The 135600-nt window shown below is 40.0% G+C and overlaps 2 protein-coding genes across 2 annotated transcripts; one reads left to right on the top strand and one right to left on the bottom strand.

Annotated features, from left to right (window-relative positions):
• The first annotated feature begins 13943 nt into the window (after window positions 1-13943).
• On the top strand, window positions 13944-46722 carry SMARCA5 (SWI/SNF related, matrix associated, actin dependent regulator of chromatin, subfamily a, member 5). The gene is made up of 24 exons (XM_054562834.1): window positions 13944-14563; window positions 17844-17918; window positions 21435-21601; window positions 23821-23921; window positions 25356-25456; window positions 26218-26397; window positions 27568-27723; window positions 27811-27942; window positions 29399-29467; window positions 32826-32935; window positions 35003-35229; window positions 37401-37522; window positions 37605-37757; window positions 38255-38387; window positions 39296-39444; window positions 39647-39766; window positions 40583-40693; window positions 41571-41684; window positions 41881-42003; window positions 42698-42830; window positions 43459-43577; window positions 44012-44224; window positions 45561-45668; window positions 46423-46722. The coding sequence occupies exons 1-24, from the start codon at window positions 14387-14389 to the stop codon at window positions 46486-46488; spliced, it is 3159 nt and encodes a 1052-aa protein (XP_054418809.1). The 5' UTR covers window positions 13944-14386; the 3' UTR covers window positions 46489-46722.
• An 8457-nt stretch (window positions 46723-55179) lies between these two features.
• Window positions 55180-75154, bottom strand: GYPA (glycophorin A (MNS blood group)). Its single transcript, XM_054561821.1, has 7 exons — window positions 75041-75154; window positions 72508-72570; window positions 63763-63855; window positions 61779-61817; window positions 59836-59921; window positions 58966-59044; window positions 55180-55729 (listed from the first exon to the last, which is right to left on the bottom strand). Exons 1-7 carry the CDS (start codon window positions 75075-75077, stop codon window positions 55722-55724), a joined length of 405 nt encoding a protein of 134 aa, XP_054417796.1. The 5' UTR covers window positions 75078-75154; the 3' UTR covers window positions 55180-55721.
• Window positions 75155-135600: the final 60446 nt, after the last annotated feature.

Here is a 135600-nt window from a genome sequence, read left to right as displayed (position 1 = left end):
ATAGACTAGTAACATTTGATGCTTTTAAATGTTTGCTTCTTTTTAAACAAAAACTAAAACACAGAAGTGAATTTTGAGTTGGATTTTTAACTAAAAAGATTGTTTGAGTTTAGCGTGCACAAGCTGTTTTGTATTGAAACCACAAAATAAAATCTGCAGTCACTGAAGTGTCCCTGAACCTTCAGAACACACAACACAGTTGATGTGTATTGATACGAAATTGTGCTGCATGGAGGAGGACCATATTTTGAGATTAAAACACAACAATAAATGTATTAATTTCAAAATAGAAATCTTGTTTAAAGCTGCCTATCAGAAGAGTGTAAGACAGTTATGAAGTCTTTAGTGTGATTTCTTCTTTGTTACAAGTTACCATTTCTGAAGATCTTCAACACTCTAATTTGTAGTATTCTCATTATACAGCAGACTTTAAGAATTGAAATGTTGTAGGCAGCTTGTTTCAGACATTAAACATTGAATTAACAAATTAAATTAAAGGACAGTTTCTTATAGAGCGCTATTTTCCAAACAGTTTTTAGCACTGGAATCTTTTTAAAATAAAATTGTATGTGACCCCAATACATAACACCTGAAAAGCTTATTTATCAGTATAAGTGTATTTTAAGTTCACATTTATGTTCACTTATTTTGGTCCATGACTAAGCATATTTCTGAATAACACAAATATGAAATTGGGGTTGTCAATAGTTGGTGCAAAACTTCAGCAGCCAATTTATTTCTATACCTTGTTTTATTTGCATACTGTCAAGAAAATTTTGATTCATGCAAACAGAAGTAAGTGCAAGTAATAACAGGTTATAAACACACATCTCAGGAGGTTCTTGAAGCTGGATTCCAGGGTTGATACCAAAATACATTATCTTGGTAGTGAAAGTTAATACATTAGCAGTATCCAGTATGGTAAAATTGGGGTAACAGATCAGAATGTGTGTTTTTATTAATTTTTAAAATACGTACTTATAAAAACAAATTTGAGTCAAACCTTCTTAATACCCCTGTCACCTCCGGGAATCCGAGTCTTGGCCAGGCCTGGGTTGAAAACCCCTAGTTTAATCACGTGACAGTTGTAAGTCAGAAGTCTCTTTTCCTCCCACGTTTTAGTGTCTCTACCTTTTATTCCTTATTTTGAAAAACTGTAAAATTTCATGAAGGTTTGAATACCAAAGCACAGTTCTGTTGTCAAAATTCAAACTTGAACAATATAAGCTATTTAACCCATGGAGGGTGTCATTTAGTAAGCTATAAAAGATGGTTTTTATCTACATTCTAGTTTATACATTTTCCTTTTTATTTCTATCAGTATCATATAAGCTACTGTGAGCATTTTAGAGAATCCTTAAGGGTACTATGAGTGTGTGTGTGTGTGTGTGTGTGTGTGTAGCATTGTATGTAATCATTGACTAAATTCACTTTGATATAGAAATACCGCTATAGTTGTACATTACGGTCATAAGTCAGAATTTGTTCTGGACTCTGTATTTAGGGGTGGGTCACAGTCTTCATAAGAGCATTTAAACTGGACATTGAACACTAGTGTTTATTTTTCTTTTTCTGCTAGTGGGAAGTTGCCTGCTTTCCCATTTAGTGAAATCTGTACTACTTTATATTTTGTTAAAAAGTTTAAATGCTCCCAAACGCTCTTAGTTCATCTTTATGTGTCCCTTTAAAAATACTGGTATTATTGTTTTGGATAAATACCAAGTCTTCAGAATTTTGGAAACTGCAGGGCGGGCCCCTCCTCCCTGCCCCCGTTCTCTTCAGGTCGTTCTGGCAGGTCTTATCCTCCACTGTGGGATTGGCAATCAGGTCTGTGGCAGAGACTGCATGTGACCAAACCAAGTGGATGCACAGAGTCATATATCCCAGGATCAGGATTATTGTCAATAACACCTGATATGTGTAAACCTGCATATAATTTAAAATACTGAAAACTATGAGATGAAAAATCATGGTATAAATGAATATGGTAGACATCATAGATCTGATAGGATGAAAAATCAATTGTCAGGTTGTGGAGATCATTGTTTTTTTAGTCTGACTAAATGTATTTATGTATTACTACAACTTTAAATAATTGAGGTTGCTTTCTCTTCAACGGACTAATCTTTCTTTAGGTTCAGTATAATGTCTCTTACGAGTTTTAACAAACTGTTTAGTCAAGGGCCTAACGTAGCTTCTGCTTCCTTTATGCCAAAAGACACGACTTTATGTGAGTTCTTGTAAACTTAATCAATTGTTGATGATCATCCCAAATTTCAGAAGCAAAATCTTATGTGTAAATTTATTCCTCCCTTCTCGCACATCTTCTTTTGTAAAGATCCAATTGTAGATATTTTCTGCTACCAAATAAAACTTTTCAAGCAATTTGGTTTCAAGACCTTAAATAATTCATACGGATACAGAGATTGTAAACCAATAAGAACATACAAATTTGTATTTTTGACCTTTCCTTAGAGTCGTTATCTAAATCAAAAATCCAGTTCTGCCATGAACTATGTTTTCCAGTCCTACTTCTATAAGATCACTCATTTTCTGTAACAAAGATCTCATTAATCCTGATAAAATACAGTGCTCAACCCTCTAAATAAGAATAAGCTTCCAAGACTGTTGTCACCTGCATATGTCCTTGGTTTTTCTTCCTGTAGCCAGTGCTACCAGTCTTCTGTTGAACAGAAGGCTAATAATGATCTACGTGCAACCTTTACCATCAGAAAATAGGTTTTATGCATAAAACATGAGTTGAGCTTTCTTGTTTCTATGAGAGTTTTCAAACATCTGTAGTATTTCAACGCCCCCCCCGCCCCCCCAAATCACTCTCAGTCAGTCCTCTGGCCACTCAGCCCAGCCTTTTGTAGCTCCAACTCTCACTACCCCCTGTTTCGGAAGTTTGGGGTGGGTGAGGTTATCTTCTTTGAGAGTTTTCTCTGTCTTTCTGTCACCTTGTAAATGGTGAAACTTCTGGATATTTGCATGTAATTTCTTTGGGACAAGAATCTTTCTCTAATAAACACTTTTGGAATTGCAGTTTTGTTAGAGTTTTACAGAGAATAACTTCACAATTTTGTGAATGTGTTATTGTGTATTTAAAAGCTGAGTCAGTGGTGGGAGGCATTTTATTAACAGTTATGATGGGTAACATTCTTCCCTTAGTCCCTATTTTAAGGTTACAAAAAATATATATTTTCTTAATAAATGAACACCTATAGAAAGTTAAGTTTCTAAGATGTGTTTCTATATACTTCATTGGACAGAATTTTATTACTAATTGCTATGTTGATGATTAACTCTCAGCATAATGTGTATCTGATCTTGTGGTGAGTTGTGCTCAGAATATTTTGAAAGCTCAGAAAAGGAAAAAAAGAAATCAAATCTCTCAAAATAACCCACTTCCTCAAATACGGTATTGTGATTGTTAATGTATCTGTCAACATGGCCAGGCCGTGGTGCCTGTATTTGTTCAAACGCTGGTGTAGAAGTTGCTTTGGGGATAGCTGTAGGTGTGATTAACATATACAGTTAATTGACTTTAAGTAGAGCAGATCACCCTCCATAATATAGACAGGGCTCATCCAATAAGTTGAAGACCTTAGAGCAAAAACAGGTTTCCCACAGAAGAATTCTGCCTCTAAGGTGGTAACACAGAATCCTTGAATCTCCAGCCTGCTGACCTGCCCTATGAAGTTCAGACTCGCTGGTCCTTACAGTGTGTGACCCAGTTCTCTAAAATCGGATGGATGGATGGATGGGTGGATGGGTGGATGGGTGGGTGGGTAGGTGGATCAATCCTAATGATCTGTTTCTCTGGAGAACCCTGACCAGGTATTAATTAATTAATCTGAGTGCCACTTACACATGTACGAAGCAATGGTTTTAAGGCTTAATTTGAAATAAGTTGGCAGTCTCTGCCCCCAATTTTTTCTCTTTTAAAATGAAGGTGTTGGTGAATTTCTGAAGCTATGTACCAACAGTGAAACATGTTACTGCTTCTGGAATCCGTAACAGTTTGTCTTTCAGGAACCATTAAAATAGCATCTTCCGTGAGGGAAACAGTATGCTAAGAGGGACAGAAAGCTAATTGGATTCTTGCTGTGTCGGGCACAACATTCTATTAAGAAGAAAATTTCATTTACTGCCACTTGGGTTGTGTCATTTAATTATCCCTGCTTTAAATTTCCCTTTCATATGTAAAACACACGTCCTATATACCACTGAAAGTATTTTGTATTCAACTTTGTAAAAGCAATGAGGCTGGAGGTTACTTATTTCAAAGCTTAGACAAAGCAATAATTTTAGAATTCAGACCAAGGAGAAAGTACTGTTGTCTCAGATTTTTATCCTAGTGGATGATGGCCTATTAAAAATTTAACCATTTCATGAGAGTAGCTGCTACACATGTACATGTAGCATCATGCTAGGTGCTACGGGACACCCTGAAAAGCCTACATCATTTTTATCTTTACAATAATATGTGTGAAATAATAACAAATGATATGGGACAGTAAGTAAATGATTCTGTACCAACAATGAGCTACCCAAAGAAAGACTGTCAAAGTAGCAGAGTCAAGGAACACTTCATAAATACTAATGGGTAGTTACAAAGCAGCCGCAGGGATGTAAAGCACAGCATAAGGAATATAGTCAATAATCTTGGCCCAACTATGTTTGGTGCCAGGTGGGTGCTGGCAATATCGGAGGAGCGGGGGGACACTTTGTAAAGTGTATGATTATATAACCAATATGCTGTACAGCTGAAACTAACAAATAATATTGAAAGTAAACTGTAACTGAAAAATAAATAAGCCCTGGCTGGTGTGCTCCGTGGGTTGAGCATCGGCCTACCAACTGAAAGGTTGCTGCTTTGATCCCTGATCAAAAGTTGAGGGCCGGGTCACCCGGTGGGGGTGTGAAGGAGGCAACCAGTCTATGTTTCTCTAACACATCTGTGTTTCCCTCTCTTTCTCCCTCCTTCCCTCCCTTCTCTCTAAAAATAAAGTCTTCAAGAGTATTTTTTAAATAAACCAATCAATCAAACGCTTCATAGAGATTGAGCTGGACTTTGGAGGATTGGTTAGAAGGAAAAACCAGGACACCCGAAAAAAAAAAATATGAACAATTTATTCATTAGTTTACTCTTAGTTTAGTTTCATGAGGAGTGTAAAAAGAAAAGAAAGGTTTTGGAATATGGAGAGCTGTGTATTGGGTGGAAGGTTATAAGCATTATATGAAATGTTTGTAATGTTATCTATGTAGCAAACCAAAAATGTAATGGCGCTAAAGAAGTCATCTCTTGTCGCTCCCCTGTCAGAAGTTGGAAGAGTGTCTCGGTGGGTGGTTCTAGCTCAGGGACGCCAATGCAGTGACTGTCACCTCAGCCGAGACCGTGGTCGTGGTGGGGGCCAGTCACCGCGCGGAAGGCCCAGCTTCTCGCCCTGCGGGTTCCTTCGCAGCGCTGTGCGAGTCTCCACGCGGCCCGGGGGTGCCTTCCCCCAAAGCTGGTGGTCCCGGCGCCCGGCAGAGCGTCCACGCCTTTTACAGCCCAGGCTTTGAAGCCACACACCTTCCTGCTATCCTCTAACGGGTCATACAGGCCACTCCTGGGTCACTGTGGGAGCAGACTCCCAAGGACAGGGACGACCAGGAGGGGTCGCCAGGAGCATCTCGGAGGCCAGCTACCACAAAGGCAGAGCTGGGTGCTGAGGAATGAGGCGGGATACCCCGCACCCCCGTGTGGCTGCGAGCCCGTGATCCGGATTCCGCCACGTGCGGTGCTTCCCTGGCCTGGCCTCCGGACTGGCCCCCCGTCTGGCGGTTCTGTGGCCTCGTTCTGAGAAGCATTCCTAAAGCCCCCTCACACCCACCGGTGACTGTAAATTCCTTAATGCTCTCTATTAAATTCTGTGTTTAAAATTATTGGAGGGCCTTGAATCCGTTTAAAAGTTGACACGGGCCAGCCAACCCTTTTGCATTTTGGGTTTTTTTTTTTTTTTTTCCTTATTCTCATATTGTAAAACTGTGTAATTGAAAAAAAAAAAAAAAAAAAACAGGGAGAAAAAGGCAAAATGCCAGCAAGCTGTGTTCCTTCCGTATCTTTGAATATATAGTTGGATTCTGCTTTTTCATTGACTGCTGTCGTATTTCCCCAGGTGTAAAAGATCTGAATTGTCATCTTTGAAGACTACATAATATTCCTTCAAATATTTAAAAATATTTATTGATAATATCCACTACAGGGGTGGAGACTAGAACACTATCATATATATCTACCCGTGGGACCATAATTTTGTGCATCTTTTTTAAACAGCACTTGATCGGTACAATCTTAGAGTCTTGCAGCTGTGCTTAACATTTGACCCAGCAATTGCATTTTAAGGAGTTAACCCTAAAGCATTGATCGAAGGTGTGCACAAAAACTCATCTCCAAAGGAATTAGACACATACCCAACAATGGAAGGTGGGTTAAATTGTATATACATATATATGTAGCCACTTATAATATAGAACAAAACTCTTCAAGTGTCAGGAGAGACCTCTGAAACAAAAGGAAGACGAAGTATTTGGGAGATCCAATCCCCCTTCACTTGATTTAATTAGGTTACTTCTACTTTTTCTTTGCTCCAAAGACTACCTTGTCTGATAATGATGTAGCCACTGCTGCTTTCTTATGAATAATATTTGAGGTACATCTTTAGTCTTAATTTCAATCTTTTGAGCAAAGGCACCTCCAAATTTCTTAATCGTAACTTTGGCTGCAGCTAATTCTTTTGAAAATATTTCTGGGGTGGTGGTAGTTAAATTTTAACTTTGGATAATAAAACTTGGATTCCCGGGAGTATTCAACCTAGAACCAATTCTATAAACAAAATATTTTCACAAGTAGGGAGAAAATGCACAGAGAACGCCACAAATGGACACTTACAAGAAGGTAGCTCCGCAGAGCAGTGGAAAAATAATATTATTTTCTATAAATAGTGGTGCCTGAGCACCACTATTTATATCCATATAAATAAATAAAAGAACACTGACTTCCAGCTCACACCATAAACAAATATCTGCTCCCTTTAACTTGCAGACGTTGAGAAAGGCAGAGCAACACAGTTAATACAGGATGACTTTGTCATGATTTGGTATAAGGGGATATTTGTTAAGACTGAAAAAAGGATGGGTCAAAAAAAGAAAAGACTGATATATTGGATTATATCAAGATTGAGAATATCTCTTCATCAATATACTTCATTATGAGTCAAAACACTCTGGGTTATATTTGCAACCCATATAATTGACAGAGGCCTTATAACACAAACATATTTAGAACTCCTACAGGTGATTAAAAAATGCAGGTGATTCCAAAAAGGGAAGGAGGGGACAGAAATTAACAGAATTTTCACAAAAATACATTAAAAGGCTCAAATAGATGAAATGATTCAACCTTCTTAGAAATAGGGAAATGCAAATTAAAAACACAATGTTATAATACTGTACATCAAACAAAATGATTATAATTAAAGACTGCCAATACCAAGTGTTAGCAAGAATGTGTAGCAACAGGTATCCTCATTTGGCCCTAGTGGGCGTTCAAAATATTGGACAAATACAAACTATTTGACTAATTTTTTACATAAGTTGCACATATGCCTACCCTGTGGCCCAACAATTATATTCCTTAGTATTGGTTCAACTGATATGCATGCTTATGTGTACAAAGAGACATACACAGAATGTCTGGTAGCATTTTTTTTTTTAAATAAAAACCAAACATGCAAAACAACCCCCAAACCTATCAACAGTGGAAAAGATAAATTATGTTATAGTCTTACAATTAAGCTATACAAATGACTGAACTACAGCGATTCCCCTGTGCTTAGGAGATCTCACAAATACAATGTTGGCTAAAGGAAACAAGACATAGAAGAATGCTTGGTACATGGCTTCACTTGTAAAGTTCAAAAACAAAGAAAACTAAATCAATGCATTTAATGCATACTTAGATTGTAAAACTATAAAGAAAGTAAGAAATCAATTTCCCCCCAAAAACAGTGACCTTGTCGGGCAGGGAGCAAAGTGCTGCAAGCGGAAGGCGGGATCGCTGGGCCTCTAGCAGTGTTCTTTCCGTTGGCCTGAGTGGTGGTTACACTTTGGGTTTATTTGGTCATAATTCATTGTGCTGCATATTTTTGTTTTGTGCACTTCTATGTGTTTTCTTTCATAACAAAACTATTGAAAATAAACTATTACCAAAAAATTTTACCTGAACCTAACCCCTAGAGAAGAGAGGAACAATTTAAATGATAGTGCTCCGAAACGATCAGGCAAAATATAGACCATTCCATATAAGACAACTTGCCTGGTTTCTATTGAAAAAAAATCAGTCAAAAAAAAATAAATGAGGAAATGCTCTAGAGCAAGAGACTAAAGAGACATAACAATAATACTATGTGTAAAACTTGACGGTAGGGAAAAGCTAAATGAGATATTTAGGCACAAATAAAAAAATTTAAATGAACTAGATAATAAATTATATAAAGAATTAATTTCCTCAGGTGTAATAAAAGTATTATGCAATATAGTTGAATATCTTTCACCAAACAGATGCATGCTGAAATATTTAGGGTTAGAGCATCTAAAGAAAAGCCACCTGAAAAAATCTGGAAAAAGAATGTTTTCCATACACATATGGAGAGAAATAGCTTTAAACAAATAAAGCAAAATATTAATAATTGTAATTATTGCCAAGGTGGTGAGTTGTAATGTTGTTTTAACTTTCTATTGGAGAGTTTGATAATATAAAATTGAAAAAATAATTGAACAATGGCATGATCTTTCCTATACCTGGAAGGAAAGAAAAAAAATAAACAAAAGGAAGGAAGGAAGAAAGGTGGAGAGAAGGGAGGAAGGAAGAAAGAATGGAAGGAGAGAGAAAAAAACATAATGGTAAGAATAAATAGTACAAGGGGAAATCTTGAGTTCATTAGAAGAATATGTTTTTAAAATCATTATTATGTATTGGCAACCATTTTTTTAAACATTTTAAAATAATCTATATTTTGTGTATATTCTCCACGTTCCTGTTATAAAATTCATATATTAGTTTAAATAAAATTGTTTTCCTTTTAAAGTTTTTGCTTTTTTATTTGTATTTTTTGTTGTATTTTTTCCATTACCATTTAGTCCCCTTATACATCCCTAGTTTTTCTTCTACATACCATTTTGAATAAACACAATCACATGTCTCAAAACATAAAAAGTATAAGATACTATACAACAAAAAGTATACCTCTCATCCATGCCCATGTTGTTTGCCCTTTCAGATATTGCGCACTTGTAAGAAAATTCATATGTATTAATTTATATATATTAGACTGTAATGTCAATTGTTTTTGACAATATTTTTTTCCCTGAGATTGTATTTGCAAATTTCCGGACTGTAAACAAATTTGTTAGTTGGTGGACAGCGCCATCTTGTGTATAAAGCTGAATCTGCATGGTAAGTGTTGGTGAAAAGTGGAATAAATTTACGAATATCCTTTCATGGAATCACAGTCCATTTTTGTCTATAGATTTCCCTTTTCTAGAAATTTAATGTAAATGGTGTCATATAATATGTGGCATGGTCTTTTGTGACTTTCTTCTTTTCACTTAATGTGTACAAGGTTCATTCGTGTTGTAGCGTGTTTCAGTACTTCACTCCTTTTTACAGCTGAATAATACTCCATTCTTGTCAGTTGATGGACATCATGTCCACTCTGGCTATTATAAACAATGCTGCCACAAATATCCAGTTGCTTTCCTTTTACAGTTGCAAAGATGGGAGCCTTCTGAGCTGAAAGGATAACTCAAAGGTTTACAACAGGAGGAAGGATTTGTCCTCAGGAATTCACTTTGCCAACACCACGGCACCCACAGTGGCAGCCACCGCACCTGAGGGCTCTTCACATCCCCCGTCACCTCAACCATCACCCAAAGTCCTGTCATCCATCACTCCAGCTCTCCGACCCCGAAAGGATCGTGCTGTCAGCTGCCACAGTCCCCTGCCCCTTTCCCTTTCCCAAACCCTTCCTCTGGTTCTCTGTAAAATCTTATCTCAACTTTACCCCCAAGTTGCCTTGATAGGATGTGGGCTCCCCTGAGGACACTAATTCCCCAATTATTTCAAGGGGAGCTATTTCTTGCCATACCCCTGGCCGGGGAGCAGGAGTGAGCCCTCTTTCTCTCCAACCCTGCTTCACGCTCTCCTTCCCCCTCCCCCAACCCTAGCAGTTTGGGAGCTGCAGACTCCACCCTTCTTGCTGCCATCATCTAGTGACTCCTGGTGGCCTCTTCTCATTCAGTGGTCACTCCCTCTCCCTTCCCCTTGGCTCACTGTCCGTCCTCCCCTTCCCCATTCCTCTCCATGTTCTCAGTCATACAGGCCACTCCTGGGTCACTGTGGAAGCAGACTCCCAAGGACAGGGACGACCAGGAGGGGTCACTGGGAGCATCTCGGAGGCCAGCTACCACAAAGGCAGAGCTGGGTGCTGAGGAATGAGGCGGGATACCCCGCACCCTCGTGTGGCTGCGAGCCCGTGATCCGGATTCCGCCACGTGCGGTGGTTCCCTGGCCTGGCCTCCGGACTGGCCCCCCGTCTGGCGGTTCTGTGGCCTCGTTCTGAGAAGCATTCCTAAAGCACCCTCACACCCACTGGTGACTGTAAATTCCTTAATTCTATTACATTCTTCTTTGTTTAAAATTACTGGGGTGGGGTGGGGGTGGGTGTGTTTGAAAATTGACACAGGGACTGACCGTCTCGAATTCCTGATTTTTTGTTTCTTACTCTCATATTGTAAAACTGTGTAATGAAAGAAAACTTCTTAATCATATCTCTGGATACAGTTAATTCTTTTGAAAATATTTCAGTTGTGGTGGTAGTTAAAATTCAACTTTGGATCATAATATTTGGCTTCCTAAGAGTATTTAACCTAGAACCAATTTAATAAAGAAGAAAATATTTTTAACAAGAAGGAAGGAAATGCACAGAGAACTTGAACTTTTAAGTTGTAAAGAGTAAGGAAAAGGCCTTTAAGTGACTACATGTATATACACACAACAGATACAAACTGACCCACTGATGTGAGTTGGTGACCAATTATGAGGGGAATATATTTAAGTGTTACTTATTTATTAACAGCATGATGTTTTTCTTTCGCTGAAATCCCTTACAGGGCGAATAACCTATGTAGGAGAATTCTGAAAAAGCTACATAGAAGATCACTGTTGATCACTCTTAATCCAGTGCTGGAAATTCCCTTTCTTGGATACAAACTCAATACTGCTTTATTGTTGCAATAGTCCGACTTTATTTTCCTAGGCTTTCACAAAATGAAACAAGTATGCAATGAACAGAGGCCTAGCATTCCTACTTTGTCCTTGATTAGCTGAACTCCCTTCTGTTACCATTCAGGGCCAAAATGTTGAGACAGTCCTGGCTCTTTGGCATCTTTTGTCCTTTGGGAGTATCTCTTTGCCCCTATTTGTACCCTATTAAGTACAGTACATGCTGTTTGTCCTAGCACACTAACTCTTAACAAAAGGAATTTTAGTTTTAAACTTACATATTTGCATATTTGAGATAGAACATTAACATCACTTTACATTGTAGCATTCCATTTCTGATAACATGTTTAAAGCATTAATTCCTTCTAGGGTTTTGACACTATTCCCCTTACCTTCCTCCTTATTAAAAAACCATAGGGTTCCCCTTCCTCCGATGCTCTGACCCTTAGGCTTATGCTACCTCAGGATTTAACATTTGAATACAGAGCTCACTGTATGTTGGGCACCATATTAAACACCCTGTGTACATTATCTTATTTAATTCTTATGACATTGTTAGAAGAATATTATCCAATATAGGAATGGAAAAATATACAGGTTACATTTCATTGTACTTCACTTTATTGCACTTTACAATACTGTGCCACCAGGTGGGGGTGGGGGAGGAGGGGATCCTGTTTTGTTTTTATTTTTTAATTGAGAGTTTCTGGCAAGCCTGTGTCAAGCCAAGTCTTTTGGTGTCATTTTTCCAACAGCATTTATTCACTTCACGTCACTGTGTAACATATTGGTAGTTCTCATATTTCATACTTTATATCATTATATTTGTAATGATGACTATTACATAAACAGTTGATAAGATAGCAGCGGTGTTTGAGAGGATTGAAAGAAAGTCTGAAAGAAGTTCTACTCTGGGTAAACGCCATCAAAGAGCATCACATGCAATCATTCATGAAAGGAAGGGACACTGATGGGCAAACTTCACTGATGTCATACTTTTAAGAAAGTGCCAGAGCCACGCCAACCTTCAGCAACCACCAGTCTGATCAATCAGCAGCCATCCACACACTGAGGCAAAACCCTCCAGCAGCCAAGACGTTATGAATTGCTTAAGGCTCAGATGATGGTTAGCATTTAAAAAAAAATTTTACATTGTTTTTTAGACATGGTACTATTGCAGACTTAATAGACCACAGTAGAATATAAACATAACTTTTATGTGCACTGTGAAACCCCAAAATATTTGTGAGTCACTTTATTGCAATATTCACTTTATTGTGGTTCTCTGGAACTGAATAATATCTTCGAGGTATGCCTGTAATAATAAAAAGAAAGCTGATTTCAGATAAGTTATACAGCATCCATATTCACACAGTTAAGTTCTGAAGGCTGCTCTGGAATCTAGGCTGCCCAACGGCCAGAGGCTGTGTTGAAGGTGCCTAAGGCTGTGCAAATAATTAGTGTTGATTACCTGTTAAGACTTCCTGAGGAGAGAGGAATGTACGTTCTTATTTTATATTTGGTGTTAGGTTGGTCGGTGATGAGTGCCGTGAAAGAATTCACAAAGAGAAACGAATGCAGAGAGCAAGCTTTTATTTATACTTTCCCAAGAGAGGGACAGGGCTAGGGGCAGAGAAATGCACCAGCCCTGTGGGATAGGGGCTCAGTTTCTATTGCATCAAAAAAGGGGGAGGAGTTGTAGCTGGGTAGTCCTGGCGATTAGTTGTAAATCAGGTTTCAGGCTGATAGTGCAGGCTTCAGTTTGTTTTGCTGTTATTTTTGGATTCAGAGTCCTTGTCCTCTGGTCTGGTATGTCCTGTTTGTGTAAGTTTTGAAACACCTATGTGGGGCGTGCTTTTAGTAATCTTCTCAGTCCTGAGAATGTAAGTTCAGAGAAACAACAGTTAATTGTGCCCGACAGACTTACGGAAAGAGAGCTAGCTAGCGGGGGTAAAGAGGGCCTGAAAGGGGCTTTTTCTGTCCTCCCATTTGGTGGTTTAGGAAAACATAAAACCCATTGGCCTCTCTTCCTCACCGATTGGTTAGGCACGTTTCTCGCTTACAAGGTAGGGTGCTGACTTTCCGCATATAAATTCAGAGGAAATATCACCTAACTCTACGGAAGGGAAGTAGAAAGTATTTACATATGTCTGGTATAGCTAACAAGTAAAAACTTTTTAAAAACCACACTAACGAGCACCTTCCAGTTGACAACAAAACATTGAAACGTCACGTGGGTTAACTATGTCGTCAAACCGTGGCGTCACGCCTCTAAAAGGAGGCAGAAGAAGTTTAAAGCCAGCACAGTCATCCAACTTTCATTAGGCGACGCCAAATCTGAGCACGCTCTCGGCGAGCGACGCCAGCCCGACGAGGCCAAGAAGACGCCGCGGCAGAAGACACTGGGCCGTTATGAGCACGTGTAAGACAGCGCTCGCGTCAGGCCACGGATCTGACGCAGAAACCTAGGTCACCGAGCTCGCCATCGAGGCCCCGCCCACTCCTGCCCCAGAGCCCGCTAGGGCCATGAGGGGGCGTGGCCAAGGGAGGAGTGGAGAATGCGCAGGCGCAGTCGGATCCCAGTCAATTAGCTAACTATCAATCTCGCGAGGGTTGAAAGTCGGTGGCGTAGGTAGGTGTCCTGGATGCTGGCGAGGTAGACGATATCGACCAAAGAAGACGAAGCGGCGAATCTATACCCTCGCCTCGGTCTTTCTTTGGCTTTCTTTTCCCTTACCCGCTACTCCCCGCCCTCCTGTAAATCATCCCGCCTTTCCTGACCTCATTGACCCGGGTGACCCCGCCCACTCTCGTCGACGTGATTCCCGCCGTGAGGTAAGCCCCGGCAGAACCTGAGCCCCGCGGAAGAGGAGGACGGCCGCAGGGGGAGGTTGCTGGGCTCGGCTCAGGCCCATCGCGGAGCCCCGGCGCGGGGGGTATTCGGGTGGCCCTCTCCTTCCTCCGTCGGCCCCTGGCGACGCAGGCACCCAGGCCTAGGCCTCCTCATCCCTGCCGCGCCTGGCCTCCGGCAGCAGCGGGTGACGCAGACGGAACATCATGTCGTCCGCCGCCGAGCCTCCGCCATCCCCGCCTCCCGAGAGCGCGCCCTCCAAGCCCGCAGCCTCGGCTGCCAGCAGCGGGAGCAACAGCAGCAACAAAGGCGGCCCCGAGGGCGTCGCGGCCCAGGCGGCCCCCTCCGAGGCTGGCGCCGGCCCCGCGGACTCGGAGATGGAGGTGAGGGTGGCCCGTGGCTCGGGGAGAGGGCGCCGTGGGGAAGAGGGAGCTGGTGCCCTGCCTGCATGTCGGCGATCAGACGCAGATCTGTGCTTCTCCCTCTGCACCCAACTCGGCCTCAGGCCCCTAGGACCAGAAACGATGCTTTGGCCTTTGCGTCCTGTGCTTAACCTGCCCGGGCTGCGATGGGTTTCTTGGCACTTCTCGTTTTTAGCGACTCTTGCCAAATCTTCGAACGCTCTTATTAAACAGATGTTCTTGATTACTGAGGCGGAGAGGGTTAGTTTGTTTTTTCACCCCTAGGCTCCCAGAATTCCCTCCCCTATCTCCGAATCTAGGTTTTAGTTCCATTAAACTTGGGGGCAGGGCGAGGGAGCGTCCCCTTAGGAGTGAGCGCTGGACGCAGGTGGGGGGCGGTGGGGTAGGCATTTAAAAGCAGCGCATCCCAGGATTTGGGCCTCCTTTTCTTAATCCCAGTCCTTGCGGGGGCGGTAACTGTTCTGGGTGGAAAACAATGGCGAGAGCTGGAAGGCCGAGTGCGCAGTGGGGATGAGCGAGGCGCAGCTGCTCCGGGGAAGGGAACGGTGGCCCCTCCCAGGCCCAGGTCCTTAGGGAGGGAAGCCACCAAGCTGTGGCAGCTGCCTTGGATTCCCATCTGATGTGAGGGGGGAATGAAAGGGTGGGTGAATGAATTAGTAGGTCTGGGTCGGTTGGTCGGCATTGAGTGCAACTCAGTTTCTCTTTGGGGGCCTCGACCTTCTTTTGAAAATTGGTGCACCTCGTCGCCGAGCCGGCCTTCTCGGTTGGGGCTGGCCAGGGGCTGGGGCGGGGTGGAAAGATTCCGGCGCGCCCGGCGGGTCTCTTGGGTGTGCTCCAAGGTTTTGCGATGTCTGGGAACAAAGTGCTTCCTTCTTCCAAATTTTATTCCTGGCCTTCGATCGGTTTAGGCTTTAAGCCCAAAGATTTTTGGGATTTTTCCATCCCTGGATAGAGAGAATGAAGGTAATACTGCTCTAAAAATGGACTTTCATGCAGAATTAACACAATAAGAAAAACGGTTGTGCAGTTTACCATTGAAACATTTAGCACAATAGTTTATTTCGTCGCCGTCGGTCTAATTTAGGGTGAAGTGTATATTGTTAGTTTTTGAAAGCACTTTATTGGTGAGGTAGGTTTTAGTAGAATAGGACCCCTGGTATTCTGTAGTTTTCAGTGGTTTGAGATTCGTCTCAGATTCTATCTCCTGTAGCCTCCCCCTCCCCCACTTAAGGTTTTAAATGGTTCTTTTTGGGTTGATTACTAGGGTTGTTTAACGTGTTCTTGGCCTAAGGGGGTGAGGGTTGAAAATCTGTGACACTGAAATGTGTCTAAAAGGAGCAGTTATTTGCAAAGTGATGTTCATAGTTTTCTTTAGCGTCTCAAAAGGATCTGTCATTCAAAGTTTGGAATAATAAATGTCTCGCTAGAGATTTGATTTAAGTATCAGAAAACAGTAATTTAAAGCCTAAACTAAAGATTTCATTCAGTTGCTATTTTTAAATTAAAGTTGAGTTTAAGTATGAGTATTGATCTGATAACAAGTACCATGTGAAAAGTCCGTGGTATTTTCCTTTGCCCTATGAGAAAAGTGGAGCCTGTCACCGAACCTAGGTCTGGCTCTGAAACTGACCCTTTCCCAACATACCGTGTCCTGTGATATTCTTACAAAAAAAGATAGTTGAAAATGTTACTTACTGAAGAATGACGTAGTTATTTTAGCTGCTTAGCGTAGGAATATCAGTAATGTTATCTTTGATCAATCTCCCTTCATGGACTGGTTTTAGTTTTTGATTTTTTTTTCTCTTCACAGTACAGTGCAGTTTGGGGGGCGGTCTTTTGAAATAGATGTATCTTCAGTCTTTTCTTTAAACTGAATTTAGAAATCATTGAGGTTCACTGGTAAAAGCCAGGTTTCGGCATACGTGCGTAAAAATACCTGACAATTTTAATGTTTCACAGTTGAAAGAAAAAAATTTTAATGCCCTTTTCTTGTTTGAAAGTAGAATTTTAAGGTAGGTTTTTTCCAGAGTCAGAAAATGAATGCAATCTTGTTTTCATGATTCTTTTCTGATAAAGCTGACTTTTCCATAAATAATAGCTAGCTTTCCTATGTAGTCAGTTAATTTTTTCTTTATGCCCAGTAAGATAGATCAGGAAGCAGTTTGGTTTTTTTGTTTATTGTTGTGATCTTTGGTAGTGTGGGTGGAGCCTTTCTTCATTCTCATCTCTCGTTCCGGACTAGACCGAATGAGAGGCACACTGTGTACCAGTGGTCATACCATCTCAAGTCTTGGTGTCCGCGTTTGTTTAACTATAAGGAAATAATGGCTCCTTTTAGAAAGCACTTTTTTCTTTTACTCTTACGATAAATTTGGCTTTTCAAAGTACCATTTTGTGAGGTAGACTAAGTAGGTGGCTTTATTATTTTTACGTGTGGAGGCCAGATTTGTGATGAGTTTTGCAGGTGCCTAAAGGTGAGCAATGAAGTTAGACTTGAATTTAATCATTTCACTTCTTAATTGTAGTACTGTCTAGCCTCCTACTCCCAACCTTTTAATCACAGTTAGTTTTATTATACTATGTATTACCAAGCACATCATTAATGGAAATTATACTATTATTTGCCAGCTGTTCATATGTTTTTTTGAGTGGATGATTGGAACTTTGCAGTGTAGCAGTTACTGCTGGGTTTGTGTGTATGTGTGGTTTGTGGCATTTTTAATGTCTGGGTGAATAAATTTGCAGTAAGGGCACATTTATTACTAAGTTAGGAATCAGATCATGTTCAGCCTAGGCTACATGAAAATTTTTTTGGTAATATTCCAGAATATGGAAATCAGGGTTATTAATAACACTGTATTTCATGTGTACATTTTTGTAGTAGCACAGTAGACACTACACTCTTAAGATTAAAAGGAAACATACTCTTTACTTTTTATGCTATTTTATTTGATTTCATAATTTTCTTTATTAGAAACATTTTCTAAAAGTAACTTTGTTCTAGGATGTTGTAGATAATAATCTTTGTCTTATTTTTGGTAATAGCCATGCAGTTTACATATTTGGGTTAAATAGGTTGTGTCATTTTGGTGTTTAATTTTGTCAGGGTGTCCTATCAGGTTAGACTCTAACTAGAAAGTATCTAGAAAGTTTGGAACAGGAATATATTACTTAGAATGTGTTTTGGGCAGAAATCAGTCTTAACTATTTTTGAAAAACCATGGTTTTTCCCTCCTACCAGGAAGTATTTGATGATGCCTCTCCTGGGAAGCAAAAAGAAATCCAAGAACCAGATCCAACCTATGAAGAAAAAATGGTATGTTCTAGGTATATGGATAAAGTCTAAACTGATAACTTTTTATTAGGTAATTGTCATATGCCAAATTTCTGTGTTTGCTTTTTAATTGAGGCACAGATGGCCAATTGAAATATGTGTAACATGGGATACTGTAACACTTGTATCTTATTTACCTATATAAAGCAAATGGAGAAGTATTACATGAATTCACATAATATTATGTAATTGTATGGGTCGTGTTAAGAGAATAATATGTGCTCCTTGCCTATAGCATTCAGTATGCATGGGATCTTTACAAAAGAGAGTATGATGCTATGCTTCAGTCCTTAAAAGACCCAGTTCACATTTCATATCTTCTAGGAAACTTTCTTGCATGTGACTTAACCAGTACTCAGAGCTTTAAATTTAAATTCAGATTCAATAATGTATTAAGTAATAACACCATTTGACAACACAATACAGTATGCTCCTTAGGGGTGGGAACAGTGTCTTACTCTTCAAAGACTGTCTTGGTCTTTGGCATCCAGAAGAGTATCTGACACATAGTGATTTTAACAAACTTTTTTTTGAAACTTATTTTCTCCTTTGACATTTTCTTGAAGATCATTAAATATTTTTGAATCTCTTAAATAGCTTCAAAATCCTGAAAATGAGACATATTTTATGAAGACACAGTGTGCATAATAAATATAACGTGTAAAATATAAATGATTTATATGGTTTCTAGTATGTTTTATATGTGTGTATACCTGTAATTGCCCTATCTTCTTTGTTTGCTGTCACACTTAAGAGATATTTGTTCCTTTTCATTCATTCCTTTAACTGTCACAGTTTAGATGCTGCTGTTAACACTGCTAGTGAATGTAATTGCCAATTCTGTGGCTTAATTTTAGTTTTATTCTTCCTGGTCTCACTTGACTTTGACATTGATCACTCCTCAAAAATTTTTACTTGCCTTGAGAAACGCTTATTTCTTTGATGATATCCTTTGTCCTTTGTTATTTTTTGAACATTTCTTCTTAGGCATTTTGATCCTTGTTACTAGTGTTCATCTGCCATATTTATTTGTAGCCCAGAAGCCTCCAACCATCGTGTTTTCAGTTGTTTGTTAGAGCGCCTCTGGTACCTCTTACGTAGTAGCACCCAAAGCTGAATGTGTTGCCTCCCACACACCCCAGTGTGACTTCAGCGGGTGAGCGCTTCTCTTACGTACCCAAGCTGTCCATGACAGGGCCTCATCATTTTAATGATCTCGGAAATTTATCTCATAAATACAGGGTGGGACAAAAGTAGGTTTACAGTTGTGAGTATGCAAAACAAGTTTATTCTTGTATTTATTAATTATTGTATTATTTACTGTATGAGCAAACACAAATCTACTTTTGCCCCACCCTGTATTTCTCATCTTTTCCTCACCACTCTACTTGAGTATTCTATTGCATTGGTTATTTCATTGGTTTCTTTATCTCCCTCCTTTCTTATTTGACCTCTTCTGAATCTCTTCATATTTTTGCAGGGTAATATTTATGACAAATCTGATGATCATGGAAGGTTTTCAGTGTTTTTTTATTTATTTTGTAGTGCCTTTCATCTTCATGGTAGCCTCACTGCAGATTCTCATTTCTTCCAGATTTTTCAGTCTTCTAATTTTATTTCCTTTTTCAACATCATGATCTTAACAGCTTGCTTATAAGCAAGTCCCCATATCACCTGCTAGTTCCTAACCACATGTAATTCTGGATAACCGTCCACTCTCTCCACCTTCAACCCGTGACGCTGAGTGGCATTTGAGGATATGCTGGGGCAGTGCTGACTGTACCAGAACCAGTTTGTGATTCTTGACTCTTGGGCTTTCAGTATTTGTTACTAATAGTTGCATGTAGCTATTCTAATGCTTTACTGCTCTGGTTAAGCCTTCCGCTCCATTTCTGCCAACACCCTCATTCTCTGCCTGTCTTCAGAAAGAATCCCAGGTCTGTCTTAACGTTATTTCCTGTTTCCAAACCTGTATGGCCTGTGCTGTCCTGTGTCATTTCATCCTGCCTCTGAGAAAGAAGCTTCTCCAGGGCTGTTGATTTTAATGTTCCATTTGATTTTATTTCATCTATTTCATTCCAGTTGCTGATCTTATTCCAATGATTCTGGTTTTTAGTGTTTGTTAGTTTTTCTCCCTTCATCTCTTTTATTTAATACCTTGGGTCGTTTTTATTTTAACCATGTCATTCTCTCGAACAATGAGGTGTTTTCTTGTTTTCTCCCTTAATCTTTGCCACAATTCTACTGAAAGTTTATTCTGTAAGTATTCTGAATTCCTGGTTCTTTTGCTACTTGTTTGTAACCCCAGCAATACTTGAATGAGTAGTGGGAGAGAAGTTTGAAATCATTGTGTAGAGTCCTTGGTGAAGTTTGTCCTTAATCCCTTAAGGAAGTAGTTCTCAAACTTCACCAGGCAGATGATAATAAAGACCCTTGGATATTTTTTATCTGATGTGTCATGAAGCATTTTGAAAAGAGACTATCTTAGACATCTAGAGCCATTAAAATACTTTTTAAAAGATTTTATTTATTTTTAGATGGCGGGGAGGGAGGGAGAAAGAGAGGGAGAGAAGCATCCACGTGTGAGAGAAACATTGATTAATTGCCTCTCGTGTGTGCCGGGACTGGGACCGAACCTGCAACCCAGGCCTGTGCCCTAACTGAGACTCGAACCAGTGACCTTCTGCTTAGTGAGATGCCCAGCCCACTGAGCCACCGTTCAGGGCATTAAAGGTTTTTGAGCATTAGAGAGGCGTGCTGAGATCTGAGAGAGGGGAACCCTCCCCTTCCCCTGTTGGGACATCGCCTCTGGGTAAAATTTCAGTGCTACTCTCACTCTCCCCTTCCCCGCGCCTTACTTTATTTTACCTCCGAGCACTTACCACCTCCTGACAGTCTTACACAATTTACCTATTATGTTTATTTTTAATATTGGACACCTAAGAGACAAAGCGCCTTTCAGTTTCTATATTAGTATGGTGTTTTGTTTTTTTTTTAATTTGTATTTTCTTTTGGAAAATACATGGTTTTTACAACACGGTGTTTGGATACCTCTGGTATTTGCTTTGCTAGGTAAAATGTAATTCATTGTAAAACTGACGTTTTAAACTTTATAGGCAGAGATGTAAGTTGGTAATTCAGTAAGTTTTGGCACATTTAACTATTTAACATTATATGCAGTCATTTAACTATCACCATAATTATGAGGTAAAACAGTTCCATCATCACAAAAAAGTTTGCTCCTGCCCTCTTCTCCTTGCTACTGCAGATCTGCCTTCTATTGTTAGAATTTCATACAAATATTCATACAGTATGTATATGTAGTCTTTTGTCATTGGCTTCTTTTATGTAGCTTAAAGCTTCTGAAACTCATCCATGTTGTTGTATGTGTCAGTTATTCTTTCCTTTTTATTGCTGTGTTCATTTTATGGAGGGATGTTGAAGCTTTGATTTCTGAAGTCATATTTCTGATAAAATGCATCTTAAAATTTTTTGCAGCAAACTGACCGAGCAAATAGATTTGAGTATTTATTAAAGCAGACAGAGCTGTTTGCACATTTCATTCAGCCCGCTGCTCAGAAGACCCCAACCTCACCTTTGAAGATGAAACCAGGGCGCCCGCGAATAAAAAAGGATGAGAAACAGAACTTGCTGTCAGTTGGCGAGTGAGTAGCAGTGTATACATTTTGTTTATAAAACTGTTTAGTTCTGTTATTTACTTCGCCTCAGTTGTTTTGGTCCTACATGCATAAATAAGTAAAATATCTATGCCTGATTTTTTTTAGCGTTATAGAGTTTGTGGATTGCAACAACTGTATTGAGTAGGGAATTAAAATGTCATGCCATTCCTTGGCAGGAAACAAATGGAGAGGTTAAGTGGCCTGTTTAACATCACATGGAAGTAATTAGAATAATCCACATTTGAATTTAGATCTTACTTGTGTACTCTGGTCTCTCCCAAACCACATACCTGTATCAAGGGTATTTACTTTCATTTTAAGTCTCTGCTTGTCTGTGAAATATTGTAATGATTTATGCCATAACAATTTGTTTATAAAGTTTTTGTTACAAACTTAGTTGTCTTTATATAAATTGACTTGTGAAGTTGTATGCCACCTTTAGGAGGTTCTTCAAAATGTGTAAAATAACTCTTACATGTTGACTTTATAAATTCTGTTTTACAATTTTTGTGCTAATTGGATAACTAAGATGTTTAATTTGTCACAGTTAATAGATTTGGGGCAATTGGGCTCCCTGAATGACCATGTGAAAAATGAAATGTGACAAGTGATGTGTTTTTCGCTCATCCGGTTGTATGAGGGGGAACCCCCCAAAACCGGTATCTTCTTCTGGAGGGTGGGCCCCTTCTAGTACAGGCTTCCCCCACTAGGAGAGTGTTCTAGGAACCCAGCTGGCATTTTTGTGAAAGGCTGTGTTCAGCTTCAGTGAACTTTTTTTTTTTGAAGCCTCTTTCAGCATGTTTGCCCATTTCATGATGGGTGATTTACGAGCGCACCTGCCCACGTCGCAGTGAGTGTTCAGCAGTTTTTGACCAAAAAATGGCATGGACCCCCTTGCTCCACACCCCCCATTCACCTGACCTCGCCCCGAACTATTTTTTGTTTGTTTGTTTCCCTGGATGAAAAAAAGTCCTCAAAGGAAACATTTTGCCAGTGTGGAAGATGAAACAAAAAATGGCAGAAGCACTCAGAGGCATCAAAATCGATGAGTTCAGAGACTGAGCAATGGAAAAAACATCTCAATAGGTGTTATTGCACCAAATGGAGAGTACTTTGAAGGTGACTGAAATTTAAACATGTGAATAAATACACAATTTTTTAATTAATTCTGGGTCCCCCTCCCCCTGGTGTGTAACCAGAGCGCTATTAATACCTATGAAACTTCACGAGAAAACTTTATACTTCAGATGTATTTAAATTGTTTCAGACTTAAGAAACTTGCAGGTATGTAAATGGCATCAGTGTTGTCCTCTGGAAATGTGAACTATAGTAGATACTCTAATGTGGTAGCAATATTTTGATGTCATGAAAAACATTTCTATTAATATCCTATAAGATCAGGATATTCTGTGATAAATATAAAATTGTTCAGCTTGATCTACTTGTTAGGGTTGTTGGGGCAATGGAGTCTTAATTGATTTCTTCTCTACTCTAGGTAGAAATTAAGCTGTAAATTAGACGCAGAGGTCATAGAGTAGCGTAATCTGATGTTCTCTAATTTAAGTGAAAACATTTGTTGAAAGTATAAAGGTATAAAATTGGATGCTTCAGATATAGGGAGTAAGTAGTTTTCCTAACCGAAGCCCTTCAGAGATTAAGAAATCTGGCAATATAACTTTAGAAAATTAGTTTTTAAAGGGATGTGTCTGACACTTTTGAGATATCAAATCTGGGGATGTGTATTTCAAAAGTTGTGAGTAATTCTGACAAATCTGATTAAGAGTCATTGTTTAAGCTTGCAAGTATTGATTCTGAATATCCTGCAGCCTTTGGGTTAAAATTATAGCTTCTAAAATGTGATTTATGGGACAATTTTTTTGGCAAAAATACTTAAAAATGTAACTTCAAAATACAAATTATGAGATTTTACTGGCTGCATATTTCCTTGAAAATAAATTATCACAAAAGTTTATCAGGTTCTGATTAACTTCAGGTACTATGTTTTAACAGTCCTCTCTTTTGGAAAAGCATGTAAAACATTTCAGATTTAAATTTTTTCTATATTTCTATGGTTCACTTTTTAAATCTTACTTTAAGTGCCTGTTAAAAATTATTCTTGTGGGGTCTTGGTCAGCAAACTTGAATGTTAACAGTTAAGTTAAATCCAGTACTCATATCACTTCATTTTATTTTAAATTCAACAGCTACCGACATCGTAGAACAGAACAAGAGGAGGATGAAGAACTATTAACAGAAAGCTCCAAAGCAACCAATGTTTGTACTCGATTTGAAGATTCTCCTTCATGTATGTTAGACATACTTAAATTACTTGATTTTTAGGCAGATTCCCTCTTTGAAACAACCTTCAGTTAATGTTTTTGGTTTTTCTTGCCTGTAATTTATCAAGGGAATTTTTAGTAATCTTGGAATTTATTGATTGTGAAATAGACTACACTTTTTTTTTTTTTTTGACAAATGATAGTATATTAGCAATAGCGGTGCTATATTTCAGAGGGGGTCATAGAATGCCATTGTGTTTATTGTTGTCTGAATGAATGTATATAACTCAGAATAGTTTTTGCCTTATATTTGTCTAAAGTAAGAGAACTAATGTGTACAAAAAAGTGCTTGATAAAGACTTCTCTTGTTCATCTTTGGATTTTTATTGATTTGTTTAAATTTTTTTTCTGAAATTTGTTATTAGTGGTTTTGTCCAAAAGAAAACATGGTTAATTAGGTTTAGGGTTTACCTATATATGATCTTGATTTGTCCAGTGGCACAGAAACTTGCATTTGTCTTTGCTAAAGGCTAGCATTTTTTCCACCTTCCTTTTTCTCACTTGATGACTAGTTTGTGTGATCATTGTAGTTGTGAGCAAAATAAAGAAATATACATATATGTGTATATGTATATGTATGTAAAGGTCAGTATAGGACAAACTATTTGGGTTTGTTTTTTAATTGCTGTTAACTTGAATGCTTAGCAAATTAAACTTAGGCAAGACCAGGATCTGGTTAGAAAAAGTGTACCTTCACTTTTTTTCTTTGGCTATAGGGTACTCAATTTCCATTTTTTCTTTCATGCAACTATAGGCCAGAGACAGTTACATGGTACAAAGGAAAAGGAAATTTAATTATTTGGGCTGTTTCTTTCTCACATTCCTACATTATAACTAGTTTTCCCAGCATTGGTTAGCTTTTCATCCTAAAGTAGTGTTTTTCAAAAGATGATGAGATACCAAATGTACTAATTTAAAAAAAAATCACATGATTGTGATGTATATACTTGGTAATTGTTAGGTGGGGGGATATATAGTAAACCCTGAAAGAGATACAAAAGTTTCAGAGAACTTCTGTTTGGGTCATAATGGAAGGTAAGAAACACTTGGTTAGAAACATGTGGTGACATTAAAAAAGGAAAGAGTCCAGAGTCTCCAGGACCAGTGCCTGGGTAACACGGGAACTGAGTGCGTTGGGGGACGAGGGGACCTTCCGTCTACAGTCATGTTTCCTGCACTTGATTATCATCTTTCATATCCCATCTATTCCTACTACAGCAGCTACCTTTAGGGACTTGGAAAATTGGAACCTGCAAATTTCCCATTCCAAAACCTGGTAAAGAAAGTCAGAGCAAGCCCACGTAGGCCCACATTAAACCTCTGAGTATCAGACCCAAGGTCCTGTCTACCTATAGTTCTTGTCTTTAAAATGTGCATTGTGTTGTTTCTTTTGTTCTTAGATGTAAAGTGGGGTAAACTGAGAGACTATCAAGTCCGAGGATTAAATTGGCTCATTTCTTTGTATGAGAATGGCATCAATGGTATCCTTGCGGATGAAATGGTATGTGGTCGGTAGTTTTTAAGAAGGCAGTATTTTGTAATTTAAAATACTTTGTACCATTAAATTTGTAAAAGTGAAGAATGTATTACATAGTTTTGTTGATTATAATCTAGAACTGTTAGCAAAGTAATTCTCTGTCAAACCGGTAGAAGCAGCTTGCTTTAGTTGTGTAAATGGAATCTGTACTTCAGTTGTGAGGAATTTTTCATCTATGAAAGTAACACATTTTTAAAAATACATTTTGAGAAACATGCTTTTGGTTGACTTGTAACATAATGATTTGGCCATTTCTCCTCACTTCCCTAAAAAAACAGGTGAGGTCATTGAATGTTTAATTTATCATCAATAAATATTTTTTTCAGGGTGGTGGTTTATACAGTTCTGTCTCATATAAAACTTTTTATCTCTTGTTGTTTACTTACTAGTTATGCAGTGAATGTTTAAAACATTTCCATATACCAGTAATGCTGAAGCAGTTAATTGCTTGGAGATATTATGGAGTCAAAAAGAATGGGTTTCAGTTCTAGCTCTGCTGGGGGGGCCTTGGAAAAGTTACCTGGCCTTCTTGAGATGGTGATACAGGACCGCCTTCATAGACTTGTGAAGATTAAGTGACTTAATACTCAAAACTTGGCACATACCAAATTTTGCCATTAGATATTAAAAACACATAACATAAATGTTGTTTATGTCAGGAAGTATAAATATGTGTCTTTTGTTTTTGTTTTTAATTGCTTTGTGGTTATTCTGAAATCTTTCAGGGCCTGGGAAAGACTCTTCAAACAATTTCTCTTCTTGGGTATATGAAACACTATAGAAACATTCCTGGCCCTCACATGGTTTTGGTCCCTAAGTCTACATTACACAACTGGATGAGTGAATTCAAGAGATGGGTACCAACACTTAGGTCTGTTTGTTTGATAGGAGATAAAGAACAAAGAGTAAGTTTCTAGTATTTTGGGTATTAGAAGAATTTGAATTTAGGTTTGGTGGAGGGGGGTAGCTGGAGGAGGGATAAAAGAACAGAGTCCAGTAATAAACTTGGTCTTTACAATGGTAGTAGTTTACAAGTGTAGTAATATTTTGGTGGTTAAGAATCATACTGGGAAAAAGGAGTTTCAGACTGTAGAGAGCTATAAGAATACAATTTGTTTCTCCTGCTTTTGGAGGTCAAAGTCTGTCTTCTCATTCCAGAAGCATTTTTTTGTTTGTTTTTAAAAGAAGACAAGTGTGTAAAGGGGTTGCAAACTTAAGGAGCCAGATTTTAGATTGATGCATGTAATGGTACTAATTGTAAAACAGTAGTTTTTAAAGGTGGTCTAAGTCAATTATAGTAATTCGGTATGTTGGTCTAATAGCTGTCAAAATAAGTTAAAATGTTGATCCATTGACGCATCCTTTTAGAAAAAGAAATGGAAATAATACTATTAAAAATATAAAGCTCATTTTAAAAATTTGCTCAGCCTCTATTGAAAGACTGTGTACTTCATATTTTTTTCCCATCATTTGGCTATCAGTGATGATTCTAAATTTTTTCTCTCCCCTTACGGATACCCTGAGCATTTTAAGTTACCAAGTTGGTTTTTATGTTTTGGAGCCCAATTGTTTAACCACTGTTTGCTTCACTTTCATCACTTGTGCAGTGAGAACAGTAATAGCAGTGTCTTAATACATCCATAAACAGGAAAGGCATGAAATGCATCCTGCAGACTCCTTCAGTCCGCCCACTGTCTCTCTTTTATGTCAGAACTGCAGAGCTGCCCCTCCCTGCTTGGCTTAAACCTGTGTCCTAAGAGTTCCAGGGCCTGGTGGAATCGAACAAAGAAACCACTTTAAGAGTTAGTCTGATGAGTTTTGCACTGATTAATTTTGTCAATTTTTTACTAAATGGCTCTGACACTTAAATCGTTAATGAAGTTAACTTTAGTGATACTGTGGCTGGTTCTAGATATGCATAATATAGATAACTCTAGCCCTTTTTAATATTCTCTCACATTTTATGTATTAGATTACTTGTCATCCACAAGTTTAATGTATAGTTTATTTCTGCATGGGAGATATATATATATATATATTTTTTTTTTTTTTTAATTTTTTGTTTTGCTACACAGGCTGCTTTTGTCAGAGATGTTTTATTACCAGGAGAATGGGATGTATGTGTGACATCTTATGAAATGCTTATTAAAGAGAAGTCTGTTTTCAAAAAATTCAATTGGAGGTACTTAGTTATAGATGAAGCTCACAGGATCAAAAATGAAAAATCTAAGGTAATTTGATATGTACATGTGAAAATCACTTGTACTTTTATGTGATCGATATGTAGAATATAGTAATCATGAATTTGGTTCTTTCAGTTGTCAGAAATAGTGAGGGAATTCAAGACTACAAATCGACTATTACTAACTGGAACACCTCTTCAAAACAACTTGCATGAACTCTGGTCCCTTCTTAACTTTTTGTTGCCAGATGTTTTTAATTCAGCTGATGTAAGTATTTCTAATTGTTCTCTGGTTGGACTAATACTGATGTTTTTGTTTAAATGCTGTACATTTTCTTGTAATAGAATGGGCCTGCTTTTCAGCACTTTTACAAAATCATTAGTGTTTTGTGCTTTTACACAGTTAAGACTGGTATAACCAAGTTAGTTTTTTTTTGCATTCTGAAAATTCACTTTTGTGCCTTTTTTTAAAAAATTTCATTTTATAAATCATTGTTTTCTCTCTTTGCAGTGTCATAGATTGGCACTCCTGCTTGGTAATCATGTTGGCCTGACTACGTTTCAGTAGTTCTAGGTAGACTGCTTATGTTCTTAAGGTGCTGCTCTGGGTTTTCCCCTAGTGAATTTTTGTGCCTCATGTTGCCTGTGTTTTAAAACTCCCCAAGATGGCCTTCAAATTTGGTTAAATCTGCCTAGGCATTTTCTTTATGTTCTAACAAATGTAGAACCCGATCATTGCCTTAATAGATTATTTGCAGTAATAGAAATGGTTAATTAGCTATTTGAACTGTTGGTTGTACCTAGGAACATAATATGTATGTCAAGAGTGTGTGCTGTTAGTAATTTCAGATTTTTGCCTGACCAGAGTTCATTTTGAACCTTTGTTCCCATGCCTGGAGGGAAGAGGGGGGGGGGATGGGGGAGAGAGAGAAAGAGTCTTTGAAGAGCTCTACGTTAGTATGTTTATTCAAATAAGTTCTTAGGTGTTAATTTTGGTTTGGTATGTTAAGGAACATTTTAAAAGAATAGAGAAATTTATGTTTTTGAAAGACATTTAATCAGTCTCAGAAAGTTTCTTTAGTTCTGCATTTATACGTTTTTGACTTTGAGATAATTTCTTTTTCTTACTGTAGTGACACTCATTTAATAATTTCTGTTAAAGCTTTGTTTTTGTTAACACAACAAATTCTAAGATTATGTTTACTAATGTAGCATATACATATATGGTAAAAATACTGAAGAGGTAAGGAAAACTAACTTTGTTTAAATCTTACCCAAACACTAATGAAATGCTGGTAATCTTAATTTCACTTTTAGTAAATTTAATTGAAATTGACATTGCTCTGGAAACTTTGTAATTGAGTCATCTGAGTTGTCTTAGAGAACAAACTGTAAAGTGATTTTAATTTTTAAGCTTTTCTGAAACAGAGGAAAGATATTTTTCAAGAATATTAATTTTCTCGTTATTTCTATAAAACTTGCTTTCCAACTACTTTGAAAATTGTCATCTTGATTTTTTTTAGAAAAATGTTGGGAAGTAATACAGTTCTCAAACTAGTTATAAAGTTAATTGCTAACAAAAATGCACATATGAAAAATGGGGTTGAACTATAACTGATTTTTATGGTTTTCAACTCTAGAAATCATTGTTATAGCTAGCATAATAGAATATTTGTAGTTAATACTATCTCTGATCTTAGCGTATTTTTTGTTTGTTAATCTAGGACTTTGATTCCTGGTTTGACACCAATAATTGCCTTGGGGATCAGAAGCTAGTTGAGAGGCTTCACATGGTAAGTATTTACAGTGGGATTAAAGCGTATTTCTAATGGGAATAATGCTAGAGATTTAAATTAGTGGATTACAGTTCTGTTAACAAAAAAGCATAGTGGCTTTAGCATCAGGTCTGTTTGAATCCTGTCATTCACCTGATCTTATAACAGGGGTAAGGAGTGCTGTTGTGGAGGTTTTAATGTTAGAACCTGGCATGCAATCCTGGATTAATAACAGGACAAAGCAGTCCCTTAGGTTTAAGGAAAAGTACAGTGGGGAAAGAAGAGCTGCATAAAGGTTAAGATAGGTCTTGAACGGTTAGTTCCATTTACAATCTGTAGAGGAATCCGACAGGTTCCATTCGGAAAGGCTAAAACTCCATCTGTTCTTTTTATTATTAATATTATTTAGAGAGACAGGAAGGGAGGGCAAAAGGGAGAGAGAGAAACATCAGTGTGAGAGGGAAACACTGGTCGGTTGCCTTCCTTGTGTGCCGTCACTGGGGCCAGTCCTCAACCCAGGCGTGTGTCCTGACTGGGAGTCCAATTGGCGACCTTTCACTTCGTGGGATGACGCCCCACCAACTGACCACACTGGTCAGGGCTCTCTCTGTTCCTAAGTCCAGTGGCTGTGTATAAGCAACTTCTAACAGTGCATCATGAGCAGAGTTGATATGTTTTACTGTGAATTATAGCTCTGTCCTCCCTACAAAGATTCATAAGTGAAAGCTGGTAGATAGTTAAATTTCTTTAATAGACCCCCAGATTAAGAAATCCTGGCCAGCGGGGTAAAGCCAGCCCTTGTAAGCTAGGCATCTAAGGCCTTTCATGGCCTAACTGGATTTCTCAACTAGTGGCGTTTCAGTCTGGGTAATTCTTTTATGTTGTGCTTTAATTTGCTAGAATTGCTGAACCCAGTGTCAGTTTTCTGTAAACATTGTAATAATCCCAGTCTCCTTGTTTTGGCTTATTTTTCTGTTACATCTAGTGTCCCCTTTCCTGCCCTCTTTATTAATACCTAGCCTAAGACTTCATTGGCTAAGTTGCCTCCATTGGGTACCAAGGCTGAAGCCACCAGCCAAGAGACTCCTGTGTAATCCGTCTCTAGTAATCTTGGCATTCTGACATTGTAGGACTGTGTAGCGGGGGGTCAAAATGACTAATTTGCAGGCATTTTCCCTGCTGCATTGTAAACACAGAGGCAGGAACCATGCCTTATATTTGTTTCTCTCTTCTTTAAAATTAAGTTAACATACAATATAATATTAGTTTCATGTGTACAATTTATATTCATCTTTGTATTCCTAGTACAATGCCTGGCTCATAGTGGATATTCAGAAACGGGGAAAAATTAAATGTATGAAGGTCCAAATCTGTATTTTTATATAAATTAATTATATGGTACTTTAAAGTCCTTGTGTACTGAAATTCATTTTGTTAAATATTTAAAGGTGATTATCTCCTAGGCACCTTGTTTTAAATTACATGGCGTTCAGTCGTGTAAGCACTCAATTTAGGTTTACTTATTTGAAGGACTGTGGAACATATATATGTTCCTTACCATATTTTACCTTACTATTGGGTTGGCCAAAAAGTCCATTTAGTTTTTTCTGTAAAATAACAGACATTTTTCATTTTCACCAGTAACTATTGATTTGAGTATTTTGAGTATGTTGGCTCTCTCCTGCTCTTGGCTTCTAGTGGACAGAGGCCAGGGCTGCTGCTAAACATCTTCAATGCATAGGACAGCCCCGCGGCAAAGAGGTATCTGACCAAGATGTCAGTCGTATTGGGAACCTTGCAAACCACTTTTGACATGGTCAGTGAGTCACAGCACCCTCTCTATACACTATGCAAATATTTTCTTGCATTCCAGTTGTATTTTTACTTTCCTTGAAATAATAAAGCACGATACATTGAAAATGTTGCGTATTTTCTTCCATCTTAAATATCAGAATGGCTGAACAAAAATTCACGAAGTTTGGTAAGTTTTTATTTTTTTAAACACACGCTGATATGACAGCTGTTACAATACAGTCTAACAAAATTGTTTTGAATGAAGTTAAAGACAACTAAGCACTACTAGAGCCATCATACAGAAAAAAACCAAATGAACTTATTGGCCAACCCAATAAATAGATAGGTGCTTGTAGGTAAAGCAAACTAAAACAACCTACACAACAGAATCAACCAGTTTTGGCATCTCTTATATGCTTAGGAAATGATATGAAGAAGCTTATTAAATTCAGGAGTAGAGGTCCGTTAGTGGTCTCTCTACTGTCTGGGTGTTTACTCTGAAATTCCCGTGTCTTGAAAGAGGATATTCAGAACCAGCATGGATATCCTTAGGATTACCTCAGGAATGAGGTAATACTTATTTGATGCAGTTATCAGTTACCTGTTGCTGCAGAACACCCCATCCCACCCCCTAAAAAACCTTAATAACCATATATTTTAATAACTCCAGAGTTTACGGTTTGGCTAAGTGGTTTCTTTGTGGGTTTTACATGGATTCACCCTGCTGCATTTACCTGGACCGTTCCGGAAGGGGCCGGCAGGGCTGGAACATTCACTGACATGTCTGGCAGTTAGCTTTCCTACATGGTGTCAGAGATGTGTTGCTGATTATTTTTCTGACCAGTCTTTGTTTTGTGATAGTAGTGTTTTGATGAGCCAGTATAAACAGAAAAAAGGAAGATACAAATAAAAATGGGTTATCTTTAGTTTTATATTTGACAGTTTATTTTTTGAAAATGAATTACTACATACAACATGGATATGTTGTTCAATGTTCAGTAAAAGAAAACATACAAGTGAATATATGTATACAGAATTTAAAGTAACAGGCAAAACTAACCTACGATGCCGAAATAGCTTGTTCTTTGGGACGAATGAGGTGATAGTGACTTGGAAGGTGTGCTTGCTTGATTAAAATTTGAACCGTGTACTCATGATTTGTATACTTTATGAATGGTCTGTATTTCTATAAGAAATGGATAGTAAATTTAAAAACTAGCTGTAAAGGCATCTTAATGTGAACCTTGCCATTTCTTAAGCAGTTGTTAGACAATCTGCATATGAGTAACTAGTTTTAAACCTGAAAGACAGTAAATGTTGAATAAATCTTTAAAATTTACTATTGTTTTCAGCATTTTAGGACAGTATAGCAGGATATACTCATGTGTTTGAGTACATAATGATCTTGTATTACCCTTTAGGAACTCACTAATTATTATATATTTGAAAGGAGAAGTCCTAAAACTAACATGATATATTCAAGGAGATCAATTTCTTTCCTATTTCTTTAATAGGCAATTTTGAGGTCCTGAAATTAAATATTTAAGTTAGAGATAAGGTCATTTTTTTTTTTTTTTTTAAGGTTTTACGTCCATTCCTCCTTCGTCGAATTAAGGCTGATGTTGAAAAGAGTTTGCCTCCAAAGAAGGAAGTGAAAATTTATGTGGGTCTCAGCAAAATGCAAAGGGAATGGTATGTAATGTCACTATTGATTCTTCACTAATTTTTATTTGTATATTATGTTCCTAATTTTTAACTTTTAGGAATTTCTGTTTGCAGGGTTGAGCTCAGCTTGGAGTTCTTTGGTCACACAGCATAGGGCTTGCCAATCAAATTTATGAAACTGTTAGATGATAGAATCAGGATAAAAGGTTTATGAATCTGAAAATTAAAGTTGAGATTTATTAAATGGGAATACAGTATAAAGCTCTCTACTTAAGCTTTTTAAAAAGGAAGCTTTGGTTGCACAGATGCGAGACATGTGTGATTAACTTTGTAGGCCATAAATATTAGATCGTGGATTGCTGCTAGTCTCTGATGAAGTTGCAGGCTATTTGTACAGACATCAGAAAAATTCAGTGCTTTATTTTGTAAAGCTCCATTTATTTAATTATTTGAAAAGATTTTATTCCTTGTTGATGTCTTATTTTAGGCAGGATAAAATGCCTGTTTGCAAAATTATGATGATGATACATGGTAGCTATTTTTAAACACCTACATAGGACAAAATTAAAAAAACTTGAAAACCCTTTTAAGTTTCTTTTTCTTTCCTAAGTTTTATGGGTGTATGAAACTCAAAATGCTAGAAACCTCTTAGTATTAATTTTTATTTTTTTATTTTGCGATAGAAAGCTCAACATGAATCAACAGTGTGAAGTAGATAAAGATACTGTAACCTTGGCACATAATAATATAAGTATCTTAAAGGCAGGAATAAATACCTGTCCTGTTCTTTGCTGGCTATACCATATCTCCAGTATATTCAGTTCTGTCTTTAATATTAAAGAATTTACACAAGGAGCTGGAGTTGTTGGGAAACACACTGAAAGGCTATAATTTTTTTATTTTATTTTTTATGATAGGAATACTTTATTGTCTATTTTTTGTTTTAAGATTTTATTTTTTAGAGAGAGGGGAGGGAGGGAAAGAAACATTGATGTCGGGGAGAGACATCGATTAGTTGCCTCTTGCACGTCCCCAAACAGGGACCTGGCCCACAACTCAGGCATGTGCCCTGACCAGGAATGGAACCTGCAGCCTTTGCATTTGCAGGCCATCGCTCACCCCATTGAGCCACACCAGCCAGGGCATGAAAGAGTGTGATTTAAAGAAATGGGTGTGTTATCTGGGAAAGAACCATCATAGAAGGCAGACCATCTTAAATACTCTTAAAACTTTCGAAAGGTTTTTATAGGGTAGCAGAGATACTAGGCTTATTTTGTATGGCTCTAAAATATAGAACCTAAACATGAATCGGTGCTAAAGGAAGACATCTGTTTTAGTTCAACATACTGGTAAACTTTACATTAGAATTGTCATTGTAATCGAAAGGACAGCCTTTAATAATATTTCGTGTCCCCAAACTGAAATTGTTAAGCACAGGTTGTATAGGTTATTTAAGATTTTGTTCAGAGGTTTCAAGGTTTGAAACTCTGGTATTTAGATAGATGATTCTTTTTCGCAGGGAATGTCTAAATTCTTAGTGTGCATTCAAGACTTTCTACAATCTCGCCTATGGCGGTAGCGTCATTGCCCTTTTCTACGTACTTTTATTTATATTTGAATCACGTTGTATTCATCTTAGGCTCATCATTATGTTTTACCTCTCATGATTCTTTCTGCCTCCTCAGATTAGTGTTCTTACCAGATGCTGTACAAGCTACAATGAATAGTAAATGGTGACACTCTTCTGCTGGAACAGACTACAGAACAAAATTATGTTTAAAACATACAAGTTATGCTTATTAATTATTTTAAAATATGGTATCATGCTCTTTAATTTATCCTAAGGAGATGATACTATTTTGGGCTTCAGCGCCCAAAGCATAAGTGTGAACATTAGGACATTGAGGGCAATAAGGAAAAAAAAAGAAAAAGGAAAGAGGTTCTGTATGGTAAATTCCTGACCACACCTTACGTTGATGGGCTGTTTTACAGTTGTTTTTGGGTTGAGATGGGGAGGGGGAATTGAGTGTGTAAAGTGGAAGGGACTGGTGAGAGAACGTTTGAAACCTCCTAAGATATTTTTCTTCTCAATAGGTACACTCGGATACTGATGAAGGATATAGATATACTAAACTCTGCAGGGAAGATGGACAAAATGAGGTTATTGAACATCTTGATGCAGTTGAGGAAATGCTGTAATCATCCATATCTCTTTGATGGAGCTGAACCTGGTCCACCTTATACAACAGATATGCATCTAGTTACCAACAGCGGCAAAATGGTGGTGTTAGACAAGCTGCTTCCTAAACTAAAAGAACAAGGTATCTGTATTACTGGTATCAAATTAAGAAGTACTGAAAACTTTTTTAAAGTTCTAACTACACTTTGAAAAGATAACTCCAGCATTTCCTAAGTTGAAATGTAGACTGTTTTAGCACTTCTATCGAACTCCACCTTTCTCCAAAGTATAGGCCATAAGTCTTTTAGAAAGTGATTAGGGAAGCTGCATTCCCTGGATTGGGGGGAAGACTCCTCATTTTACACAAGGTCTGCCCAGAAGGTATCAAGCCATGTAATATGAAAAATAGAGACATTTATTGAAGAAGATACAAGAAACATTGTACATAGGACAGTGATGCCTTAGCCCCCTTCAAAGTAGGCACCTTGGGACCTCAAACAGTTCTCCCACTTGCCATCAGCTGCCTCGTCATATTTTCCTGAATGTCATCGCCTGTCTGAAATCTCATTCCTTTCAAAGGTGACTTTAGTTTTAGGAAAAGCCAGAAGTTGTAGGGCACCAAATCTGGGCTCTAGGGGAGCTGAGTCACCTGAGTGATTTGATATTTTGCCAGAAAACTCTGCATGAAATGTGGTGCATGAGGGGGAATGTTGTCATGATGAAGCTGCCAATCACCAGTTGCCCATAGCTGCAGCCTTCTGAATAGTTTCTGTGGAGGAATGCTCAAGCATAACACAAAATTTGATATAGATTCGTTCCTCCCCTTGCTCAGTCATTTTGAATGGGATGGCCACACAGTGCACATGATCACTCAGTGGCATCTACCATCCCCACTGAATAGTACAGGGAAGTCATCCTTGTTCACACACACGCATTTGAGTCCACTCTCTTTGGCTGCCAGGTTACATCGATGTCACGCAAACCGTTCTTGTTATATTAACAATGGCTGGACTTTTCCTGGACAGACCTTGTATATGCTTTCCCAGAAATACCAACTTTTTGTTATAAAATGCCAAGAATGCTCTTCCTACCTATGCACAGTTCCCAGATCTTTGGTAGATAGTGGTGTTGTGTTTGTGGTATTGTTTTTCAATTATTTAATTAAATATTATGTGCATGGACCCAAAGTAATTTTGTTTACAGCATGCTGGCTTTTTATACAAAAGTGAATATATGTGTACAGGGCATGTATGGGTGTATTTAAATTACATGAATGTAGAGCACACTTAGTATGAAGCCAGCTCCAACCATTATAAACTCACAGTAAAACTTGTTTTTTATCTGTATTGTACCTGCTTGTCCCCTCAGATTTCAGATTTCTCCATTTGTGTTTCTCTGTGTATTTCGATACAGTTATGCCACTAGATGACTCTCCTGTAAGATAATGACTGTGAAAAATACAGTAAAAGTTGTTAGTGAATTGGTTTTGTTTTTCCCTCTTATACCTTTGTGTAGAAATGTATTTTCTAAAATGTTTCGTTTGAAAGCTAAGTAAAAGAATTGGTGGGGAGAGTGGCAATACTCAGATATTAATGACAGCTATACTGCAAGGAAAATGGAGGCTGTCGCACATCCTTTTGTGCGTTTGGGGTTGTGGAAGGTGGGACACCAGCAAATTCTCAGCACAGGCAATTTCATAATTGTTATTTTTCAAAATGGTCCTTTTGTCTTCATACATTCTATGGAGGGCATTGTGCCACTGGCTGGAGAAATTGGAGGCAGTTGAATAATCTGAATTACAGCAGATAAGGGAAGGACTGTCAGTGGAGATGTGAGGCGCGCACTTACGGTCCTTCAGTCGGGGTGGGTCTTCAGAACTAGTTGAAGAGCGCGGGCACTGGGTGTGTTTGGGGATAGGCAGGGCCATGCACAGGGAAGAGATGTGTGGTAGTAGAAGGTTATTTTTAAGTGTATGTGTGATAAAAAGATAGCTTGGGATGGCAGGACCTTCTAGGCCAGACACAAGTACTATTTCTATTTCAAACCTGTTTTCTGTTTTACTTAGTGTGCTGTTTAAATATTACCTTTTTAAATTTATGTCATAATGGGGAAAATGTGAGGAATGACTGACTTGGATAATAAGACATGTACGAGGATAGTTTCCTTGTAAGCAAGGTAGAATTAAGGGGTAATTGGTTAGTGTTAGTTCTGGTTAGTTTTAAAATTTTAAAGATTTTTTTTTTTTTTTTTTTTTTTTTTTTTTTACTTTTAAAGCTTCCGATAATGTAACGTTCTGATAATATTCGCCAACAGGTTCACGAGTACTAATCTTCAGTCAGATGACAAGGGTATTGGACATTTTGGAAGATTATTGCATGTGGAGAAATTATGAGTACTGCAGATTAGATGGGCAAACACCCCATGACGAGAGACAAGTGAGTAAAATCCAGGGAGGGGATGTTAAAAACATTCTAGATAAAACTATTGTCTGACATTTGTTTTACTTTATGTCTGTAGGAGTCCATCAATGCTTTTAATGAACCAAACAGCACAAAATTTGTTTTCATGTTAAGCACACGTGCTGGTGGTCTTGGCATCAATCTTGCTACTGCTGATGTAGTAATTTTGTATGATTCAGATTGGAATCCCCAAGTGGATCTCCAGGCTATGGTAAGAGATAACAAATACATTTATTTTGTGCTTACAGGTTTTTTATAGAGCAGGCTAATAACCCAGTCTACAAATGCTAGTGATTGAACCCAGTAGAATGTTATTTTGCTCTGACTGATAGTTTGGTGATGGTATTTTGCAGGTGATTGTCTATCTAAATCAGTATACAGATGCTTGCCTGGAGATGTTATGTGTATTTTATCTTGGCATAATCAAGTAAAATTAATTTGGTAGTTTCTAACAGATTCAGCAGCAGTGGTGTGTTCCATACTTTCTAAAAGTTTTCCTTGTGAGATAACCAAATAATTTGATTGAAACTAAGAAACTGAGAATTTTAGAAATAGTAACATATTGTCAGTCTGTTTTTAGTATAGTTTTTTTGTTACATAATTTTTAAAAGCTTTGTACTTGAGAGTATATTAAATTTATTTCTCCGTGTACACAAATGTAACTCCATGAATTTTTAACTTATTCACAATACATGGTAATCTGCCTAGGACCGAGCACACAGAATTGGACAAACCAAGACAGTCAGAGTGTTCCGCTTTATAACTGATAACACTGTAGAAGAAAGAATAGTGGAACGTGCTGAGATGAAACTCAGGCTGGATTCAATAGTCATTCAACAAGGTGAGCCTTTGGACCTTAAAAAATTTACCAGGTTGGATTGATGCATGATTTTTGCCTGGATTTTCTAGGGAATTCTCATTTTTAAGCATTTATTGAATCAAGCTAGTAGGCAGCAATATTTGTATTCCAGAGATAGTAAGCTTTGCTTTTGGTCAGAGGGTGGGTTTGGGTTTAGGAAGGTTTACATTTGAATACTGACTCTGCCAATTAGCAGTTCTTTACACTGTCAGCGCCTGTTTTTTAATCTATTAAATGGGAATAAAGGTAACTGCTATTTAGTACATTTAAGGATTAAAGGGGACGATGTACATAGCATTCAGTGTGATACATATTAAGTAGAGCTGTGGTGATTATTATTTACACATACTAAGCACTCCATTGATTACTCTTAATGATAATGAAGAAATAAAAATGAAACTCAGAAACAGATTATATTTTTTTCCTAGTCTGCCACTATTTATTGAGCTCCCAGCAGAAACACTGTTCTTCTTGCCAGTTTAACACCTTACTTTTCTGATACTGAGTTTTTTCGGTATTCGAAATAAGCTTTCAGTAGTTTTGGTTCTTAAGATTAAGAAGTTTTCAGAAATTGTTATATGTTTTTGGTCCTTACATAAAATTTGGCAATACGAAGGTTTTTTTGTACTTCACCATTCTATATAGATTTGGGAGTTAAGTATTAACATTTTTCTACTCTCAGAAACTTCTTGTGTTTATCATGCTGTCATCTGTTGATACTTTTTTAAAAAGATCTTGCTAATTTCAATTTTCATATATAATATGTGAATAAACCAGAATGATTGATGTGTGAGGCAAAATGACAGTATTACACCTGCCATTTAGAATTCTAGGTTTCCAGTAAAGTAAAGTTTGTTCAGTTAATGTTATACAACATAATCTTTTTTTAGGAAGACTCGTGGATCAGAATCTGAACAAAATTGGGAAAGATGAAATGCTTCAAATGATTCGACACGGAGCAACACATGTATTTGCTTCAAAGGAAAGTGAGATTACTGATGAGGATATTGATGGTATCTTGGAAAGGGGTGCAAAGAAGGTGAGGTACAGGTTAAATGGTGATTTTTTAATATATAACATATTTTAAACCAAAACTGAGGAAATATTTGTTGTGTGAATTATAGATAATATTCTGTCCATAAAAAGAAGCTCTTGTGTGCTGTGAAGCCTAATCCACGTGGACTGTAGTCCTCGGGCCTTTTTAATTCTTAATCTAACAAGGAGTTTGTTCTGTTCCCTAGACCGCAGAGATGAATGAAAAGCTCTCCAAGATGGGTGAGAGCTCACTTAGAAACTTTACAATGGATACCGAGTCGAGTGTTTATAACTTCGAAGGAGAAGATTATAGAGAAAAACAGAAGGTAATTTAGAATTACTTGAAGACTTTCTTTTACCTGAAACTTGGAATTTTAAATGTTAGTTATAACTTTGTCTCAAACAGCTGTCATTTCTGTTATTTACATATAAATTATTTTTATTTTATGTTAAATTTAATTCCAGATTTTCAGTTCTTAAGTTCTGAAATGGTTTAAAGGCTTTTGTAATGAAGAGTACTGTGTTCTATTTTGTATAATATTGTGAAATATATAATAGATAAATAAATTCTGTGGGGGTGAATACAATAATTTGAGATATTTGAAAATTAAAATTATTGGCAAAAAATTGTGACCACCTTATTAGAATTTGTTTTTCATAGTATAATTGGCTGGTAGTAATTAAAGAAAAATTTCATAAGCAATAATAGAGAAATTAGAAATATCTCCAGAGTAGATGGAAAAAAAGAATTCTACCTAGTGTTTTCCTTGTTAACATTTAGACATGTATATCCTCTTGAATACTTTCTAGGCTAAATACATACCTATCTACATTTTTCTCCTAATTTGGGTTGTAGCATTCATTCTGTAGCAATTTTTATTTTCACCCAACAGAATTATTAATTTGGGCAAAGAACTACTTACTGAATAGCCATTCACTAAGACACTGCTGTGTGTTAATTATAACATGGAACAAAGTATCATAATCTCTATTCTTGTAGAGTTATGGGCCAGGATTTAATGACTGTCTTTCTATTTGCAAACAGTAGTCTTAATGATATACACAATAAGAGTAGTATTCATGTGTGGTATGCAAATGTATGTAATAAAAGCTGGTGATTTGAATTGTTTCCGACATGCTAGATTGCATTCACAGAGTGGATCGAACCACCTAAACGAGAGAGAAAAGCCAACTACGCTGTTGATGCCTATTTCAGGGAAGCTCTTCGTGTCAGTGAACCTAAAGCACCCAAGGTGAGTTGACAGCACGGAAATTTCGAAAGATACTGGAAATGTAAATTATTTTTTTCATGTATTCTTAGAATAAAAACATTGAGAATTACATTTTCTGGGTTTTTCTTTTTTAATTGTTCAGTTACAGTTGTCCGCATTCCCCCCCACTCCATCCCGTTGCTCTCCCCAGCCCCGTCCAATCCCCTCTCCCAAAGACAATTCCCATCCCATTGTCCTTGACCATGGCCCTTTTGTACATGTTCCTTGACCCTTCCCCTCCTTTCCCGTTATCCCCCTCCCCCTGGTCACTGTCAGTTTGTCCTTTATTTCCATGTCGCTTGTTCTTTTTTTGTTGGTCTGCTTATTTTGTTGATTGGGTTCAACTTACAGGTGGGATCCTACAATATTTGTATTTTATTGCCTGGCTTATTTCACTTAGCATAATGCTGTCCAGGTCCATCCACTCTGTCTCGAAGGGTAGGAGTTCGTTCGTTCTTTCTGCTGCATGGTATTCCATTGTGAAAATGTATTGTGGTTTTTTAACCCACTCATTTACTGCTGGGCACTTAGGCTCTTTACAGAACTTGGTTATTGTAAATAACACTGCTAAGAACATAGGGGTGCATAGGTTCTTTTGAATTGGTGTTTCAGGACTCTAAATCCCAGCAGTGTTGTGGGATATTTTAATGGTGTACTTCAGTCAGTTTTTAATTGTTAAAAGATTTTTATAAATTAATTGTGATTCTTTGCATTTAAAATTTGTTATTTCAGTTTTATTGAAATAGGTGTTCACTTAGAAAATTAATTGGCTGTCATTGTTTATGAAATAAAGATGATTAGAGATAGATTTCAAGCAAAATAGTTCTTCTTTATGGACAATACTATTTTTTTCCTTCAGGCTCCTCGACCTCCCAAACAACCCAATGTTCAGGATTTCCAGTTCTTTCCTCCACGTTTATTTGAATTACTGGAAAAAGAAATTCTATATTACAGAAAAACTATTGGGTACAAGGTAATAAAGTAACACTTTGTTCATAACTAATCTGGGTTGTTTTTAACTTAATAAATAAATGTAAAATATTGGTATGTTTTCTTTCATGGTTGGATTAAAATTTGTGAAATGTCATGTAGTTGGTGAAGAATTTAGTTCATCACATTTTTTTCTAAAATTTAGTGATTGGTAACATTGAAAAAAATACATTTTTTAGGTACCTCGAAATCCCGACCTACCAAATGCAGCACAGGCACAAAAAGAAGAGCAGCTTAAAATTGATGAAGCCGAACCCCTTAATGATGAAGAGTTAGAAGAAAAAGAGAAGCTTCTAACACAGGTATAACCTTCAATCAACACAAAATTTAGTGACTGTTATTTTGTATGGTGCCGTGTTAGGTTGTGTTGAGGTATACAGAGAAGCAAGGTTTTGCTCTCAAAGTGGAATGATTGGAGACGATAAAGTGTGGGTAAAGGGTGTGTTTTGATTGTTGCTAGTTGTTAAAGTACTTGAGAAGATTAGAGATTTGCACCGGCCTTGGTGAAGCGGGTGTCCCTTTGATTACCTCTCTTCTGGTGTTCTCAGCTTTCCTGTGAATCTTCCATGTTGCTACTGACTCACAGTTTTCAGTTATACATCCCTTCATATCCTTTAGAGTTCAATAAAGGCCTTTCATAATCTGACCTTTACCTACCATGAAAGCTTCATTTTCCCACTTCCTTATGTCTCTGTTCTTTAACTAGTATTTTCATTCTTCCTGGCCAACTCCCAATCTGTCAAAGCTCAGCAAAAAATGTCACCTTTCATACAGCATTTCCTGCTCTCTTCCACTCAGATTTAATTTTGTATCTGATACAATGCTAAAAATGCACATGTACAGGAAAAATGACCACTTTAAAAGAATTTAATTTAAAAAAGATAAACTGGGTGCAACTGAGAATTATTTTCTGTAATACAAGCATTGGTAGAGTGTAATAGCATCTTTTGTAACTTCATTGTGCTGTGATTAAATATTGTTTCTGTTGCTGTGAAGGGATTTACCAATTGGAATAAGAGAGATTTTAACCAGTTTATCAAAGCTAATGAGAAGTGGGGTCGTGATGATATTGAAAATATAGCAAGAGAAGTAGAAGGAAAAACTCCAGAAGAAGTTATTGAATATTCAGGTAACTCTTTTATTATTTTACTAGGTATAGGAAAGTTCTCGGGCTTTTGGAGAACTGCTGGGAAGTTCAGATTTTATTACTGTGAATCACTGTGTTTTGATAAGCTAAATTTTGCCTCAGCTTAGTGCCTTTTGTTCTGTTTCTTAAAAACTGAGCTAGAAAGTGTGCCCTTTTTTAAAATGGCATTGTTTACATTTTTTTTACCCTGGTAGGTAGCTATAGCCAAGAAAATAAGAATAGGTTACTAAATAATGTACTTGCATTTATATTTTGTCTGTCTCCATAACTTCTCAAGTGTCGAATACTATGTACCTGTTTCCTTAAGTCAGTTGGATTGTCAAATGAATATTGTCAAGTGAGCGTGTGTAGTTGTGATGTGTTGAGTCTGCTTTAGAATTTCAGAGTAGCAGAAATTGAAGAGTTGGAAGATATGGAAATCATCCAGTTTATCTCTCTCTTTTTTTTTTTTTTCAGTGAAAGAAACTGAGAAATTTTTACTTTTTAGTATTGTATGTAGGAGAACTGGAAACAATTCTTAGCAAGTAAAATAAGAGCATTTATGCTAACTAGTTATATCTCTCTCCCTTCCTCCACCCATCTCATCTGTCCAACTTTTATTCTTTCACAGCTGTGTTCTGGGAAAGATGCAACGAGCTCCAGGACATAGAAAAGATTATGGCTCAGATTGAAAGGGGAGAGGCAAGAATTCAAAGAAGAATTAGTATCAAAAAAGCACTTGATACAAAGGTACTTTGCATATTAATATATATGGTAGTTAATAAAATAACTCCTATCTGTGAATGTAAGAGTTAAAAAACTTTTAAAAAGGAAAGGACAGAAGATTTTAAATTAAAATTTTCTTTGAAGAAAAACATTACAATGTTCTAGGTGTTCTCTCAAAAGAATCTACCTCAGTACTTCAGTTGGTGAGTGTGGGTCAGAGACATTAGAATGAGCTCTTCCCTGCACAGCGTAAGGAGGTATGAGTCTGTTTCTCTTTAGAACAGTAAAGACTAAAATTGTTTCAGGACCAAGGTGACATAATGCAGTTGAGGTGTTCTGACTAGAAAGTTCTTCTGATTTGAGATACAATATTTATAGCTAATTATACTAAAGCTGAGGTTGAAATACAGATTATATAGGATTTATATTTTATACAATATAAAATCTGACTTTGATAGATTGGACGGTACAAAGCACCTTTCCATCAGCTGAGAATATCATATGGTACTAACAAAGGAAAAAACTATACTGAAGAAGAGGATCGTTTTCTGATCTGTATGCTTCATAAGCTGGGATTCGACAAAGAAAATGTTTATGACGAATTGCGACAGTGTATTCGCAACTCTCCTCAGTTCAGATTTGACTGGTTTCTTAAGTCCAGGACTGCAATGGTGAGTGCTTGGATCTTTTTGTGTAATGTAGCACACATTTCAGAGTAAGTTTGTTCTTTAATATTCTATAAGGGAGCTTCTTAAGAGGAAATTGTGGTTCCATTGAATGCTAGGTTCTATTTTTATTACCAGTATCTGGCTATTTTGGTTGGAAGTTCTGTTTGTAAAATGACCTAAAGTAGAATTCAGACAAGTTTGTCTTTGATGAATCGGCCTTTTCCTTATGTTTCTTACCACCTTTAGCTTTTAACGTTACTATGTTGTGCAAGATGAGGACTGTGCCCAAAAGCTCTGTAGTCTCAAGTTTGGCATATACTGGGATAAACAAAGTTGGACCATCTTTGCATTTGTAATACAATTTCCTTCAGTGTGTTTAAAATTGTCACTCTTCAAGATGTGGGATAGCACGCAGTCTTTGCATGTTTGACCGCATAAGGGTTTTTTCCAGCAAACACCCAGCGGGGCTGCCGTTTTCTGAAACCCCAGGTTGGGAGGTGCTGTACTACGTGTGGCCCCGGAGGGGAAAGAGTGGAGACGTGATCCTTTCCTAACATGTTCTGGCATGTGTGCCTCGGTGCACCTGTTAAGGGAAATGAAATTGCAGATATTTCTAAACCTTGTATGATGTATTCTGTAAAATAGTATTTTTCAGTGATTTTGCTGCAATTGTGTAGTGTCACTATAAGAGAAAAATACAACAGCTTTGCTCAGTAAGGAAGGGAGCTGCTAGTCAGCGATGATTCAGATAGACTTCTGTGTTCTTCTGAAGTACCTACTGTGATACACTGTCCTACAGAATCTTTCCTGGGGGCTGCATAGGTTACTGGAGAGAGACGAGGTGTAGGACTCTTTGTGGACATGGCTATTTTTTTAAAGTTGGGAAGGGTGATGTGATACATTGTTTCCCATAATTCCAGTGATAATGCTTTTAATGTAAAGATTATGTACACCTCTTACTGAAGTTAGTTTTAGTTGACTTTGACCCTCAATATGCACGCCATTATGGAAGTTTGGATATAAATGGCAGTTCTCAGGCATCGTCACTAAGCAGTGTTGCATATATTATGAGATGTTCATTTTCACTGTTTTAATTCTTAAGTGAAGGAAGGTTTATGAACCTTCCTTCATACACAGTAGTATGGCTTTAAATAATGAAATCAAAATATTTACAGATTTTTTTTATCCTCGTAACATGGATTGTGTATGAAATTCTGTTTCTTTTGCTTAAAATTTTATCTATTGGGAGTGTGTGATTGTATATTATTACCATATTAAAACACTCTCTATTTTAAAACTGTAATCAAATTTGCCATGTAAATTTATGTTTACAACGCAGGAGCTCCAGAGGAGGTGTAACACCTTAATCACCTTGATCGAAAGAGAAAACATGGAGCTGGAAGAAAAGGAAAAGGCCGAGAAAAAGAAGAGGGGACCAAAGCCTTCGGTGAGCAGTTGCACATGTGTAGATATTTGAGCACTTGATTTTTTTTTTTTTTCTTTTTCCTTTTTAAGAATTTGGACCATTACTTGGCTGTCATTGCTGTTAGGCTCGCTCCCTTCCTTTTCTTTCTTCCTTGTAAATTGTGGGGAAACCACATCGTGACGGTCGTCCATTACACGGTGGTTTGTGAGAGTCTGGGGGGATGGATGCGCCTCATGGACGCCAGGGGCGTGCGCTTGGCCTCAGGGGGGTTATACTTTCAGAATTGTTATAATTTTAGAATATTTAAAGAAATACTAGGAAAGCAATGGCTTTACAACTTTACAATTAAGTTGATTTATTGTCTTTGAGAGACCTTAGCCATGTAAAAGCAAAACTTTTAAGGTAAAAAAGCCATCTTGTTATTTTTAGTAATAGTCTGTTTATAAAATCATGAATAAATTAATGTTTCTGGATAATGTCTGATATTTATGTAACCTTACAAAATACTTTTTATCACTGCTTTCTTTTGGCAAGAGGGAATTTTATATATTTGATATATTGGTTTACTGCTGCTAATTGTGTTAATTTATTCCATTATTAGCATTAAAATATTTTTTTGTTTTATAATATGAGTAGATAAGATTATTCTGGGTAAGAGCATCTAATACCTGTTACTATGAAGCAGTTGTCAGTGAAGAGCTATGCTGTGTCTGTTAGTGTATTTTGTGTTAATGTTAGTCTTGTGATGAATGGCAATTCTTCTGTTTGTTTACAGACACAGAAACGTAAAATGGATGGAGCACCTGATGGTCGAGGAAGAAAAAAGAAGCTGAAACTATGAATACACACTTGTTTCATAATCACTAACTTTAAACCAGTAGTTCTTTAATTTACGGGTCTTCATAAGATGTACTGTAATGCTCAATTGTTATGTCATTCAAAGACATCAGGTTCATCTGTTTACTGAGCTAGAAACATAGTGTGTAGTTTCACTTTTTTAAATGCAACAGCTGTGCTGAAATTTTTTTTATCATTAACACTTGAAATAATAAAATAGGCTTCATTTATTAATAAATGTTTCATTTGATTTATTTTTCTATTCTAGTTCCATATGTGAAAATTGTGACTTTTTGTTTATAAGCTATAATTTCTACACTCGTAAGGCTTAAGAAAAGCAAACAAGATAAAAAAAATTGCAAATGATATTTGTCCCTTCAGTTTTCACTTAGTTGTGTAATTGTTTTAATTCACTTTGCCTTTGCCGAAATTTGGGTGTCATCTCTGTAGTGCTGTTGAGTTTCATCTGGAAAGATGATGTAAACTACACTCTCATCGCTTACTATATGGGTAGAGTGGGGGGGAAAGGCAAGAAAAATTATCATTATATTCTATGCATATTTCTGTTATGCTTTCTGTTTCTGTAGTTGGTTGTGAGGTAAATGTGCCCTATTCTGTTGAAAAAATGGCCTTTTAGTTGTATAGCCAAAGACATTTAGTATCATCTGGTTCCTTAAGGTGTTATCATACCATTTTATAAGAGGAATATTATTATTTTTAATTGTTTCCTAAGAATTTTGACAAATTACCTTCTAAAGCAGCCACAACTTAGATAATGTCAAAACTAAGGTGATTTTTTTTCCAATCAAAATCAGATGTGAATTTGTCATGCTATTAAATTGAAACACGGATAACAAAATGTATCCCTTCCAGTTTACCTTTTTTGAGTTTTAAAGAGTTGGAAAATTTATTTTATTATATTTTAAAATAATTTCTACATGTGAGCAGCAAGACTGACTGTAATTCCAGTTTTTAATTTTTTATGGACAGACCTGATAAACTGGAGACCCTGCAGCAGGACTCCCCAGGTTGTAGTGTCAGGATGTAGCTGTGCCAGAGGCCTTTATGTGCTACACATAATTTGTATAAAGTTTTATATGTGCAAATTGGGTACAGAAACAGTTCTCCATTTTTCTAAGGGAATGCAATAACTGTAGCATCGTGAATAAATATAACTTTTATAATCCTTCAGTGGTCTTTTCTTTCCATTTCTTTATTTTTCTCTTCTCAATTGATTTTTATTCACATATTTCCTTAGGACACTGTCTTTTCCCTTTACTTAGATTTCTTCCTTTAAAAGTTATGTCAGTTGCGGTGCTCATCTGCCCATATGTAGTAGGGATTTTTATTTATAATACTGATTTCTATACTACTACTACTGCTACTAATAATGCTTGCTTTTTCCAAATGTGGGCTTGCTATCAATTTCAAGCAAAACTGTGTTTATTGCAAGTTGTAATTTGGATTTATTTTGTGTACTCCCCAAATTGATTTCTATGCTACCCTGGATTCTTAAAATAACAGTTATGGATCTAATGTATCCAAAATTTGAGGAAGCTTACTTTTCTACATGAAAGGAGCTATTAAAAGTGGTAACCTCAATTTGAAAGAAATAATTGGGGAAAAAATAAGTCTGAAGAAAATGTTGCAGGGTCACACAAATAAGTGATTTCAAAAGGAAGAGAATCTGCAACTGTGAGGAGAGGTGGGGTGGGAGGAGGTAGAGAGTGGATACGCAAAATGAATCCAGTGTCCAAACTCCTGTGAGCATGGAGACTCAAATAGAAAAGAAAGAAAGGGAAACTGTTCAAATTTAGCATTTCAGTTTAGCCAGTTTATGATACTGGTGTTTTAACAAGTCAATTAGGCTATAGCTACTGCATGTTTACCTAGAATAAAGGAAAGCCATGTTTTATACTATTACTTGAAGGAAAAATGGCTCAGACCATCTGTTTTAAAGAGGAATTATGTTGGAGAAGATAGACTAAAAATTGGAAGTAAGTTTCTTACTGTTTTTCTCAGTTTCCATTGAGGAAGAAGAAGCTTTAAACTAAGAATGGTGCCTGACGCCTACCCGGAAGAGGCTGGGTGTTTACATAGGTGAGCAGGGTTACACTATCTGGTTATCCAGAATATTTAAATAATGAAAAAGGCTCTATATATTGTTAGGAAGATTATATTCTATTGAGATCCAGGTAAAATTGATATAATCATTACTTTAAACTTTGATATTGTAAATATTAACAATAAAACCTTGAAAAGAAAGATAATGGAGATTTTTCCAATAGCAAACGTTTTAATTTAGGGTATTTGACATATAGTAGACAAAGTGTGCCTAATGTTTAAAGTTTTTTTATTTTTTACTTTTTTTAATTCTTAGGAGAGGGAGGAAGAAAGGGAGAGAAACATCCACGTGAGAGAGAGACATCGATCTTTGCCTTGGATGCACCCTGACTGGAGGACCGAACCAGCATTCCAGCCTGCGCCCTGACAGGGAGTCAAACCAGCGACCTTTCACTCTGGGGTGGTGCCCAACCAACTAAGCCACCCTGGTCAGGGCAGTGTGCCTCATTTTGTAGCAGTGCTTGCATATGCTGATTATAACATGTTAAAGTTATGTTAATAAGTCTGAACGAAACAGTCCTAATTTAGGGTAGTTGCAATTTATATGGGCCTCTAGATGTTCGTCTTCCTTAAAGGAGATGAAATATCTTCTTAAATGTGCTAGATACATCATAGCAAAAAAGTAGACTGGTTAGTATTTTAGAATTTAACACTTCTACCAATTAGCCTACCAATTTGTTGGTAGGCTTCAAATATTCTCAAATGGAATTCTGCTCCCTGGCTGGTGTGGCTCAGTGGGTTGAGTGGGTTGGTGAACTGAAGGGTTGCTGGTTCAATTCCCAGTCTGGGCACATCCCTGGGTGGTGGACCAGGTCCCCAGTTTGAGACTGTGCAGGAGGCAGCTGATTGATGTTTCTCTTTCCCTCCCTTCCCCTCTCTGAAATAAAATCTTAAAAAAAAGAAAAAAAGCTTTAAAATACTGTGTTTATATAGTCTTAAAAATGTTAACTATTCTTTAAAAACATCTGCATGTCCTTAGGGTGGTGGGCTCAGGTGTAGTAACATTTTAAGGAATGTTTATAAATCTCACATCAGAGAAGACCCTTAACACCTGACACCATTTCCTGCTGAGTGTTTTCTTTGTGGGGAATTAGTTCAGTGGGCAGTCTCAAGTTGCAGAGGTTGAATCAAGTGCAAAATACTACATTTGCTCCAGGCGTGGCACGCATTCCTATCGCTATTAAAGGGAGGAGCAACTCTTTAAGAAATAATAGTTCAGTAACCTATTTCAATACATCTATATCCAAGACAGTGCCTGGGCCCCCCCATTAAGATTCATATAGAAAAGGTTGAGAAATCTGCTCAAGGTTAGGCAGTCACCCATCACTGGCAAAACTCAACGGTGGAAGCATTCTAACAGCCTCACCGTGCACACATGCCTCCCTTACTCTCTCCTGGAACCACTTTTCTGCTATCAGGCATCACTGAGCAGTGCAAGTTCCACTTGAAAAGCATGTCACCCTATCTGGAAGAAGTGGCAGATTTGCACTCAGGCCCCTCGGTTTCCCATGGTAGCCCTTCTCAGGAGAAGTGGTGCTTTGCATTCCCCTCCCCCTGATCTCTGTTCTGCTTTCCCTCTCCATCCTTAGAAAAGCCTCTGCCTGCATTGAGGTTATTGAGATGGGCTCTGAGGCAAGAGTCCACCATCTCCCAGGTTGCCTGCATCTGAAATGGACCTTCCTTTTCACCAGCACCTGTCTTTGTGAGTTTGGCTTTTGTGGCAGCTGGCAGCCAGGCCTGTGTTAGGCAACAGGAAGGCAGTGACATCCTTGCAGCCAACTTTCTCGTCGTTCTTCTGACAACGTGGTTTTAACTTGGCTTCCTAGCCACCCAGTAAAGTCCCTATGCTCAGCTATATCTCAGTTGTTTCAGAGCAGTGTTACTCCAGGACGTGCTCTGAGGATCAGCAACCGAGAGCAGCTGGGATCTTGTAGAAAAACATTCTCAGATCACGCTCCAATTTACTGAATCGGGATCTCAGCAGATGGGATCCCCCAAATGATGTCTTAAGCTCCGAGGTCATACTGAAGTTTGGGGTGCACCTGTTGGTTAATGTTTTCTTTTTAAATGGTGGTGTGTTACAGATCTTTTGATCATGACTTGCATTTTCCTACTCAAATTTATTAATCTAATTATGAGACTGCAAGGAAGAATGCTGAGCACGTGGCTAAATGAGTGATGACAGCAACCTCATTTTTATGGTGGCTTCAGCCAGCTAGAAGAACACCTTTCCTTATAGGTATGATGTACAAGTGATGGCTAAAGGATGAGGCTTGGTGACAATGATTTTAGATTGTGTCATCTCTTTCACAGGAAGGACAATTTTTAACATCAAATACTCTTCAGCTCATTTATCCTGCTGAATATTCTCACAACACAGTGGATGGTTTGAAGTCAGAAACTTGTTTCCACGTTGATTCGCAGATGACATCTGCTTCTAGGTTTGGTCAAGCTCACGAGGGCAGAGAAGGCCCTTCACACTTGAGCAGACTTTAGACTTCTGCATAACTGTATAGTGGACTTACTGTCTGATTGCTGTTCAGGTTGCTCACAGATGGGTCATTTTTCCCATGTGAAGCACAGACTCGAAGTGAGTAGAGGGGAAGTCCGTAATATGAGAGACCTCAGGGGTAAGACAACAAACACGCACCCCTCTCCCCCCCCACCCAACCCCCGGCCCCCATAATACATGTGCCACTTCAAAGATCCAGACTTACAGTTTCTAGATAGTCCTGTTTGCTCATGAGCCTTGCCACTGGGAACAAGTCTGGAGTCTGGAGTGAAGGCGGCTTTTATGGAGTATTTCAGGGTGGTGTGTTGAATACTAGTGCGCCTGTTTTTATCAGCACCTGTATCTTGAGATAGAGTCAGGGTTGGCTCTTCTGCATTTTAAGGTTTGGCCCCCAGTCAAGGAGAGTGTTGGCTGATAAGTATTCGAGGCTCCTTTTCCCAAACACTGCATTCTCCCTTGATACATAAATTGTATAGCTCCATACTTTCTCCCAGTTGCCTCTTCAGAAGAAAAGTCTGTTTTGAGGAAGTTTACAAAGTGTGAGACATGGTATGGGGCGGGGAAGTTGGAGGCTGTTGTTCAAATGTGGCTTGAGGGCTGCAGAGGACCCGCTGAAGCCACTAGAGGGAGTGCCTCCTGTGGTCTGGGGCCAGCTGAGCATCAGCATCCACATTGTCAGTTTTTCTAACTGGAGTCCCTGGCTGTGCCCTATCCTAGAAGATAACGTGAGATATTTGGTATTAACTTTTAAACCCTACTATTATTAAAAAATACTAATCAGTTTCTTCAGGACTAAAGCATAAACTTGATTTCAAGAATTACCATTCAATAAATTTCATGAAACTGGCCTCAGCATGTCTCATCGACCAACCACATAGTCCACTGGTAGCAATCATATTCCCTGCTTGTCATTCTTTGTCTCTCTGAGGTAGTGCATTGCTGACCATAGAGCAGAGGGTTAACAAAACAACCAAGGACCACATACCAGGACTTTGAACCCGTAGGTTAGAGAGGGTGAATGAACCAAGCAGCCTTATTTCTTATGTTCTGGGTTATACTTGGGGACATAGCCATCTGCTCCTGCAATAGGAACACTTCCTCAGTGTTGCACGAGGAAGGGTCATGCAAATTTCAGACTGAGACCGCTCTCACACAGCCACAGGTCATTGACCTGAAAGGAAACATGTCTGATGTCATGTTGGCCGTAAGGGAAGAGTCAGACCAGCTAAAGTGTGTTCATGAGCTTGGCATCTATGCATTCTTTCTTTTTACTTTAGATGCAAATGGTTCAGAAGAAAGAAAAAGTCATAAAGACCTAAAGGAGGCATGTTCCGGATTTTGTCAAAAGCAGTCAATATATCAGAAGCCCAATATAGGGTTTTCCTAGAATGTCCTAATAAAACTGAAATACTGTACAAGTCATTGAAATAGATAATGGCATTGCTCACTCAAGATTGTATTTTTTTAATACAGAGGTGACATCCTAAAGAGCTGAGAGACTCTCAATGTCTAGTACCAAAAGTGATATTCTGATGAGACTCAAGTTTCCTCTTACCAATACATGCAAACAGAAGGTCATGAGCCAAATGGTGGCACCTTCACTGGTGCTGCTGCTACTGTATTTTAAACCAGAAATAATACTGGGTTTCATCTCATGACAATTCTGCGGATTAGTAGTAACAACGTTGGGTACAGACTTGGGAAACTTAAGAGATTCGAGGAGTTCAGCAGAAACACACATCAGTCATTCGTTCACGGCAATGAGAGAATCTGATGGGCGAGAACTGAGAAGGCCCCTGCGCAGGACGTAGAAGTGTTTGTTCTCCATGCACTTGGCTTTGCTCTTTGGAAGGTTCTTCAAGAACAGAAAAGCCAGTAGAATTCCAGCTGATTTTATCTCACTGTACTTCCTTGCATCAAAGTTGTGGTGCATGGCTCTGACATGATTTTTTGTTTTTGCTTTTGTCTCCTTGAGCCTTGTGGGGTCTGGTCAAGTCTGGGGATTGTGACGAGCACCCAGAGTCACACAGGGCCAGAGGAGACGGTAGGTCTGTGAGGCTGAAGCATCCTCAGTCTCTCCTCTTGTGTCTCCCTGGAGCCTGCCCTGCACTTTGGAGATATCGTACCCATTTTCATTAAGAGATGTTTTTGCTACATCAGTAGTTCTAACGTTATAATGGTTTTCTATTACATGAGCAAGACTCAGGATACAATGAGAAAGAACTTCAGTGATGTCTCCTGTGTTCTTCAAAATGTATTCTATGGACCTGGTTCTTCTCTTGCTTCTCTCCCAAAAGCTGGGTAGTCCCTACTCTTCTGGTCACAGTTAATACAAATGGTACAGGCAGTACATGATACTGGGTAGAATTTTGTATTGATTTTTGCCTAAATGATTAGGCTCTTTGGAGTGTTCTACGAAGAATTTGCTACATTTGGTAAGATGAATGCTTAGAATAAACAAGGCTCTTACTCAATTTCTATATATTAATATCACTAAAATACCCCTTTCATCTGCTGTTCCTTGGCTTTCCATAGTCTCTCTTCACAATGTCTCTCACTTTTCTCTCATCATTTTCTCCCTAGTTCTTTTGTTTTTAATGATTTTATTTATTTATTTTTACAGAGGAGAAAGAAGGGGAGAGAAAATCAGTTGCCTCCCACACACCTCCAGCTGGGGTCTTGGCCCTCAGTCCAGGCACATGCCCTGACCGGGAATCGAACCGGCGAGCTTTTGGTTTGCAGGGTGACGCCCAAATACCCCTTTCAGCCTGCCGTTCCTCAGCTCTGCATCGTCTCCCTTCTCAATGTCTCTCACCTTTCTCCTGTCAGTCTCCGCCCTAGTTTAGACCTTTTGCTCACACACACCTACACAAACATATACCCAGGCCCGAAGAATAAACTTTTCTAATCAGCTTCACAGCTATTGCCCCTCCAGTCCCAAATTGTAAGAAAATCAGCCTGAGCCAGGCTTGGGATCATGTTGGCTTCATAGTTCTTTACTATCATCTTATGCTGATTTAATTATAAAAATATGAAGACAGTAAAGGTCATTTCTCCCCACAAACTTTACATTCAAATGCAAAAAGTCCACAGAGGGAAATAAAGTGAAATTAATGGGAAAAGTTCAAGGGGGTTAGAGCACTTCTTGCCTCCATCGTTCTCCTGCTCTGGCCCTGAGTCAGTCGCTTTACTCCCTCGTTGTTTTCAGCTTGTAAATTACTTCAGCGACAAGGTTTGTCTCCCGTTCTCTCTGGGCTCAACATTTTATTACTATTGGAAAAAGTACATTTTAAAAAGTGCACTGTCTTCCTGCTCAGGGCATCCATGCAATCAAATTCATCCAATAATGCTGTTAAAACTACTTTAAAAATACAGACCAACAGGTGTGTTTATTCTTTATTTTACATAGTCCACTTAGTATAAAAACAGTCTCTGAACAGACAGGTAGGTTAAGATTCAGATTTTTTAATTTATTAAAAAATAAATTTAAGTTGCCCGGCCCAGATACATAGATAATATTATTCATTGAATTGTCACACAACAATAGGAAGCCATATGGATTTTCATTAATGAGAAAAAATATCACAGGAAGGTACTTCTTTGTTTTTATACTGCTTTTTAAGTTTCACTCTCAGTGAGTGACAGCTGTATAGGCACAAAGCCTTAGCCTCATAACTAGAAATTTCTTTTAGAGTATTTAAGCCAATTTCCAAAGCTTTATTAATAAGAAAATCTAGGGCGGGATGGATTAAAAATTTAATTGGGGACATTAAAGAAGAACTTAACGGTGACTTATTAAAATATTCACCTGTATATTCAGGTTGCACATCTTGTTGCATTTACAGAGTTACTTGGTTCCTTTTGCAAGGAAAAGTCATTCTTTTTTTTCCCCTCAGGACTCTCTGACCATTTACATCAGTCCCTCTTCTGGTGGAACACAGTGGCCGCATCAGCTGGTGGCCGGGAGGGCATGATGCTGCGGCGTGGCCATTTATGTAGATGTGACTTTTCACTTCTTTTTAATGGAAAAAAATTTTGTATTGATTTATGCATTAAAGGGTGAATGTAAGTGTCATTTTACATATTTATGTCTATGCATATGTACAAATTTATATATATGTATGTACGCAAAGCATTTCCAATAACACACTTTATTTTTGTGACTAGAAATACCGTCATCCCTAGCATTACCATATCTTGTTTATTGAGTAATGAAGGAGATGATAGGATTTAATGTATTTTAAAAAGTGAAAATAGACTCAGAAGTTTAGGGTGAGAAGAGAAATTAAATTTCATCTATGACATTACAAGCCTTTGAATCAGAATTCTAAATCAATGAACTATAAGCATTATGCTAACACACAAAAGCAGGCATGAAAGAAAATATTTGTTCTACATTTTGAAATATTAATGAGTAGAGGTTTTTCCCATCATTGAGTAACTGGACTTATTATGATGAAATTGTCATCCTGATATTGTACAGTTTAAGGGTATATACAATTTATTGACATGTTCAATTTACACGTTAATTTTTCACTTGACTGAAGTTTCTTGTCTTTTAGTTCTTCCAAAATTTGACTTGGTGAATAAATTATTGTTGATTATTGTTCTGTAGAAGGATTATAGAGAAAAAAATATAAAACAATAGTATGAGACATAGTTATATTTAAATACAACAGGAAATTAATGCATATAATTTCAGAATTTTATATTCTTACAGTGTTGTTCTCACATATAATTGTTAAGAAATGAAAGCAATTTGCTTTTGGACTAACTTTACTTGAGTTACGCGTAAAGATACAGAATTTCTTAGGAAATCTATTCTGAAAGCTTTGGGTAAGGAACAAGCATAATTGCTCTGCTCCTAGTTTCCACAGAGATGATAAACGAACCCAGAACTTGTGTAGGGGCAGGACATAGTGGGAAGGCAGTAAGTGGTGAGTGAGTTGAATAACACGTGTGTAACTTCGAAAAGTTAAGGTGAGCTCCCTCACCTGCAACGTCTCTTGGGAATACCTTTATTTCTTGGACATACACAAGGAATCTGTACAGAACTCACTGCTAAATTCCTTTCTGATTCTAGCATGTGGAGGAAGGGTGCTGGGCTGGGCTCCTCCATCAGATCCAATGCTCCATTTTTCTTGGCTGGAAGCCTGGATAGATGTTACCCCCAGAGGGTGTGTGGAAGCGGTCGGAGGAGCCTTTGCTCTTGTGGAAGCAGGGCATTTCCCACGGTTTTCTCCTATTCGGGTTATCATGAGAACTGTGCATCCCAAGCGTTATCCAATGAGAAATGGACTGGCGGAGTCACCTGTGGCCATGGGCAGCTGACTCAGTTCCCTTATTCTCATGTCCCACCAAGCACAGACCATGTGCAAGTTCAAGGAGGTGAAAGCCATTCACACTTTATACCCCACCATCGCTAGTTATTGGTGAGATGGCATGATTGCTCTGATCTCTCACTGCCTTTGGTCTATTAAGTTACTGTAGAGGCGTATTCTCTAAGAATGAAACTAAAGCATTTTTAAATAATCTTATGTGTTCTCTAATGATCTTGTGAAGTGGGATCAGATTTTAGGACCCATTTCACTAACGTACTAAGACATAATACTTAACTAACTTCATTTGCACAAGTATGGGGAGATGAATGAGCCTAAAATTTGGTTCATCTGAATTTCCACTGCCTTTACCTATTTTTGGGACGTGAGTAGAGAACTGAAGCAGGGACCTTGTTTGTGGGGAAATGCCCATGATTCCTTGGATACACCATATTTTGTTTTCCATACCTTTGTTCATGCTGCCCAGCTGCCTTGTCCTGAGAACATCCATTTCTTTTTTAAGATGGGCCCCAGGTGATTTCATCTCCAGAAGCCTTTGCTACCTGCCCCCAGTTCCTTTCAGATGCTGTCGCCTCTGCTACCCTAAAACACCTTCACTGCAAAGACCATCTTCCATCTGTTTCCCCTCTAGACTGTCAGCTTCTAAAGGACAGAGACTCACTGGTATCTCTAATGTGAGCATGGTGCCCAGCACACAGTAAACATTTGATAAATGTTTGTTGCCCTTAAACTTAGAAGGATATTTTGATGTCCTTTGATGGATTAAATTGTCCCAAACTTTTGCGGGCTAGTCCACAGAGAAGCCCAAGATTGTGTGGGGAAAAAAAGAGGCAGAGGAAATGCTACACACAAACTTTGTCATCAGAATAAATAAGTGGCGGAAGGGATATATAAAAATCTAAGTAACAAAAAGTGAGGCTTTGGGTGGTAAGTGCTCCACTTTACAAACAGCGTGAAAACTTTTTACTGAAACAATGCAGAAAGTAAGTAAATTAAATATTTCACAGCTATTTGTTCCAGCTGCAAGTTGTATAGCAAGGCCACGTTAGTAAATGAAATTAATCTGGGACGTGACTCAAAGCTTATGTTAAGTACCTGCAAATAGGATTTTAGCAACCTTTACAGCTGAGAACTGTTTGTGTGCTTTTTGCTCCGCAGAGCACAGACTTCCTAGGAAGCCATGGTTCTGCACTAGCTGTCCTGCAGCTTTAAAAGCTCCCGTGAGGAGGCAGCTCCTCCCTCTAGGTGAAGCAGCTTTGGTAGATTTTTACACTTCCATTTTTGTTTATGATTCCCACCCCCTTCCCCGCCCATGTCTAGAAAGCCTAGCAAGTCCTTTGAAGATAGAAGCTTGGTTCAGGATTCAAACTGGAATCTGGACATTTACGGGACCTCAATTCTGTCCTGATGTACAATAATCATGGGAAAACCTTCCCAGATGTTGGAGAAGGCAGGATTGGATCCTTTTGCTCGAGCATTGAAGCCCATTCACAGAGACTTGTTCTCGGTAGACATCTCCCCAAAGAGTCGCTTGGGTTTACGTTTCAGGCAAAGTTTAATAGGAGCCAGGTACTAAATTGGCGAGGTTATCTAAGAGGCCATGATGAATGAAATAAGTGAAACTAACTAGGTACTTAAATAAATACTGGTGGCAGCAGCCACTCTTGTGAATTGCTCTTGTGCTGGTATGGAGGCTCCAGCATCGTTCAAGTTTACATTTTTTTCTGTGAGGGATACCAACATCTGGATGTTTTTTTAATGTAAAATCTCCCACTTTTTAAGGCTGTCAATAAATTTTTTTTTTAAACATTGCATGGTGCAATACTATTCTAGATGAGCAAAATATACCTGGAGTTCTCCACATGGTGTGAATTTACTTAGCAGCTGGGAGTGAAAATGAAACAAGGGCCCAAATGACCGGCCCGTTGTTCAGAGGAGGTTATTTGGGAGCAGAGCCTGCGCACTGGAGTAGCTAACAGGCACGGGCACCTACTGTGGCCAAGAACCGTTCTAGATGCTTTCCTTGGAGCTCATTTCATCCTCATGAAATTCTACGAGGTCGACTCTGTCGTTCCGTCCCTATTGAATCATCTCCGTGTTCAATATCGTTATCGCCGCATGAGTCGCCTGCGCAAGGTTGCAAGTGTTGGAGTATGGACTGAAGTCCAGGTCTGGCTCCAAGTCTGGGGTTATTACGCCGCTCCTATTGAGGGGCCTCCTTTATAACTTCAGTTTGGAAAATAAGTACCCAGAAGAACTTTGTTTTTGTTTTACTTACAGTGTTTGTCTTACTTTTTTTAAAAAAGATACTTTATGCCTAAGAGAGAATTTCATTGCTCTGCAAACAAATGTTCACATCAAAAGAAAATCTAACAGAAGCAGCATTGATTGAACAGAATATAAGTGAATCCCAGCTGGGCACACCCTTCCCAAATCAGAGAGAAGTAACTCATTAATTTATTTCTCTTCCCAAAAGGTAATAAGCAATAAGAATAGTCACACCAACCTGGGTTTCCTGTTTCTACAGAACTTAAAGGAGCGTCTGTGTCATGTGACAATGGAGGTTGTTCACTGACGGACTTTTTCTAGAAGTAAAAAGCAGAAAAATATTAATGTCACAATTTTATAAACTTAAGACACTATAAAGAAAAAGGCCTCAGATGAAAACATTTTTTGGCTTAAGTTCTCTTTTGGTTAAAATTCACTTTGTAGAGTTTTTTTTTTAAGTTATTATTTCATGGATATTTACGAACTTTCATATAAACTTGTATTTGTACTTCTATGTAGTATTTGTTATTTCCATAGGTGAATTTCACCTCAGACATTGACTCTGTCGTATTTCCCTGCTATAATAAAAAGCTAAAATGAACAGTTTTTAAAAAAGAGGTAAAATGCTGTGTCAGATGGACTTAAACTTAGCTTAAGCAATTAAAAAATTCACTCATGCCTGAAAATTTGTGGGTGAAAGCTTGAAAAACTTGTTTCAGGAAATATGAGAATAAAAAAAAGCAAATGTGTTAAACAAATATAAATATATTGTGTTATTTTATATATTTTTCATACTCAAATTAAATACTATATTTACATATTTCACTATTTCATCTATAGCCATAAAAATATATGAAATCAAGTTAGACAAAAACTGTGGAGGATCTTTCACTGGAAAATGGGGATTGTCTATTTGGGGGTTTCTTTATAGGGCAAATGTAAAAAAATTTTTTGCTTGAGTAACTCAGTAACTTTTCCGTATCTAGTTGAAAACGATAGATTTTTTTTTATGCTGTTCTGTTTCTCTGACTTTCATCAAACCCAGAGGAATTAACCCTCCTAGTGATGTTCATACCAGTTACAGCAAAATTAAGAAGTTCACTCTCACCTGTCTCAGTTTGCCAATACAATAAGCAGGAAGGAGTATAAGTACAATGACACCAGCCATCACCAGAAAAATAATGCCTATTATCGCTGTGGGAGAAAAGAGGGCAGACAATTACAAACGTGCGAAATCAATCCCTGCATGCCCATCGAAAAATAGGACAGGTAAAATCAGGGTAATATCACTTTGCCTTTTTATAGAAAGAACATGCATATACTCTTATGTATATTTTGTCTTTTGAAAAATTAGGTTTTTTATAGTAGTCATGTGAGAAGCTGAACCTTTGAATGGTAAAGTCTTTTGTCCAAGGTCACACATCCGACAGAAGCAAGACCTAAGCGTCCCAACTGCAAAGCCAGCTGTCTTCATGGGGCCCCCCAAGTATCATGACGGGCGGCCGCTATGAGGACTTGCCACCCCGATGTGGCAAGGACCATAAAGTCTCCCACAGAGAGGAAACAATATCTGGGTGTAGGAAGGGGTGCTGCAGAGATCACAGAATCAGAATCCGAAGTTGTGAAGGAAACTCGTATAAGCAGCTCACAAACGAGGAAAAGTCAAACGAGTTGAAGTTACATACCCTAGGTGAGACAGCTAGTGAGAAGCAATTCAAGTCGCCTATGTTCTAAGCTTTTCTTCCTTCTACATTATCTTTGTGCGTAGGCTATCATCACTAAAAACATTTTCAAATCTTTCACTTGGTGGGGACCAAACAAGGTTTAAGTTAACAATACTCTTGGATATTCATAGTACACAGGGTCCAGAGGAAGCAATGCCTGCTTGAGTGTGATAGGTAGGGCAATAATATGTTTGTCATCATTTATAGTTTTCATTCGAACATGTCACCTAAAATGTCCTATGATGTGCTTGAGTGTGATGATATTGTTATGTTACAGAATTACATGCCGATGAATTTGTAATAAGAAAGTGGCATTATTTTGCCAGACCCTGTATTTGTAGTGAATCCAAATGAAGTATGTAGAAGGCAAATCATACAGGTAACATGGCTTATTTATTTGGCTAATCTACCTGTAAAAGTCTCAGTATTGATTAAAAAAATAAATAAAAGTCACCCCCCCCCACACTGTTATTACTCAACCTTCCTGTCCACTTAGCTTTAATTTATGAGACAGTCATTCAGTTCCACAATCCATTTTCTTTTTCCTGTGTGAAGTTTGGACATAGGCCAAGTGCAAAGGGAGGTTTAGAAGTGCAGAATAGCAAATAAGCGCATAAATGACTGAAGCCAGATCTGCGGCAGCACCTAAGGGGGAAAGTGGCCGTGCCCAGTTACAGACGGTTTGGAAGACAGCCCCAAAGGGGTTGCATAGGGCCCAGAATGAATTGGGGTTGGGACATGAATGGCCTCTGTTTATTCTTGATATGGGTCCAATTAATGAGATGATTTTAAACTCGTTGCTTTCTTCACAGTACGGATGAGAGAGATTCAGTTCTTTTATAAGCTCTTAAGAGAATTTTCTCTAGTAGCCATGGTGGTTAGAAAGCTAAACCATCTACCTTAAAAGAAAAATTATTATGAAGTTATGTATTGCTATTTCCAAAATGTTTAGGAAAATAAGAGCCCTGGCAGGGTGATTCAGTTGGTTGGAGTGCCGTCCCGGTTGGGGTGCGCAGGGGGAGGCCAATCAATGTCTTTCTCTCACATCGGTGTTTCTCTCTCCCTCTCTCTCTTCCTTCCTCTCTAAGATCAATTTAAAGAAAAAAAAATCCTCGGGTGAGGATGTGGGAAAAAAAGGAAATAGGAAATGCCTATTTTAATTGTAAAAAGAGCGTATTTTGTTTGCTCCTACAATTTTGTGTGATTAAATTTAATAGCATACTCTTTTGTTTTTAAAATCAACACTTCTTATTTTCTTGGGTATTGGGAACTAGCAATACCTAATACATCCTAGAAAGGTTGTCAGTTTATGTAAATATTAACATACCTGGTTCTGAGAAAGTGTGGGAAATTTGACTTCTTGCGCCTAAAAAGACAAAATGTCAAAAGAAGTCAGAATGCGTAAGTTAGTATCTCTAAAAAAAAAGAGCACTTTGGAATTAGACTAGTCAGGGGGTATGTTTTTCTTAACTGTGTTTAGGGAGCTGTTGTTCGAGTTTCAACAGTTGGTAAAACTTAAGAGATACAGTCTTACTGTTAGCACTTCCATACCTATTTTCCACTACCCGACAAGCTTTCACAGGTCAGAAATCAGGAAACCAGCTCACTAACTAAAGGGCAGGGTAGGAGAAAATACTGAAAGAACCCCTATTGATTTGCATAAGAAACAGTGCATTTTAAAGAAGTGTAAAAATAGAAAATTTTAAAAATTAAAAAAATTTTTTTTAAGTGTAAAAGTGGTGAACAGAAAGGAGACCCATTGAGCCATCCTCCAACGCAGACTGCGTGCAGTCCGCTCCTGAAACAGGTCATGCTGCTGTGAATTTTCTAGATGTATGGCCGCAGCCACCAGCTGAACCCTTATTGGGTCTCATCGGAGCTTTTGTCAACAGTCCCACTAACTCCTCTGTCTGCAGAAGTTTCCAGTACACTTGCTTTAATGCTTCACCAGAATTAGCTTCTCCCTTATCAGTCCGTATTTTACATTTCTTTTTTCTGCTCTCTCTAAATGCCATTTTATGTCACGAAGCCCTTTTACTGTTACAACTCTGCAGTGTTCTTGAATTTCATTATTATAAATAACATGTTGCACTATATCATGCCACATGGTCACATGGACTCGGTTAGGTTCATTCTGGGGCAGTTCTTTATGAAGGGTAATTGGGGCTTGTCTTCTCTTTCTTTGTCACAGTTGACACCTGTCATTGGTGTATGGAGCCCCAGCATAGGAGAGAAGGGGTTTCAGCCTCTTACTGGTTGGCGGCCTTGGACAAGTCATTTAATTTCTTTGTGCTTTTGTATTCTCTTGAGCAAATCAAGACTATAATACTTATCTCTTTGCAGTGCCTGTAAGGATCCAATCACGTGATGCATGCAAATCCTTAGCACAATGGCCCACCATGCTAGCTGTTCATTACGGGGTTCGTGGCCCGAGGCACTGTGTGTGTGTCTGTCATTGGCACTTAAATGCTTTCCGGTTTGACACCACCACATTGACTTCCCATTGAAATCATTTTGAAAATTTGATGGTTTAATTGGAGCCTAATAATTAGTTCCAAGCACTTGGTCTAATGTTCTTCTTTGTTAAGATGTCTTGCTTCCGTGCATCTCAGTACCCTGCCTCGGTGTCCCTGTCACCTAAAGATTCCCACAGCCACTCTAACTCCTCTTTGAGGCTTTATTTTAAATCTGGAGTATCCTGCTTCGACCCCACCTGCACAGACCCTCTTTCTTCCTCCTTTCAAACTGCTCTTGCCCAGTTATCTCCCCGCCAGAGAAGTAACCAGAGAGTGGGTGCTGCCTCACCACCCTTATCTCAGCACCCAGCTTGGTTTAAGGTTCTTGATTATTAGGTACTTCTGGTGGGTCAGACTTGGAGCTAAGCAACTTTACATACATCTTCTCCCTCTTCAGAGAAATGCCGTGAGCTAAGCATTAAGAACGCCATTTGAAAATGAAGGGGACGGAGGTCCCTTCACTTGGGGTCAGCGGCTGGGACAGCTGAGCTCCCCTGCCCCCGCCCACTGCCGGAGTCTCCTCTCCACTGCGTTTTTGGCTGCCTGTCTGCGGCCCACCTTTTCCTGGTCTCATTCTTCCCTTCTGTTGCTAATCTGCTTGACTTTCTTTAACATTAAGTATTGTTTCTATGAGACATTCTAGAGATGAGAATTGCTCAGAGGCATAGGGATTGCATCTACTTATTAGCTTCTGTTTCTTAGACTTTGTCAGTTTCCTAGCAGTGACAGATCCCATTAAGTAGTATTGCATCAAAACAATAACTCCAGGGCAACTATTTAAAAATATGGACAAACCTGCTTGCCCCTCTCCTGTGGTGAGGTGATTTCTAGTAACTGACAGTTCCGTTAGTTTCGGTTTAGGAGTAGGAGAGGATGTGGAAACCAAATCTGTAAAAAATAGAAGTTGAGAAGGCATCAAGAATGAGGTGACAGAGTAGAACACAGAGTATATCACAAAAGACAACCTTAGCCCATGTCTCCCGCATTTGCATAGCATTCTACATAACTCAGGGAAACTATGTTCCAGGCCTCCCTCACTCTGTCTCCCAGATAGTCTTATTTCCTCAGTAAAAATTAACACAAAGACACTCTCTTTTTTTAAAACATTGAATTTATTGGGATGACATTGGTTAATAACATTATATAGATTGCAGGTGTACAATTCTATAACCCATCATTTGTGTATTGTATTGTGTGTTCACCACCCCAAGTCAAATCTCCTTCCACCACCATTTACCCTCTTCTACCTCCTCTTGCCCTCCTTCCCCTCTGGTAACCATCCTACTGCTTTTTGTATCTATGGGTGTTTGTTTGTTTGTTTATTTGTTTGTTTGTTTTTGTTTTGTTTTGTTTTTGCAACAAAGACTCTCTTAAATTCAATTTCCTTTAGTCTCATAGAAGGTAAACCATTTCTAAAGTTTCTCACCCATACTTCTTTTCTCTCTTTATACATCCTCAGGTGCTTAAGCTACTTTCAAATTTCAAGGTCAGGAAGCCGAAGGTCCACGCTATGTGCCCCGAACAACCACTGAGAACGTTCTAATGCCTCATGGGATAGCCACAGCCTTCGTGTCTATCGGGGCCTCCCAGGGTTCTCAGGCCCTAATCAGCTAATAGACATCTGTGGACATACTCAGTTATGCAAAGTTATAAAATTTCTGTGAAAACATGGATTTTAAACAGGGCTTTTTCCCATAGACTCTTTATTTGGGCCTAATTGATAGAAAGGATCCAACTAAAATTCTAACTATTAAACGACAGCCATGGTTTGCCTAAATCTCATAGGGATTGGATTATGGGAAGGGTCTCTCTCCCTCTTTCTCCCTCCCTCTCTTCCTTCTGTCTTCCTTTTTTTCCTTCCTTCTTTCCTTCCTTTCTTCTTTCCTTCTTTCCTTCCTCTGCTGCGCTCTGGGCTCATAGCTTTCTGTAGCTAAATCAACAAGTCTGTTTACATTGTTTTCATATTAAAGACCAATTTAAATATCGTTCTATTTAATTTAGAATATATTTTTACATTACAAGGTCACTTTGAACATTTACTCTAACTTCCTTACTGTACAGATAAGACATTTGATACCATCAAAATTAAATGATTAGCTCAGGTTAACACAGCTGGTAAGGAAAGAAACAGAGATCGAATTCTGCTGATCCCCACTATTATTCCCAACTCCCAGCTTTCTCTGACTGGCTGAGACCTTGTCGACAAGATTGTCTTTGATGTTTTAGCTTATGAATTAGTGAACACTAGGGTGCATTGTACACAAAACAGGACAAGTAAACCTCTCCAGATTCCCAGACATCCTAAGTGCTAGAACTTTAATAACAATCACGTAGTTTTTATTTTGATGACTTTTTCACACTGATTTTTTCGTGCTACTCACATCATATCTCCCAGCCCTCAGTGTTGTCCTGCTGCTGAGAGAAACTGTTTTCTGCTCTGGCATTAGTGACATGCAGGTCCTTTTCTTACACCCTTCACTTTTCTAAAAGGAACATGTCCAGACTACACCTGAAAAAATGCCACCTCTTTCTGCTAGAGAAGCATATTGACCTTGAGGTGTTAGGGAAGACGTATCCAGCATCTGGCTACCCAGCAACAGACGGGCTTCGGACCAATACTGCCTGTTGCCTTAGCTGCACTGGGCTCTGGGAAACCTACCCCATGCCTGCTTGCAATGAAGCACTGGCTGAACCTTGGACGGCAGGTGGAGTTTTAAGTGGAAATGCAGAGAAGGAGGAATTAAGGTAAAGAAAACAAGGGAAGAAAATGGGGCAGGGGACAGCTGGCAGGCAAAAGCAGGCAAATCTCTCAGGCTGACAAAGCCTTAATGTTCACGCAGAAGAATTAGTGCACAATATAATAGAGAGGGAGGTTTGGCAACGCCTTGAACTCCTAGTTTAAATCTGTTTGTTCATTCCCTAGACACTGGAAGGGCATTTGTTATGGTGCTTTGCACGAAGCACTGGATTTTGTCGTGTATAATACGCATTTATATTTTTGGCCCAAACTTTCAGGAAAAAAATCTTTTGTTTCAATTTTTTAATTCAATTATTTATTTATATATGTATATTTAGATACTTGTTTTTTTGTATTATAAAGGTATTTTAGCACAAATTTTTTAACATATTATGGTACAAGAAACGTTCCGTAACAAATAATTACAAAATACAAGAACAGATACAAGATATTTCAGGCACTACCCATGTATAATGCACACCCTTACTTGTCCCTCAAAAATGTGGGCAAAAACATGCCCGTTATACACGACAAAACACAGTTTATATTTGTTACCCGAACTGAATGCCATAGTTTCAGGTTTGGGGAGGGTGGTATGAATGAATAAATGCTTGAATGAACGAACATACCATCCAGAATACGAACACACCATCCAGAATACGAAGTATTCCAAATTTGCATGGTTGTCTCATCTCACAGTTTGCACTTGCGTAGCATTTGAATTGTTGCAGGTTTCCTTTGTCTCTTACCCTCCCTGCCCTGACCCCACAGTTGCTCAGGAACCCTCCAGCAGCCGTGGCTGTCTACCTGTTGGTGGGGGAAGTGTGAGAGGGCCCCGCCTCTGCTCCTCTTGTCCCAAGGAGGCGGGGCGACCTGCGGGCCCAGCACCCTGGTAGGGATACAGTTGGGAAGAGAGGTCCAGCCTCCTAACATTCTGCTCTGTGCTCTATCCAGGAACCCACGTGGCTTGCCCCAGCAGGGCCCATTTCTAACGTGGAATGTTGGTAAGAAGAACAGCACAGCGCAATGCCGGGGGAAGCCGCCGCAGGCTTGCTCTGTGCCGTAAGCTTCCAGTTGGTAGCTGAACTCCTGTCACGAAGTGATAAATTCGGCTCTGGCAGCTTTTGGCTTGGTTTTGGTTCCCTCCTGACTTGCAGTTGTTGGCAGTCTTATCTTGCAAAAGCAAATTCTTACAAGGGTATACACCCTGCATATAAAATGCCTTAAATAGTTTCCAAGTCAGACCACTACATTTTCTGAGTGTTATAGTTTTGCGCTTTGTGATGATGATGAAGACTGATTGATACATTTATTCGTGGAAGCTCTGCACAGCTGATGTGTGGTCAAACTGGGACAAAAACTCACATCTGTTGATTGTCGATCAAAATTCTTTTCTGTTAAACTGTACTGTTGTGTAGAGAACGCAGGCGTAAGTGGGGATCCTGCCTGTTCCAGTTCAAGTTTGGAGAAAGCTATTGTCATGAGTCAATATTTTAAGGGCAATACTCAGTTTTGCTTTTGAGCCAAAGGCTTGAAAAACTCAGCCTGGGTCAAGTTGTAATGATATAATCGTATGTCCATCTGTCGTCATTCATTTTTCATTTTTGGGATGGTTTTATTAAACTGAAGTAGCCAATTACAACTTAGAACAGCTGAACTTTCTAATGGATTGTTCCGTGAGTGAGAACATTCGAGCCTAACGTTTTGATTATCTTGTTTGAACTCTCCAGTCAGTAGCTCTTAGAGGACGGCCCGGCCTGGTAACGGGTACAATTAGTGGGTCAGGTGCCCAATGCAAGACTCTTATGTTACCTTTGTCCAGATCTACAACAGCATTAGAAACCATCCCATATGAGCCTGACATGCTTGAAATAATACCTTTCACAATTTGCCATATTAAATGTTGGTATTCCTTGTGGTTTGACTTAGAAAACCTCCTCTCCCCCACACTGGGTTTGACTCCATGCATTTTCCAAGGGCCGGCTCCTCAGTGTGTGAGACAGGAGGTGTGGACCGGCTCTGGTGGAAACCGGGCTTATAGGCCTAGAGGCTTGAACCTGAGTCCATAGCCACAGGGGAGCAGCTTCAAGAAATTCCATAGGAATTTAGCGTGAAAATCCTCAGTCTAAAAACGAGTTGTCAAATTGTAGTTTGGGCTCCCTGAGTGCAAGAGTTGCTAAACATTTTCTGTAAAGGGATAAAGAATAAATGTTTTTTGGCTTTGTGGGCCACACGGTTCGTTTCTGTTACAACTTTAACTTGATTGCTACAGTGCAAAAGCAGCCATAGGCAAGAGGTAAACCAAAGCACAAATGAGCGTGGCTGTGTTTCAGTAATTACTTATGACACTAAATTTTTAATTTCATATAATGTTCCCATGCCACAAAATATTTCTTCTTTTGTTTTTTAAAAAGCACTGAAAAATGTAAAAGCCACTGTTAACTTGCAGACTGTACAAAACCAGGTGGGGGCCTGGATCTGACCCAGGCTGCAGGCGGCTGACCATGGCGTCAGCGTGTCCAGACTCTCTGGTGTGGAATCCGATCATCTGTACTTTACAGAAGCCCTCAGATGATTCCCACATGCAGGCAAGACAGTGAATTCCGTGTTAAAGGCCCATGAAGTCAGTTCACTGGGTTGTCACTGGCATTAAAAAATTACATTGTACGAAATTGAAGAGAACACATGAACATGTATCACATATAGCAAAGAGTTATTATTTTGTGGGATTTTGTTTCATACACCTGTGTGTTTATGTGGATGTCTCCGTGTGCAATGAGGGGCAGTGCGCTTTCACTCTGTCTTCCTCGTACTTGAATACGTACTGAGGTTGACACTCCTGGTTAGGCCTTATTCTGAATACCTGGTCTCCAGAGGGCCCGGGGAAAATCAATTGCCCATGACACAGCAGAGATCCATTGAAGATGCCCACAAGCTTTTGGCCAGTTGTATCCAGCCTAGAACAACTTTCTCTGGGCTGTACAGGGTTGATAAAAGCAGTTAAAGTTTCTACGTGTATTGAGCCATTAAGATGGTTTGGCGTTCAGAGAGAGAATGCTTTTAAAAACACACACAGCAGCAGGCTTACACATGTACCTTCAAATCATAAGAATATAAAGGCAAATAAACTATAAGGTATATCTCAAAAGATCAGAAAGAAGAAGTCACTTAATAAAGAAAGTATGGGATAAAGATAAAAAATACTAAATGTCAGCTGTGAATTCACACACACCTATGGATTAAATTTGTGCATTAGAAGACATAGACCTTTAGACTGAGTCAAACATAGACAGGAACACAAAAACCAAAACCCAGTGGTACATACTAGACTACAAGGAACTCAAATAAAACAAGAGAATGTAAAATGTGTAAAAAAATGCAAAGATATATTAGATAAATTAAAATAAATAAAAACAGAAATTACAATCTTAATATTACACAAAGTAGAATTAAAGACAGAAACATTAAAAAGGATATAGAAGATTAATTTGTATTGTGAAAGGATGTTACACAATGATTCTTAAGTAAATGTGAACAATAATATAACAAATATAATATGAACGATGAAATAATATAACAAAAATAATATGAACAAATTATATCCCAATAATATACCAAGAAACATAAAGCAAAAGTAGCAGAACTACAGTAACAGTGAGCAAATTTAAGTTTTCTCCAATCGTGATAGATCAAGAAAGCAAAAATAAACCGAGAGGATCTGAAAAATATTTGCCTTGCAATCACAAGTGATTGATATGAACCTCTTTTAGGTAATAAATCAATGAAGATAAACTTTATCACATGTTCTGACATTCCCATACACTTATTTTGTAGTGACATTGATGAATTGCCTGACAAGAGGTTTTTGAGATCTGTATCAAGGGGCAAATTTTTATTAAATGAGATTATTATTAATATTGTTAGATGCTATTATTATGAGATTATTATTAATAATGTTAGAAGTTAAAATAATTGTGGTCATTTTTAGGAGATGCATGTTAAAATATTTAGGGGCAAAGTGTCGTGATGTCTGTAGCTGACTCTCAGATGATACAAGAAAAGCATAGATATTTACACACTTACAGAAAGATAAAGCAAATTATTCACAATTATTGAATTGAGGACTGGTGACTGGCTTGTTGCAGACCAAGCCAGAACAAGTAGAACAAATAGAAAAGCTGAGCAAATCCAAAGCCAGGGGAGTGGGCAGAGGCTACCAGGACAGCAGGCACTTGAGGGGTGGGGTGAGGGTGGTGGGGGGCGGAGAGAGCGGGGTGGTGAGCGCGATGCCCCCCACTAGCTTTCCTCTGGAGACCTCTGTCTGTTGCAAGCGGGGCCTGAGGGGCTGTGAGGTTTGCCAGAGACCTTGCCAGTCTCACAGAACTAGGGGGACTGGGTCCAGGGCCCGGTCAGGAGAAGCAGCTCCGGCAGATGCTGTAGCGGTGGGTTGGGCCCCCCAAAAGGCAACTCATCTCCTTCTCGTCACCCCAATCCTGACTCTCATGGACGCCAACTGTATTTAAAATGTTGATATTTTATTCATCATTAATTGTTTTGGAATTAATGTTGAGTTTTAAAAAAATACTGCATTAAAATGTTTATCTTGTTGAGTAAGGTTTGAGCTGCTCCTTAAACTTTGGGCCAGAGGTAAGTCCCTCACTTGCCCTGCCCTAACCCTCGCTCTGAGCCCTCCACTTGGAGTGATCCCATTGCATGGCAACTACATCTTAATAAGGCTGTTAAAAAATATCAGAGAAAAATGCTTGGCTTTCACTAGCAATCACCTATCCCACTGGCAAGAAAAAGAAGAGTTCTGGCACAGAATTTGGCAAAAGGGTACAGAGACAGATGTTCTCAAAATTTACGGATAGGTATATACATTGGTATAACTTTGGGGGAGGCAGATTTGGCAATATTCATCCAAACCTTTAAAATGTACATACTCTCACATGGAAATATGTGTCTACAAGGATGTCTACCCTCACGTGTTTAACATAACATAGTGCAGAAACAACCTAAATATTCAAAAGCTTGGCAGAGGTTATGTAAACCATGACTTATGCCTCCAATTCAATATTATGAAGCCATGAGAATGTTTTACAAGTATGTTTACTAATATGGACAAAAATGCTCTCTGAAAGAGAAAAAGGCAGGCTTCAGAACATTTCACAAAGTAATTTTTAAGTATATATTTATAAAAATATCTGAAAGATTTGCACAGAAATGTCAACAACTCTGACTTCCGGAGAGCAGAGCGGGGAATGAATGGCCTTCCTCCCCCGGGGAAGGAGGTAGGCAGTGCTGGGCGAGGGCCAGGGCTCGTCAGGCAGGCCTCCTGGTTTGCTCCCAGCCGCCCTGCTTGCTGACTGCGTGACCTGGGACCAGTTTTTAAAACGTTTTGAAGCTCTGTCTTTTTGCCTGTGCACTGGGGATCACACCTACTCCATGTTGATGTGGTCAGGATAAAATGAAAAAATTTATGTAAAGGGCTCACGTAGCACAATGCCTGGCACATGGAAAGTATTTAGTAAGGATGATTAATATCATCAAATTCTCATTTTTTATTTTTTCCTTTTCATTTTTTTCTTAATGAAGATGTGAAAACAAAATACACGCCAGCCCCTTTCTTTACATGGTTTTTTTCTGAAGTGTAGAACTGTTTTTCTCTATCACTGGATAAATGTTTATATCTCTTGATTCACATTACCTAAGGTGGCACAAAGATAAAGTGGAAAATCTGGAACTGGAATGGAAACTGCTGAGGGATATTCACAAGTTTCGGTGACAGGAAGTTAAGAGCACAAAGGTCAGATGTGACCAGTAAGGAGGTCTTCTTTTCAGGCTGGACTGGAAGAAAAAGTCCAGTCGGAAACCTTGAACTTGAGTTCTTCCTCATTTACTACCACGGATCTAACCGTCTCTTCCCTGAGTCAAGATCGTTTGTTTTTCTTGTTCTACCTAAGTAATTTATTAAATTTAAGAACACTGCTGTAGGCTTCTGCACACCTCCGCGGAGAGAAAGCAAGACATTTTGCTTTGGACCTACGAGACAAACTGCTGAGTTGGAGTCCGACCTAAAGTTCCTGTCACCGGGGGCAGACGCCTCCTCCTGCTCTGTGCCCTGGGCATCGGTGAGGTGCTGGGGGACTGAGAGAAGAACAACAGTGTTTCATGATTTGGGGCTTACGATGTTTTTGAGCTCATTTACTTTTCTGAGACAGGGATGGGCCGGAGTTCCATGATGTGAAAGAAATCTCCTATCTGATACTCTTAGCAACGGGAGCATGATTGTTGGGGACTTGGGGTATCATAACAGGAATAAACCATATTAAGAACATAAAATTATTAATGACGGGTTATCATATGTTCCCCATCAATCGCTGTTCTTTTCTCTATCAGATCTCTGAAATCAGTTTCCGCATACGCCATCACCAAGTTTGTTCGAGTAGTAATAACGATGAAATGAATGCTGGTATTTTGCTTTTCTTCCATTCATGTTTGTTGGCATTGATTAATGAAAGAGGCCTCTTAGAAAGCAGAGGTTGTGTGTGTTCAGTTCGCTTGTCAAAAACAATTTTAAACTTTTCCTGATTACAAGTTATGATTCTCTTGGCAGAAAATTTAGAAAGTCTTAAAAAGAAGAAAACAAAGTTACCCACAATCCCCACACCCAGAGATAGTCATAGGATGTTTCATTTCAGTACTTTTGCTTCAGTTTTAGTTTAGTTCATTTATCACAGAGTTTCACATATAGGTACTTATTAACAATATGGATATGATAATAATGGCTGGAAATCTATTACCTGCTTGTATTGTATTCTGGCCATTTGGAGGAGATGAAGTGGAGTCAAGCGAGAAAGAACAACCTATAATGACAAGTTGGGAAAATTACTTAAAATAGGCTTCCCAAATAGGTTCATAGATATTTTCAATAATCCTCTAGAAAGGAAAGTTAAAAAAAAAATTAGCACAAGCATGTTAAATTCAACTCTGCAATTTAGAACCAGTGGAAGTTCATTTTGAGATACCACCATTCTTTTCCCTCTCCTAGGACTCCTTTTTCAAAGCAATTCATAGTGGCGTGTCCATTTTTCTCCAGAGCCCAATTTCACACCAAGCTGAAGAGATTCATAGGTGCGAGCACGAGCCTACAGCCCTCGGTGCCCTTTCCCCAGATTTTGCAAGGTTGGCCTTTTCTTACTGTTCAGCTCTCAGCATAAACGTCACCTGATGGTGAAGCGTTTCCTGCTACCCATTCCTAAAGAAGCTTCTGTGTTATGTCTGACCTTGCCTGGTGTGATTTTCTCTGTCTTGTTTTTCGCTGCCCGTTATTTTAATAGTTTACTTGTTCTGTTTAATGTCTGTGTGGCCTCCGCTGCCCCCACCCCCCAACCCGGGACTCATGCCTCTAACTGCTCTGGCCTCAGTGTTGGGCACTTGATGTGAATTGCTGAACGATCAAATGAACGAATGCATGGAAATGAAACTATTTGCGAAATAAAGGACTTGGCACGTGACGACAATACCTGAAGTAAGAAATATTGGCCTTGGCCTTAAGATTACTGGAGAAAACAAAACCATCCTTTCTTTTTCCCTAGCCGATGCTGTTTCACCTCCCTCACGTGGTCCAGGTGCCCCTCTACAACTGAAGGGTGAGGGGGGAAACCCTCTGCGCACAGCTGTCCATGATGTTGTAAGGCGGTCACAGCTGGGGGCCTTCTTCGAAGGGCTGGAGGAGACGCAAGAGGGCGACGGCACTGGCCCTGAAGGCCAAAGGGGCCTTCCCGTGGCCTCGTTGGCCTCGCCTGAAGTGTCATTTAAGGTGCTCATCCACCCTCTGCTTGAGCAGCTGTAGACATGAAGAATTTCTTTCTTTTCCAGGAATCCTCAAAGACACATCAAGTTTTCCCAGATATCGTGCCTCACCCAAAGAAGAGTAGCGTCCACTTCCACGGAGTAGCCCAACACTGCCCTCTGAGGCAACACAAAGAAGACCTGTCTTCTGTCTAAAACTCTACAAATATTTGAACATATTTAAATAATACACTATATACCCTCCATTTGGTTTTTTTTCAAGCTAAATGTTTTCATACTTTGCTACTTAAAAAGAAAATTTGGGGCAGAGTCTCCTGTGCTCCTGTAATTTTCTTCTTGTTAGAAATCATCATCACATGCCCAGGTTTGTTCCCTAGTCTATAATTATTATTATTGCTAAATACGTACTACTTCATTGTGAGCTGGGCACGGGAAGAGGTACATTACATTAATTACCATGTCAGTCCTCATGGGATCACTGTGAAGCAGCTACCAACATTGCCTACATTTCGGAGATGAGGATGTTGAGCCAGAGGGGTGAGTGATTTGATTTCATTGTTCTCGAACCTTTCAGATGTGCAGCCAGATTTGCACCCAGTTCTCTCTGTCCCTTACGTCAGCACTTTAACCGTTACACTCTTTTACCCCCTGAGGGACCTTGGCAATGCTGGCTCTCTTGCCTGTCTCCTACAGAGCACCCAGGAGGCGCCCGGAGCTTGCTCCGGCCTGCGTTTGAGTGATGTCTGACGGGCTACGTGCATTTCAAACGATTGTCCCTCCTTATCCCTGCGCTGGGCACTAGCATTGCCCACGCGTGAACACTGCATTTCGGAAAGATGACCACCATAGCACTCTCAGGAAGAGGCCAAACAGAATGATAATTTAACACGACTTAAGAATACCCCCATGTTATTTCTTTATTTTAATGAATTGATTTAGACGTGTCCCCAAACCACGGAACACCAAAGCCAAGGGAGCTGTTTTTTTTCTCTTCCCCGCTTCACACCTCAGTTACGGACCCACGGAGAGAGAGCGTGACCCCTGGGGTCTCAGAGGTCAGCTTGTGGCTTGTATCTGACGGGAGGCCGAGGAAATGATAATTTCTTGGAAAACTTTTTAAAAATCGAGGACTGCATATCCACTTCATCCTCACTAATGACTCATTTAGAAGTTCACCCCATTTAAACACCAACAAAGCGACACATTCATTCAGGCAGAAATAGTTCTCATAGTATTTTATACACATTTTGAAATTCTAGCTAGGCTGAGAACTAAAGCATGCTTCTCAAACTGGGAAACTCTGATCCAGCCCCAATCGCTGGCTCCCTCACGCCAATTCCTCCACCTTGACAGCTGAGTCCAGTAAAATCCACCCAGCAGCCTGGGGAGGGAGATTATACTCATTCTTTTAGTCATTAAAATAAGATAGAACCAAAGCGTGATGGTTTATATATTAATTATATTAATTCTAATCTCATATGCAACAAAAGGGCATCATATCAAAAATTTTTTTCCACTTACCTGTCAATAATAATCCAATTATTATAGTTTTGTACATCCTGGGATCATGAGCTGGCTCCCAAAAGTCAGTGTGAGAAAAGCAGCAGAGAGACCGAAGCTGTCCGTGTACACAGCCCGCGCACCCTTATCTTTCAGGCCCACCTGCCCGAGGCCGCGCCACTTGATAGGCCCGGGTGGCATTTTAAATTACGCAAAATTGTTAAACGCCTGTCAATAAAGATACACGGGTATCTGCTTCGCTGGGATTATTAAAGTATTAAGTAAAACCTTCCCTTCAAGAAACGGGCTGCTACATGCTCACTTCCCTTTGCATAAATTCCGTGGGCATCGCCGGGTAGGGCAACAGCAGTCGGGAGCCTCCGGTTGCACAGACAAGAATCAGACGGGAAAGGTCTGAGGCCAGGGCGTGAGCCGGCTGCTGTGGCTGTCAGCGTGTTAGGAACTTTTCGTTTTTAATGTGCAGATTTTCTTGAGTGCCAGGATGAAACTGGCTTCTGACATGTGAAATAAATGCGTTTCAGAACTGCAGTGACTATATGGGCGCTCTGGGGTTTCATGCAGCAGCGTAAGAGTACGTGAGACGCACAAATCTCAGATTCAGACTAGAGTTTGAACTGAACAGCTGCCTAACCAGTGACTGTTTTTCTCTAAACATAAGTTAACGGAAAGACAGTAAATACGAACACTCAAAAACGAAAAAAGGCAAACCAAAACCTTTGTCGGAAAGCGGGTTAAAATGAGAGAGAGGGCAACCTGAAGAAGATCAAATTTAAAGGCAGGCAGGACGGAAGCAGCGTGAATTTAGATCTGAAACAGCTCAAAAGAACGGCTTGGATACTCCAGCTAAACCATCTGACTTCCTAGAAGAGTGTGTGTTTGTGAAAGTTGTCAAATACACCATATTTACATTTTTACCCCAAAATGTGTGGGTTTTTAAAATTTTATTTATTTATTTATTTATTTATTTTTAGAGAGAGGGAAAGGGAGGGAGAAAGAGAGGGAAACATTGATGTGTGGTTGCCTCTCACGCGCCCCCTACTGGGGACCTGGCCTGCAACGCAGGCATGTGCCCCGACTGGGAATCTAACTGGCAACACTTTGGTTCGCAGGCTGGCACTCAATCCACTGAGACATACCGGATGGGGCCCAAAATGCGGTTTTAAAGAAAATTATGAAATGATGTTTGCAACTTCAGGAATGGAGTCACAGAGAAAAAAAAGTCATGTATGGGGGAAAAGATGGAGATAAATATCAGTTAACATCCTAAGGGTGGGGGCTGGGATTGAGGAGGAGGCAGGGAGCTGAGAAGCAGGCTTGGGGGAGATGAAGACTGAAGGACACAGTGGGGACTTTGAGGGACGGTGAAAGGGTCTTAAAGCCTCAGAATCCTTGAGCCCCTCTTAGGCCCTGTTAAGTCATGCAGAACAATGCAGCAAAATTTACAAATAGTTAAATTGAGCCACTATTTCATAAACTAATACCTTGATTAAATCCAGTCACATCAGGTTGCGTTGCAGAAATTGCTCTCAACAGACAGCCAAGTGAAAATTTAGTAGGTTTTAATATAATTAATAAAGAATGATTTCCTATGATTTTATATTGCTAAGGGGAGAGCAATTCGCATGAGCCTTAAAAAATACTATTTCCCTTTAAAAGTGGGTAAACAAATCCATCACTATTCTCCCAAAAGACTAGGAGGCAGCTATTAAAATCATGTTTTCAAGAACAATTAATGATGTGGAGACTTGGGATAAAATAGGTAAACGGAAAGCAGCAAGATCCAAAGCTGCATATGCAAAAATAAAACCCTATTTGATTCTTTTTTAATTTTTTTTCCTTCTGGGCTTTGTCACCTCTGCCTGAAACACTCTCAGTCTTTTCTCACACGGCCTGCTTCCATTCACGCAGGGTCTCACTTTAATAGCACTCCCTCCAGGAGGCTGTCCCCGGCCTCCTAAGCCTTCATCGGCACTCGTGTTGTACCCTCTTCTTCCCTTATCATCTTTGTGTCCCCCCGGACTCTAAGTTCTAAGTGAGTATGCCGTCGCCGGTGGCTATCTTGTTTACCAACGGGTGTCTGGGGCACTGTTGACAATAAATATTTGCCAAGTCGATAAGTAACAAAATGAAATGTTTCCATATAGAGGGAAGCAACTTCTCGTAGGCAGTCTTGCTGATGGGAGCAGAGGTTGATCATATATATATATGTATATATGTGTGTGTGTGTATATATATATATATGTATATATCTCCTATGTCATATCTTAGCATCAGGTTACCCCAGTATGGAGGTTTCTCGCTAAGGCAAGAAGAAAAGAAAAATCAGCCTGAAATCCAGCTTTCATTCTTCTTCACCCTGGAGTGATTGGCCTCTGAGGACACTTTCATCATATGACCTGTTTTCCTTGAGAATCGCTTCATTAGTCTTACATGCACTACTGCATTTACTGTCCTTGCATGACCTTTTCCTTGTATCTGTAGGTCCTATCTCCCTTGTTCTATTTTCAGCATCAGGCACAATACCTTACAGATACTGAGCGTTGGTTAATCTATTGTCGTCAGTACTGGCAAACCAGATGATGTAAATAGTCACCTATATGAACATGAGGCCACAGGAAAGGAATGAGTGCTTTGTTCTTTGTTACCTAGAAGGACTGGCCAGGTCTCACTAACGTGGGGAGCGGGCACTGGCCGTGGGTCAAAGTATGGGTTTGGAGCTCCCTTCAGGCAGACCTGTTGACCTGACAGTTGGTGTTGCCACATGCTGTCGAGTCGGCTCTGACTCCTGGCAACCCTATGAATGAGTGGTGTCCACACCGCCCTGTCCTCAGCAGCCCAGCTCAGCTCCCGTAGACTCATGCTCACAGCTTCTTGTATGGAGTCAACCCATCTCATAGTTGGTCTGCCTCTCTTTCTGCTGCCTTCTGTTTTTCCAGCATTATTGTCTTTTCCAAAGAACCCTGCCTCCTCATGATGTGCCCGAAGTAGGACAGGTTCAGTTTGTCATTTCTGTCTCCAGCGATGTCTAATTTACTCGAACCCTGTAGGATTCTCAGTGTAGAAACTGGCAGTCAGACACAGTATTAAGAATGCGGGTGCAGACTCTACACTGACCTCTAGTGGTGCATCTGCATAATGGAAGGAAAACTGTGAGACCAGAAAATACAACAGGGTGGAACACACACACACACACACACACACACACACACACACACACACACACACACACACACACCCCCCCCCCCGGATGACAGGTTTGTTTTTCAGGCATTTCCTCCATCTTCTTTATATTCTTACTGACTACTTGTTCAGGATCACCATAACTTTGTCTTAAGTGTTTTTAAAAAACATACTGATTTAGTTGCCAACATTTAGAAGGAAGTATGTATTAACTAAAAATCAGGAAGGGGATTTAATGAAAAATCTCCCTCTTAGACAACATGAAGACCTGTGAAGAGTGAGCTTGCATTCCAACCAAATGACCATCATTGAAACTGAAGATCAGCTGCCCCTGGGAACAGGCAGGCTTTCCTGATAACCTACCAAGTCCTCCCCTGATATTTGCAGTGGTCAGTTTAGACTACGTTATGCGCTGATAAAACCTCAGAACCTCAGTGTCTTACAGCAACAGGAGTTCATTTCCTGCTCAAATGACGTTGTCTGTGGTGGCTACAGGTTCTGGGGTCCAGACAGAGGAGCAGCCCCCTATGTGGAACATGCTGTTCTTGCTGCAGAGGGAAAAGAAAAATAGTCACATGGGGCAAAGGCTTTCAAAGCTTCTGCTCACACGTGGTATAGGTTGTTTTCGCTCACATTCTATCGGCCAAACCAAATCCCAGGCCGAGCTGACATCAATGGGGCAAGGAAGTCTAGTTGGTCCAATGGGAAATCCTCCAAGTCATATGGCCATGGTGAGAACATATGAAACACTTATGGGAAGGGCAGGGAATAATTGAGAACAATAATATAATTGGCCACACTCATTTAAAATCTCTACCTAGCTCTTTTCTGCATTGGGTTTGCAAATCTAATTTAGCTAGATATTCACAAAAGGTAAAGGACAGATCCATAGTAGTTTCTTTCATTTATTTTTTTATTGAGATGTAATATATGCAGATTTTAAGGGTGCAACTTGATGGATCAGTTATACATATACACACATATACATACATATACACACCTGTGTATGTGTAACCACCACTCAGATCAATATAGAAATCATTTTAAATACTCCTAGTAATTTCTTTCTTGCTCTGTCCCAGTCAATACCTACACTGTCTTGAGGTACCCCAACTTCTAACACTGTTGCCAATCAGGGGTTTCATGAGGATATGTTGAATTTGAGATTTCTCTGGAAGCTTCTAGTGGAGAGGTCAAGTAGGAAGATGGATGATTGAATCTGGCCCTCGGAAAAGGTACCTGGACTGGAGATAGAGACGTGGCGATTGTGAGCCTGTGAGCCTGTGTCGGAGAGAACATAGGTAGTAATGGACAGGAGACGAGGCAAGTCCGTAGCGTCATCAGGCTTGACGGACAAGCCCAAGTGTCTCTAGCCTCGCCGTAGGGACTGGAGACATGGAGATGACTAGGCCATACTGCCTCAGCTAAGTTCCAGGTTCCTGTAGCATCCATCTGGAGCCTTATAAAAGGTACCTTTTGCTCAGAATTCACCCCTTTGCTTGAAGTATCTCCCTCCCGTTCAGAGGTGGGCCCACAGACATCAAACATATACATATGTTTTATTATGTGACCATTAATTTTGACTGTGGCTGATTAGCTCATACATAGATGCCTGATTCAACTTAAGCCCATCTGATTCCCCTCCGGATGCTTTATTGAGAAGCACAGGTGGCAGGGAGTTAGAAGTTAAGCTCGATTAACGATGGAGATCTTGGGGGAATATCAATTAAACCTTCTGAGCTCTATGGAGCCGCCTGGGTCCCCACCCTTTCTGATGCCTGGAGTCTATGAGGTGTCCCAGTGCCTTTCCATTCAGTTCCCTCATTCTCTGAAGCTATTTTGAAGTGGGTCTGGGATACTTGTAACCAAAAGGGTCTTAATGAGGCCAGGCCTTGATGTGCCTCATTAGGGGATCATGAACTGCATGAAGCACAGACCAAGGCTAAGCCGAACTGGCCGGGGACCACGCAAGGCAGCTTTGCAAGTCTCCATGGCAGGAGCAAAGAGTGCGGTGACCACGCTCCCTGGAGTCACTGCAGACCAGTTGGCATCACATGACGAAGGGGCCCTTTTGTACGTGGCTAATCATGTGGGGATGGTGAGCACAATCCAACATACCTCTTGGTCCTGCCACGACACCCCATGCGTGAGACGTGAGCCTGCGCTGTCCCTTCCAGACAAGCCCAGCTGGGCATTTTTTTTTTAAACTATCTGTCTCGTGGAGAAGGGATTCAATTACCCTTTAGCCTTAAAAATATGCCAAAGGATAGTGCTGGCCTCCTGTGGCTTGGAACTAACTCAGAAGGCACAAATCTGTTTCTCATTTCTGTGGTTCAGCCAAATCACCAGGGTTGTTTTTTTCCCCTCATAGAATGTGACAGCACAGAAGGCCAGCATCCTTTCTATCGGGACAGCCTACGCTGATTCTGAACATAGCAAGGGCAGGAGACAAAACTGCTGGGAAAGTTTGAAGTCTGTCTTTATGGGACAGAAGCTCTCAGAATAAAAGATGATGGAAGAAGGCATTTTCAACTACTCAGTTAATTTCCATGTTACTAGACTCACATTCTATTAGCTGGTATGATTTCATGAATGAGTCATATGGTGGTGTTTCTCACACACTGCCTTCAATACAAAAATTGTGACGGAGGCTGGATAGAGTTTAAAAGAATATGCAAGAAAATACAATGTCCTAAGAAAGAAAACAAACTTTCTGGAATGTGAGACTTCAATAGAGGCTTAGGGATTCATGTGGTTAGTTTTACATATTATAATGGTTCTGCAAAAATGCCGTAGCCTGTAAAGAGTTAGAACCTAGAAATAACCTAAAAGCTCTTGCCTAAATAGACATAAGACTGTCAATGAGGCACGACTTGACATGGTTATTTAGCTGGGGACAACAATGAAGTACAAAGTCAACAGGCCGATTCAGTAAAGAAAAATGGCTGCAGCCTGCGTGCAGTCCTGGCATTGGGTGAGCAGGGTGGGAGAGGTACCTGTGCGCGCGCCACCGGGATCCCGAGCGGAAGGGCTCAGGCGCAGGCCATGGCTGGAGCCGGTTCTTCTCAGTCAGGCCCTGGAGGGACTGTCCTTTCCTACCTTTTTCCTGGATCCCTGAGCTACTCTACTGGTTTATTTATTTATTATTTGTGATTATTTCTTGGCTCCCATTAGCCAGCACAGGTTTATTTTGCTCGCAACCATGTAACCCTAACTAATACAAGAGAAGGCACGCACCAGAGAGAAGATGTCCGAAACTGACCACCTGAGCCGAAGCCGACCCTGAAGACGAGGATGCACAGATTCAGGCTGCGTCCCCTGATTCAAGAGTCGGTGTCTTTGTGGCCTCCGTACCTTTGTGCTGGGAGAAGGCTGAGGGGCCAGATGCTGTAGCCCCTCTCTTTCTGGAGGTTGTGCTTCTGCTCTTGTTACACTTCATTCTGGGGAAAGGCTGCAGTGGCTCTTTGGAGCTATTGGGAGGCCAGCAGAGGCTTGAGAGTGTGGCCTGAGGGCAAGGACAAGTGGCTGGACCTGGAATGCATCCTTCAACGTCACCAAATTATGTTCTGACAGCCAAGGCCTGGCAGTTTTAATCAACCCAGGAAATGATTGATACTTTTTAAAACTTTCTGTATGTGGTATTAAGAAACAAAGAGTATATGAATCTGTTATTCTAATACATCTTCCTGGGAGGGCGGGGGTGTGAGGGGTGGTGGCTGAGTACAGTACATGTGTTTGACAGTAAACTCAGAAAGCAGCTGGGCAGGACATTGAATGCACGCAGTCAGAAAGCATTTCGACTTTGGCAATTGTGAAGACAGATGGCTGGGTCTCTTTTCCCTGCTCACCCCTGTATTGCAAACTTTACCTGAGCATTATTTATCTTACAAAAAGAAGAAAAAAAGGACTGTGTCTTTTTCTTGTGAATACAAAAGCCCTAAAAATAAGATTGTCTTCAGCAAACCCTCTCCAAGTTCCACCTTCGGCTGATAGCTAATGAGTGGATACTCCATGTCAGAGCAGCACTTGTTGGCGATGTGGGACCCATGCACCCACGTGTGTTTGTGAAACAGGCTTCCTCGGGCCCTGGCCGCTCAACACAAATTTATTTTATCAAGTGGCATAACCTTGAATTAATGACAAGGGTTATGATGCAGATCCCTTGGGTGGCATTTTTGGTTGTTCTGGTTTCCTCTTCAGCCCCGGGCCCTGCAGGGACAGACCAGCAGAGTTCCTGGCCCACCGCGTGCTTCCTTTGGATGACACCATCAATGTGTCAGGTGACCATTTTCCTTTTCCAGAACTATCTGGAAATTTGATCGTATGTATTGAGAACCCTACTGTTTTGCACATTTTTTGAACCAGAAATTTTACTTCTTCTGAGACTTTATCTTAATGCCACGATGCTCTAAGAGCTTAAAGGTTTAGCGTCAAGGATAATAGAAAAAAATTTAAAACAACCTAAATAGCCAATGCTAGAGAAATCTTTAAATAAGTTATAATGACACAGTAAGTGGCCGGTTAAAATAATATAGTAGAAAGACATGAAATGATATTCACAATATACTGTTAAAAAAATACAAGGTGCACAATAAATGTCCTGTATGATCCTTTTGTGGAGCAATACTTACTTTTTTGTCTTGTTGGGAACCTGTATGTAAACACATGGAAACGACTAAAACTATCCTCTCAAATAACACTATTTTTCTTCCTTTTGCTTATTACTGCTTATTTTGCATGATACTACATTGCTGTTTACTAATAAGAAAAATCAATTACACTTATTTAGAGACTGGGTAGAAAAATTACCAAAACAAATAGATAAATTCTGACTTTGGAAGATTCCCCTCTTTTAGAAAAACAAAATGTGGTGAGTTTGTTCTCAGTTCTGATCACTAGAGGTCACCAAAGTCATAAAAATTATTAGTCATTTTTTCTACGGTTTTTATTGTGAGTCACTGAGGGATGTTTCAGGCCTCTCCTGCTGGGCAGCTTTGAAGCATTTCCTGGAAGACTTCTTGCTGCTTAGTCTTAAGTGGAGTAAACTGTTTGGACTAGTTTTTTTTTTTTTTTTTTTTCCCCTAACATAAAATATTCCCTGAAACAGGCAGCCATCTATCTATGGGACTATTCAAAACAGACGGGTGTTCCTGGCGAATGTGATTTATTTCCTCCTCTGATACCAAAGGGCCTATTGGCCGATACGTGGTGAATTTGAGCCTGAGCTATGTTGTTGAGAGAGAGCCATAGAACACCCAGCAGCAGCACACACCGTTTCAAACGAAACAGCATGGGCCATTTCAAGGGAAAAACGTTGTGCCTTTACTGGTAACTTGTGTGGTGTGAGAGGGCATCAATGAAGCAGAACATTCAACAACACCCATTGCATCTTTTGAATAACAGGCCACACTACCTTTTTGCATATTAATAATTCTGCATTTAAAAAAATTTGACAGAAGCCCAAAGCCCCAGCCCCCGAAGTTACAGAGAGGTAGGGAAGATTCCAGAACTAGAGGGGAGTCCTGTAAGCATCCGAAGCAACTGTCTCACTTCAAAGAGGTCCTTGCAGCAGAGAAAGAACTATGTAATAACTAATCTAATATTCTTAACATGCTCACAATTCAGGGAGGTGTAATTTATATTAAAAGATGAAGTTTCTGTAATTAAACAAGATGCAGCATGTGGACGGTGTCCATGTCTGTTTGTCAGGCGTTAAATACAATGGACAAAGATACAATAGGTGAGAAGACTCACGTTTTCAGTGTTTCAAATACCAACAGATAATGAGTTACTTGGCCACATAGATGAGTTTGTGTTTGAATCTGTCTTCTGAAGGAGACACTAAGCTTTATTGTTAGAACTCCCGGTGCTTAGATACCTGACAGATCCAAGGTCAAGGCTTTGGTACAAGCCATAAACTTAGAGACTCCAAGCCAATGTCAGTGTGACACATTTTGCATTGATCTTTATGCAGTGGACTTTATTTGACTTTGATCTTTGCTAACTTTGAAGTATTCAAGGTTCCACTTCCTATAGGTTTTTTATTTTTAAGTTAAATTAATCGGGCAGGCAAAGGAAATCTAAACCTTAAAAGAAGTGAAAACCACTAGACACAGTCGGTTATGTATTTTCACTACTTTGTTTAAAGTAGCACATTGCTGTACTTAAAACACTTCACATCACTAGGTTATTTATTAAGTTGTAAATAAAAGTCACCTTCTCTGTGTCTTAGGAGAGACATTGGAAAACATGCTGTCGGGAACCTGTTGTGTGGTTTGTGTGAAAAGTTTAGTCAAATGCAAAACTAAAGATGGTTGTAAATGGTGACCTAAATATGATGGCCACCAAATAGTTGTTAACTTAAAGGAAATATTTATATAGGGATTCTAATATTGGAGTTCTTTTATCTGAAATTTGGCTCTTTGATGGAATTTCACAGACTATGTATTCCCAAATCTACTAGAAACTTGGATTTGCATTTGTATTTATTTATAAAGTGATTCAGACCCCTATCTCAGACACTCATTAATCTTACTTCACTCTTATTATCCTTCAGATACATAAGACTATTTTTCATATTATCAAGGCAATTTCATTTAGTAACGATGTACATATATGCAACTACATACAGACATGCATGCATGTGTGTATGAAATTATCACGTAGCACAGAAATCGAATCACTTATGTATCATTTATAAAATTTGTCTTAGAGAGTATTAAGAGAGAAAACTTTTTTTTTGAATGGGGTTTTAAAATTCATCCCAGGCAGGTACCATTTATTTCTTCTGTGATACCCCACTCACCCATCCTCCTTTGTTTAAATCTGCAAAGTGGACCTGCCTTCTATTAAAGAAAATGTCCAATTTATATTATACTTGGTCCTTAGCAGAGGGACCTGGAAGTAGTTCATGTTATTATTTCAATCCTATTCTAGAAAGTAGAGAAAAAGTGTGAGTACCTTTCAGATCATCTAAGTCTGATCTGTCATAGTACAAAGTTACTATAGTTATCACACATAGCATCTAAACAGAGACGCATGTGACGGCTTGGTCCTGCTGCGTTACCCAGGGGCTTGAGAAACTTTTGGGAGTGGAATTAAAACTCTTCGTGTATCGAGAGACAGGAGGTCTCATCCTCACACCAGCCCTTTACCTTCCGGTGGACCTTTGGAGGAAAGCCAGAAAGGAATTTATTTACGTGTCCATAATTGAGAAATTTAGGGATGAAACTTTAAAGAAGAGAATTTAGAGATATAATAATGATGTGGGTAAAAATGTGTAAGCCTCTCTCCTGATTTGCCTGGAACAAAATTGTGCCTGTAGGGTGAGTTAGGGGCCGATGCTGAGGCCCCCGCGGCTTGGACGGTGTTCTTCAGGCTGATGCGGGGAATCACCCCAGCAGACGGGGACGTCAGAACCAGTGCAGGAGCAGGGGCCGGATTTCGGGGGCCAATAGTCTCAGCTGGAATTCCAAATCAGTGTCATAGTAGGCGGATACTTCACCTCTTTGACCCTTAATTTCCTCACCTGTAAAATGGAAATAACACACGCTTTGAAGGACTTTTGTGAAGATTAAGGGAGAGTCGCAGTGCAAAACACTAACATAATGTGTAGCTCATAATCCCTGTTTAATGCAGGTTTGTTTCCTTCCACAGAAAATTGTTGTTGGATTAAATGACAGTATTTGTAAAGGTGTCTTGCAAACTACAAAGTGTTAATTAAGTATCAGTCTTTGTTGCTGTTATTTTTAAAATAATTTTTAAAAAAGATTTTATTTATTTTAGACAGAGGGGAATGGAGGGGAGAAAAAGAGGGAGAGAAACATCAACTTTGTGTCTTGCACGCCCCCTTACCGGGGACCTGACCTGGCCTGCAACCCAGGCATGTGCCCTGACGGGAAACTGAACTGGTGATCCTTTAGTGCGCAGGCCTTCACACGGTCCCCTGAGCCACACCGGCCAGAGCTTCTACTGTTATTTTTAACCAGTATTTGGTAAGCACTTAGTTCTTTTGGGGAACGTGAAGCAGCAAAAGAGCCTGGTACTGATGTGGGAATTCTACCAGATAATCTGAAGCCAAATATAAGACTATCCATTTCCTCCCAAGGAAAATCATATGATGATGAACAAAGAACTAACTTGTATAATTTGGGATAACTACCCTTTTTCTTCTTCCGAGCACTAAAATGCTCCAAAGGGAGGTAAGAAATACACGTGGTGCGGGGGTAGGGGACGTGCAAGATGAAGAAAGGACAGAAGAAAAACAGGGCTGGGTTACCACTCCACCGGGTGGATGACTGAGTATGGGAGGAGATCCTAAGTACTTAAAGGAATGAAAAATCATTCTCAAACATAGCTTACTTTGAAAGACACATTTTTTGACTCCTACCGTTAGACAAATATCACTAAATCGGTCTGGGAAAGGCTGTTTGAGCCGACGACACTGCTCTCGAGGAGCAGGAGGCTCTTCCTGAAGTTTCTGTGTGTGCGCGCGCGCGCGCGCGCGCAGGCAGGAAACGTTTAAATCATGCAGATTAAGCCCTAAGTCCTTCCTTGAAAAAACTGATGCCACTTGAAGGATGGACCCTGAGAATGTAGTGCCCTAGGAGAAATGCTATTGTATGTCCTTGAGGCGGCACTAAAAATAGAAACTGAATGTGTAAGTCAGGACAGCACAGAATATATACAGGTTCCTCCAGTGAGCAGGAAGCAATTGGAATTTGTTAAATCCAAGTTAATACCCTGTGGGGATGTGTCTTCATAAATCAGGGTCCTAATGTACACGTTTTCAAAGTCTCAAAAGATGTCTTAGAAGAACGAAGGTCGTAAGGCGATCTGATGCGGGACCCGCCCCGAGAGAAGAAACAGCATCCGGAGGCAGAGACCTTGCTTTGGAGCGAAACCAGCCTGGTGCTGCCCCGGAGACCGTATCCGCTTGCTGAAGCTACAACTCCGGTTTCTTTATCTAGAGGGTGGACGTAATAAGACGTGCTTTGCAGCTTTGGTATGAGGATTCAGTGAGAAAATAACTGTAAATATGTTAGCCCTATCCCCAGTAAACAATTAGCTATGGGCATGAATAATATTATTACTAAAATACTCTAGCATCAAGATAGGGGCCTCCAGCCGGGGCCCCTCGTGGAAGTATGTCAGGAATGCGGGGGGGCTGTCCTGAAGAATGTTCTGGGCTAATTTTAACTGAGAGTGAAAAACGGCTGCTTACATAAAAAGAACCAAACAAAATGTGAATCTTATTTTAATATGTTCTTTGAACAACTCTTCCTATAAAGCTGCATTAAACTAAGTAAAAACAGCCTCAACTTAGAAGATGCCTCACTTTAACTGCGGAAATTGTCTTTGGGCCCATAGAACTTAAAACATACTATTTGTTTTTTAGCCCTGGAGAAGGCTTCATTTTAAAATGTGTTTTATTTTATTATGCATTAGTCAGCTAGAGGAGATACATTAAAAGTGTTAGATTCCAGCCCTGGCTGGTGTGGCTCAGTGGATTAAGCACCTGCCTGTGAACCAAAGGGTCACTGGTTGGATTCCCAGTCAGGGCACATGCCTGGGTTGCAGGTGAGGTCCCCAGTAGGGGGTTTGCCAGAGGCAACCACGCATTGTTTCTCTACCTTTCTTACTCCTTACCTTCCCCCTTGTCTAAAAATAAGTAAATCTTAAAAAAAAAAAAAGACTAAGAGTACTACATTCCAGTAAATACCTGTAAAGTATATTCAAACTTATGTTTGATCTACATTTAGTTCTTTTTGGTAACTTCAGCCAACAAAATAGATGACCTAGAACTGATATGGGAATTCTATAAAATAATCCAAAGCCAAATCCATTTTTTTCTCCCAAGAAAAATTTTATAATAATGAACAAAGAATTAACTTTATAATTTGGAACAACTACCATCTTTCTTCCTCCAAGTACAAAAATATTCCAACATAGGCAACTGTTGAAAGACATGGGAAAAATCATCTTCAATGTGGTTTAGTTTTTGTTGTTGTTGTTGTTGTTGGTGGCGGTGGTGGTGGTTTTCCTGGTGCTCCTGGAACTGGCCTCCAGGCCTGAGATGTGGGCCAAACCCATTGTCAATCTACCCTGGGGGCTGGGGTGGGGGTTCCTGAAGGAATGCAAAACAAGACCCCAACTAGAAGGGATGCTCCGAGAGGGGAAGGGGGATCACTCTCTCTCGAGATAGATTTTCATCCCCGATTCCAAGGCCCCCTTGGGTGATTCGCTGACATCGTTATTGACAAGGCTGGGCCTTGTCACAGTCACGGGCATAATTTGTCTAGGTTTTCTTTTTTAAAAATGAAAATAGTTGTGGTCTTTGGTACGTAAAATGTTAGTACTACAGCGTTCAGTAATGCAGTCTTAAAAGTGGAAGATAATAGTAAGTGATTATAGCTGAACAAAATCAAAGCAACTGCAGTTCTTCCAAGAATAGGTTTGCACCAAGGCAGCAGCGTGGGGCCGGCAAGGAGAGGGTGGTGCAGAGATAAGGTCCATTTGAGTGTAAATAAGGGTGAGACAGAGAGCAAAGTCTAAGATGGTTTCCGGATTGCGAGACTGCATGGATGGTGGAGCTATTCCAAGAGGAGATGAGAAAAAACAGAAAGAGAACAGTACGGAGGAAAAGAGAATGTGTTTGCACTGAATGGCTGAATCATCAGATATGACCAGTCAGCAAATGTATATTTCTTTCTAAGGGCTAGGGCTCAGGGTACCTCATGAGGTTTCAGTCAGGCTGTTGGACCATCTATAGTCATCTCAAGGCCAGGCTGGGGCTGGAGAAGCCGTTTCCAAGCTCACGCACGCGGCTATTGGCAGGCGTCCTGGCTGGAGACGGGAGGCTTCCGTGCCTGCCTACGCAGGCCCTGTCATAAGGCCGCTGACAGCAGGGCATCCCGCCTCCCTGAGAGGAGAGAGAGGCCGGGAGAGAGAGAGAGAATGTGACGGCCACAATCATATATAACCTAATCGCAGATGTGACATGTTGTCACATGCTATTGGCCACACAGACCAAACGCGGTCCAGTGTCAGAGGGGACTACACAGGATGTGAGTGCCAGGAGGTAAGATCGTTGAAGGACATCTAGGGGACAGTAGGGCAGTGCTGATGAGGAAATATTAACTGAGCAAATAGAAGAACATAAAGAGACCTTAATTATTCCAAAAAAAAAAAAATGCAGAGAAAGGCAATGTGAAGACATCAGAATATTAACTATGTCTCTCTATGTTGCAGGACTATAATTTGTTTTAGTTTCCTCTTTACAGTTTTTGATATTTTATAAAAATTTTATAATCAGAATGCATTTTATTTATTCTATTCTCCATAAATGTTAAAGAAGTTCTGAAAATATATCAAGCTTTTCATTTTACTTATTTTTTGCATTGACTGGAAGATGTTCCAATACAATTCGTGTTGTTTACTGAAAAATACTAAAGTATTTTACTAATTTAGTACAATTAGTTAAGCTTAGGATCAAGAGATTATACTTTGATTTCTTATTGAATAGCTCCAATGTACTTTCTACAGCCATTCAAATGTAATAGGCTCTTAGGTGGATGACCATTAATACGTTTTTTAATTTTTTTGTTTGCCCACTTTATCAAAAGTACTTTGGACCTAGGCTAAACAAGTGTTAAGGAATCTTCTAAAAATCATTGATTTTTGTTAAATACTTCATAAGTACAAAGCATAGTGTTTTTCAGTCAATTGTACTACAGTTCAAGAACTATGAGGAATTTGAAGGTTTTTTTTGAAGGAAAGGTTGGAGCACATGTTTATTTTTTTCTTGCTCTGTGAAATCTAGGCCCTGCCCTAAGACACCAGAAGTTGTCATTTGCAGATGTAAAAAGCAATACAGAAGTTTTACAGAGTTTCGATTGCTTGCTACACGGAGTGGGGCATATTTGTGGACTTCCTTAGTCCCAAAGAGTGTCTGCGGATACTCCAACAAAGGTCTTTCCTGGTGTTTTAATGTTGACTGGTATTTCCTTCTGCAGGATATCCGCTCTGCTTGTCTTCCCGCATGAGAGAGTGCAGATGTTCCCGAAAGCATCTTTGCGTGGATTGACTTGCAACAAGATGCTGAGAGATGGGGGAAAACTCAAACGGAGCTGTCGGGGCTCGAGAGGGGGAGGCAGCTGGGCAGGGCTCTCCAGGCTGTGCTAACATAGGCTGTTCCCTAGAAAACAGCTTCCCATCCCTCTCCCCCCAGCCCCTCTCTCTCTTTTTATGAGAACAGGCTCTTGCTGAGGGGATATGCCCTCATACTCTTCTGAATTTTCAACATCCAAAAATGTCCATTACGATGACACTCTTAGATGTTCTGTGTGTCTCACTGAGGTCCCGAGATTGCAACTCAATGTATTTTCATTGGTTAGTGTTTTAAAAAATGAAATTACTAAAGCATTTCTCAGCGTCTGAGACACAGGAGAGACCTGGATTGAGGAAAGGTAGGTCCCAGGAAAGAGGAAGACCTGATTTGACTCTCAGTAAGTAAAATGCATGAGTGATGATGGGATCTAGTTAAAAGAACTCTATAAACATTTCTCAAAGTGCAACTGTGAATAAAGAATTCGCAACCAGGCATCTAGGGGGCAGGTGACTGCAAGTGCACTGAATTCTGCTCTAGGGAGCTGAGGATTTACTAGAGGTGGAGAAGTGCCTTGAGGATATTACTATCAAACAACTAAGTCAAAGAGGCAAACTTACGGGTATGTACACACTGTGATGGTAAATACATTCTAAAAGAAGATGGGACTGTACTTTCAAAATGGCATGCAAAGCCATGCACACACACTTATTCAGGTGTTTTGTTTGTGTGCCAAGACAGATTTATTCCAATGGAAGCACAGTGGGGCTTTGAGCTATGCACTTGGTCTTTTGGGTTTTTTTTTTTTTGCTGTTTTTTTTTTTTTTAATTTTAAATTTAACCTTTATTATATTTTTTTTCCATTGTGCTATGCATTTGTACTAAACCAAACCAACTCAGTATGCCAATGAATGCAGAAACTTCTTGGCCATGGTCAAGTCACAAGGCAGATGGAGAATCCATAAAGGTTTGTCTGAGAAGAAAAAAATAACCCACTGATATTAACTTTCTCTAACAGTTCTCCACAGTACAACAGCTTGTCCCAGAGCTTAAATTCAATGAATGAATAATGATCACAGATAGAGTAAGATGGGAAGAGGCCTACTTAGAAGTTCAACCTTCAAACTGGTTCCTGGCCACGAATTCCCAGCTTCTCCCAATCAAATCCTGAAATGTGTAGGTATGTGAGATTTTTGAAGGAAGGGTCCACAGATGGATGATGACAATGTGCACTCCCTTTTAGAACAACTGGTTACTCTCTTGTCCTCCTCTTCATCTCTAATCAGGCCAAACTGACTCTTGTCTTCATGATTTTATGTCTGGTGCTTCCAGAAATTAAGGATATATGTATGCTTTCCCCGGAAATGTGATTGGGATCACTGGACTCAGCTATTTGGAATACTACACCTCCCCACCCCTCGCCCCAGAACCTGGTGGGAAGGTTACAATGATAGTGTAGTAGGTGTTTTGCACAATTTGTTTTGCTACTACTTCTGTTATTAACCTTGAAAAGAAGAGCATTTATTTTCTTATACTTAAGCCTTGGCTTTCAGTGAAAGGAATTATTACTCATCTTTGTGTGGACTAATTAGATCCACTAAGAAAGAAGGCATTAATTTCGTACATTCCCTGTGTTAAGATGTCAAGGGCTCTTTGTGGAACAAAGGTGTTCTCCTTGTCCCCTTATCAGTTGTAGAAAGGGGCAGAAACAGTTTCCATTCTGGCTCTGCTTCTCCTTTGCCATAGCCCTTATCACAGGGTGAACCTATCCTTCGTCCCTGGCTTGAAGCACAGCCAGCACAGGAATGACTAACGAATTACATTGATCTAGGCAGGAGAGTTGTTACAATGTTGTTTCCCAGGAATAGACAAAATTTGCTTAATGTTGCTCTTTCACTAAGTAAACAAATAAAATAAGGAAGGAAAGAAGTAAGGAAGGGAGGGAGAAGGGAGAAAAGCAGGAAGCAAAGAAAAAAGCTGGTTCAACAAGAAATGAGCTGGAAGTCAATGTGTTTGATTTTGTCAGCTATCAAATTCACCTTTCATGATTATTATTTTGATAGAAGCTATATCAGAACTGTTTTCCTAAGTTACATGAACTAAGCAAAGCTGTTTTTAAACCTTCTTATTGGTATAAACCACATATATTAAGTTATGTGTTTATCTTAAGTGTACCCTTTTAAAAAATATTTTATTGATTATTCTGTTACAGTTGCCTGATTTTTCTCCCTTTGCCCCCCTCCACCCAGCACCCCCCACTCCCTCAGGCAATGCCCCACTATTGTTCATGCCCACGGGTCATGCATATAAGTTCTTTGGCTGCTCCATTTCCTATACTGTACTTTACATCCCCAAGGCTATTCTGCAACTACCTATTGGTAGGTACTTCTTAATCCCTTCACCCCCTCACCCATTCTCCCCCTCTCTCCCCATCTGACGACTTTCTGGTAACTAACTTCTTTTCTCTTGTTTCTAAGACTCTCACTTTATCTTTAACCTTTGACCTTTTATAGTGATGTGTCTCGGAGTGGGCCTCTTTGAATCCATCATAATCGAGACTTGCTGTGCTTCCTGGACTTGCACGTCCAGTTCCTTCACCAAATTAGGGAAATTTTCTTTCATTATTTTTTCAGATAGATTTCCAGTTTCTTGCTCTTTCTCTTCTTCTTCTGGCGCCCCTATGAGGCAAATGTTGGACCTCTTAAAGTTGTCCCACAGGCTGTTTATACTATCCTCATTTTTTTGGATTCTTTTTTCTTCTTGTTTATCTGCATGGTTGCTTTTTGGTTCCTTATGTTCCAAACCATTGATTTGATTCTTGGCTTCATCCATTCTACTGTTGTTTCCCTGTAAATTATTCTTTATTTCAATTAGTGAATCCTTCATTTTTGACTGGGTCTTTTTTATGCTGCTGAGGTCCCTAACTTCATTGAGCATCCTTATAAACAGTGTTTTGAACTCTGCATCTGATAGATGCTTATCTTCATTTTGTTCAGCTCTTTTTCTGGAGTTTTGATCTGTTCTTTCATTTGGGCCATGTTTCTTTGTCTCCTCGTTTTGGCAGCCTCTCTGTCTTTATTTCTGTGTATTAGGTAGAGTTGCTTAGACTCCGTGTCTTGGTAGTGTGGCCTAATGTAGTAGGTGTTCTGTAGGGTCCAGTGGCACAGCCTTCCCCATCACCCAAGCTAGGTACTCGAGGTGCGCCCTTTGAGTGGGATGAGAACACCCTTCTCTTGTAGTTGAGCCTTGGTTGCTGTTGGCAGGTCAATGGGGAGATTACTCAGGCCAGTCAGCTGCAAGGACTGGCTGTGACCACTAACTACTAATCTCTGCCTGCTGCGGAGGATCGGCTGTACAGGGGCAGGGTGGGGTGCTCTGACGTGGTCTGTTGCTTTTCTCTGGGTGCATTGGCCTTGTGGTGCAAGGTCAGTCCCCACCTGTGTTTTGCCTTGGGTACCCTGCCTGAGCTGTAAAGCAATCTGAGATGGTGGCTAATTGTGCTGGGCTTGGTGATTCCCAGGTGAAGCCAAGCTGTGACTCTAATCTGGTTACTGCTAGGGCTCAATGAGGCCAGCTGTTACTTGTTTGATAGGATTTAGGAGCTAAGACCAGCCATTCTTATGGAAAAGCAGCTTGGGTGGGCCCATAAATTGGGTGGAGTGGAGCCTTTGTGGATCTCCAAGGTAGGTCACACAGTGTTAGCCAAGCTGATGGAGTCTCAGATAAGGTACCAGCCACCTGGTTCGGGGCTGGGGACGGGGGTGGTGGGAAGGATCAGCAAAGGAACAAAGACCTCTGCTTGCCTCGATGCCAGACACTTCACTCTCTTCCTGCATACCACTGGTGTCTGTCAAGCTGCCGCCCTGGTGCTGGAGCTCAGAGGGAGTGATTCTGAATCGGTGAGTCCGTGTGTGATTTCCCCAAGAGGAAATGCTTAGGGCTCCAACAACTTCCTTCACCCACTCAATCCCTGCTGGTTTTCACAGCCAGAAGTTGTGAGCACTTATCTTCCTGGCACTGGAATCCCGGGCTGTGGGACCTGGTGTGGGTCTGGGATCCCTCGCTCCTGAGATATCCCTCCCGAATTTGCATCCATGAGGATGTGAGGCCAGCCTGTTCTGTGTCCATGTCCCTGTTGCCAGTCTGGATGGATGTGGTTTCTTCAATTCCATACGTGTAAAACTTCCATTCATCTCGATTTCGTAGTTGTCAGACTTCCATTCAACTCGATTTCTGACATTCCTAAGTGATGATGTTTCTATATTTTAGTGGTGATTTTGATGTGGTTGTATGAAGAGGTGAGCCGTGTCTGCCTACATCGCCATCTTGACCGGAAGCCCTTTAAGTGTACACTTTGGTGAATTTTTCAGAAACTGAACAGACCTGTGAAACTAGCACCCAGATCAATGGCAAACAAACATAACCATCACCCCACAAAGATTCCGTGTTCCTTTTCAGTCAAAGATGAACCACTATCCTAACTTCACACAGCACAGGATATGGTTTCTGATACCACAGCAAGGATGGCAGTGAGAGGTTCTATTTTAAGTCCAAAATTTACCTGTTAGAGTCTTTTCGGGCCCTCAGTTTTCAAGTTCTATAATCAGTGATATTTAAAAAAAAAAAAAATTAAGTCATGAGACAGTGTCATTTTAATGCCTAGGATTGGCTTCTATCCAGCATGAGACTCATGTTAAAGCAACAAGCAAACAAAACAGATTACAGCTCTCTATACAATGGCAAGAATGAATGGACATGTTTCCTGGAAAATGGAATTTACTATGGGAAATCTCATAAATAAGGCCTATTTAAAAAAAAAAATCTTGGCTCTGAAGTGATTTGGTGAAATGAGTGTTTTCCTCATAAAACAAAATAAATTCTTGTCATATTATTAAACATTTTACAACCTCAAAATGCTGACTGTATTATGGTCTGTTCAGGGTTTAAGCAGAGGACACAATTTCTAGAAGTTTTCCTTCAGTCTGAATGTCCAGGATCGTTCGGCTGTTTTTTTCCCTTGAGCGGGCCTCAGGTTCATTGCCTGGGTGTGCTGCCTGTCCTATTCCCTGGAGAAGGCCGGTTACCCTACATAGTCTGTGTGCCCCGTTTATGTTTTCATCATAGTCAATTACAGAAAACTTTGTTGAACACAAAGCCCTAGTCAAATATGCACAAACAAGCAAAAGTATCATAGGAAATAATAACTCCAAAAAGTATAGATGAAGAGATAAGAGACTGAAATATTATACTTACTATACTCTTTCAGACATCACAGAATTTGGTAACGAACCATTAGGTATTTGTGCGCTTTGCTAAATTGTCAGCTCCTCAAAGATCCATGTGTTGTATTCACCTTTGTGGTGGCCTTTGTTCCCAGCTGATTGCTGCTCACAGAGCATGTGCCCAACTCAAAGTCAACTTTAACCTTGTCTCTTATTCTTCCTTTTCAAACTACTTGGAGCTCAGAAAATGGATCTTTTAGTAGTGAACTTTTCTCCCTAAATATGATTTTTTTTTTCCTTTAAAAATGTAGTAAAAGGAAAAGAAAACAAGTTGGAACCATTAAAAAGTTTTAAAGTACCAAATCTCTTCTAGGAATGTGTAAAGAGATAAGGGCGGCCTACAATAACTTCTTTATGGGTTAAATGTTCTCAAAATTGTGATCTTATTTCATTCTGAAATACACATATTTTTAAAAGCATACATTGTAAGCAACTGGAAAATTGGTTTGAAGCACATGTGATATAAGATTTCACAAATGTTTAGGATCATGGTGTTATTTTCATGACTATGAGATTTCATAAACACATCATATAGCAACCATTTATGGTTCAGTACGCTTCTGTATAACTAGGTGGCTTATTTAACACAAAGGAATTCTCTATCCATTATTGTAGATAGCTGTGTTTTGTGGAAATTTAAATGTACCTTTGACATGCAGATGCAAAAGGGAAATGTTGTAGGGTTATATGTTTGCTGTAAGTGCGTGTGTAGCTTGTAGTCTTTAATAACAACTAACTTTCAGACAGCCCTATGAAGGTGAGGAGAGTCAGTTTTTACCTTCAAAATCGATTCTTTTTTGTGTGCCACATTTAGAACGTTCTGCTGCTCAAATTACTGAATTAATAGAATTTTCATTGTCTATTTAGCCTAGTGCAATATTAATTGTGTTTACTTATCCTTTCCATTGAGTAGAATTAAAACTATAGAGCAAAATCTCTTTTTGGTATTAAACTGTTGGAAAAAAATCTCATGTTCTGTGATATCTGTTTCTAATTTGTCTTTGGGGAAAGGAATGCCAAATAGTTGCCTTGCTTCCCCCTTCAGACATTCAGAACCTCACCAAACTGCAGTCAAACCAGGATGCACACCCCAGCATGTGATTTTTTTTTTTTTCCTCAGGATCATAGTCAATAAATTTGATTAGTTTGTAAAGCATTCCAAGCCACCAGCCCACAATGCAGGTTGAGCCAATACCTTCACTCACTCCCTGTTCTTTCTAGACCACCAGGGCTCCAGTTTGTATTTTTAAACCTGGGTTAAATTGTGGCATAACCACAAACCATTGTATGCTATTAACAGTGGGGTTCCAATGAATGACTGACAAACAAAATCTTAGCACACGAAGCCTAGTTCTCTCAATGGTAAACACATGTTATTAATGAAATGTTTCTAACGGGCGCAGGCAGTTTGAAGTCTGTCTTGACTGACAAGACTATATTTTGCTATCTGGGCTAAGCAAACAAAAGAAAACATTTTAAAATGGGGTATTAGAACATGTTTTGGTGAATCACAAAGGTAGAATTTGCAGCTCTTGATTCTGAACTTTACTTCCCCTCCTCCAACCTGGCTTATTGTGGGATATTTCTCCAGGGTTCAAAGACAGTGCTCAGTTCCTGGATTTTTCTCAGGGTCTGGGTGGTATTCAATTCAAGCTTTGGTCTAGCCTCACTGAGAGTTCCCCTGAGGCATAAAGGACTTGACACAGGAGTTAGGCTGGTTACTGAGGAGGAGCCAGGTGGGGATCTGCGGTGTGTGCAGCTCTGAGGCCCGGAGTTGCTCAGAGAGAATTGCTGCTGTGAGGGAGGATGCTAAATGAAGGTCAGATGTGATCCATCCTCAGCTTCCTCAGTTCTTGAGGTAGATGAGCGAGACTTCGTTCATGTATATTTGATGTTTTTCTTTATCAGTAACACTGGCTACTTAGTATGTAGGCATCCATGAAAACAGACAGGGGGTCTTTTGTGCCATTTTTCCAAACTCCTGTTTAACATAAAGGGATAGCAAACCCCAAACCAAATAAAACAACACTGGCACTGAATGTTAGATGTCTTTGAAACATTCCACTGTTTTGGACCACCAAACTCGAACCCACGATGGTTGCGTTTCGTTTTGATCAAATTGGGCAGTGCTGCCTCAAGCTGGTTTGCATTTCTTTTCTTCAAATTTACCCTGGCTCTGTTAGAGGAACCAGAGGATTACAGAACAACAATGTACTGTCAATCTGTTCTGTGGAGTTCTTTCGGGAAGGAACTGCATAGTGAGAAAATGAGGGATGGACGCTAATTTCAGAGTGGAATATGGGTAGCATCAAAACAGTCCCTGATCACAAGGATTTCTCGGAATGGACTGTCACTGTACCTAACAACCTCAAAGTAGCTAATCAAGACTTTATACAGACTTTAGACTTTAGACTTTATACAAATCACATATCCATGCTGTAAATTATTCTCATCCCTGAATTAACTGGATGACTTTGCCTCCACTGAATTGGCAGGTTAATGTCATAGGTATGGTCTAAAATTAGGCTGAGAGAGTATACCCTAAAATAGTTTTGGGGCAATGTTGAAGACAAAAAAGCCTAAGGTATGCACAGATGGATAAGCATATCAATGAATAAGTCTAACCAATCCCACTCATACTTTGTACACATCTTTCTTTTTTGGTTTATTCCACGCTGCTTTATTCCCACCAAGGGCTCTGTCTCTGTATTCTGCCCTCCACTTGCCCAGGTAGCCTTCCTGTGGTCTGTGTGGCTTTTCTACTAGATGCAATGGTCCTTCGTGTTACTTTTCTTCGGAAGGACGGCATGGCCAGCAGTGTGGGGGCCCTGGGGCCATTGTTTGGTGCCCAGAACCTTCCTAGTGCTCTCTGATAGGGCCCTTCGGGGCCCTGACCCGTGGGGTGGCCTCCCGTCATTCCTCATTGAAACCTTCCTACTTGCTCCTGGTGTCTCCAAAGCCCCTGCCAGTGGACTTGATAATGTACAAATACTGTCAGGCCAAGGTGATGATGATGGACTCAAACCCTCTTATATGTATTTCAAAATAGAATATTCGGAAAGACCACGTCTTCAAACCCATTGAGAAATTATTACAGGCGAACGTTGAGTGGCTGCCCTGCTTATCTGTTAAGTGCTGCCTAGAGCGCATTCAGTCTTCCCTGCCTCAACACGTGGTGTTCAGAGCTTATACCTTACAGTCTGGTTACTCACATTTCCATTTCTCAAGTAAAATAAAACAAAACGGGTGGTCTATTTTTTGGAGTTTGATTAAAGAAGCTTGATCTGTATTTACTTGATTTGACTAGTAGGTAGAGAAAAATAAAGGATATCTCTAACATATATGTTACAATAGAGAATTAAAGAACTTACAAATTTTATAACTGGTAGGGAACTAAAGAAACTAAAGCCAGAGAAATTTAAATGATTAATAACAGAATGAAGATGAGCACCCAAGCCTTTTTGGCTTTTCAGTTCAGTGTGCTTGTATGGTGTCATACATTGCAGTGAAATGATATTGTATTCATTTTCTAACTATATTACTTCTAATATATTTCATGTAAAAGTGCTTAATTTTGGTAACTGGTAACTTGGTCAAATAATACTTCGAGTAGTGGTACATATATATGTGTGTCTACACACAGATACGCAAAGACTTGGGGAATGAGACACTTAACTTTAACACTTTCAATTTGGTCTTTTACATTTTATATTCTTACAAATTCCAGGATAAGAAAAAGCTATTATGTCATCATCTCAGTATTAGGAAACCAGCCATAGTAAGACATCAATATCCATTTCTTGCCTGGCTTTTAGATCAGTGAATGCTCAATCATAAAGTGAGTGCTTCAAAGATTTAGAAGACGAACCTGGATGAGACAAATCTTCCTTCATGAATAATTCCTAGATCTTATCCTAAATGAGGCACTACAGCATCACTGAATAGTTCATTCACTCACTCATTCCACGAGTATTTATGAAATATCTAAATATATTAAGCCAGGTATGGTGCTAGGCACAGGGAAATGCACAAAGTGGAAGTAAGCATTTCTGCATGTGGTACTGCCCATTAATCCTTTCCAATCTTTGTGTTCTCTCCCCTTTTGGAGGGTCACGCCCCTAGACTGCATTTTCCAGTCTCCTATTCTATGTTCCAGCTGACAGAATAAAAGTGGAAATGTGCGCCTCTTTCAGACCTGCCCCATAAGTCCGTCTCATGGATGAATCTCTCCTCTCTTTCCCATCTGGGGCATAAATGAAGGGGACTCAAAGAACCTAGAAGAGAGAAAGGAGTCACAAGAAGACTGGGGCCTGAGTTCCTGGAAGGCTGTGTAGAACAGAGAGGTCTTCTATCACCATCTGCCTACATGTGATTTAAGCAAGACATCCGCTTCATTGTGTTGGGTCACTAAGACACTCAAACTGCCTGCTTGTCAAAGCACTTAGTCACTGTAACAGTTTTGCTCTATAACAAACACTCCCCAACTTAGTGGCTTAGAACAAAAACCATTCTGCATTGGCAATTGGACATGGCTGTGCTGGAACAGCTCTTCTCCTCTCCCCAAGGCACTGGCCAGGCTCAAACATGGAGTCATGGTCAGTTTGCAAGTCGGGTGGAAGCTGGTCGGTGTCCAGCAGCCTCCCTCCCAAGCCTGGCAGTTGGTGTGGGCTCTTTGTGGAGCCCTAGGTCTAGCGTGCTAACCTGGACTGCAAGGGAAAAGGCCAGCTCCACTTCAAGAGCATTTTTAAAGCCGCGGCATGTCTCACATTTACCCACATTCTATTGCCCCCAGCGAATCACATAGCCTGGCTTAGAGTCAACATGGGAGAATGACATGAGGTCATGGACACGGAGAGGCATGTCTTAGTGGGTGCTGGCGTTTTAACAGTCCCCGCACCACACCTGATGAATGACTTGCCCTTAAGGACCTCGGAATTCTGAAGGTGGGGCATATAAATAAATAATTACAACACTCTACGAGACATGTTAGAGCCGAGGCATGAAAGCAATACTATAGGGGCCCTGGGCACAGGGGCGAACTTTCACTTTATGAACGAGTAGGATTTTGTTAGGAGCACCAGGAGCACACGGTAGTTGTGGGAAAGGAGGGAAGACATTCGAGAAAGGGGAAATAGTGGCTCAGGAGAAGAATGGCGGTCAGGGAGAGTGAGGAAGTTACGCTGACAATGTCGGAGCACTGAATATACCTTACCAGGGAACTCGTGACCTTGGTACTCAAGCCACCATTGGCGACCCTGGAAGATTAACCTGACGTGGGCTTTGGTGGGGACAGTAAGGTGAAGGTCATATCCGCTGGCACAAGGAGGGGGAATGAATCTCAGTGTGCACACTTGAGTGCGCGAGAAAGGCTGTTTTCTTAATTCTACTTATGATTTTGTTATAACTTTTGTATTAGTTGTTATACTTAATTTTATGATAATTCAATATATTTTCTGTCTTACACCCCCTTCTATGGGGGTGACAAAAATTGATCTGTCATTTCAGAGCTACCTCTTTACTTCAGAGTTGTGGATAAGGCTGCAGGGCTGACCGGGTCCAAAAGTACCCAGGACCCCACTGGGCACATTCTCAGGCTCTGCAGAGGTCTGCAGTTGTCTTTCTTACTTTTATGCTATTTGGGGACATCAGGGTCACTCTAGGGAATGTGTGCCATAGAGAACAGGGGGGCTCTGCGTGCCTGCCCCTGGCCCCTTTGTGCTTGGGCGGTACCTTCACGGAGGACTTTTCCTGGTGCTATACCGGGAGATGGACACACATCTTCCTTGCTCCCAGACTCTGCAGGTGGACCTGAGAGGTGTATCCATCATGAGGAATTGCTCGGAGACAGGGAAGCAATCTCTTCTGTTCCTATTGCTGCATAATAAATTTGCTTAAAGCATGGCAGCTTCAACAGCCTTTTATTATCTTACGGAATTGGTGGGTAGAATTCCGACAGGGCGCAGCAGGCACGCTGGCTCTGCTGCACGGTGTCTGGTCCTCAGCTGGGGGACTCAGTGGCTGTGGGCTGAAAGCACCTGGAGCCTTGGCTGCGATGATGTGCTGATCTGATGACTGGAGCTTTCTATAGCCTCTCTGTGTGGCTCAGCTTCCTCAGAGCACAGTGGCTTCAGGGCCAACAGAATTTTTACATGGCAGTTCCTGGCACTAAGAGCCTGTGTTCTAGAAAACACAGTGGAAGCTGCATTGCCTTTCAGGGCCCAGCCTTAAAAGTCATGCAAGTCACATCTGCCATGCTCCATTGGTTGAAGAAATCCAAGGCCCATACATATTTGAGGTGATGGGACACCGACCTGACCTCTCAGCGGGGGGAGTGTCAAAGAATTTTTTAGCCATGTCTTAAAACCACCCAACTGTCTTTCATAGCTTCATGTCTGATGTTCATTTCTTCTTTCAACCTGGGGATTTTGTCTGTCAGTAGTATGTGGCCCAGTGTGGGGTGGGAAGGAAGGGATGAGGAACATTTGCTCGGATTCATGATGTCTTCTCCAAAATATTTTATCCATGCTGTGAGTCCTTTTCATTCACTGAGAGACTGAATGTTTTGAATCTCAAAAGCCAGAAAGAGGCAGAAAGAACGCTCTGTCTTTTGTTATCACATTTCTTCCCTGAAATCATCGTTCTACAGATAAACCTAAGTGCCTGAAGCAGGGAGAGCCAAAGGGATAGAAAATACTCTGTGGGAAAACCCAGCTAATCTATTACATGACATCTTGTTTTATATAGTTAACATGTGTTCTTCCACTGAACCTACAACAAAACAAAACAAACACAAATATCATTACTCTTCTCTCATAATTTCCCAGATAATATCACTATTCCTATGTGAAATAACCTCTTTCTATGGGGTTCTCTCTCTATTTTAAAAAACTTTCTCCAATTAAGAATTTCTTAAGTTTCTTTTTCTTTTTTTTTCAATTTAATGGACCCAATTTCCTGGGAATATTCCAGCAATTTTAAGGTATAGGAACTCCTACCCTTTAAAGTATATTGGAGTCTATAGTGCAACCATTCCTGTCTATTTCATTCCATATATGATCACATAGTTCAGCTTTTTATTCTCTTCACTATACAGGTTAAGAGATACAAACCTATTTGAGCAAAGTGAGTTATCTAAGGGGAAAAAAATCCTTTGAATTCCCCATCAAAGCTCATTGACTAAGGCTAAGAACAGTACACAGAGGCTTCTTAGGGTCTTTCGAGACAGGAACAAAAGCCTCTCCAGAGAAATATGATGTTAATATTGATTAGCACAGATGTTGTTAGTCATTACACAGGTGTTCGATTTTTGATTTTTGAGCTACCGATTGGCGTAAAATGTAGTTGCCTTGTTTGTTCATACATGTCTTGTGTTTTATGTCCACATCTATTTCTGAATCAGTCACAGCAATTGGAGAGTTTGAATGTAGTAATCAGTCCCATTCTCGAAACTGGGGTGGCAGAGGGAAGGCCAGGTGCTAGCTTTTTAGAAGATACTTGATTGCACGACAAAATGGTGAATACCTGGGGACTCTTAGGATTCTCTTATGGAGGAAGAAGCAGGGAGTAGACACAATCAATCATATTCATGACAGAAAATATGTAAAACTTGAAGCATGTAACCTAAGGACCAACATCAATGGTAAGTGTCTATGAACCTAATATTAATTAATTCAAGAGATGGCCAGCCATGGGCTTAGGGACTGAAAGACTAAGCATGTTGAGAGAGCTGCTGATTAGATTCAACACATCATCAAGGAAAGGGGCAAGGCAGCCAGTGTAGACAGCAAAGTGGCCCCCACCTCCCTCTGCCAGCTTGTGGAGATTTCCAAGAAGAGGAGTAAGCTTCAACACACTGTCAGTGTAGACAATACTAGACCCTTGGGAAATGGTCCCCGCTAGATCCTATATCCCCAAAGAGGAGAAACAGCATCCTTGGTTTTAAAGATACTAAAGATAGTTGCATAATTCTCTTTGGTAGAAACACAACAATAGTGACGGGTATAACCTAAATTAGACAACTGGGACTTACAGAGATTTGCAAACAAATGGACAAATGATCCTTGGGAACCTGATGTGAGTTTTTGAATATTCGGGACACTTTTCTCGGCTTTGGAGCTGAGTGGATCTTTGAAATCCCAGGATCTTTGGCCAATGTGAAGCACAGTGTTGAGAGGCTAACATTTGGGAGCCATTTTTCTTTTGAGCTAGAACAGGAGTTTGAGTAAAATCCAGGCTGAGTCAGCTTCTAAACAAGGATGAACTTCAAGTTAACAAAGCTTACTAGCAAGTCTAAAGCAGCTTAGTTATATATTTTTAACTTTTGCCTTAAAAAGAAACATTGGTTTATGTCTTGGTAAAATGCTGTGTGAATACTCAGCAAAGGCAAACTTGAACTTCTTCCAGCCTTTTTCTACAGCCAGAGCTGGTAGCAGCACCATGTGACAGCACAGTGAAGGAGGCACCGGGCTGCCAGATAGGAATCTGAGGACCCTTCTTGCCTGGCCCCTAAGGAACTTTTGACCTTGGACAAGTCACTTCACTGCTGTGGGTTAGAAATAGACTAATTCATTAGGCAGGATGCCTAAGGCACTCAAATATGTTAATTGCTACTCTCCTCTGACCTTAGGGTTGAGGAATCTGAGTACAGTTAAGCCACTTGTCCCCAGTCACCAGTAGGCTGGAAACGGCCCAAATGCCCTTCAATGTTGGGTTGGGACTCTCCTGCTCTTCTGCTCCACTCCAGAGCGCAGCAGTAGACCTGGCTGTGCCTAATGAGAGGGCCCCCCCTCTTCGTGCCAGCCACACATAAGCACCTTTGACTCTGGCGCTCTCAGGAGGTCCTTCCAGTGCTCAGGTAGGCTTACGCCATGAGCTCCACCTGCCTCGGCGTCTCTGAAGCACGGTCTACAAGTAAGCACAGGACGTAAGGAATAATCCTGTGCAATGAACAAATATCTTCTCAAACCCTGAACATGCTCAGGGGAGCATCCCTTGGATTAGTGGATTAACTGCATTAGTCGACATGATCTTACTAATTTTGCATTCGAGAGTAAATGAAAACCTCAGGGTGGCGGCATCCTTTGCAGAGCCAGCTATGGCTTTCTAAAGGAGCGTCTGGAGAGAAGAGAGGTGATTGCGACATAAGAGGCGTTTAATCCTTTGGCCATTGGAATGCCTCTCATGCCGTCTAAGAGACGGCAAGGCAAGTTTCTGAGGTACTCAGGTCAGTGAGGGTAAAGAGGGAGGCAAAGGGCTCCCAGGTCTGTGACTCCCCAGTGCGATTTCCTCCAGAGACATTTAGGAAGATGGTTCACTTTGCTGGGGCCTTGTAAAGCCGACCGCCTAAGCTGAAAAATCTTCTGTTGCAATCAAGAGCTCACACCGTATACGGAAAGCCTTCATTTTATTTTTTCATGTAGAATGTATTTGATACCCCCTGCACAGTTGAGGTGCGGTTAGGACCTCCAGTGGCGGTCATCTGGGATCACAACAACCTTCTGCTCCATTCACTGGGTGAGCACTCAGTCAGCCTGCGAGGTCCTTGCAGAGGTGATCTCAGGATAGCACCGCTCCTTGCTCCCACAGCCTGGGGATCCTGAGGAGAGAGACTCAGTGTGTCAGACTGTCTGCTCCTGGCTTCTCTCTCCTTCCTTTCCACACATTCAAGGGCCAACTCACCCTGGCCCCGCTGGCTCCCCGACCCCCCAGGGCTGAGGATTGCTTCCTCCAGGGTTAAGCCTTTCTAACCAAAACAACTCAAAACTGTGCCTTGATATGCATTGGCCTGGCCCTGACCTTGCCTCCCCAGCTGAACCATGGACTTTGGCCTTGAATCTTGGACAGGAAATCTCTCTTGGGTTTGCTTGTCCAGGACCCGAGCACCTTCTACCTCGCTCCTGCAGCCGCTCCCCCCAGTAGCTGAGGGTGTGGGCAGAGGAGACAGGGAAGCTTAGGTTCTGGTCTTTGCTTTATATTTATTAGTGGAACAACCTCAGGAAGAATTGTTCCTATGGTATAATAATAATAAAACCTATCTCCAAGGGTTGGTGGGAAGATTAGATGAGATATAGTATGTAAAACACTCAGCACAGAATCCATAAAAGCTACTCAGTAAGTTCAAGCAATTAATATCAATATCAAAAAATATATACAGAAATATAAAAATTCTACTGCTCTCTGCTTCAGTGGTATAGAATAAGAGTCTTTTCTCCAAAACTGGGTTGTAGATTTTTTCTTTTTCCCTTCCTTCCTTCCTTCCTTCCTTCCTTCCTTCCTTCCATCCTTCCTTCCTTCCTTCCTTCCTTCCTTCCTTCCTCTTTCTTCCTTCCTTTCTTTCCCTCCCTTCCTCCCTCCCTTCCTTCCTTCCTTCCTTCCTCCCTTCCTTCCTTCCTTCCTTCCTCCCTTCCTCCCTTCCTCCCTTCCTTCCTCCCTTCCTTCCTCCCTTCCTCCCTTCCTTCCTCCCTTCCTCCCTTCCTCTCTTTCTTTCTTTCGCTACGTTTGAAAGGGTTTCCAGGTCTCCTTCAGAACTGAGGCAAAGGTAGGGTATCTGGTGGGAGTGAATAGGGGTTTTGCTTGCCCTGAAACCAGAGCAAGGTGTAGATTAATACCCTATTCCTGGAGCACAGACTGAAACTTTGTACATGCGCACTGAGAAAATGGAGAGCAGTGTTACCTGTGTCATATCACGATCGCAGCCACGAAGGGCGGAACCAGGACCTCCGCTGGCCTCAGCTACAGAGCACTCTCCACGGAAGGGCTGCAGGAAAACCCCGCGGTCGGAGCGGCACTCGGAAAGGGTTGCTCACTGTATACGCCACGCAGTCTTCAAAATGGTTTAAATAAAACATTCATGCTCATCATCTTTGATTCCTAATTGTTAATTTTTTTTTTTTTTTACATTTATTGATTTGCGAGAGAGAAAGAAACATCAATTTGTTGTTCCGCTGATTGGTGCATTCATTGGTTGTTTCTTGTATGTGCCCTGGCCAGGGAGCAAACCCACAACCTTGGTGTGTCAGGAGGTTGTTCTAACCAGCTGAGCTACCCGGCCAGGGCCTGACTCCTAATTATTAATAAGATGACGTAGCAGTTGTAAAACTCCAACAGGCATAAATTTTCTCTGTCAGATACTCCCTGAAAAACAGCTCTCAGGAGAGTAAAAGCAACACACATCAACCATCACCAGCAAAAAACAACTCTTTGGGTGTTTATGTGTGTGGAAAGTTTTTTTGTTTAAACACAATGTGGTTAATAAACACAGATTTATGAAATCCTTTCTTTCATCAATGAACTATGGCAAACTTGAAATACATGGATTATATTTCTGAGTGTTGAAATTCAAAAGGCAGAAAACATCCCAGGAACAGATTCTCAACAATAATCACAAATTTTACTGGTTTGGAGATTTACCCTGACATTTTTCCCTCATTTATATTTAGGCATCCAAGCATGTGACTTCCTCTCATCTTTTAACTAAAATAATCTTCACAATCTATGTAAATTGCTTTGAAAGGCAGCCAGAGAAAGAAAAGGTAAAACTATCCAGCATATTGTGTTTGTTATTAGGAATTGGGGAGCTTGACTATGTAATTAGTCTCAAAGATGATAATCACTAGTATGCATTCTTCAGAGTTCGGATTTTGCTCATGACACTTAAAGGACAACACTGTAAATTCCACAAAAGAAATATTTTGCTTGGTTTGTTTCGTTGCATGGATAACACAATAGAGCATCTTCAATCATCATTGGCTTTACTGATAATTCTATAAGGTGGAAAGTGGATTTTTTTCCCCCATGGTTTTCTTTTTTTCAATTATTTATTCAGGTATTTTCATCTACCCCCACCTCCTCTAATGATAATTTCATATTACATTTGTACCGAGGAATAACTGGGTAGTTCCTAGAATAAGGTAAAAGATAACTTCTTTTAAAAATAAAACATTTTGTTTAAAACATATTTTTGTTCTCATAAACAACAGTTAAGTAGGGATTAAATCAGTTGTGTGCCTTGGGATATCAGGACTGTTTGCCTGAAAGAGAAGTTTTACAAACATGGTTCTTTTAAACCAATGTCTTTTTTGAACTTTCAAAGTGCAGTATTGGGTATAAACACATTCAGGTCACACTTACTGATATGCGGGAAGCAAAGCTTGGGACCCTCAGCGTGCTGGTTAGCCACCTGGTACAAGATGGAATATGTGTTCTCCAGGAGGCTGCCAGACCTTTATGTGTGTGTGTTTCCATGTGTCCAAATTACACTTCCTGCGGAGGCTACGCAGTATTCCCCATGCCAGCTTCTCTCTCTGCTACCTCGCTTCTCCTTGTCCCTTCCTCTCTTTGACTGCTCTGTGGCATCTATATGTCGACATTTCTTCCTCTGGAAGGCAAGTCTATCAAAAAGCTGTACCTGTTGGGGATTTCCCCTCTTTTCTCACCTATCTCAATAGCGCAGCGTGGCAATACTAGGGATTATGAATGTGTGTTCTCACAAGGCCTGGATTCAGAGTGTGGCAGCGTGGGTGGTTAAGAAAAAAACCCTACCATATTTTGCCATGTATAATGTGCACTTTTTGCCCAAATTTTTGAGGGAAAAATAAGGATGCGCATTATATATGGGTAGTGCTAATTCTGTATCTATATAAATGTTTTAATTCTTTTATTTATGCTTATGCATTAAAAGTGTAACTCTAGAAAGCAATAATGATATCTGTATGTTCAAAAATAAATGCTAAAATTCCTTTATAAAACAAAAAACAGGTATCTGAATATGAGCAAATAAAAATTGAATTAAAAAATTAAAATGAAAGATTTTTTTTGAAAGTTTGGGCAAAAATGTGGGAGCGCATTATACATGGCAAAATACAGTGTTTGCTGCATATCTAAGCCACTCCCACTGATGTAGCTATTGGATAAAACTGGCATTTAAATCACTGACTGGCTGGCTCCTCATTCAAATATTCGGAATTTAGGCAGTTGTTCAGAACTCAGGGAAAAGGAGTATTGTTCTGGGCACCCTCAAATCCTAACAATTATGTAAATAACTATAATGCAAATTTTTGAGTTATCCCACTGATATATTTAGCCTAGAGATTTTCTCACATAAAGAAGTGTTGAAACTGTATCTCAGGTTGAGCTGGCCTCAGTCTTCACATTCCTACAACTTTTATTAGGTGACTTTTTAGTAGCTGTAAAATAGTTGCTGTTTATGTCACTATATAATTATTATGTCAGAATTAAGTCCTTTAAAAAAAAATCTCCATGTTCCTATAATATAAAATTTCTCAAAGAATTTTTAGAATTTCAACTATTTATATATTGCTAACATGTGTCTGCAATTAAACTCTTATAAACAGTGGAGTTTACTCATACTCAGCGAAGTTTACTCCTGACAACCCTGATGTAAGCAATGGTTTGTGAAGCCGATGAACTGGAGTCAGAGCATGCTGACCCTTAACGCAAAAGCTGAGACCCGTCACTTAGCTTTTCTGGATGTGTTCATCTTATTTGGACCTTGAGAAAAATAGTGCCCGTTTTGCCTTCCTCAGAAGACTGGTGTGAAGGTGAGATGACGTGAACATTTGACGAAGCATGACGTGTCTGCGGCTTTCCTCATCTAACTCGTCCTCGAAGGGCGCGTCAGCAGAGTTGACCCCTGCCCTCCACCGTTTTTCTCTTGGCATTTGGGACACTCATTGTCCATTTTTTTCTACCATGTTGGCTTTCCTTTAACATCTACTGAGCTGGCTCACATGGTCCTTTTCTACCAGACCATCCTAGCCTTAGTGCCCCACCAAGGAGATAAAAGCTGTCAGGCAGAAACTTTATTCGGGCAGCGATCCTCAGGAGCAAGGCCGAGGAATAGTAGCGTGTAATAGGAAAAGAAGAAAACCAATGCAGAAATGATTTGCCATCACTTTGTGAAATTAGTCTTTGTGCAATGCATCTCAGAACTGTCTGCCTGGGGATGAAAAGGAGAAGCACCTGTCCATGATCTCTTGACCTCTTATTAGCAACCCCATGGGCAGTAACTGTTTTAGACTTCCTGGTTTTACTTGCATGGGTGTGGAGTGTCTCCTCGGAGTGGCCCGGGCAGCCAGCAGGGAAGCTCCAGGGCTGATTGGAGACCTTGTCAATTCGCACCTGTGCAATGGCTGTAGACGTGTGCATGGAACCAGTCATCATAACAGTGGCTGAAACAGGAGAGAGATCAAATGGACTGAAGGGTGCCAAAGAGGTGCAAATATACAGACATCTAGAGATTGGGCTTTCTAGACCCTCTTCTCTTGCTATATCATACTTTTCCTAGAGGATCACATCTATTCGTTTGGTTGAAATAATTATCTATAAACATATTCCCAAATTTATAGCATTAGCTCAGGTTACATTTCTAATTTCCATATTGATTCATCCTGTTCTCTACATGGCATCAACTCTAGAATATTGCAAGGAAAACACAGCTTTATATGTGTAAAACTAACTCTTGATCTTTGCCCACAAATCTATTCCTTTTATAGTCTTTAGCAGCTTAGTAAATAGTACCTCCAATTGCTCAAGCTAACATATCTTTGCCGTGTGTAAAAAATTACCACAGAATTTAGTGGTTTAAAAGAACACTGTTATCTCCTAGTTTCTGTTGGTAAGAAGGTCACAAACAGCTGAGTTGGGTGGATATGACTTAAGGTCTCTCATGAAGTTGCAGTCAAGCTGTTGGCTAGGGCTACAGTCATTTGAAGGCTTGAGTAAGCCTACAAGTCTCACTTCCAAGCTGTCCCCTCACGTGGATATTAGCAAGAAGCCTTAGCTCCTCGCTGGCTGTTAACAGGAAGCCTCAGCAGGGAACTGAGCAGGGGCCACATGGACCTCTTCGTAGGGCTGCTTGCTCAAGAGCAAGTGATCCCAGAGGCAGGGAGCACAGCGGAAGCTACAATGTCTTTTGTGACCTTGCCTTGGCCATCACATGGCATTGCTACTGCCTCATTCTATTGATCACACAGGCCACCCCACTGTGACGTGGAAGGGAGTTACACAAGGGTATGAATTCCAGGAGGCAGGGAAATTGGGGGCCATTATAGAAGCTGTCTGCCACTGCAAAAAACTTGAGAGTAATCTTGGACCTTTCTTCTCCCCAGATTCATTGTCTCATTAGCTCTTATTGATTCAGCTCCTAAATATATCTCAAAGCTGTTTACTTTTATCTTCATTGCCACATAGCCCATCAAGTCCACTATAGTACTTTGCTAGGATGATAGTCTTCTAACAGGTCTTTTATTTATTTATTTATTTTGTCTCTACTCGTGCATCCTTCTAGCTTATTCTTCAGAATAGCCAGAGTGAGTGCTTGAAAATATACCATATTACGTCACTCTTGTGATCCCCTCATCATGCCACATTACTCTTAGAAAAAAATTCAAAACTGTTACTGAAGCCTGCAGGGCCCTTTCGGTTTTGGCCCTTGCCATCTCTTGTCCTCGCCTGTCACTGCTCTCCTCTAATTCTCTCTGCTACAGGTCCCTGTCTTCCTCTCCCTGCACCCCTCTTCACCCACCACCGGCACATCCACTCTCTTTCTTTGACTAACTTTGACTGGTCTTCAGTGATCAGATTAAACTTTAGGCAGACCTTTCCTCGCTCCCCAATTGTGTTGCATCTTCTTATTCTCTAGCCCCATCTCTTGTTTAGGACACTTATTAATACTTATCATTGGAAATGTTGCAATGTGCCGTTTGACATCAGCGGACAGGAACCATGTCTCTCTTGCTCACCCATGTCTATCCACAGACATGCACAATACTTACTGTAGCATAGTTATTAATTAAACAGTGGTTGAGTAAATCAATGCTATACCAAAGAAAGTCTTTATATTGTAGTAGTTTAAACAAAACATAGTTTTGTCTCCCTATGTCAAAATTTCCTACAAGTTATGAGTGATTGTTTATTAAAGAAAAAAGAAGAATTCAACTAAAGGATATAAAGTATGGGTCACTGTCCTCATTGCTATAAACTTCATGGAATGAGATACAAGCAACCAGAAAGATAACAAACACAAACAGAGAGAAACAAACAAAAAGTTATTTTAAACCAGGCCATAGAACTCACGAAGTATGTTGTTACAAGTGAAGATGCCAACATAGACTTGCAATATAGTTAAAGAGTTCAAGTCAAGCTAAAAAATAAATGACTTTACATGTAATGTTTTGCTTTCTAGGTGATTAATCTCCCGTTAGTGACAAAACATGAAGATAAAGCTAACATCTTTGAAAAGTTCACTGTTCATATGCTGTACTCTGAGCATGATTAATCAAATGTAATCTTTTTATACAAAACAATCCTTTTTTCATTCTTAATGGTATCAAGCTGAAGCATATTATACACAAAAAAACTGAAGTGTTCACACATGATGTTCATACAATGGACCACTCCTTCAGACGAAAACATTTCAAATCTTTACCAAGTTACAGCTTTTTGAAATTATTTCTCATCCACTTTCATTATTTGTCTTTCAGCCACAAACACTTGTGTTCAGCATTATGTAATTCTTACTACTTTTTCTGGAAAATCAGTGTTTTTTTCTTTAAAATTAAATTGTAATTTGTACACAATCCATTGTGTAACACCCAAAGGCATTGAAATATTATTTCTTCTTTCTTTTTCCTGTCTTCTCCTCTCTTTTCCCTTTTAACCAGCCACACATCGACCTAGGGGAACCTAATAAATTTAATTATCATTTTTCAAAGTCATCCCTGTACAAATTGTTTTTTCTCTAAACATTTAACAAGTCTTGCTGATGGGGGGGTGGAATGAACTGCTTTAAGTCTATGAAGGGCCAATTATAACCATCTTATGTATATATATAAGCAAAAGAGATTTCTCTTTCAATTTCTGAAGTGAGAACTGAAGCCTCTTTGAGAATATGAACTTTCAGTGTTGCTTCTATGGCTTCTCTTAGCTGAAAGAAGCAAACTTAAAAATTACCTTTCCATGGTCAGTTGAGACCTAACTCCTTGGAATGAACATGTAGTTTCTTAGAAGGTGATGAAAGAAACAGTAAAAAGAAAATGAATTTCAACACTTGGTCATATAAAACATCTCTGGAAGCTCTCACTACATCTGCAAAGTTGATCTGGCCTAATGAGCAAATAAATGTTTCCTTAAGTAAAGGGAAATATATATATTTTTAAAAACCCTATATACCATTTAAATTGAGTTACAAATACCTTGTAGCAACAGGTTGGTGTTCCAAAACAAATTTTGCATGCATTACAGAATTATTGATAGAATGAGACTTTAAGAAATATGAAGAGGACTTGTTGATAGAATACACATGTTACCATGGTGATATTTTGGATCATACTGTTCGCCAGGAACATGGTGTAATTCTGGCTAATTTCAGTTCAAATTAAAAGCTGTTGTGACAAAACAGAAATGTCTCTAGGTCACATCAATGTGATTTACACTGGGAAATTAGATTAGCCTTCATAGCAAACATCAGCTACAAGGCATGACCACACAGTTTCATAAATCTTTCTGATTTAGAAATGGAAAATGTGCTCTTGTAATGTAATCATTATAAATTAGTGTTCTCCATGCTCAGGATACTCATTTGTAACTAGAAAACAACTCGGACCATCACCCTTCTAACCAGTGGTCCAACAAGTCCTGATCAGAGCTCCGATCATTAGCTGAAGGGGTGTGGAGCCCACACAAAGAGCCAGTATGGATGGAGTCTGGATCATAGCTTTCCTGGAGCAAGCATACAGATTTTAGTGCACATCTCAGCAACATCTATTTCATAGTGTGCTTTATGGTAGAGTCTGTAAGACCTTGCTTAATTTGATGTCTTTGTGTGGATTTGCAAAAAGCACTTGGGAGGTAGATTGTTGTTTCCGTACTGTGGAGTGCTTGGAAGCTACTGGCCCCACTATTTACTAGGTGACATTGGGTGTCTGTGGGTACCCAGGAGCTAATCCAAATGCACACTTACCTAATATCAATCAATGTTCAGAAGGTTCAGCTGGTAGGAGGGAGAGGGAACAAATGTTTATTTGAATAGTATTTTTTGCTTATATTCTGAATACAGCCTTCTAAGGTGTCCTTTGTATATCTCAAGTAGAGATTCAACCAGCATTTCCCAGCCGTCTGCTGATGGAACACATAGGAGATAACATTTGTACAGCACATTGAGGTAGGTGAATGGAATCGTTTGAGGCTGGAGGTAACTTACCGAAGGCTCTAGGCCCAACCTGCTTTCAGGAGGACTGAGGTGATCAAGATCCTTAAATGCCCATAAACTGACACCTGAGGGTTCCATGACTGAAGAATGGGAAGCTCTGGCAAACTCATCTGTTTCTCTATTTTTTTCTGTAGATGCCTACAGTTATTTCCTCCGATTCCAGTCTAAATCGCCTGTACCAATTCAAATTACACAGTTACACAGTCCAGAACTGGGTCCAATGTCAGGAAAGTAATGTGATAAATTTGTTTATATATGTACCTTTTAGTTTCTATAAACTATGGCTCTAGGTTAAACATTTTAGTGTCATGTTTACTTTTCTAAGTAACAACCACAAGCACCAACCAAATAACAGAATTTTTAAAGATTTTTTCTTTTTTTTTGAAATTTTTTTTTTTTGTTTAGGTATAGTTGTCTCCATTTTCCTGCCACCACTTTCCCCTGCCCCACCCACCCACACCTCCCACCCTTAATCCCTCCCCACTTTGGCTTTGTCCACGGGTCCTTTATACACGCTCCTTGACTTGACCCGTCCCCTTCTTTTCCCCGTTACTCCCTCCCTCCTCCCCTCTGGTTACTGTTGGTTTGTTTTTTCTTTCAATGGTTCTGGTTATATTTTTCTTGCTTGTTTGTTTTGTTGACTAGGTTCCACTTATAGGTGAGATCATATGGTATTTTTCTTTCACTGCTTGGCTTATTTCGCTTAGCATAATGCTCTCCGGTTTCATCCACACTGTTGTGAAGAGTAGGAGTTCTTTCTTTCTGTTGTGTAGTATTCCATTGTGTAAATGTACGACAGTGTTTTGATCTACTCATTTATCGATCGGCACTTAGGTTGCTTCTAGAACTTGGCTATTGTAAATTGTGCTGCTATGAACATTGGGGTGCATAGGTTCTCTTGAATTGGTGTTCCGCGATTCTTAGGGTATAATTCCAGCAGTGGAATTGCTAGGTCAAAAGGCAGTTGCATTTTTAGCTTTTTGAGGAAATTCCAAACTTTTCCACAGTGGCTGCACCAGTCTGCATTCCTACCAACAGTGCACTAGAGTTCTCTTGTCTCCACCACCGCGCCAGCACTCACTTGTTTGTTGGTTTGTTTATGATGGCCATTCTGACCAGTGTGAAGTGCTACCTCATTGCAGTTTTAATTTGCATTTCTCTGATAGCTAGTGATGCCGAGCATCCTTTCATATGTCTCTGGGCCTTCAGAAATAAATCTTTTAATGTAATTTGTTGTCAACTATAATCCCTGAAACTTTGATGAAATCATACCCCTATTACAATTTCCCAATGACCAATAAGCATTAGATATATTCTTAAGAGTCTAAATTTGGGAAATATTAAGTACTCTTTTAAAGATAAACCATCATTTAGATATTTGACCTCCAAATTAGAATATCTTCAATGTGCAAACAGCGGACCTTTTTTCTGAGTCAAATGAAACCTATTAGTGAGCATAACTCTCTTTTTACTCAGTAGGTTGGTAGGCCTCATATATGCAAGGATGAAGGTACTTAATTTGACTCTATTTTCTATAATCTGTGTGTAACACAATTTCTCATGCCTACATTGGGGATATGTCCAGTTTCTTCTCATCTGAGGATATGTATATGTGCACGTATCCATACACCCAGATGATCAGAAACGGAAAAATATTCTCTAGTCAGAATTTGTGGAAATGAGGACTCTGTGGGTCTCATGGGGGTTAGAGATTACAAGTTGCACTTTATTTTATTTTAAATATTATTTCTTTCTTTTAGTACTTGCCTACATAGATTCAAATGAGATTTAGTGTGTTATTTTATTGAGAATGGTCAATTCCACGTGTTTTATCTCCTGAATAATATTGGAACCAACTTGTCAAAATAACTATATACAAAAGTGAAAAAAAACCAGACCCTGGTTCTCAAAGTTTTGGGAAAACTCAAAGCATCCTTTCTTCCCCCCCAAAAACTATTGTACTTTTATGTGTGACTTCCTAGAACCAGGAGTCGAACACTAATTCCATTGTCACAAGACTGAGAAATGACAATTGAGGAATATCGAAGCTGGGAAAAAAGCTTAGAGGTTAACTTGTTTAACCCTATAATTTAAAAATAAACCTTAGAGATTAACTTGTTGAACCTCATAATTTTCAAGAAAGGCACTAACAAGGAAAGATGAAGTGATTTTCCCTCCCAGTTCCTGGTGGCCACAGCGGGGCAGGACATAGGTGTTCTGGGCTTTTGCTGGTGTACCTGCTATTTCTTGGAAGAAAATAGGATTAAGTGAAATGAAGACTCCAGAAATGATAATTTAGCCTTTCATTGATACATATTTTTAAAAATACTCTTCCTAGTAAGAAAGGTACTGGCACTATCTGTATATTTTCTCATCTGAGTAAATAAATGGTATTTTAAAAAATTGCAAAACATACACCAAAGAAGTTGAATATCAAGGTGAGTGTGGTTTGTGTATGAGGACAGGTCACAGAATATGTGTCTTCAAAATGCTGTGGAAGTTCCAGCGACCTATTTAAAACTTGTATGCGATTTACACTAGGGTCTATGCTCTTTTTGAAATTCCTCCTTTTGTATTGCTGGGTCAGCTAATTCTTAGATCTGCACCCTTTGCTGTATGCACTTCTTCCCCGTCTCCTAAAGGCAAGGCTGCTGTGGGCTTGAGTCCTCCAGTGTCCACTAACTCACACTCACACAAGCACGGTGGGGCGGGCGAAGTGGTGCTGAGCGGGGAGCTGGCAAATAGATTCCGGGCCGGCTCTGTCTCTTCTCCAGTCCGTGTCCTTGACGAATAAGTTAGAAGACACGGCTTCATAGTCTCTCTTCCCTTTGTTATAAAATGCCTTGGAGTCTGTTGTGAGAGGTTTGCCAGGACGCCTGGAACCATGTGCCCACCATGTGATTTTAGTCTGGAGTCACCGACCTGCTCTGTCCCTTCCTTTCGCATCTCAGGCCTCAGCAGTGGTCAGCTTGGGGCCTGGCTCAGTCTTCCCCGTGGATTAGCCATGGAGCAGTGGGGACTGGGTGTGTAGCCCTTTGATGGACTAAATCGCCACAGCCTCTCTCTTTCTCCCTATTTGTCCATTCCAGGAGATAGATGCTGATACAACGTGACTTTGTTCTGTGTCCCTAATCAGGTCCCAAACCTGGGACTGTGGGGAAAACGGTAGGGCTGTCAGCGTGACCAGGAGGAACTCGGCATGTGAGGGTGGTACGGGGTCGCCTTTCCACCACGTCCTCTCTGACCTCTCTGCACCTCTGCTCTTAGTTCCTCCCTTATATGCAACAGCTGATCCCTTCTATGTCACACTGAAGGCGGTTTTTTGCTCTATTCCTCGGAGTGAAACTGTGCGGCCACCTTGAACTCCTGTCTACCACACCTTTGGTCTTAAACACACATCTATGCATACTTGCTTTTGTGCATTCATGGATGACCTTGTTTCTTTAACAGCAATTTCTTAAGAAAGATGATTATTTTTTCTTTTAAATGTTCATGATCACATTGCCTGGAAGAGATATCTGTTACAGGATTTTAAAATAGTATAAAATGAATTATCTTTCTGAAAAATGGGTAAAATTATGAACAGCTTAGCTAAAAGTTAAGGTGTCTTTATAATGTGCTGTAAGATGATAAACTCTATACTTAAGGCAAATATCAGACTTAATAAATTATTCTTATGTAATGATTTTAGGCTGAATATTTCATTTAAATGTCTTTTATCTGTTATCCAAAGATTTTAGTCTTTTTCTCTTTTTTTTAAAGATGGGGAATGCATGGGGAAAAGGGTGTTAAAAACAAGACAAGAAGGTTATTGAAAATGATTCCACATAGTTTTAAACTGTGACCATTCTATCCTCTGGTGTTTTAAAACACAACAGTTTTCTACATTCCAGAACATCTGTGGTTGTGTTTAAGTTCTTAAGGACCTAGGACATTTTTGCAGCAATTTGAAACTTACAACCTATGTGCTTTTTGAGGAGCTATGGCCCACAAATTTAGATTCAGAGAGAGGCCCACCCAAGCGTAAATGTGAGTGAACAGTAGAGTAAAAAAAAAAAAAAAAAAAAAATCCAGATTTCTGTAAAGAATTCTAGAACCCCTTGGCCTGCTTCCCATAATCTATGTGAATCTCAAATAGTTTCCTGACTTTGCTTTTGAACTTCAGCAGTAAGTTCTGGTTTTCTAATAGTGAGGTATTAAGAGAATTTGGCTACCATCTCTTCCCAAATCTGGGATATTTGTCCAGCAGATGTTTCCAGTTGTGTTAATGGTGTTGAGTTGTGCGTGGGATATGATCATGTGGAAACCCAGAGAATAGTTTGAGAACAGGCCAAACACTGTTGCTTACAATGGGCCAGATTTGAACTCATGCTTCCAAAGGTTCAAAAGCTAACATGTTTAGCTTCTCCTGGAAAGTGTAGACTCCAGATCAATCAATCATTCTCAAAAGAGAATTTGGTTATCTTTGTACACCAAATCATCACGACATGATCCTACTCTTTTAAAAGTGGAAAGATGCATCATGTGTCAACCCTCTAAAACTCTAAAAGCAAGTTCCTTTTGCCGATCGAAGAGAATATATCCTGAGGAGGCAATAGCCTAAAAATATTGTCAGTGTAACATCTACAATTGAGAGACCCGGTAACGTATCCAGTATCTACAGGGAGGATGAAAAAAAAAATCCAGCCAAATAGTATTATATTTCTTCTGGGGTTTTCCTCTCTCCTGGTGTGGATGGGAGCTTGAGGTTTTATCTTAAGGGGATAAAATGGCAAGAAATCATTTACTGGCTTGCAGTCATGGAGGAAAGGCACTCACATCTGTTTCTGGTATTCAGTTAAAGAATCTCTCCAGTTGATAATTTGGATTGGAAGCAAATTGGTTTGTTTTCATAGGTCCTTTCCTTCCAAGCTCAGATAAAACAAACCTATCCTGTGGGTCCCATGGTTTGCATTCTGAATTCTTGGTTTACATGGCACGAAATTCCTCTATTATATTGCTAACACATTATCTATCTTGAAGAGAACAAACTAGCTAAGTTTTAGCAGGATTTATATTACATAAGCTCCCATGACTGACTACACAGTATGTGCATGTGCGTGTGTGTGTGAGAGAGAGAGAGACGGAGAGAGACATTAGAGCTTTTACAGATTTCTAATGTAATTCTGTCTATTAATTTTATACTTGCTTTAAACGATGACTTGTGTCTATAATAGTTGTTACGACTTCTTCCTTGGAAGACTACCCTAACATTTACCTAGGAATATAAAAATAAGGATGCAATCAAGTGATTGAAGGTGACAGTAACATCTCTTATGATAGGGCAGGTGTCCTTTTTCTTACTTTACTTCTGCTATTTAAGGAATATGGAGTTTTTTTTCTTTTTTAATCAATAAGTAATGGATGAAGAGAATATCATACATAGACAAGTTCTCAAGCTCAAGCTTTTAAGGTCAAGAAAAGGCAAGTCCATGTCTTCATAGACCATCAAATACATTAAAGGGGACAAATGCAAAAATAAACAAATGAAAACTGAAAAGAGGGTAAATGCATAAACACACAAAAACATGCTAACTATGGCTATTTATTAGGTTTGGTGAAAGGCTGAAATGATTGAGCTAAGTAGAAGCAAGCTGGGAGATAACAGGAAGTGGTATTTTTTAGGGAACATTAGACAAAAAGAGAAGTTTGTATTACAGGAAGGAAAGGCCAATATCTTAGATGAAAGATGCTTTAATGAGTATGGAATTAATCAGAAAAGCTATTTGTACTTGCTTTTACTTTAATGATCCTGGAATTATGCTGTTGTTTTCTGCTAAATAAAGTGTAGAATGAAACTTTTTCCAAAGTTATTACAGAATTAAGTGAAACTCTCCAATGTCCCTTTGGTTTTAAAAAAGAAATTCAAATAGAGTAAATGATAGTTCTTTTGAAGTAACAGACCTTTTAAAAATCTTTACAAAGAGAATTTTTGGGAGTTCTAATAAGAGACTGGAAAATGAAATAGTTTTAGAAAAAAAAATGTTGTCTCTTTGTCTTTTCTCAAGACTCAGCAATATAAACAAGTAGCGGATTTCCTGTATGGCCTAATGAGACATAAACACAGATAGTACAAGAGAAACGAGCACCAGGACACATTTCTTCTTTTTAATTATGAAACTGGTGACATTCATAGATCTCCGGAGACATATTGTTTGGGACTACTGGGTTTTTCTAGCCAAAAAGATATGTTAAACTGTCTCAGCCAGGAGCAACCTGGTTTCCTGATGCCATTTTGAAGTTGTTTACCCTCCTGACAGCAGTGTGGGCTCAGTCGGAGCTCCTCCCATAAGCTCTCTCTGTCCGGTAACATGCATCTCAATGGGAGATGCTCTTTTTTTCTATTGCAAGAATTCATCCTCCATGGGATAATTAACAATTTTCCTTTCAGATCTTCCAAACTTGAGAATCTGAAAATACAGACACAAACCAATAAAAAAAGAAAAAGAAAAATTGTTTTTCTTTCTAAGGGAACTGAACACAATGGATGAATCACATTCTTATAAATGTAGCATCATACTGAAGAATTTCAAACCTGGCTTAGGAAACTCCTGCACATTTAGAAGAGATACACTTTTCCTCCCTGTGTGAGTTCAATTATTTCATATTTTTATTACTTTTTTTTCCCTGTCAGGACCAAGGGTACATTTAACCATTAAAAAAAGGTATAAAACATCAAATAAAAAAATGTAGTAAAACTACCCTGAGTATCATTAAAACTTACAATCTTAGTCAATCATAGAAGTGAGGATGAGTTTTATAATGTCAAAAAAGGGATATTACCCATCCAAACTACTTGGGAAATGGTCCAGATGATGAAATATCCGTGTATTATAACAATGTACTTAGGGCACAAAATTTAATTTTGAAAATGACTGCACATAAAAACACACATAAACTGAGTTATTACTGCTCTTCTGCTGACAGATCCATTTATTGGGCTCACAGAACGAATGTGACCTTCACAGGGGAGAACCCGTCGTATGTGCTTTTTCCATGGTCGCAGCTCGCGTTGGTGGTGGGCCGGGGGGGGGGGGGGGGGGGGGGGGGGGTGCCCGGGCTGCGCCACTCGGTGCAGAGACGGTGCGCTCTTTCTAGGGCCAGGCGATACTGCAGCTTTTTTGCCCGTAATCAGGGTGGAGGGAAGGTTGGTCCCCAGCAACACCACTTTTCACAGTTCTTTTAAAATCTCTGACTCACAAGGAAATTAGCGTGTTGTAGAAAATTCCCCCCCTTCTCATTCCTCTCATAAAGATTACGATGGTCATAATAATCCTAATAATAATAATGAGGAGGCGACAAAGGAGGGAGGAGAAGAGGAGGAAAAGACGGCCAAGTCTCCACCTACCGGCTCACTTTCAAGGGTCGCCTTGAGGACAAAATCTCAAGTTTTAGGCTGCAGGAGAATTGCCTGGAAGCTCTATTTTAAGTGCAGATTTCTTGGTTCCACCCCCAGCTATTCGTGTTCAGCAAGTTAGGAGCCGGGCCTAGGAATCTGCCTTTAGCAGGGCCGTCTCCCGGTCTGCCGACAGTCGCTTGAGAAATGCTGCTCTGTGCATTGTAGGAAGTGAACGAGCTGTGTCTCCTGCCATTGGCACCTGGAGGCTGCCGTTGACACCGCAGTTCGAGCTCTGCTGGCGGCTACCGCGTGCCGCGTGGCATGCACCGCCCGGCCAGCCTCCGTCCGCGCAAGGCGGGGCGCGGAGCTGCCCACACTGCCCCCGCTGCCCACGCTCTGCCTTCCCTGCCCCGCCACACAGCGCCGAGGCAGGCGGGGCCTCGCCCTTCACGGAAGGGCTGTGGTTGGCCAAGGGCAACCATGACGCAGCACATGAAAACAGAGGTAGATGCCCGAGAGCTTTTCCCCAAGAGTCCGGGAAGGCCCGGGATTGCTAGCAAACCACCTGAGGTTAGGAACAGGCCAGAAAAAGTTGTCCCCTGCAGATGTCGGGGAAGCCTGGCCCCGCAGACACTGTGGCTGTGGACCTCCGGCCTCTGGAGCAGTCAGACAATACATCTCTGTTTAAACATTCCTAGAATGCTTGTGTTTTCCTTTAGTTTCTACTCCTGCCAACAAACCCCATTGGCTTTCCCTTTTTATACTATCAATTCTTATTTAGACAATGCTGTTTAAATGATTCATTTGATTACCTTTGCTTCTTTAGTATTTTTCCTTCACCACCTTGGTGTTCTAGCTGGCAAATTTGTTACTTAGACATATCCATGATGCTATTCAATTAGTCTATTACGTTTAAATTTGTAACTGTTGATTCTGCCTTCTTAGATAAAGCCAATATCCTATCTTTCCTCTCTAAAAATATTAAGTTTATTTAAAGTCTGATTTTGGATGTTCTATTAACTTAGAAGTTCTCTTTGTTTTTATTTTAATAGTATTGGTCATAAAGCTCCATAAGCTACATATGATAAGCTAAATATCTATTAAAAGTGGCTCTGTCCCTCAAATGATGAAAAGTGTGTGTTTATTCTTGACTCCTCAGCCTTGTCTCCGAAATGTCCTGCTGGGTGGCCAGCTCTCTCCCGTTCGCCTGCCCAGGAGGAGGTAAAAGAAAGTGCGGGCCTTTGGCTCTTTGCTGTATTTGGGCGCAGGAGATAGACGGACGAGAGAGATGCCGCTGAAGGAGGAGCCCTGAAGGAGGCAGACGTTTATCTGCGCGAAAGGGCCAACGGTCCCTTCCTGACCTCACCAGCCACCAGACCACTGCTCTGAAACTTGCGGTTGGCACTTCCACTCTTGGACGACAGGTATTCTTGGGCTACAGGGGTGTTGGTGCGTTCGGGGCAGTTGGCTCGGCTGACACCGCTGTAGTTCCGCAAACAGTCCCTGTTGCTTCTCCTCGGCCCCTTTGCGCTCTGTTCTTCGGCCGCGGTCAGGGCGCGTGTCCCTTGGGGCTGCCTTTCTGTGGTGGCACCTCGGCCTGTGGTTTCTCTGACGTTTCTGGATCTCTAAGATGTATCCTTTATGTTAAAAATTTTATTGTGGAGTCACTTGAGAAATCTTTTCTATCATTTCTAGAGTTTTGTAGAGGAAAGGAGACTGCACTTGAAACCAAAAGACTGCTTCTGGACTCTCTAAATTTGGAAAACCATTGTCACCTAGGGTGGAAACTTGGACGTCATTCAAAAAGAAAAGCACTAAAGATCTTCGTATTTGGGGGCAAAAATTTTAGCAAACAATAATCTTGCTCCATGAGCACTTCTAAGATACAAGTGTAAATTGTTCAAAGTACAATATAGGTTAGAGAAAGTGAGGATATTATAATACATGTTTGGCACATAACTGCTTTGTAATTACTTACGTTAATGAACATTATAATTATTTTCAAGAGATCATGCATGAAAACATTTAATAAAATAAAAACTCTAAATTTAAAGATTTTTAACATTAATGATGATAAAAATTTTAGCTTTCATTTCCATAAAAGAGAAATAGGACAAAAATTTGAGTTTTGAAATCTGAAAGGTTTAACTACAGCTGTTTCTAGAAGTTCTTACTTCATCTAAATTGACTGATACCCATTTTACCTGCAGTTTAATTTTTCTAATGTTTTCTTTTATAGTTTTTACTAAACATTTTATAATTCGACCTTTTAATTCTTTCCTTTCTGATAGGTCAGCTTGCCATTGTGTTAGTACCTTCTCTCAACTTTCTTTTTATAAAGACCCTGTTCTATTACGTTTGTCCATCGTGGTGTGTCAATATTCACTGATCACTTACTCTTTAGAACCACACAGCCTGGCAATAATAATAATGATGATAATAGCAAATTTATTTATTGAATCAATTTACTAAGTACATGCACTAAGCACTTCACGTGTCACATCTGACCAAATTCTCATAAAGGTTCTTCACCTGTTACGGGAAAGGAAGCTCAGGCTAACATGGTTTAAATGACTTGTGTATCGTTGTAGGGGCAACAATGGCAGAAAAAGATTTGACGCTGAATCGTTTTAACTGCAGAGCCTTGCATATCGCAGGTGTTGAATAATTATTTTGTTTCCTCTTTTTTTGCATTATTTTTTCTTTCTTTATCATCTAAGTTCCATTTTAGTCCCCCAAATCTGTTATCATCTTAATATAATTTTCAATTGTGTGTTCTTTCTTGATAGATTTCATTTTAAAAAACATACGTGACTCATAAAATTTCAAGGTAAACACTTTTCCTAACAATCATGCCAACAAAACCTCAGGTTAGACTCTAGATGATTTTTCTAATTCTTTGAGGGGTAAGACTTAGCTCTCTAGGGTAATTACACACCTATGCAAGAGCTTAGGGACCACCCTAACAGGGCCCAGTTTCTCGGTTAAAATGATATTCATATTGTTCCCAATGCACTCGCACTGACATTCTTCCTTGTCTTACAACCAGACTGTGGGATAATCAGAGAGGCTAACCCACCTGTCCGGGAGCGGGGGGTAGCCCAGCATCCCCGCGAGAGCGGACCGCAGGCCTCCTAGTTTTATCTCGTCCGGGTTCTTTCCAGGGGCGTCATCACTGTGTCCGGGGCTCCCTCCGCGGCTCATGCTAAGCTCGTCGATTTGTCTTCTATGAATTGCCTCAGAGCTCAGTGATAAAAACCCAATTTGAACTGAGAAACTGCTTCACCCGTGCCACTATCCATCCTCTTTTTGTTGAAAAAAACATGAGTAGTCTGTGTTCTGTGCTATTAGCCGTTCCAACCAGTACAACAAAAATTGGGCAACAAGTGTGTCCAAATAAGTGTTCTCCTCATTGTTATTTTCTACTTCAAGCATGTGTTTGGTGATACCAATGTTCTCAGTTTATCGCAGACTCTCCCAGATCTGATATCACGCTCCCCGTTCCTCTCCACAGGAGGCAGATGTTCCTCAGGGGAAATTCGAGGGGAGGGGCCGCTTTGCCATAACCGCTGGAAATAATAGGTACAATTGCCTGTGAAACATACTTTATCAAGCAGTGCTGGACCCAGGTGAAATCACATTTTGCTTAGAGTTCAATTTCTGGTTCAGTGCTTTTGACAAACTATTTCATAATGGAAAACAAATGTGTTTTAAATGTGAAACAAAGGGGAAGTTACAAACTATTTCCCTAATTAAAGAATGGTTATCAAACATGTGGTGCTTTTCATTGTAAAAAAAACCTAGAAGATACCTTACTGAGCTGTGTTTACTTGGCCTTGCGTATCTTGGGTAAATTTGTCTGTGACAGATAATGAAAAAATACATGTATGACTAGAGCAAGTCACTTTTTTTTTTTTTTTTTTTACATAGTGATAATCATGATCTCTTCTCATTAACATTCCTACAAATGTCCAACATACAGTGAGGGTTTGGGGTTGTTGTTTTTTTTTTTGTTCCACTTCATCAGAGTTTTTCTACACATGAAATGGTCTTTGAAGTTAATTGGAGCCTTCCATGTTGAAGCAAGATGAGGGTGAAAAGGGGGAGCGAGAACTGGCGAGACCCTCTGTTGCAGGGCCAGATACATTCCAGTCACTGACAGAGAGCCCTGCGTGAAGGCCAGCAGGACCACACATCACAAAGACAACATAGCCCTCGGCTGCTGTAGGTAAGCGCCATGTCCTGTATGTGAAAAGTGGATTTTTTTTGTTCCTCTTACACATCAAATATCACTGAATAGTTGACCTGAAAATAGAAAGAAATCAGAGGAATCTTATTCACATTTAACCTACCAAATCAATGACACCCATTAGAGCTGTGGGTATCGATCATCTGTCCACTTCTAAACTGTCTACTAAACTGAATATTATCCTATGTTCCTTTGAAGAAATGTTATAGCCTTCAATGACGAGATTATCTTTCTAATTCTTTTGAGCCCTGCTTGTTGGTCAGTGCTTTGTTACTTGGACTGAGACTGCCCAGTTATAAAACAACAGGTTTCTTCAGCTTCAGCAATTCATTTGATAAGTCTTCAGCCATAATTTATTGAGCATAGAATATGTTCTGAGCACTATATTACTCATTGGGGTTCAGTGGTGAACAAAGTAGAAACAAGGCCTGCATTCTGTCACTTTGCATGAAAGGTCAGTTAGTGGCTGTATTTTTTCCCCCCCATTGGTTGTCAAATGATCTTTAATGGAAGTATTTTCCTTTGTAGTTCTTAACTAGCCAGGCGTTTGCTGCACCATGTTTGATGGCATCTAGGATGTCACGAGGGTGGCAGCCACCCACATCGCAGCCCACAGCCTGGGCAGTCCTCAGAACCTCTGTGGTTCCAGACAGTTCTCCAGCTAAAGGTGCATGGCGCATCTGTCGGGCAATGCTGGCATGTGGTATTTCCACTGTGCTTACTAACTTTTTGCTTCTTTCTGTCTCATGGCAATTCTCTGAGGGCTTTGATGATCAGGGCCTGTCTGTTCTGAATGGTCAGGTTCACTGTCACCCTCAGAGCCTCCAGTGACTGGTTGCTTTGGTGATGTCATCGCCAACCTTTTTTGGAGACAGGCCCAGGGGGTCGATCTTGGGGGCCAGGGCAGATGTGGCGCCGACTTCCCCACTGGGCCCCTCAGGTGTATAATGTCGATCTCACTGGGGTCGAACTTTGGCAGCATGGTTGAGGTGGCCCATGCCAAATGAACCTGGATTCGGGATGACAGAAGAAAGTTGCACGTAGACTTCCTCTGAACAGAAAGCCAAAATCCTGTGCTTGATTACAAGTGATAGTGTGGCAATTTTTAGTAATATTTTCTAACTTTTGAATTATTAAGTTCCAATTTTAGTATTAGTATTATTGTTATTAATTTATAGTGCTCTTTACTGTGAAGGCCCTTTCTTCCATAATCTCATTTAATTCTTTCCACAGCCCTTACTTCATTTTAGCTGCTGTGAGACAGAAGGTTAAGTATCTTGCCCAGAGTCAGATGGTGGAGAGTTCAAATCCAGGTCTGCCTCACTCCCAAGTTTAAAAACCACAGGCTGTAACATGTCTTTAAAACATGAAGTGGAATTTGCGAGACTTTCAGGTCACATGATACACAGAATCTTACTGCAACGGGGGCATGACGAAGAAGTGCAGGGAAAACACTCAGAACCCCACTTTCTTCTTGACAATGCGGACCAGCATGAGGCAGGTTGTGAAGAGATGTGAGCACCAAGGTATGTATTTTCTTTCCTTATGCATTTCATAAAACACTGACTGTGCTGGGGCTCATTTCGTTTTTGGATATTTTGCTGGTGGGAATTGTATAAAACTGATGCTTAGCAGGACCCAGGCGAGGGAGGCCACGCCAGCAGGTGTACTCATTCGTGGCCTTGGGCTCTGCCCCGCCCGCTTCCCCTGCCGCTGCTCCACACTCCCAGTGGTCTGGACACTGGCTACAGGGCGTCTTCACTCAGGTGCTTATATATTAAGAGAACTGAAACTTGTAAATAAGTCTGAAGAAAACAATACCCTGCATCCCATTTCTGGGTGTGAAGTTAGATTACTGCCACTGTCAAAGTTATAAAACTTACTATGAGTCGCTGAGGAAAATCTTCATTCCGAATTATTTCATGAGAACTTGTTCTGAAGACAAGTCCGAGGTGTGAAGATTCTCTGAGAACTCAGCCTGTGTGCTATTCGTAAACTCTGCACGCAGCAGGGCAATCTACTTACTGACTAAAATCAACATTGCTTTTAAATGTCTATGGCTGAATTTTTTATTCTGCTGTCATAATTTTCACCTTGAATAAGTAGCACATGATTGTAAAGTGATGGTATTCTAAGAAGGAAATTTGCTTAAGTGAATGTGCATGGCAAGATTTGAGCATCTGCCTAACAAATAAATACAAAGACATAAATCTTCTTTTTGTCCAATGAACCTCAAAGTGCTATCTTATGAACAGGTTAGAAGTTTGGTGCAATGATCACCTTATTTTCTGGAGGGAAAAATAGGATCAACTCTTTTCTCAGCTGATGATACGTTGCTGAGCAGACAGTCACAGCTGCTCTGACAGCCCCCACTCTGTTCTGACACCTCCCTCAACGTGACCTTTACAACCTCAAAAGCTTCTCAGGGACTGGGGCATCTGTCTCCTTCTCCAAGACTCAGCCACATTCCACTCTTGCAGAATAGGTAAGTCTAATAGCAATAATCCCAGTTGAAATTTTACATATGATTCCTTATTTGATATTCTGTTTTTTAATTATTATTATAATTATTTTTATATTGTTGTTGCTGTTTACTCTGGAATCTCTGTGAGTTTGAAGCCAAGGTGATTTTGTTTTCTTATAGTTGATGCCTAACACAGTACCTAGCATGTATTAGGAGCTTAATAAATATCCACTGAATAAATGAATAAATTCAGATGGAGAAACTGAACAATTATATTTGTGCCTTTTCTAAGTTTAAAAGATTCTGTTGCATGGAGCTGTTAGAGTTACAGAGTACAGGTTAAGCACCATGCGAGGCACTTGCATAGACGCTCTAATCTGATCTTTACCACAGCCTGAAAAAGGCGATAATCTTGTCCCTGTTTTACTAGGAAACAGGCTGAGATAGATGACACAATTCTGAAGTAGCACAGCCACTCTTGCTCCTGATTGACCTGAGTACTGAGGCCACACGGACCCCACGCAGTACGGCCTCCCACACATTGTTTGATACAGATGTCCAAAAGTTCTCCATGTGGGACAAAGAATAATGTGATTTCAAAATTAAAACATCAAGATTCAAAACTGGTCCAGATGATTCAGAAGGTATGAACTAGTATTGGGCTTACAACCAACCTGGTGAACTAAGGTTGGCTGCTCATTGTCTTTCAGTTATCATGATCTCCCACAGCACATTTGGCGTCCACCCTCACCTGCTAGTGTGGGAAACATGCACCTTGTGTTGCTGAAACCATTCCGACTTGTGCCTGTTGTCCCAGGGGGGTTATGAATAGCACCCCCTTTTATTCTCAGAAGTGTTGCACTTTAGATCACATATTTGATCCTCCTACTTTTCAGGGTTCTCTTGGACTCTAACTCCTGGGGATCTGTTATGATCCTGTTGTGTGGGACCCAAACTTGGTAGGTGCTTTGTCTTACCTCACACCCTTTATCTAAACTACTTGCCCCCCAAAAAGCATTGCCCTCCAGCCTTACTCTCTACTGCCAGCTGTTCTGTTCTAAACTCTGTTCCATACTTCTCACAGGTGACATAGGTGTAATTTCAATGGAGCTTCTTAAATACAGATTTTTTTTTAATTCAAAATACATTGACCCTTTTAATTAGACAAGATTAATGTGGCTGCCTTAATCTCCTTTATCATGGAAGCTCTCTGGACTTATCTCCAATTTTCAGCAATGATGGGTTTTCTGCACCTAACACTAAAACTTCATGAGCCAGTCTTCACATTTAGGGGAAGGGGCTATATTTTCTGCCCTTTTACAGAGTTCCTTCCATTTTAGGTTTATCATAATCTTGTAAATATCATAAGCAAATATTGGTGCGATACTTGGTAAATCTACTGGTTTGGAATGAAGTGTCATACAAAGTCTAGAAGGACTCAGCTTAGCATATGTCTCATTGGTGTCTCTTCTCTACCAGTGCTGTATTGTGACCCTTTCTTTCTGGGTTTGGTTCCATTTTAAATGACTCAAATATAACAGACTTCTATCACAATTTCCTGTGACATAGGGACACATTTGACCCATAAATCTTTTATTATTTTACTCAGTGTCTTCCAGAAAAATATAAGTAAGGCAGTTAATTTGTTAGAATGTGAAAAATATTGTCAGATTAAAATGTCTTTATTATTTTAAGGAGAAACTTAGGCATCCAGTGATACAGGTCGTTTTTAAAAGAGAACACAGTCAAACCTTGAACATCTTGGTTCTCAGACAATTCTGTTCTTGACCAAGTTGTTCGCAGAAAAAAATCTCAGTTGCTTAACAAAACTTCAGATTCCAGTTCTCTGCCCAGAAACCCTTTCATTCTGATACCTGTATTATCAGTCTTGTGTCTCTCAGGTGACAAAGGAGAGGTGTTTTTTGAACAAATTGCTTTTCAAACAGCTTTCTGGAACAAATTAAGTTTAGGAACTGAGGTTCCACTGTATATTGTTGTAGGGAATAAAGCTGTAATGAGTTTATCCTTGAAAAACATGAATTTTAAAAATATGATGAAATTATCTGTCATTTTAAAGATCATGTTGTTATCTTATTGGAAATTTTACAGTTATTGTGACAAATAATAATGGTCCAAAATAATTCTTTTTATCATAAATTTGTTCGTATTTTATCTTCCTTTTCACAGGACAAATTTGAGGATTTTAAAAATTAAACTAACACCTTTTAACTCAAATCACTTTTCAGAATGGATTTCAAAATTTCTCTCATATATATATATAAATAAAAAAATATATATTTTATCCAGCTCTGCTTAAAATACAAAAGAATCAAGGCAAAAGGTTATTTATGCTTCACTAAGAACAAATACAAAGAAAAGGGATATGAAGAAAAAAAATGAAGTAATTGGTGAAGATTAAAAAGGTAACATAAGCCTAACTTTTGGGCTCCCGTCTATGGCTAAATTTTCAGAAATGTGGCCCTTCTTGTCTGTTCATTGCAAAATCAGTTAAGGATTGGTATAGTCTAGGTCAGTGGTTTCCAACATCACCTCGGAGCTTGTTAAAAATGCAGACATTTAAGCCCTATCCTAGACCAACTGAATCAGAAACGCAGGGGTGGGGCTTAGCAACCTGTGCTGTAATGAGCGGCCCAGGTGACTTTGAGGCACCTAAAGTGTGAGACTTGTCCCAGAATAAAGGTTCCAGGCTAGGTACTGGGGTCAAGCAAGGAGCCATAAAAGTAGTCCCTTTTCTCAAAGAACTTGCAATCTAGTCAGAGAAAAATGTTAACTGGGGGGAAAAGTCATTTATAACTCCATGATGGCTAAATTCTACCTCCCACAGGACCACGGACCATGGATAGGGAGATCCTACCTGGGAAAGGTGAGATCTGACCTGGGTGTTTGTGGCTGACACCACTAGCTGTTCACAGAAACCCTGTTTCCTTTCTTCCCTGGCACGTAGCAAGGCTGCACCCTCAGCTTCCTTTACTGTTACAGGTGGCCAAAAGGCTACATGTAATTTTTCTCAATGGAATATGAGAAGCTGTATGTGCTGTTTTGGAGCCCTTGTTTTTCAGAAATGCTCTCTGAGCTCCTTCTTTATCTTTCTAGGAAGAAGTCCAGTTTCCTGATTTATTACATCAAAAACCACCTTTAAGACTCTTTAGTGAATAAGAATTAAACTTGTGAGTAGTTTTAGCAATTGTATATTTTAAATGGATTTAATATGGAAACAGTCTGCTGTAACTGATAGGTAGGATTATACTATCATGCCAGCAGTGAAAACAAAAGGATGTTCTTCCACTGAGAAAATGTCAGTAGTCGTGCAGCACCATCACTGGGTCGCAACAGCAGGAGCAGCCATAGCACCGGCTGGTGCACAGGCCGGGTTTGCGGGGCGGGGGGTGGGGAGAATCGGGCGGAGCCCGGAATGCTTTGGCTACAAGTAGCAGAGACCTGAAACCAGATTATTTTTTTTAAGGTGATTTATTAGCGAATGAAACAAGAAGTTCTGAAGAGCCAGGCTCTGTCACAGTCACCAAGTCTTCCTATAATGAAGTCACTTGTGTCTGTCCTCTCCCCTGAGTTGACACGTCCTCAGGCTCGAGACAAGAGGGTGGTAGCAAACCTGGATCACAGATCTCGGTCTCACGGCATGCAGCGGAACAGGGTCATTTTCTCCATGACCGCTTTTCGGAAGTGAGGCAAGTTTCCCCCGGAATCATGTCCCTGCATAGACAGACTTCTCATGTCCCATTAGGATGCCCCTGTCAGGTGCCCATCTCCAACCCAGGGATCAGCAAGAGGAAACGGGAACACCGGATACGGCTTTGATTGCTGTATCTCAGTCCAGCTTGTATGTGAGAATCCCCCAGAGAGCTTCGGTAAAATGCTGATGTCTAACAACAGGGATTTGGTTCATGGGCCTGGCTGAGGCTTTGGGTTTGAACAGTCTCCCCAAGACATTATACGCTACAGCCAGAACTGAGATGGAATATATGTGTATCATTCGAGGTGGAATAGAGGTTGGGGAGTAAATGACAAAGGAGACTATAAGTGCCTCATTTTAATTTCAATGTTTACTTTATTTTCTAGGCTGAGAGGAGCCCCAAATGGCCTCGAAGCTGAGACCAGGCCGTGTTATGAAAAGGTGAACTCTGTGAGCTCTGGGGCCCCCCTGCCCAGCAGAGAGCTGGCTGAGTCCGTAGGGGGCGTCCGGACAACAGTGGTGGGCGTCTGATGGATGGCGGGTTCTGGGGGTAAGGACGCAGGTGCGAAGGTTCAGCCTTTGCCTCCACAGAGCATGGGGGACATTAGAACAGGTCAAAAGCCGTCAGATACTCTGTTTTTATCTTCATTGCAAGCACACCTGAGACTATTGTGGAAATCTGGGTATATATTCAGATATTTTTTCTTTTTACTTATTTTGTGTCCTTCAAATGCAGATTCTGAGCCGTTTTTAGTTTTTTAAATCTAGTTCTGTTCTCAGGGTCCTGCGCCCCTCAGAGCTCCTTTGGTGACATGGTAGAGTGACGCAGACTTTCATCACCCCCTGGATGGCCCTCAGCTGGGGGTGACTGTGTCCTTTAGGGGAACTGGGTGGTGTCTGTGATGTTTGAGGTTGTCTCAGCCGGAAAGTGCCACCGGCATCTAGTGGGAAGGGGCCAGGCGTGGCGCTAAACCTCTTACAGAGCTCGGGACAAAAAGAATGATCTGGCCCAAAGTGCCAGTCACCCTGAGCGGGAGAAACCCTGCTCTAAGATAGCAATTAAGCTTTTTTCTGTGACCTCCCTACACTGGATGCTGCAGTCGCTCCAAAATCTCCTAGGACTTCAAGGATCCTTAAATACAACTTGGTTAATAAGAGCCGAGCCTCAGAGACTAAATCTTGACTGCTTTGGGTCGATCTAGCTCTTTATGTAAACCCTCAAATAAGCTGTTCCAAGCTTTGAAGACCCAAGACAGGAGACCTGGCCTCCCCCCACCCTCAAACCCCTAGCTAGCAGCCCTGCTGACGATATTGTACACAGGCGATGCCAGCCAGACGATTTTACCCTAATCGAGATTTGTATGAACATGACATTTTGTTTATTCTGTTGCCTTTTTGTTCTTCTGATTCATAAACAGCAACAGCGGAGCCGAACAATGACCCCTTGTCGTTGCAGACGCAGATGTGTAGATGCATGGAGGCCAGGGATGCCAAAACAATTCATACTGTACCTCATCTACTGCACGATAATATTCCACGCTCCGAAAGTGCGTGGAATGCAGTGCTCCTCTGTGTTTATATTCAAATAGTCTCGGAGCGGTCCCTGGCATTCCGTGTGGGCACACAAATGTTGACTTGTACTAAGGTAAGGTCAGCAAACTTTCTGCAAAGGGCCAGATAATAAATATTTTAGGGTTTGTGGGTCACATGGGCTGTTTCCCAGCTACTCAACTCTGGTACCAGGAAAGCAGTTGTGGTTAATATGTAAATGAGTGAACGTGACTGGGATCCAATAAAACTTTATTTATGGCTTCGAAATTTAAGTTTCATGTGATTTTCACATATCACAAAATATTATTCTTTCTTTAATTTTTTTTTCAACCATTTTAAAAATAGAAAAGCCATTCTTAGCTCATGGAGGGGGGTGCACAAAAACGGGTATTGGATTGGATTTGGTCCATGGACCATGGTTTACTGATTCTTGATCTAAGGGATAGTGTTGTTTATATAAGAAAAACATAATATATGGCACCAAGCAGAGGGAATTACAAGGAATGCAAGAATCTTACTTCAAATGTTCATCTTTAGCCTAAAGATATTTTAAATAAAATATATAGTAAATCTGCTATAATGCTCTTTCAGTAAAGGTAAAATTTTTAAGAGTATCAATTTTTTAAATGAGAATAACAATGGCTGGCATTGAAAAATAACCTTAGAGAGAAATTGAATCAGGAACATTACGTACATACTTTAAAGTCTTTCTCTCATATTTTCTTTACGTATCATGTTTTAAAGGAGTTGGCTCCTGGTGGATCTATTGCAATTAACCAGAAGTAGCAATTTTATTCATAAGTCCGTTTTACTTTAGTGTCTGTGTTACTCATTAGCCAGAATAAGAGGCAACTCAGTCAAGGTATGTAGTTTATATCACTTCAAGATGCAGTCTCCAGCCGAAACAGAATTTTTAGGGTGTGAATATTTAGATCGGCTTAGAGAGGCTTTCAGAGATACCGGGGTGAGGGGCTGGAGCCCTTCCCGCGGCTCTGTGATGCCTACGGCTGCTCCTGCCTGTCAGCCCCTCCGTGTACACCAGTGGAACGTGCGGGGCCGCAGAGCACAACCTGTCCTCCATGGCGAGTGAAGTCTCCGAAGGAGGTGAAAATATAAGAAACAAAATTTGTAGCTAATTTAATTTGTCCTTACACTGTACCAGGAAGTCTGACAAATTTGCAATCAAAAGGAAGTTCTTTCCGTTCTCCCAATCAAATCTCTACACCTATATAAAACTCCTCCATTTTTTTCAGTTCCTCTCTTTCAGAGGTACACGTGAATTCTTTACTCCTTGCATGTGGGGCTGGTTTAGCTCCAGCTGACAAACATTTTATTCTACCAGTCTCTTAATGCACAACCTCACTAACACCTCCATTCTTTCCCTTTTCAGAAAGTTTCTCCCATGCCTTGGTATCAGCCCAGGTGTTAGCTGGATAAGGAGTCTCATTCACTTGTATTCCACTTTAAAGTTATGTATGGGAGAAGAAGAATAGTGAGGAGCGATTGGCTTTGGTACCTGAGCAAAAATGAATATGATCCTGCTGTTTCTGCATCAGTCTTCCCACCCATGAGAGGTATGGGCATCCCGGATCTTTATTGAGACCTAATTGGTAATCAAATTTTTTAAATATTTGTATGACTTATGAACAGCATTTTGAAGAAAGAATATTCCTTTTATTTGAAGTATTCTAGACCTTCATACTTCCTCATAGTTGGACTGAAGGGTTCTTTCTTTCTCTCTCTGGAGACCAGTGGCACCAACTAAGAACTATGTTGACTTCTAATGCCTTCTTTCTTTGAGTACTAGGGTATGATGATGGTTTTGGTGGAATTCTTTTGATACATTCTGGTAAATTTGCATGATAGAGGAATGGATACAGGCATTTCATACCAGAACACCAATAAGGAAGGTCAGAGGGTAGTTTGTCAAGAGTTTAGCCTCTCCACACAATTGTTGGCTGTTGATCCATTAGCCTGTGGGATTGTATTTATTCTGCATCTCTCTGTAAGAGAAGCATTAAGAGAAGTAAAAGCTAATGACTAGCCTTGTGTTCACAAATAATGCCAGTTGGACAGATGAGTTAGTTACTTTTTATTTTCTTCTACCCCAATCACAAGCCTCATCTCATCTTAACATATTAGACAAAATGTGTTCTCTCTTCCCTTTCATCTTTGCTTAGTGTCTAATGCAACATTAATTTAATGTTCATAAACCTAACTTATGAGTATGGTCCTACCTGAGGCCATAGAAAAAGGAAACAGAAGTATGATAGCCAACTAGGCTGCTCAGGAGAAATAAAAGGGACTGGAGTTTTAAAAAGGGAAGATGGAAATTTAGAAGAGCAAGTGTACCATTGTTGCCTCAGACTTGGGAGAAACAGCAACCACCATTCTATTTTTGTTCCTAAA

Source organism: Pteronotus mesoamericanus, unplaced genomic scaffold (assembly GCF_021234165.1).
Source record: "Pteronotus mesoamericanus isolate MK-2021 breed Mesoamerican mustached bat unplaced genomic scaffold, CSHL_Meso_final contig_163, whole genome shotgun sequence".
In the NCBI taxonomy this organism is placed as follows: domain Eukaryota; kingdom Metazoa; phylum Chordata; class Mammalia; order Chiroptera; family Mormoopidae; genus Pteronotus; species Pteronotus mesoamericanus.
Note: the sequence above shows the minus strand (reverse complement) of the source record. Positions and strands in the feature narration are given on the sequence as shown.

What these genes read in the sequence shown, in the direction of transcription:
- SMARCA5 (XM_054562834.1), top strand. Translation starts at nt 14,387, where the DNA reads ATGTCGTCCGCCGCCGAGCCTCCGCCATCCCCGCCTCCCGAGAGCGCG. An exon ending in AGCAAAATGCAAAGGGAATG is followed by an intron (nt 32,936 to 35,002) that starts GTATGTAATGTC and finishes TCTTCTCAATAG; the next exon opens with GTACACTCGGATACTGATGA. An exon ending in TCCTAAACTAAAAGAACAAG is followed by an intron (nt 35,230 to 37,400) that starts GTATCTGTATTA and finishes ATTCGCCAACAG; the next exon opens with GTTCACGAGTACTAATCTTC.
- GYPA (XM_054561821.1), bottom strand. Translation starts at nt 75,077, where the DNA reads ATGTACAAAACTATAATAATTGGATTATTATTGACAG. An exon ending in AATTGGATTATTATTGACAG is followed by an intron (nt 72,571 to 75,040) that starts GTAAGTGGAAAA and finishes TTGTCATTATAG; the next exon opens with GTTGTTCTTTCTCGCTTGAC. An exon ending in CCAGAATACAATACAAGCAG is followed by an intron (nt 63,856 to 72,507) that starts GTAATAGATTTC and finishes TATTTTTTACAG; the next exon opens with ATTTGGTTTCCACATCCTCT.